Source organism: Octopus sinensis, linkage group LG27 (assembly GCF_006345805.1).
Source record: "Octopus sinensis linkage group LG27, ASM634580v1, whole genome shotgun sequence".
In the NCBI taxonomy this organism is placed as follows: domain Eukaryota; kingdom Metazoa; phylum Mollusca; class Cephalopoda; order Octopoda; family Octopodidae; genus Octopus; species Octopus sinensis.
The window spans coordinates 12,847,190-12,991,368 of NC_043023.1; the positions used below are offsets into that span (position 1 = coordinate 12,847,190).

Genomic DNA, 144,179 nt, shown 5'->3' on the forward strand with positions numbered 1-144,179 from the left:
CAATATACATATAGGCGCAGGAGTGGCTGTGTGGTAAGTAGCTTGCTTACCAACCACATGGTTCCAGGTTCAGTCCCACTGCGTGGAGCCTTGGGTAATTATCTTCTACTATTGCCTCAGGCCGACCAAAGCCTTGTGAGTGGATTTGGTAGACGGAAACTGAAAGAAGCCCGTCGTATATATGTATATATATATATATATATATATATATATATATATATATGCATGTGTTTGTCCCCCAAGTACTGCTTGACAACCGATGCTGGTGTGTTTATGTCCCCGTCACTTAGCAGTTCGGCAAAAGAGACCGATAGAATAAGTACTGGGCTTTCAAAAGAATAAGTCCCGGGGTCGAGATGCTCTATAAAAGGCGGAGCTCCAGCATGGCCACAGTCAAATGACTGAAACAAGTAAAGGAGAAAGAGAAAGAGAGAATAAGCATGCACAAAGAATTTTATTTTTACAAAATGTTTAATAACAAAACATTGAAAATGTCCAGTACACAAAAGAACAGCTGTCTGTCACAGGAAACAATAGAGAATCCTCCTCATCATCTTTGATTAACATCTGTTTTCCCTGCTAGCATGGGTTGGACGGTTGACTGGGGTCTGGGAAGCCAGGAGGCTGCACCAGGTTGCAGTCTGGTCTAGCAGTGTTTCTACAGCTGGATGCCCTTCCTAAACGCCAACCACTCTGTGAGTGTAGTGGAAGCTTTTTACATGCCACCGGCACAGGGGCCAGGAGAGGCTGGCAGCGGCCACAGTCACTCGGTGCTTTTTACGAGCCAACGGCACGGAAGCAAGGCGAGGCTGCCAATGGCCACGATCGGATGGTGCTTTTTATGTGCCACCAGCATGGGAGCCAGGGGAGACTGGCAATGGCCACGATCGGATGGTGCTTTTTACGTGCCACCAGCACTGGTATCACAGCTACAATTTCCATTGATGTTGATTGATTTCGATTTTGTTTCTGATTCTCACTTGCCTCAACAGGTCTTCACAAGTTGAGTTTTGTGTCCCAAGAAGGAAAGCTATGCATAAGTGGACTGGCTACATCCCAGGTAGAGGCCATGGGTTATAGTCTCACTTGTCCTGCCGGGTTGTAATAACTTTTATATTGATATGATTACACCTGTGTATGAATACTCAGATGTGTGCTTAAGTGGCACTTTTGAGAGAATGACTCACCACAAATATCACAATGATATGGTTTTTAACCTGTATGAATACGTTTGTGACTGATTAAATTGCTATTTTTAGGAAATGACTTACCACAGATATCACAGTGATATGGTTTTTCCGCAGTATGTATACGTCTGTGAACAGACAAACTATCACTTCTGGAGAATGATTTACCACAGATATCACAGTGATAGTGATATTCTTTTTCCCCAGTGTGTATACGTTTGTGTTTAGGTAATTCACTACTGTAAGAAAATGATTTACCACAGATATCACACTGATATGGCTTCTCACCCGTATGAATACGTTTGTGCACTTTTAAAGTAGAAGGCTGAGAAAATGATTTACCACAGATATTACAACGATATGGCTTCTCTCCTGTATGAATACGTAGGTGTCTGGTTAAATGGCTATTTTCAGAGAATGATTCACCACAGATATCGCAATGATATGGCTTCTCACCTGTATGAATACGTTTGTGCACTTTTAAAGAAGAAGGCTCAGAAAATGATTTGCCACAGATATCACACTGATATGGTTTTTCCCCAGTATGAATACGTATATGACTAGTCAAATCACTATTTCTAGTGAATGATTTACCACAGATATCACAATGATGGGGCTTTTCTCCTGTATGAGTACGTTTGTGTCTAGGTAAATCAGCACTTCGAGAAAATGATTTACCACAGATATCACACTGATATGGTTTCTCTCCTGTATGGGTAGGTTTGTGTTTAGGTAAATCAGATCTTCGAGAAAATGACTTACCACAGATATCACAATGGAATGGCTTCTCTCCTGTATGAATAAGTTTGTGATCAGTTAAATTGCTATTTTCAGAAAATGATTTACCACAGATATCACACTGATATGGTTTCTCTCCTGTATGGGTACGTTTGTGTCTAGGTATATCAGCTCTTCGAGAAAATGACTTACCACAGATATCACACTGATATGGTTTCTCTCCTGTATGAGTACGTTTGTGTTGAGTCAAGTGACTAATTTGAGAGAATGATTTACCACAGATATCACACTGATGTGGCTTTTCCCCAGTATGAATAAATTTGTGATGAGTTAAAGAGCTATTGTCAGAAAATGACTTACCACAGATATCACAGTGATATGGTTTTTCTCTTTTATCATTGATTTTTGCTTTAGTTGAATTATTCATTATGAGAGAATAATTTCGTTATACATATCACAATGATAGTATCTGTTTCATTTCTATGAATGTTTGCGTTCAAATACATCAGAGAATAATTAAATGTTATGTTACTTTCATTGGTGATCTTGCTTAATATCTAAAACAGAAGATATAAATTGGTTAATCTTTTGTAAAGTTACTCAAACTTAACCTGTAGGTTCATCATCATCTCTACATTCCAGATGGCAAAAAAAATGTTGCTCTTAACTCCATCATCCAGAAGAAATATTTCCCCATCATTCATCAAAGATTTTATTTATATAAAGAGGCTGATGTATTGATGAATGTGCCTTATGAATATATGGTCTTCCTTTAATTGATGAAAGTCAATCAAAATATCAGACACACCTCTGAATGAAGAAATTTCTTTTAAATCAACATGGTATGATATTATGAAATAGGAAAAAAATTCATTTCTATGAATATATTTGTGTTGCTATTTTCAGAGATTAATTTAATGCTATGCTTCTTTCATCTGTGATTTTGCTTAATATCTAAATCAAGAGGTGACAATTGTCTACCCCTTTGTAAAGTCATCCAAGCTTAATTAACCTGTAAAACAATCATCTCCTCTATATTCCAGACAGCAAAGACTTCAAATTGTTGCTGTTAATTCCATCGTCCAGAAGAAATATTTTGCTGTTGTTTTTCACAGATTTCCTTTATAAGATGAGTTTGATGTATTGATGAATGCTCCTTATAAATATATCATCTTCCTTTGGTTGATGGGAGCTGATAAAATATCAGAGGCACATCTGAATGAAGTAATTTCTTTCATATCAACAGGATGTTATATTCTGAAATAGGAAAAAAAAGAAGCAGTGAGATAAAGAGAATCATTAAACGACATAGTAATTCAACATTGCAAATCTTACAACATCAACACTGTCATCCATTTAATGTCTATGTTTGCAGGGGTCAGAATCCATTGAGGCATTGAAACTTTTACAACATTCTGTATAGAGATTTCTCTATTGTTCCGCCATGCGAAAAATTTTGGTGAAGGGTTAATTAAAATTTTGGCTATGGTGGATCCAATCTACTTCATGCGTGCAAGATTCACTGCAAATATATTTGTATACACACACACACACACACATATATATATATATATATACAAGTATTAAGAGAGGGACCACATGTGGTCACTCTAACGCTAGAAATAGATCCGCAAAGGGAATCCACCACTAAAGAATTGTTCTCAAGCATTAATTCAACATGCCAAGAATGTAAGGGGGCAGGACAAATGAAAAATAACGAAAAAATGGATTAACTCTATACAATTGTTTCATCGTTAATAGATTGTGTAATTTTACTTACAAATCATTTTCGAATCATCGGTAGAGTATATCAAAAACATAATTTGCTGAACCAAACGCCAAAATCCATACGAAATTGATGTTATTAATTAATATTCAATTTCTTTCACCCTTACACACACACATATATGTATATATAATAGTACATATATATGCATAAATACATACGTATACGTACATACATGTTTGTTTATATTCGCGAGTGCCCGTTCTGCGTATTTTATTTTTTAGTATAAAATAGTTAAAAAAATAGATTAATCGTTCTAATTTTCTCTGGTACTATTTAAAAAGTGTGGTCCCGGTGCGCGCTCTCGCGCAAGTCAGTCGTGATTAGTCGATCCTACAACGACTACCTAGCAAAGTAAATAAAACACAAAATAAATAATTGTTTTCACACAAAGTAAATAATTTTTTGGCGATCCATCGGTATAGGTACCGTGAGTGGCTTTGTTTACATTTCTGAAGATAACAGAAACCCTTTTCTCCCACCACTAACACAAACCTTAACCATAACCCCCCACCCCCATATATATAAAAAAAAGACACTTTCTTGAAATGTATCTGGTACTTCCGGTACCTATACCGAAGTTACGCTCATTTTTTTAAAACAGAGTAAAGAAAACAAAGTACAAAGTAAGGATCGATTAGTCACGACTAGCTACTGCGGATGCGCGCACCTGGACCTCTCTTCTTAAATAGTACCCTTGTAAGAGTTAGCACTTCCTTCTCTAAGCTTGGATTCGAAATCGAGTCCAAGAATCATCGGTCGTCAAACACCGATGCATGTATAGGCGCGAAATTAAGAATCCCTTAGTCCTGACATTGCTCAGGTCGGAGGTCAAAGGGAGATGATCAATCAGTTTTTCTCAGAACAAAGGGATTCTTAATTTCGCGCCTATACATGCATTGGTATTTGACGACCGATGATTCTTGGATTCGATTTCGAATCCAAGCTTAGAGAAGGAACTGCTAACTCTTACACCCTTGTATGTTTGTTTATATTCGCGAGTGCCCGCTCTCCGTATTTTATTTTAAAAAATAGATCAATCTTTCTAATTTTCTCCCTTATGTATTCTGGATATATTTCCCATTTCCTAACTTTTCTCACAAGTAAGCGTCATTATCTTGGAGAGGTGCGCGGTACTACTAGCGAACAGTGGTCCAGGTGCGCGCATCCGTGCTAGCTAGTCGTATGTAGTCGATCCTACGACTTTTTAACCCTAACCTTAGTTTGTTAACAAAAATAATGTATTTTCTTAGTTTTAAAGATTGTAGGATCGACTACTTACGACTAGCAAGCGCGGATACGCGAGTGCACGCACCGGGACCACTGTTCGCTAGTAGTACCTTATTATTATTGGTATTATCATCATCATTACAGCCTTAAAATAAATCGTTGTCAACTTACCGTATTCAGATACAAACAACGAGTCAACGATCGTTAATTAAGCACCTTAATTAATTAATTAAGGAAAGTTATATCCCTTTATATGGTTATAGTTCTTCAATTTTCTATGACTGGTTCGTTTCGTTCCTGTGTCTTCTTTGTCCCATTCTGTCAACGATTTTACCTTCAAGGTAATATAGAATATATACACTCACATATTCTAATCTACGACCGTTTCCAGCGCACGAACTGGACCCCGTCGCAGACACCGAAAGAAAGAAGGCATCTTTGACTTATATCTTCCTGATGTGACGTCAGGCCGTTGCACTTTCCATCCGTTTCTGACGTCATTTTCTCTCCTGTCCAATCATTGTCCTTCCTTCACACTTCTCTCTCATCTAAAGAACAATGCTTGGATACCTCTTGGGGATCTTTTCGGTTTGACCGGCAGTTTTTTAAAATAATTTCCACGTAACTAAACACTTTTAAACTTCGTATACTGGTAGAATGTGTTTATAAAACATTTTTCTCTTGGCTTTATTGAGAAGATTCTATAGTTTGTAAGATATTTGGGATCTTTTCGGTTTGAACGGCAGTTCTTAAAAAGAATGTCCCCGTGTTAGGGTCAGAAGTGGGGAGAAAAGGCTTTCTGTTATCTTCACAAATGTAAACAAAGTCACGTGTGTACTTATACATCGAAGCATCGCCTTATTATTTACTTTGTCTAAGAAAAAGAAGGATCTTTTTGGTTTGACCGGCAGTTTTTCTAGCTGCGTCATATGAAATTGTCACCCATAATTATGACCCTAGTATCGATCTATTGCATTTCAATCTGTGTTAGGGTAAGGGGTGGGGGAAGGGTATCTTTTTTTCTTCAAAAATGTAAATAAACCCAATCTGTTTCTTAAACGAGGGACATATTCATAAGGCACATAATGTTTTTTTTACCTCAATAGACGTCATTGATTGGTAGAAATTGCAGACAAAAAACAACAAATATGTTACAAACCACAGAATTTTCTCAATAAAGCCAAGGAAAAAGATGCTTCATAAATACATTCTATCTGTATACGAAGTTTAAAATTTTTTTAGTTACCTAGAAATTTAAAAACCTGCCGTTCATACCGAAAAGATCCCCATTATTCCCAGAGAACAGTTGGCGAACCAGATGGCAGCACCAGGCCCGAATCTGATCTGGTAGAGTTTCTACAGCTGGTTGGTGTTAGGAAGGGCATCCAGCTGTAGTAACTCTGCCAGATCAGATTGGAGCCTGGTGCTGCCTCCTGGTTCGCCAGTACTCAATCAAATCCTGCAACCCATGCTACAATGGAAATCGGACGTTAAACGATGATGATGATGATGATCACAGTGATCTATTTTCTCTCATGTATAATTAAGTTGCTACTTTGAGAGAACCGTCAGTGGATGGAATGTAGTGTCGTGTGTTCGATATTCGAAGGTTGATTAATTCTTCCAATGACAACGGGGAGGGAAAAGATGGCCCCGCTCCCAACATAATGCACAATTACGAAAGGAAATAGAGAAGCGCTGGGATTTTTACCTTTCCACCTACAGATTTAAAAGATAATTCTTAAATCTGCTGAAAATTAGGAAGATTCATCATCATCATCATCATCATTTAGCGTCCGTTTTCCATGCTAGCATGGGTTGGACGTTTCAACTGGGGTCTGTGAAGCTTGAAGGCTTCATCAAGCCCAGTCAGAGCTGGCAGTGTTTCTACAACTGGATGCCCTTCCTAACGCCAACCACTCCGTGAGTGTAGTGGGTGCTTCTTACGCGCCACCCGCACAGGTGCCAGACAGAGCTGGCAAACGGCCACGAACGGATGGTGCTTTTACGTGCCACCGACACGGGGGCCAGACAGAGCTGGAAAACGGCCACGAATGGATGGTGCTTTTACGTGCCACCGACACGGGGGCCAGACAGAGCTGGCAAACGGCCACGAACGGATGGTGCTTTTACGTGTCACTGGCACGGGGGCCAGGCGAGGCTGGCAACGGACACGAACGGATGGTGCTTTTACGTGCCACCGACACGGGGGCCAGGTGAGGCTGGCAACGGACACGAACGGGTGGTGCTTTTACATGCCACCGACACGGAGGCTAGACAGTGCGGTGCCGAAAACGACCACGATCGGATGGTTCGCTTAACCACAGCTGCAATTCCTACTGATGTTGATCGACCTCAATTTGGTTCTGCTTTCTGATATATGAATTGATTTGGTTTGATTTTGATTTTGACTGTTCTCACTGGTCTTGCTAAGTCTTCCATTTTTAAAAGTATTTTATACTAACAAATAAAATATGGAGAACGGGCACTCGCGAATATAAACAGATCATGTCGTGTAGCCAGCTGTAGATGTCTCCTTAGGCTGAATTACATCAACATCTCTCTATATATAAATGGCCAAATGTCTGTCTGTGTGTGCGTGTCCTTTATACAAATCCCCAATTTTTCAGTTAGAGGGTTCGCACTTTCTATGGTCATTCAAAACCGTCCAAGGGTAGTCGTGCACATCTTTACATTTCCCTAGTCACCCCGCAAAGCCATTAAAAAATCAATAGAACAAGGATCTCTGAACAAATAACAATATTTATTTTTCTGTCTGTACAAACGTTACATCTCTGGACAATCAGTAGCTAGATCGCCTTGGTGCAGAAGCAGCAGAGACAGTTTAATCACGATTGTGAAGGCATACTTCACAGATTCGCTGAAGTCATGGATCGCCTTCAGAATTCCAGCCACACGGAGCTGGTCAAGTTGCGTCCGGCTTGGTTGGAAGCAGGGGCGAAGAGGGAGAGAGGACAGCGGTCAAGCGTAGCTGATGCTGATGACTGCACATGCGCATAGGGGGCTTCCGGCAAGCTCTTACTCCTGCACATGCGTGGTGAAAATCCTAAAATGGCGTCTGGGACCAGGCGTCACTACAAGTCTCCCCCTTCAGTGCAGGGCATGAAAATAGAAAGTTTTTAGTGGCACCAGAAATAAGATGGCTACCGATTACCCAGAAGATGTGGCACAAAATATGACAACTCAAAGAAAATGTAATCACAATATACATATAGTTGCAGGAGTGGCTGTTGGGTAAGTAGCTTGCTTACCAAACACATGGTCCCAGGTTCAGTCCCACTGCATGGCACCTTGGGTAATTATCTTCTACTATAGCCTCATGCCGACCAAAGCCTTGTGAGTGGATGTGGCAGACAGAAACTGAAAGAAGCCTGTTGTATAGATGTATATATATATATATGCATGTGTGTCTGTGTTTGTCCCCCTAGCATTGCTTGACAACCGATGCTGGTGTGTCTATGTCCCCGTCACTTAGCAGTTCGGCAAAAGAGACCGATAGAATAAGTACTGGGCTTAGTAAAGAATAAGTCCCGGGGTCGAGATGCTCTATTAAAGGCGGAGCTCCAGCATGGCCGCAGTCAAACGACTGAAACAAGTAAAAGAGAAAGAGAAAGAGAGAATAAGCATGCACAAAAAATTTTATTTTTACAAAATGTTTAATAACAAAACATTGGAAATGTCCAGTACACAAAAGAACAGCTGTCTGTCACAGGAAACTGTAGAGAATCCTCCTCATCATCATTGTATAACATCTGTTTTCCCTGCTAGCATGGGTTGGACGGTTGACTGGGGTCTGGGAAGCCAGGAGGCTGCACCAGGTTGCAGTCTGATCTGGTAGTGTTTCTACAGCTGGATGCCCTTCCTAAATGCCAACCACTCTGTGAGTGCAGTGGATGCTTTTACATGCCACCGGCACATGGGCCAGGGGAGACTGGCAATGGCCACGATCGGATGGTGCGTTTTACGATCCACCAGCACTGGTATCACAGCTACAATTTCCATTGATGTTGATTGATTTCGATTTTGATTCTCACTTGCCTCAACAGGTCTTCACAGGTAGAGTTTTGTGTCCCAAGAAGGAAAGCTATGCATAAATGGACTGGCCACATCCCAGGTAGAGGCCATGGGTTATGGTCTCACTTGTCCTGCCGGGTTGTAATAAATTTTGATATTTATACGATTACACCTGTGTATGAATACTCAGATGTGTACTTAAGTGGCGTTTTTGAGAGAATGATTTACCACAGATATCACAATGATTTGGTTTCTCTCCTGTATGAGTACGTTTGTGATGAGTTAAATTGCTATTTTCTGAAAATGATTTACCAAAGATATCACACTGATGTGGCTTTTCCCCAGTATGAATAAATTTGTGATGAGTTAAAGTGCTATTTTGAGAAAATGATTTACCACAGATATCACAATGACATGGTTTCTCTCCTGTATGAGTACGTTTGTGATGAGTTAAAGTGCTATTTTCAGAAAATGATTTACCACAGATATCACACTGATATGGTTTTTCTCCAGTATGAACACGTCTGTGCCTTCTTAGATTATAACTTTGAGAGAATGACTTACCACAGATATCACAGTGATGTGACTTCTCTCTTCTATCAGAGATTTTTGCTTTAGTTGAATTATTCATTATGAGAGAATAATTTCGTTATACATATCACAATGATAGTATCTGTTTCATTTCTATGAATGTTTGTGTTCAAATGCATCAGATAATAATTAAATGTTATGTTACTTTCATTGGTGATCTTGCTTAATATCTAAAACAGAAGATATAAATTGGTTAACTCTTTCGTAAAGTTACTCAAACTTAACCTGTAGGTTCATCATCATCTCTACATTCCAGATGGCAAAAAAAATGTTGCTCTTAATTCCATCATCCAGAAGAAATATTTCCCCATCGTTCGTCGAAGATTTTATTTATATAAAGAAGCTGATCTTTTGATGAATGTGTCTTATGAATATATGGTCTTCCTTTAATTGATGAAAGTCAATAAAAATATCAGACACACATCTGAATGAAGAAATTTCTTTTAAATCAACATGGTATGATATTCTGAAATAGGAAAAAAGTTCATTTCTATGAATATATTTGTGTTGCTATTTTCAGAGAATAATTTAATGGTATGCTTCTTTCATCTGTGATTTTGCCTAATATTTAAATCAAGGGGTGACAATTGTCTACCCCTTCGTAAAGTTATCCAAGCTTAATTAACCTGTAAAACAATCATCTCCTCTATATTCCAGACAGCAAAGACTTCAAATTGTTGCTGTTAATTCCATCGTCCAGAAGAAATATTTTGCTGTTGTTTTTCACAGATTTCCTTTATAAGATGAGTTTGATGTATTGATTCTGATTCTCAATTGCCTCAACAAGTCTTCACAAGTAGAGTTTTGTGTCCCAAGAAGGAAAGATAAGGTATGCATAAGTGGACTGGCTACATCCCAGGTAGAGGCCATTGGTTATGGTCTCACTTGTCCTGCCGGGTTGTAACAAATTTTGATATTGATACGAATACACCTGTGTATGAATACTCAGATGTGTACTTAAGTGGCGTTTTTGAGAGAATGACTCACCACAGATATCACAATGATATGGTTTTTCCCCAGTATGAATACGTTTATGTTTAGGCAAGTCACTAGTGTGAGAGAATAATTTACCACAGATATCAAAATATGGTTTTTCACCTGTATGAATACATTTGTGACTGATTAAATTGCTATTATCAGAAAATGACTTACCACAGATATCACAGTGATATGGTTTTTTCCCCAGTATGTATACGTTTGTGACGAGTCAAATGACAACTACTAGAGAATGATTTACCACAGATATCACAATGATATGGTTTTTCACCTGTATGAATCCGTTTGTGTTTAGGCAGGTCACTACCGTGAGAGAATGATTTACCACAGATATCACAATGATATGGCTTCTCACCTGTATGAATACGTTTGTGCCCGTTTAAATTAGAATGCTGGGAAATGATTTACCACAGATATTACAGTGATATGGTTTTTCCCCAGTATGTATACGTTTGTGACCAGACAAATGACTACTACAAGAGAATGATTTACCACAGATATTACAATGATATGGTTTTTCACCTGTATGAATACGTTTGTGATTAGGCAGGTCACTACCCTGAGAGAATGATTTACCACAGATATCACAATGATATGGCTTCTCACCTGTATGAATACGTTTGTGCCCGTTTAAATTAGAATGCTGGGAAAATGATTTACCACAGATATTACAGTGATATGGTTTTTCCCCAGTATGTATACGTTTGTGACCAGACAAATGACTACTACAAGAGAATGATTTACCACAGATATTACAATGATATGGTTTTTCACCTGTATGAATACGTTTGTGATTAGGCAGGTCACTACCCTGAGAGAATGATTTACCACAGATATCACAATGATATGGCTTCTCACCCATATGAATACGTTTGTGCCCGTTTAAAGTAGAATGCTGGGAAAATGATTTACCACAGATATTACAATGATATGGTTTTTCACCTGTATGAATACGTTTGTGATTAGGCAGGTCACTACCGTGAGAGAATGACCTACCACAGATATCACAATGATATGGCTTCTCACCTGTATGAATACGTTTGTGCCCGTTTAAATTAGAATGCTGGGAAAATGATTTACCACAGATATTACAATGATATCGCTTCTCTCCTGTATGAATATGTTCGTGTCTGGTTAAATGGCTATTTTCAGAGAATGATTTACCACAGATATCACACTGATATGGCTTCTCGCCTGTATGAATACGTTTGTGCCCGTTTAAAGTAGAATTATGGGAAAATGATTTACCACAGATATCACATTGATATGGTTTTTCCCCAGTATGAATACGTATATGACTAGTCAAATGACTACTTGTAGTGAATGATTTACCACAGATATCACAATGGTATAGCTTCGCTCCTGTATGTGTACGTTTGTGTGTAGGTAAGTCTCCACTGGTAGAGAATGATTTACCACAGATATCACACTGATGCGGCTTTTCCCCAGTATGAATAAATTTGTGATGAGTTAAAGTGCTATTTTGAGAAAATGATTTACCACAGATATCACACTGATATGGTTTCTCTCCTGTATGAGTACGTTTGTGTTTAGGTAAATCAGCACTTCGAGAAAATGATTTACCACAGATATCACACTGATATGGTTTCTCTCCTGTATGAGTACGTTTGTGTCTAGGTAAATCAGCTCTTTGAGAAAATGATTTACCACAGATATCACACTGATATGGTTTCTCTCCTGTATGAATACGTTTATGTTTAGGCAAGTCACTACTGTGAGAGAATGATTTACCACAGATATCACAATGATATGGCTTCTCACCTGTATGAATACGTTTGTGCTCTTTTAAAGAAGAAAGGTGAGAAAATGATTTACCACAGATATCACAATGGTATGGCTTCTCTCCGGTATGTGTACGTTTGTGTTTCTTTAAGTCACCACTGGTAGAGAATGATTTACCACAGACGGAAAGAAGCCCGTCATATATATGTATATATATATATATGCACGTGTGTGTGTGTGTGTGTCTGTGTTTGTCCTCCTAGCATTGCTTGACAATCGTTGCTGGTTTGTCTATGTCCCCGTCACTTAGCAGTTCGGCAAAAGAGACCGATAGAATAAGTACTGGGCTTACAAAGAATAAGTCCCGGGTCGAGATGCTCTATAAAAGGCGGAGCTCCAGCATGGCCGCAGTCAAATGACTGAAACAAGTAAAAGAGAAAGAGAAAGAGAGAATAAGCATGCACAAAGAATTTTATTTTTACAAAATGTTTAATAACAAAACATTGAAAATGTCCAGTACACAAAAGAAGAGCTGTCTGTCACAGGAAACTGTAGAGAATCCTCCTCATCATCATTGTATAACATCTGTTTTCCCTGCTAGCATGCAGTCTGATCTGGCAGTGTTTCTACAGCTGGATGCCCTTCCTAAACGCCAACCACTCTGTGAGTGTAGTGGATGCTTTTTATGTGCCACCAGCACAGGGGCCAGGGAGGGTGGCATCGGCCACGATCGGTCGGTGCTTCTTACGTGCCACCAGCACGGAAGTCAGTTGTGCTGGAGCTGGCAACGGCCACGTTCGGATGGTGCTTTTTACATGCCACTGGCACAGGTGCCAGGGGAAGCTGGCAGCGGCCACGATCGGTTGGTACTTTTTACGTGTCACCGGCACTGGTATCACAACTACAATTTCCATTGATGTTGATTGATTTCGATTTGGATTCTGATTCTCACTTGCCTCAACAGGTATTCACAAGTAGAGTTTTGAGTCCCTAGAAGGAAAGCTATGCATAAGTGGACTGGCTACATCCCAGGTAGAGGCCATGGGTTATGGTCTCACTTGTCCTGCCGGGTTGTAATAAATTTTGATATTGATACGATTTCACCTGTGTATGAATACTCAGATGTGTGCTTAATTGGCGTTTTTGAGAGAATGACTCACCACAAATATCACAACGATATGGTTTTTCACCTGTATGAATACGTTTGTGCTCCTTTAATGTATAATGCTGGGAAAATGATTTACCACAGATATCACACTCAAATGGTTTTTCCCCAGTATGAATACGTAGGTGTCTGGTTAAAGAGCCATTTTCAGAGAATGATTCACCACAGATATCACATTGATATGGTTTTTCCCCAGTATGAATACGTCTGTGACTAGTCAAATTATTATTTCTACTGAATGATTTACCACAGATATCACAATGGTATGGCTTCTCTCCTGTATGAATAAGTTTGTGATCAGTTAAATTGTTACTTCTAGAAAATGATTCACCACAGATATCACAATGGTATGGCTTTTCCCCAGTATGAATAAATTTGTGATGAGTTAACTTGCTATTTTCAGAAAATGATTTACCACAGATATCACACTGATATGGTTTCTCTCCTGTATGAGTACGTTTGTGTCTAGGTAAAGCAGCTCTTTTAGAAAATGACTTACCACAGATATCACACTGATATGGTTTCTCTCCTGTATGAGTACGTTTGTGTTTAGGTAATTCAGCACTTCGAGAAAATGATTTACCACATATATCACACTGATATGGTTTCTCTCCTGTATGAGTACGTTTGTGTCTAGGTAAATCAGAGCTTTGAGAAAATGATTTACCACAGATATCACACTGATATGGTTTCTCTCCTGTATGAGTACGTTTGTGTTTAGGTAAGTCAGCACTTCGAGAAATTGATTTACCACAGATATCACACTGATGCGGCTTGTCCCCAGTATGAATAAATTTGTGATGAGTTAAAGAGCTTTTGTCAGAAAATGATTTACTACAGATATCACACTTATAAGGTTTGTCTCCAGTATGAACACGTATGTGCCTACTTAGATTACCACTTTTAGAGAATGAGTTACCACAGATATCACACTGATATGGCTTCTCTCTTTTATCATTGATTTTTGCTTTAGTTGAATTATTCATAATGAGAGAATAATTTCGTTATACATATCACAATGATAGTATCTGTTTCATTTCTATGAATGTTTGTGTTCAAATGCATCAGAGAATAATTAAATGTTATGTTACTTTCATTGGTGATCTTGCTTAATATCTAAAACAGAAGATATAAATTGGTTAACTCTTTTGTAAAGTTACTCAAACTTAACCTGTAGGTTCATCATCATCTCTACATTCCAGATGGCAAAAAAAATGTTGCTCTTAATTCCATCATCCAGAAGAAATATTTCCCCATTGTTCGGCGAAGATTTTATTTATATAAAGAAGCTGATGTTTTTATGAATGTGTCTTATGAATATATGGTCTTCCTGTAATTGATGAAAGTCAATAAAAATATCAGACACACATCCCGAATGAAGAAATTTCTTTTAAATCAACATGGTATGATATTCTGAAATAGGAAAAAATTCATTTCTATGAATATATTTGTGTTGCTATCTTCAGAGAATAATTTAATGGTATGCTTCTTTCATCTGTGATCTTGCTTAATATCTAAATCAAGAGGTGACAATCGTCTAACGCTTTGTAAAGTTATCCAAGCCTTATTAACCTGTAAAACAATCATCTCCTCTATATTCCAGACAGCAAAGACTTCAAATTGTTGCTGTTAATTCCATCGTCCAGAAGAAATAATTTGCTGTTGTTTTTCACAGATTTCCTTTATAAGATGAGTTTGATGTATTGATGAATGCTCCTTATAAATATATCATCTTCCTTTGGTTGATGGGAGCTGATAAAATATCAGAGGCACATCTGAATGAAGTAATTTCTTTCATATCAACAGGATGTTATATTCTGAAATAGAAAAAAAAAGAAGCAGTGAGATAAAGAGAATCATTAAACGACATAGTAATTCAACATTGCAAATCTTACAACATCAACACTGTCATCCATTTAATGTCTATGTTTGCAGGGGTCAGAATCCATTGAGGCATTGAAACTTTTACAACATTCTGTATAGAGATTTCTCTATTGTTCTGCTGTGGGAAAAATTTTGGTGAAGGGTTAAATAAAATTTTGGCTATGGTGGATCCAATCTACTTCATGCGTGCAAGATTCACTACAAATATATTTGTATACACAAACACACACACACATATATATATATATATATATTTAATCAATATAGGGTGGCAAGGAAAATTTTGTAGAATTTTATTGCCACCAGCGGCCCAGCGGGAAAAAATTAAATAGTCATAGACCATTTTTAAGTTCAACATTAACAATTAAGGAACGGCCATAATAGGCCATTCACCCACTAGAAATAACAGCCAAAGCTTCTACCGCAAATAAAGATTAATTCCGTAAACAGGAGAAAATTAAAAAAACATTTACCCTGTAATTTCTTGTACGGTATACCGTTTCATCCGCTGTTTAATGGTAAACTAACCTGATTAAATTAAATCAAGCCAATCCTCCATAAGCCCTCGGATTCTTCAGCAAGAAATAGCTCAAGTCGGGACAGATATATACACGAGGCATACCCAATCTTGCCAAGTCAATATCTGACCTAAAATTTTCAAATCGTCGCACTCGCGCCAAATTTATCGGCAGCAAATAGATATCAGCCGTCGATTCCATTACGGAATTAACCAAAAAATTCATAATTAATCAATATAGGGTGGCAAGGAAAATTTTGTAGAATTTTATTGCCACCAGCGGCCCAGCGGGAAAAAATTAAATAGTCATAGACCATTTTTAAGTTCAACATTAACAATTAAGGAACGGCCATAATAGGCCATTCACCCACTAGAAATAACAGCCAAAGCTTCTACCGCAAATAAAGATTAATTCCGTAAATAGGAGAAAATTAAAAAAACATTTACCCTGTAATTTCTTGTACGGTATACCGTTTCATCCGCTGTTTAATGGTAAACTAACCTGATTAAATTAAATCAAGCCAATCCTCCATAAGCCCTCGGATTCTTCAGCAAGAAATAGCTCAAGTCGGGACAGATATATACACGAGGCATACCCAATCTTGCCAAGTCAATATCTGACCTAAAATTTTCAAATCGTCGCACTCGCGCCAAATTTATCGGCAGCAAATAGATATCAGCCGTCGATTCCATTACGGAATTAACCAAAAAATTCATAATTAATCAATATAGGGTGGCAAGGAAAATTTTGTAGAATTTTATTGCCACCAGCGGCCCAGCGGGAAAAAATTAAATAGTCATAGACCATTTTTAAGTTCAACATTAACAATTAAGGAACGGCCATAATAGGCCATTCACCCACTAGAAATAACAGCCAAAGCTTCTACCGCAAATAAAGATTAATTCCGTAAACAGGAGAAAATTAAAAAAACATTTACCCTGTAATTTCTTGTACGGTATACCGTTTCATCCGCTGTTTAATGGTAAACTAACCTGATTAAATTAAATCAAGCCAATCCTCCATAAGCCCTCGGATTCTTCAGCAAGAAATAGCTCAAGTCGGGACAGATATATACACGAGGCATACCCAATCTTGCCAAGTCAATATCTGACCTAAAATTTTCAAATCGTCGCACTCGCGCCAAATTTATCGGCAGCAAATAGATATCAGCCGTCGATTCCATTACGGAATTAACCAAAAAATTCATAATTAATCAATATAGGGTGGCAAGGAAAATTTTGTAGAATTTTATTGCCACCAGCGGCCCAGCGGGAAAAAATTAAATAGTCATAGACCATTTTTAAGTTCAACATTAACAATTAAGGAACGGCCATAATAGGCCATTCACCCACTAGAAATAACAGCCAAAGCTTCTACCGCAAATAAAGATTAATTCCGTAAACAGGAGAAAATTAAAAAAAAAAACATTTACCCTGTAATTTCTTGTACGGTATACCGTTTCATCCGCTGTTTAATGGTAAACTAACCTGATTAAATTAAATCAAGCCAATCCTCCATAAGCCCTCGCGAGTGCGACGATTTGAAAATTTTAGGTCAGATATTGACTTGGCAAGATTGGGTATGCCTCGTGTATATATCTGTCCCGACTTGAGCTATTTCTTGCTGAAGAATCCGAGGGCTTATGGAGGATTGGCTTGATTTAATTTAATCAGGTTAGTTTACCATTAAACAGCGGATGAAACGGTATACCGTACAAGAAATTACAGGGTAAATGTTTTTTTTAATTTTCTCCTGTTTACGGAATTAATCTTTATTTGCGGTAGAAGCTTTGGCTGTTATTTCTAGTGGGTGAATGGCCTATTATGGCCGTTCCTTAATTGTTAATATATATATATATATATATATATATATATATATATATACATACAAGTATTAAGAGAGGGACCACATGTGGTCACTCTAACGCTAGAAATAGATCCGCAAAGGGAATCCACCACTAAAGAATTGTTCTCAAGCATTAATTCAACACGCCAAGAATGTAAGCGGGCAGGACAAATGAAAAATAACGAAAAAATGGATTAACTCTATACAATTGTTTCATCGTTAATAGATTGTGTAATTTTACTTACAAATCATTTTCGAATCATCGGTAGAGTATATCAAAAACATAATTTGCTGAACCAAAGGGAGATTTCTCTATTGTTCTGCTGTGGGAAAAATTTTGGTGAAGGGTTAATTAAAATCTTGGCAAGGATGGATCCAATCTAATAAGATTCACTACAATATATTTGTATACACACACACACACATATATATATATATATATATATATATATATATACAAGTATTAAGAGAGGGACCACATGTGGTCACTCTAACGTTAGAAATAGATCCACAAAGGGAATCCACCACTAAAGAATTGTTCTCAAGCATTAATTCAACACGCCAAGAATGTAAGAGGGCAGGACAAATGAAAAATAATTTTTTGGCGATCCTTCGGTATAGGTACCGTGAGTGGCTTTGTTTACATTTCTGAAGATAACAGAAACCCTTTTCTCCCACCACTAACACAAACCTTAACCATAACCCCCCCATATATAAGAAAAAAAGACACTTTCTTGAAATGTATCTGGTACTTCCGGTACCTATACCGAAGTTACGCTCATTTTTTCAAACAAAGAATATAATTTTTTTAAAACAAAGTAAATAAAACAAAAATATAAAGTAAGGATCGACTAGTCACGACTAGCTACTGCGGATGCGCGCACCTGGACCTCTCTTCTTAAATAGTACCCTTGTAAGAGTTACCACGTCCTTCTCTAAGCTTGGATTCGAAATCGAGTCCAAGAATCATCGGTCGTCAAATACCAATGCATGTATAGGCGCGAAATTAAGAATCCCTTTGTCCTGACATTGCTCAGGTCGGAGGTCAAAGGGAGATGATCAATCAGTTTTTGTCAGCACAAAGGGAAAGAGATTTCTCTATTGTTCTGCTGTGGGAAAAATTTTGGTGAAGGGTTAATTAAAATCTTGGCAAGGATGGATCCAATCTACTTTACGATTCACTACAAATATATTTGTATACACACACACACATATATATATATATACAAGTATTAAGCGAGGGACCACATGTGGTCACTCTAACGCTAGAAATAGATCCACAAAGGGAATCCACCACTAAAGAATTGTTCTCAAGCATTAATTCAACACGCCAAGAATGTAAGCGGGCAGGACAAATGAAAAATAACGAAAAAATGGATTAACTCTATACAATTGTTTCATCATTAATAGATTGTGTAATTTTACTTACAAATCATTTTCGAATCATCGGTAGAGTATATCAAAAACATAATTTGCTGAACCAAACGCCAAAATCCATACGAAATTGATGTTATTAATTAATATTCAATTTCTTTCACCCTTACACACACACATATATGTATACATAATTATACATATATATGCATAAATACATACGTATACGTACATACATGTTTGTTTATATTCGCGAGTGCCCGTTCTGCGTATTTTATTTTTTAGTATAAAATAGTTAAAAAAATAGATTAATCGTTCTAATTTTCTCCGGTACTATTTAAAAAGTGTGGTCCCGGTGCGCGCACTCGCGCTAGTTAGTCGTGATTAGTCGATCCTACAACGACTACCTACCAAAGTAATTAAAACACAAAATAAATAATTTTTTTACACAAAGTAAATAATTTTTTGGTGATCCTTCGGTATAAGTACCGTGAGTGGCTTTGTTTACATTTCTGAAGATAACAGAAACCCTTTTCTCCCACCCCTAACAGAAACCTTAACCATAACCCCCCATATATATATATATATAAAAAAGACACTTTCTTGAAATGTATCTGGTACTTCCGGTACCTATACCGAAGTTACGCTCATTTTTTCAAAGAAAATAATTTTTTTAAAACAAAGTAAATTAAACAAAAATACAAAGTAAGAATCGACTAGTCACGACTAGCTAGCGCGCCCACCGGGACCTCTCTTCTTAAATAGTACCCTTATATGTTTGTTTATATTCGCGAGTGCCCGTTCTCCGTATTTTATTTTTTAGTATAAAATATTTAAAAAATAGATTAATCTTTCTAATTTCCTCCATACTTTATGTATTCTGGATATATTTCCCATTTCCTAACTTTTTCTCACAAGTAAGCGTCATTATCTTGGAGAGGTGCGCGGTACTACTAGCGAAGAGTGGTCCGGTGCGCGCACTCACGCATCCGTGCTAGCTAGTCGTATGTAGTCGATACTACGACTTTTAAACCCTAACCTTAGTTTGTTTACAAAAATAATGTATTTACTTAGTTTAAAAAATTGTAGGATCGACTACTTACGACTAGCAAGCTCGGATACCCGAGTGCGCGCACCGGGACCACTGTTCGCTAGTACTACCTTATCATTATTGGTATCATCATCATCATTACAGCCTTAAAATAAATCTTTATCAACTTACCGTATTCAGATACAAACAACGAGTCAGCGATCGTTAATTAAGCACCTTAATTAATTAATTAAGGAAATTTATATCCCTTTGTATGGTTATAGTTCTTCAATTTTCTATGACTGGTTCGTTTCGTTCCGGTGTCTTCTTTGTCCCATTCTGTCAACGATTTTACCTTCAAGATAATATAGAATATATACACTCACATATTCTAATCTACGACCGTTTCCAGCGCACGAACTGGACCCCGTCGCAGACACCGAAAGAAAGAAGGCATCTTTGACTTATATCTTCCTGATGTGACGTCAGGCCGTTGCACTTCCGATCCGTTTCTGACGTCATTTTCTCTCCTGTCCAATCATTGTCCTTCCTTCACACTTCTCTCTCAACTAAAGAACAATGCTTGGATACCTTTTGGGGATCTTTTCGGTTTGACCGGCAGTTTTTAAAAATAATTTCCACGTAACTAAACACTTTTAAACTTCGTATACTGGTAGAATGTGTTTATAAAACATCTTTTTCTCCTGGCTTTATTGAGAAAATTCTATCGTTTGTAAGATATTTGGGATCTTTTCGGTTTGACCGGCAGTTTTTAAAAATAATTTCCACGTAACTAAACACTTTTAAACTTCGTATACTGGTAGAATGTGTTTATAAAACATCTTTTTCTCCTGGCTTTATTGAGAAAATTCTATCGTTTGTAAGATATTTCGGATCTTTTCGGTTTGACCGGCAGTTTTTAAAAATAATTTCCACGTAACTAAACACTTTTAAACTTCGTATACTGGTAGAATGTGTCTATTAAACGTTTTTCTCTTGGCTTTATTGAGAAAATTCTATTGTTTGTAAGATATTTCGGATCTTGTATTGGTTTGAACGGCAGTTTTTTTTAATAATTTCCACGTGTTAGGGTTAGAAGTGGGGAGAAATGGCTTTCTGTTACCTACAAAGTCACGTGTGTACTTATATATCGAAGCATCGCCTTATTATTTACTTTGTGTAAAAAGAAAAGGATCTTTTCGGTTTGACCGGCAGTTTTTTGTAGCGGTGTCATATGTAATTGTCACCCATAATTATGACCCTAGTATCGATCTATTGCATTTCAATTTGTGTTAGGATTAGGGGTGGGGGAAGGGTATCTTTTTTTCTTCAAAAATGTAAATAAACCCAATCCGTTTCTTAAACGAGGGGCGTATTCATAAGGCACATAATGCTTTTTTTACCTCAATAGACGTCATTGATTGGTTGAAAGATGCTTTATAAATACATTCTATCTGTATACGAAGTTAAAATTTTTTAGCTACCAAGAAATTTAAAAACCTGCCGTTCAAACCGAAAAGATCCCCATTATTTCCAGAGAAAAGTTGTCGAACCAGATGGCTGCACCAAGCTCCAATCTGATCTGGTAGAGTTTCTACAGCTGGTTGGTGTTAGGAAGGGCATCCAGCTGTAGAAACTCGGCCAGATCAGATTGGAGCCTGGTGCTGCCTCCTGGTTCGCCAGTCCTCAATCAAATCGTGCAACCCATGCTACAATGGAAATCGGACGTTAAACGATGATGATGATGATGATCACAGTGATCTATTTTCTCTCATGTATAATTAAGTTGCTACTTTGAGAGAACCGTCAGTGGATGGAATGTAGTGTCTTGTGTTCGATATTCGAAGGTTGATTAATTCTTCCAATGACAACGGGGAGGGAAAAGATGGCACCGCTCCCAACATAATGCACATTACGAAAGGAAATAGAGAAGCGCTGGGATTTTTACCTTTTGACCTACAGATTTAAAAGATAATTCTTAAATCTGCACAAAATTAGGAAGATTGATCCATTTTTTAAAAGTATTTTATACTAACAAATAAAATATGGAGAACGGGCACTCGTGAATATAAACAGATCATGTCGTGTAGCCAGCTGTAGATGTCTCCTTAGGCTGAATTACATCAACATCTCTCTATATATAAATGGCCAAATGTCTGTCTGTGTGTGCGTGTCCTTTATAAAATCCACAATTTTTCAGTTAGAGGGCTCGCACTTTCTATGGTCATTCAAAACCGTCCAAGGGTGGTCGTGCACATCTATACATTTCCCTAGTCACCCCGCAACGCCATTAAATATATATATAAATGGCAAAATGTCTCTGTGTGTGTCTTTTATACAAATCCACAATTTTTCAGTTAGAGGGCTCGCACTTTCTATGGTCATTTAAAACCGTCCAAGGGTCGTCGTGCACATCTTCACATTTCCCCAGTCACCCCACAAAGCCATTAAAAAATCAAGAGAACAAGGATCTCTGAACAAATAACAATATTTATTTTTCTGTCTGTACAAGCGTTACATCTCTGGACAATCAGTAGCTAGGTCGCCTTGGTGCGGAAGCAGCAGAGACAGTTTAATCACGATTGTGAAGGCATACTTCATAGATTCACTGAAGTCATGGATCGCCTTCAGAATTCCAGCCACACGGAGCTGGTCAAGTTGCGTCCGGCTTGGTTGGAAGCAGGGGCGAAGAGGGCGAGAGGACAGCGGTCAAGCCTAGCTGATGCTGATGACTGCACATGTGCATAAGGGGCTTCCGGCAGGCTCTTACCCCTGTGCATGCGTGGATGAAAATCCTAAAATGGTGTCTGGGACCAGGCGTCACTACAAGGCTCCCACTTGAGTGCGGAGCATGAAAATAGAAAGATTATAGTGACACCAGAAATAAGATGGCTACCGATTACCCAGAAGATGTGGCACAAAATATGACAATTCAAAAGAAAATGTAATCACAGTATACATATAGGCGCAGGAGTGGCTGTGTGGTAAGTAGCTTGCTTACCAACCACATGGTTCCAGGTTCAGTCCCACTGCATAGCACCTTGGGTCAGTATCTTCTACTATAGCCTCAGGCCAACCAAAGCCTTGTGAGTGGATTTGGTAGACGGAAACTGAAAGAAGCCTGTCGTATATTTGTATCTCTTATTATAAAAGGCAGATTTTATCTGCCTCCCAAACCGTTTGTTCATTATACAAATCTACAATATTGAATTTCTCCAATTAGAATTTACCTATCATTTTTACGAGTAGAATCCATCGGGTCGTGGCAGGTACAGTTTTTCGAATTTCACCCCCAATTAAGCAAAAATTCGAGAAAACTCAATATTTTTAGAATTTCCTCTTTCATTTCAAGTGCTTCACTCCTCCCATTACCACCAAACTTTCTGCTACTTTCTCTTTGCAAGTGTACACACACATAGACACGCAAACATATACATATTTCAATGCTTTCCTCCGTTTTTTTCGGGAAGTTCTTTTGAAGTTGGTGTGCATCGGAAGCATTGATGTACATGTGTGCGTGCGTGAGTGTGTGTGTGTTTGATAGGGTGTGCGACACAGAACGTGTGGTGTGTAAATGAAGTGCTTTTGTTAGTGTGTGTAAAGAGACAGAGAGAGTAATGTGCTGTGTGTGTATGTGTGAAAGACAGAGATGACTGAACTTATTTTATTCACTTTTTGTAGTGAGTGACTGAGAGAGAAAAGAAGAGAGAGAGGTTATGTATGTATATATGTATGTATGGCTTCAGTGACACACACACAAAAACACATACCTACGTACACCTAAAGCACGCACACACACACAATCGGAGCACGAACTTCAAAAGAACTTCACGCGCTATCTATCTGGTTTGCCATTCCTCACACACACGCAAACGTATGACAGTGACAAACATAAACGTTTCAAACAACTACATGCAAACACACACGTGTGTGTTTGTTATTGTGTGTGTGTTTGTTATTAGTAAAAAAGGCGCCAAACACAACTCACTTCTCATTCGAACACATTTGCAAAAACAAACCGACGGTCGAATTGCCATAACAATACAGAAAAGGTAAATTGGTGTTTAATTTACTTTCTGTCGTTAAATTTTGGTAGTATTAATTGGCGAGCATACTTCTGTTGTCAATTGTTGACAGAAAGAAATTGTAAGCTAAGAAGGTGTGTGTGTGTGTGTCTGTAGGAAGTGAAGGATAAAAATATTGCAAGAAGTGGACAGATGTACATATATACATCCATACATACATGTGTGTGTGTGTCTATGTATGTGTGTTATCTCTATATAAAGCTGAAGTTGTCTGTGTGCGCCAGGTTTGGTAACCTTCAACTAACACTATCTGCTCCAAGAACCTGCGGCGCAAGTTGACCAAAATTGAGAATATGATAAAAGAAGGCTTGCTCTTCCTTCCGTAGAACATAAAATTCAAATCGGACCATGTTAACATCAAAAATTATTTACATCAAAAAGCTGCTTTTTTCTATGAAAATCCTTATTTTTTACCATTTTTACACTGCTGTGTCGCCACTTTTCGGTGTATTTCAACCAGAAAAATGTTCACAAAATTTTTACTTTTCAAAATTACTATTCCAGCGGGTCCAAATAAACCCAAGCAAAGCCGGGCGATACTGCTAGTCTATGCATATATATGCATGTGTGTCTGTGTTTGTCCCCCTAGCATTGCTTGACAACCGATGCTGGTGTGTCTATGTCCCCGTCACTTAGCAGTTCGGCAAAAGAGACCGATAGAATAAGTACTGGGTTAACAAAAGAATAAGTCCCGGGGTCAGATGCTCTATTAAAGGCGGTGCTCCAGCATGGCCGCAGTCAAATGACTGAAACAAGTAAAAGAGTAAGAGAAAGAGAGAACAAGCATGCACAAAAAATTTTATTTTTACAAAATGTTTAATAACAAAACATTGAAAATGTCCAGTACACAAAAGAAGAGCTGTCTGTCACAGGAAACAATAGAGAATCCTCCTCATCATCATTGTATAACATCTGTTTTCCCTGCTAGCATGGGTTGGACGGTTTACTGGGGTCTGGGAAGCAGGAGGCTGCACCAGGTTGCAGTCTGATCTGGCAGTGTTTCTACAGCTGGATGCCCTTCCTAAACGCCAGCCACTCTGTGAGTGTAGCTGCTGCTTTTTACATGCCACCAGCACAGGGGCCAGGAGTGGCTGGCAGTGGCCACGATCGGTCAGTGCATCTTACGTGCCACCGGCCCGGAAGCCAGTGCTGGCAACGGCCACGATCGGATGGCGCTTTTTACGTGCCACTGGCACAGGTGCCAGGGGAAGCTGGCAGCGGCCACGATCAGTTGGTGCTTTTTACGTGCCACCAGCACTGGTATCAGAGCTACAATTTCCATTGATGTTGATTGATTTCGATTTTGATTCTGATTCTCACTTGCCTCAACAGGTCTTCACAAGTAGAGTTTTGCGTCCCTAGAAGGAAAGCTATGCATAAGTGGACTGGCTACATCCCAGGTAGAGGCCATGGGTTATGTTCTCACTTGTCCTGCCGGGTTGTAATAAATTTTCATATTGATACGATTACGCCTGTGGATGAATACTCAGATGTGAACTTAAGTGGCGTTTTTGAGAGAATGACTCACCACAGATATCACAATGTATGAATACGTTTATGTTTAGGCAGGGTACTACTGTGAGAGAATGATTTACCACAGATATCACACTGATATGGTTTCTCTCCTGTATGAGTACGTAGGTGTCCAGTTAAAGTGCCAATTTCAGAGAATGACTCACCACAGATATCACAGTGATATGGTTTTTTCCCAGTATGAATACGTTTACGTTTAGGCAAGTCACTACTGTGAGAGAATGATTTACCACAGATATCGCAATGGTATGGCTTCTCTCCTGTATGAGTACGTTTGTGTCTAGGTAAGTCAGCACTTCGAGAAAATGATTTACCACAGATATCACACTGATATGGTTTTTCTCCAGTATGAACACGTCTGTGCCTTCTTAGATCACAACTTTGAGAGAATGAATTACCACAGATATCACAGTGATATGGTTTTTCCCCAGTATGAATACGTTTATGTTTAATTAAGTCACTGCTGTAAGAGAATGATTTACCACAGATATTACAATGGTATGGCTTCTCTCCTGTATGAATATGTTTGTGACTGATTAAATTGCTATTACGAGAGAATGATTCACCACAGATATCACATTGATATGGTTTTTCCCCAGTATGAATACGTATATGACTAGTCAAATGACTATTTGCAGTGAATGATTTACCACAGATGTCACAATGGTATGGCTTCTCTCCTGTATGAATACGTTTGTGATCAGTTAAACTGTTACTTATAGAAAATGATTTACCACAGATATCACAATGATGGGGCTTTTCTCCTGTATGTGTACGTTTGTGTTTATTTAAGTCACTACTGGTAGAGAATGATTTACCACAGATATCACACTGATATGGTTTCTCTCCTGTATGGGTACGTTTGTGTTTAGGCAAGTCACTACTGTGAGAAAATGATTTACCACAGATATCACACTGATATGGTTTCTCTCCTGTATGAGTACGTTTGTGATGAGTTAAAGTGCTATTTTGAGAAAATGATTTACCACAGATATCACACTGATGCGGCCTTTCCCCATTATGAATAAATTTGTGATGAGTTAAATTGCTATTTTCAAAAAATGATTTACCACAGATATCACACTGATGTGGCTTTTCCCCAGTATGAATAAATTTGTGATGAGTTAAAGTGCTATTTTGAGAAAATGATTTACCACAGATATCACACTGATGCGGCTTTTCCCCAGTATGAATAAATTTGTGATGAGTTAAATTGCTATTGTCAGAAAATGATTTACCACAGATATCACACTGATATGGTTTTTCTCCAGTATGAACACGTCTGTGCCTTCTTAGATTATAACTTTGAGAGAATGACTTACCACAGATATCACAGTGATGTGGCTTCTCTCTTTTATCATTGATTTTTGCTTTAGTTGAATCATTCATTATGAGAGAATAATTTCGTTATACATATCACAATGATAATATTTTGCTGTTGTTTTCACAGATTTCCTTTATAAGATGAGTTTGATGTATTGATGAATGCTCCTTATAAATATATCATCTTCCTTTGGTTGATGGGAGCTGATAAAATATGAGAGGCACATCTGAATGAAGTAATTTCTTTTATATCAACAGGATGTTATATTCTGAAATAGAAAAAAAAAGAAGCAGTGAGATAAAGAGAATCATTAAACAACATAGTAATTCAACATTGCAAATCTTACAACATCAACACTGTCATCCATTTAATGTCTATGTTTGCAGGGGTCAGAATCCATTGAGGCATTGAAACTTTTACAACATTCTCTATATTGTTCTGCTGTAGGAAAAATTTTGGTGAAGGGTTAATTAAAATCTTGGCAAGGATGGATCCAATCTACTTCAAGATTCACTACAAATATATTTGTATACACACACACACACATATATATATATATATATATATATATACAAGTATTAAGAGAGGGACCACATGTGGTCACTCTAACGCTAGAAATAGATCCGCAAAGGGAATCCACCACTAAAGAATTGTTCTGAAGCGTTAATTCAACACGCCAAGAATGTAAGCGGGCAGGACAAATGAAAAATAACGAAAAAATGGATTAACTCTATACAATTGTTTCATCGTTAATAGATTGTGTAATTTTACTTACAAATCATTTTCGAATCATCGGTAGAGTATATCAAAAACATAATTTGCTGAACCAAACGCCAAAATCCATACGAATTTGATGTTATTAATTAATATTCAATTTCTTTCGCCCTTACACACACACACATATATGTATACATAATAATACATATATATGCATAAATACATACGTATACGTACATACATGTTTGTTTATTTTCGCGAGTGCCCGTACTGCGTATTTTATTTTTTAGTATAAAATAGTTTAAAAAATAGATTGATCGTTCTAATTTTCTCTGGTAGTATTTAAAAAGAGTGGTCCCGGTGAGCGCACTCGCGCTAGTTAGTCGTGACTAGTCGATCCTACAACGACTACCTAGCAAAGTAAATAAAACACAAAATCGGAAAATAAAGATCGACTAGTCCCGACTAGCTAGCGCGCCCACCGGGACCTCTCTTCTTAAATAGTACCCTTATAAGTTTGCTTATATTCGCGAGTGCCCGTTCTACGTATTTTATTTTTTAGTATAAAATATTTAAAAAATAGATTAATCTTTCTAATTTTCTCCATACTTTATGTATTCTGGATATATTTCCCATTTCCTAACTTTTCTCACAAGTAAGCGTCATTATCTTGGAGAGGTGCGCGGTACTACTAGCGAACACTGGTCTCGGTGCGCGCACTCGCACATCCGTGATAGCTAGTCGTATGTTGTCGATCCTACTTTTTAACCCTAACCTTAGTTTGTTTACAAAAATAATGTATTTACTTAGTTTTAAAAGTTGTAGGATCGACTACTTACGACTAGCAAGCGCGGATACGCGAGTGCGCGCACCGGGACCACTATTCGCTAGTAGTACCTTATCATTAATGGTATTATCATCATCATTACAGCCTTAAAATAAATCTTTGTCAACTTACCGTATTCAGATACAAACAACGAGTCAGTGATCGTTAATTAAGCACCTTAATTAATTAATTAAGGAAAGTTATATCCCTTTATATGGTTATAGTTCTTCAATTTTCTATGACTGGTTCGTTTCGTTCCGGTGTCTTCTTTGTCCCATTCTGTCAACGATTTTACCTTCGAGGTAATATAGAATATATACACTCACATATTCTAATCTACGACCGTTTCCAGCGCACGAACTGGACCCCGTCGCAGACACCGAAAGAAAGAAGGCATCTTTGACTTATATCTTCCTGATGTGACGTCAGGCCGTTGCACTTCCGATCCGTTTCTGACGTCATTTTCTCTCCTGTCCAATCATTGTCCTTCCTTCACACTTCTCTCTCATCTAAAGAACAATGCTTGGATACCTTTTGGGGATCTTTTCGGTTTGACCGGCAGTTTTTTAAAATAATTTCCACGTAACTAAACACTTTTAAACTTCGTATACAGGTAGAATGTGTTTATAAGACATTTTTCTCTTGGTTTTATTGAGAAGATTCTATAGTTTGTAAGATATTTGGGTTTTTTTCGGTTTGAACGAGAGTTTTTAAAAATAATTTCCACGTAACTAACACTTTAAACTTCGTATACTGGTAGAATGTGTTTATAAAACATCTTTTTCTCTTGGCTGTATTGAGAAAATTCAACGGTTTTTAAGATATTTGTTGTTTTTTTTCTTCAATTTCTGCAATTTCAACCAATCACTGACGTTTATTGAGGTAAAAAAAAACATTCTGTGCCGTATGAATATGTCCCTCGTTTAAGAAACAGATTGGGTTTATTTATATTTGTGAAAAAAAATATATACCCTTCCCCTAAAACAGATTGAAATGCAATAGATCGATACCAGGGTCGTAATTATGGGTGACAATTTCATATGGCACTACTAGAAAAAACTGCCGTTCAAACCGAAAAGATCCGTTTTCACTTCTATATGATTACTTTAACATTGAAGGGTTCACATAATCCCATTATTTACTGGCAGGGTCACTAGCACGCCAGACAAAATGCTTCACAATATTTCTTTCGTCAATAGCTTTGTTGAGGGATCGTTTCCTTTTGAACGGCAGTTTTCAACACAATTTCTAGTTAACTAAACACTTTAAAATTTCGTTTACTGGGAGAATGTGTCAACAGAAAACATTTTTTTCTCTTTTCTTGAGAAAATTGTAATTTGTAAGTTGTCTCTGTTTGATCTGGCAGTGTTTCTACAGCTGGATGCCCTTCCTAACGCCAACCACTCCAGAAGTGTAGTGGGTGCTTTTTATGTGCCACCTGCACAGGTGCCAGGGGAGTCCGGCATCGGCTATGATCAGTTGGTGCTTTTAACGAGCTACCGACACATTTTCTTAATTGTTGTCAGTTTCCCGCTTCGAAAAATAATTACTGTAACATCGAGAGGTTCACAGAATTCTATTATTTACCTTATTATTATTATTAGTAGTAGTAGTAGTATTATCACCATTACAGCCTTAAAGTAAATCTTTATTAACTTACCGTATTCACAAATAAGCAACGAGTCAGTGAATCAGTAATTAAGCACCTTAATTAATAATTTAATTGTTGAACCGGGGTTGAAATGTAGCAGAAGTTATTTTCCTTTACATGATTGTCTTCCTTCAGTTCTCCAATAGGTGGCTCTACTGACTGGTGGGATTCGTTGTAGTTTCCTCTTTGTCCCTTTCTGTCAAGAACTTCACTTTCAAGGGTTTTCAAATTTTTACAAGATTCTTTCAATAAAGTGTACTCACACATTCGGATCTTTTCGGTTTGAACGGCAGTTTTTTCTTGCAGTGTCATATGAAATTGTCACCCATAATTATGACCCTAGTATCGATCTATTGCATTTCAATCTGTTTTAGGGTTAGGGGTGGGGAGGAGGGTATTTTTTTTCTTCACAAATGTAAATAAACCCAATATGTTTCTTAAACGAGGGACATATTCATACGGCACAGAATGTTTTCACCTCAATAGACGTCATTGATTTGTTGAAATTTTCACCCATAATTATGACCCTAGTATCGATCTATTGCATTTCAATCTGTTTTAGGTTTAAGGGTGGGGGGAAGGCTATCTTTTTTTCTTCACAAATGTAAATAAACCCAATCTGTTTCTTAAACGAGGGACATATTCATAAGGCACAGAATGTTTTTCACCGCAATGGACGTCTTAAGGTGATACAGCCAAAGAAAGCAAGCAAAATCTGAGTGGAACTTGGAGCAGCACTCTGGCTTGCCAACTCAGGTCACAATTTCCCACCCAGGCATGCAAAGGAAATGAACACTGAAGAAGAAGAAGAAGAAGAAGGAGTAGGAGAAGAAGAAGAAGAAGGAGGTGGAGGAGAAGAATGAGAAGACGGAGAAGAAGAAGAAGAAAAAGAAAAAAGAAGGAGGATGAGGAGAAGAAGAAGAAGAAGGATGATGATGATGAAAACACAACAAAGACAAAATCAATGTCACTTAAAACTTTTATTCCTTATTCCCATTCCTTTATTCTCTCATAACAAATTCCTCAAAAATCCAGCACAATCCTCTTCAGAAACCAAAGTCATCTCTGTGTTGATATATTTAGATATATAAATGATATTGAAGTTGTGATTCAGGAATTTCATGTTGACATCCAAGAACCTGAAGTTGATAATGTCAAGCTTGAAGAGGAATAAACCCTATCTTTTAGCAGACAAAATATTCATAATTCTTGTCATCATCATTTAGTGTCCGCTTTCCATGCTAGCATGGGTTGGACGGTTCAACTGGGGTCTGGGAAGCCAGAAGGCTGCACCTGGCCCAGTCTGATCTGGCAATGTTTCTACGGCTGGATGCCCTTCCTAATGCCAACCACTCCGTGAGTGTAGTGGGTGCTTTTTACGTGCCACCATTACAGGCGCCTGATGGGGCTGGCAACGGCCACGATCGGATGGTGCGTTTCACGTGCCAGCCGCATGGGGGCCAGGCGAGTCTGGCAACGGCCATGATCGGATGGTGCTTTTTACATGCCACCAGCACTGGTATCACAGCTGCAATTTCCATTGATGTTGGTTGATTTTGATTTTGATTCTGATTCTCACTTGCCTCAAAAGGTCTTCACAAGTAGAGTTTTGTGTCACAAGAAGATAAGGTATGCATAAGTGGACTGGCTACATCCCAGGTAGAGGCCATGGGTTGTGGTCTCACTTGTCCTGCCGGGTTGTAATAAATTTTGATATTGATACGATTACACCTGTGTATGAATACTCAGATGTGTACTTAATTGGCGTTTTTGAGAGAATGACTCACCACAAATATCACAATGTTATGGTTTTTCACCTGTATGAATACGTTTGTGACTGATTAAATTGCTATTATCAGAAAATGACTTACCAGAGATATCACAGTGATATGGTTTTTTCCCGAGTATGTATAAGTTTGTGAACAGACAAATGATTACTTCTGGAGAATGATTTACCACAGATATCACAATGATATGGTTTTTCCCCAGTATGAATATGTCTGTGACCAGACAAATGATTACTTCTGGAGAATGATTTACCACAGATATCACATATTCTAATCTACGACCGTTTCCAGCGCACGAACTGGACCCCGTCGCAGACACCGAAAGAAAGAAGGCATCTTTGACTTATATCTTCCTGATGTGACGTCAGGCCGTTGCACTTCCGATCCGTCTCTGACGTCATTTTCTCTCCTGTCCAATCATTGTCCTTCCTTCACACTTCTCTCTCAACTAAAGAACAATGCTTGGATACCTTTTGGGGATCTTTTCGGTTTGACCGGCAGTTTTTTTAAATAATTTCCACGTAACTAAACACTTTTAAACTTCGAATACTGGTAGAATGTGTTTATAAAACATCTTTTTCTATTGGCTTTATTGAGAAAATTCTATAGTTTGTAAGATATTTGGGATTTTTTCGGTTTGAACGGCAGTTTTTTAAAATAATTTCCACGTGTTAGGGTTAGGAGTGGGGAGAAAAGGCTCTCTGTTATCTTCCCAAATGTAAACAAATTCACGTGTGTACATATATATCGAAGCATCGCCTTATTATTCGCTTTGTGTAAAAAGAAAAGGATCTTTTCGGTTTGACTGGCAGTTTTTTGTAGCGGTGTCATATGAAATTGTCACCCATAATTTTGACCCTTGTATCGATCTATTGTATTTCAATCTGTGTTAGGGTTAGGGGTGGGGAAAGGGTATCTTTTTTTCTTCAAAAATGTAAATAATCCCAATCTGTTTCTTAAACGAGGGACATAGTCATAAGGCACATGGTTTTTTTTACCTCAATAGACGTCATTGATTGGTTGAAATTGCAGAAAAAAAACAACAAATATGTTACAAACTACGGAATTTTCTCAATAAAGCCAAGGAAAAGGATGCTTTATAAATACATTCTATCTATATACGAAGTTTAAAATTTTTTTAGTTACCTAGAAATTTAAAAACCTGCCGTTCAAACCGAAAAGATCCCCATTATTCCCAGAGAACAGTTGGCGAACCAGATGGCAGCACCAGGCTCCAATCTGATCTGGTAGAGTTTCTACAGCTGGTTGGTGTTAGGAAGGGCATCCAGCTGTTGAAACTCTGCCAGATCAGATTGGAGCCTGGTGCTGCCTCCTGGTTCGCCAGTCGTCAATCAGATCGTGCAACCCATGCTAGAACGGAAATCGGACGTTAAACGATGATGATGATGATGATCACAGTGATCTATTTTCTCTCATGTATAATTAAGTTGCTACTTTGAGAGAACCTTCAGTGGATGGAATGTAGTGTCGTGTGTTCGATATTCGAAGGTTGATTAATTCTTCCAATGACAACGGGGAGGGAAAAGATGGCGCCGCTCCTAACATAATGCACAATTACGAAAGGAAATAGAGAAGCCCTGGGATTTTTACCTTTTGACCTACAGATTTGAAAGATAATTCTTAAATCTGCAGAAAATTAGGAAGATTCATCATCATCATCATCATTTAGCGTCCGTTTTCCATGCTTGCTTGGGTTGGACGGTTCAACTGGGGTCTGTGAAGCTTGAAGGCTTCATCAAGCCCAGTCAGAGCTGGCAGTGTTTCTACGGCTGGATGCCCTTCCTAACGCCAACAACTCCGTGAGTGTAGTGGGTGCTTTTTACGTGCCACCCGCACAGGTGCCAGACAGAGCTGGCAAACGGCCACGAACGGATGGTGCTTTTACGTGTCACCGGCACGGGGGCCAGGCGAGGCTGGCAACGGACACAAACGGGTGGTGCTTTTACGTGCCACCGACACGGGGGCCAGACAGAGCTGGCAAACGGCCACGAACGGACGGTGCTTTTACGTGTCACCGGCACGGGTCCAGACGAGGCTGGCAACGGACATGAACGGGTGGTACATTTACGTGCCACCGACACGGGGACTAGGCAGAGCTGGCTCACGGCTACGAACGGATGGTGCTTTTTCGTGTCACCGGCACGGGGGCCAGGCGAGGCTGGCAACGGACACGAACGGGTGGTGCTTTTACGTGCCACCGACACGGGGGCCAGGTGAGGCTGGCAACGGACACGAACGGGTGGTGCTTTTACGTGCCACCGACACGGGGGCCAGACAGAGCAGGCAAACGGCCACGAACGGATGGTTCGCGTAACCACAGCTGCAATTCCCACTGATGTTGATCGACCTCAATTTGGTTCTGCTTTCTGATATATGAATTGATTTGCTTTGATTTTGATTTTGACTGTTCTCACTGGTCTTGCTAAGTCTTCCATTTCTAAAAGTATTTTATACTAACAAATAAAATATGGAGAACGGGCACTCGCGAATATAAACAGATCATGTCGTGTAGCCAGCTGTAGATGTCTCCTCAGGCTGAATTACATCAACATCTCTTATTATAAAAGGCAGATTTTATCTGCCTCCCTTTGTATCTTATAGAAATCTACAATATAGGATTTCTTCAATTACAATTTACCTTGCCTTTTTTAGAGTAGAATGCATCGGGTCGTGCCAGGTCCAGTTTTCAAATTTCAACCCCAATTAAGCAAAATTTAGAGAAAACTCACATTGTGATGTCTAAGTCAAATGCTTTTCTTAGTGTGGCCTACACCACACGCACACACACAGTGTGCAACGAATAAAGTGAAAGTAATTCACTTTTTGTACTGAGTGACTCTTTCACTCTGCCACTTCCTCTTTACACACATAGACACGCAAATATATAAATAAAATTGTAAGCTAACGTGTGTGTGTGTGTGTGTGTGTGAGGGTGCGTGTGTGTGTGTGCGTGTGCGTCAGTGTGTGACAGGAAAGTTTTTTAGGACGAATATAAGACCTATATCCAAGTAGCAGAAAGATCGCCCAAAAGTGTATATAGATATTTAAATGTGTTTATATATTTATCTATACACAGATGTATGTATAATGTGTGTGTATATATTTCCATGGAGGTAACCTTTCACTCCATACAAAGTTTTTTAGGACGAATATAAGATCTAAAGTATATACAAGTAGCAGAAAGATCGCCCAAAAGTGTATATAGATATTTAAATGTATTTATATATTCATCTATGCACAGATGTATGTATAATGTGTGTGTATATATTTCCATACACGTAACCATTCACTCTGCACAAAGTTTTTTAGGACGAAAATAAGATCTAAAGTTATCTCTAAGTAGCACAAAGATCGCCCAAAAGTGTATATAGATATATAAATGTATTTATATATTCATCTATGCACACATGTATGTATAACCTGTGTGTATATATTTCCATAGAGGTAACCATTCACTCCATACAAAGTTTTTTAGGACGAAAATAAGATCTAAAGTTATCTCTAAGAAACAGAAAGATCGCCCAAAAGTGTATATAGATATTTAAATGTATTTATATATTCATCTATACACACATGTATGTATAATGTGCGTGTATATATTTCCATAGAGGTAACCATTCAATCCATACAAAGTTTTTTAGGATGAAAATATTTATATATAAAAGAAAGGTTGTGTGTCTGTCTACTCCGATTTAGATTCCTAACTACTCCCACATTTTGCGATGCAGTTTAACCAAAACCGGGTATCTTATAGTCGTGATTCATATCGAGCCCTTCTGGGTATTAGCGCGTGTCTACGATGAGTCTATGATTTTACAAATAATTTACCGTCATTTTTTTCCATTTTAATGCATATTTTTTTAAATAAACGGAAGTAACTCTCAAACTTCACACCAATATGCGTGCTCATATGTGACGTAATATCACATCAGCAGCATTTCCTCACACCCTCCTTGCACTTGGCGAAGGCAAAATACCAGGGGATGAAAATGGTAATATTGCCATCGATTCCATTTGTACCATTGTTAAGACGCCTTCTGATCTCAGAGATGCAGTGTTCCCAGATCTACAAGCTAATTATCAGAATATGGATTGGATTGGCAAAAAGGCTATACTGGCCCCGAGGAATAAAACTGTTCACCATATTAATGATGAAATGCTAAAACTCATTCCTGGGGAAGTCTATGTATATCAGTCTATCGATACAACTCCTGACCCAGAGGACGTCATCAACTATCCAATAGAGGTACTCAATTCCTTTGAGCACCCCGGACTACCACCACACTTTCTCAAACTTAAAGTTGGTGCCCCTATAATGCTCATCAGAAATTTGGTTCCCCCAAAACAATGCAATGGCACACGTTTGATTGTTAAGTCCTTATCTCCCGACGTAAGCATATATCAATATTTGCCTGAATAATCATCATAATTCAGTGCAATCATTAAAAGTACTTTCAAGCAGTTCAGCGCCGAGCAATTCTGCTAGTCTCTATATATATAAATGGCCAAACGTTTGTCTGTGTGTGCGTGTCCTTTATACAAATCCACAATTTTTCAGTTAGAGGGCTCGCACTTTCTATGGTCATTCAAAACCTTCCTAAGGTGGTCGTGCACATCTTTACATTTCCCCAGTCACCCCACAAAGCCATTAAAAAAATCAATAGAACAAGGATCTCTGAACAAATAACAATATTTATTTTTCTGTCTGTACAAGCATTACATCTCTGGACAATCAGTAGCTAGGTCGCCTTGGTGCGGAAGCAGCAGAGACAGTTTAATCACGATTGTGAAGGCATACTTCACAGATTCGCTGAAGTTATGGATCGCCTTCAGAATTCCAGCCACACGGAGCTGGTGAAGTTGCGGCCGGCTTGGTTGGAAGCAGGGGCGAAGAGAGAGAGAGGACAGCGGTCAAGCCTAGCTGATGCTGATGACTGCACATGCGCATAAGGGGCTTCCGGCAGGCTCTTACCCCTGCGCATGCGTGGATGAAAATCCTAAAATGGCCTCTGGGACCAGGCGTCACTACAAGGTTCCCCCTTGAGTGCGGGGCATGAAAATAGAAAGATTGTAGTGGCACCAGAAGTAAGATGGCTACCGATTACCCAGAAGATGTGGCACAAAATATGACAACTCAAAAGAAAATGTAATCACAATATACATATAGGCGCAGGAGTGGCTGTGTGGTAAGTAGCTTGCTTACCAACCACATGGTTCCAGGTTCAGTCCCACTGCGTGGAGCCTTGGGTAATTATCTTCTACTATTGCCTCAGGCCGACCAAAGCCTTGTGAGTGGATTTGGTAGACGGAAACTGAAAGAAGCCCGTCGTATATATGTATATATATATGTATATATATATATATATATATATATATATGCATGTGTTTGTCCCCCAAGTACTGCTTGACAACCGATGCTGGTGTGTTTATGTCCCCGTCACTTAGCAGTTCGGCAAAAGAGACCGATAGAATAAGTACTGGGCTTTCAAAAGAATAAGTCCCGGGGTCGAGATGCTCTATAAAAGGCGGAGCTCCAGCATGGCCACAGTCAAATGACTGAAACAAGTAAAGGAGAAAGAGAAAGAGAGAATAAGCATGCACAAAGAATTTTATTTTTACAAAATGTTTAATAACAAAACATTGAAAATGTCCAGTACACAAAAGAACAGCTGTCTGTCACAGGAAACAATAGAGAATCCTCCTCATCATCATTGTATAACATCTGTTTTCCCTGCTAGCATGGGTTGGACGGTTGACTGGGGTCTGGGAAGCCAGGAGGCTGCACCAGGTTGCAGTCTGGTCTAGCAGTGTTTCTACAGCTGGATGCCCTTCCTAAACGCCAACCACTCTGTGAGTGTAGTGGAAGCTTTTTACATGCCACCGGCACAGGGGCCAGGAGAGGCTGGCAGCGGCCACAGTCACTCGGTGCTTTTTACGAGCCAACGGCACGGAAGCAAGGCGAGGCTGCCAATGGCCACGATCGGATGGTGCTTTTTATGTGCCACCAGCATGGGAGCCAGGCGAGGCTGGCAATGACCACGATCGGATGGTGCTTTTTATGTGCCACCAGCACAGGGGCCAGGGGAGACTGGCAATGGCCACGATCGGATGGTGCTTTTTACGTGCCACCAGCACTGGTATCACAGCTACAATTTCCATTGATGTTGATTGATTTCGATTTTGTTTCTGATTCTCACTTGCCTCAACAGGTCTTCACAAGTTGAGTTTTGTGTCCCAAGAAGGAAAGCTATGCATAAGTGGACTGGCTACATCCCAGGTAGAGGCCATGGGTTATAGTCTCACTTGTCCTGCCGGGTTGTAATAACTTTTTATATTGATATGATTACACCTGTGTATGAATACTCAGATGTGTGCTTAAGTGGCACTTTTGAGAGAATGACTCACCACAAATATCACAATGATATGGTTTTTAACCTGTATGAATACGTTTGTGACTGATTAAATTGCTATTTTTAGGAAATGACTTACCACAGATATCACAGTGATATGGTTTTTCCGCAGTATGTATACGTCTGTGAACAGACAAACTATCACTTCTGGAGAATGATTTACCACAGATATCACAGTGATAGTGATATTCTTTTTCCCCAGTGTGTATACGTTTGTGTTTAGGTAATTCACTACTGTAAGAAAATGATTTACCACAGATATCACACTGATATGGCTTCTCACCCGTATGAATACGTTTGTGCACTTTTAAAGTAGAAGGCTGAGAAAATGATTTACCACAGATATTACAACGATATGGCTTCTCTCCTGTATGAATACGTAGGTGTCTGGTTAAATGGCTATTTTCAGAGAATGATTCACCACAGATATCGCAATGATATGGCTTCTCACCTGTATGAATACGTTTGTGCACTTTTAAAGAAGAAGGCTCAGAAAAGGATTTGCCACAGATATCACACTGATATGGTTTTTCCCCAGTATGAATACGTATATGACTAGTCAAATCACTATTTCTAGTGAATGATTTACCACAGATATCACAATGATGGGGCTTTTCTCCTGTATGAGTACGTTTGTGTCTAGGTAAATCAGCACTTCGAGAAAATGATTTACCACAGATATCACACTGATATGGTTTCTCTCCTGTATGGGTAGGTTTGTGTTTAGGTAAATCAGATCTTCGAGAAAATGACTTACCACAGATATCACAATGGAATGGCTTCTCTCCTGTATGAATAAGTTTGTGATCAGTTAAATTGCTATTTTCAGAAAATGATTTACCACAGATATCACACTGATATGGTTTCTCTCCTGTATGGGTACGTTTGTGTCTAGGTATATCAGCTCTTCGAGAAAATGACTTACCACAGATATCACACTGATATGGTTTCTCTCCTGTATGAGTACGTTTGTGTTGAGTCAAGTGACTAATTTGAGAGAATGATTTACCACAGATATCACACTGATGTGGCTTTTCCCCAGTATGAATAAATTTGTGATGAGTTAAAGAGCTATTGTCAGAAAATGACTTACCACAGATATCACAGTGATATGGTTTTTCTCTTTTATCATTGATTTTTGCTTTAGTTGAATTATTCATTATGAGAGAATAATTTCGTTATACATATCACAATGATAGTATCTGTTTCATTTCTATGAATGTTTGCGTTCAAATACATCAGAGAATAATTAAATGTTATGTTACTTTCATTGGTGATCTTGCTTAATATCTAAAACAGAAGATATAAATTGGTTAACTCTTTTGTAAAGTTACTCAAACTTAACCTGTAGGTTCATCATCATCTCTACATTCCAGATGGCAAAAAAAATGTTGCTCTTAACTCCATCATCCAGAAGAAATATTTCCCCATCATTCATCAAAGATTTTATTTATATAAAGAGGCTGATGTATTGATGAATGTGCCTTATGAATATATGGTCTTCCTTTAATTGATGAAAGTCAATCAAAATATCAGACACACCTCTGAATGAAGAAATTTCTTTTAAATCAACATGGTATGATATTATGAAATAGGAAAAAAATTCATTTCTATGAATATATTTGTGTTGCTATTTTCAGAGATTAATTTAATGCTATGCTTCTTTCATCTGTGATTTTGCTTAATATCTAAATCAAGAGGTGACAATTGTCTACCCCTTTGTAAAGTCATCCAAGCTTAATTAACCTGTAAAACAATCATCTCCTCTATATTCCAGACAGCAAAGACTTCAAATTGTTGCTGTTAATTCCATCGTCCAGAAGAAATATTTTGCTGTTGTTTTTCACAGATTTCCTTTATAAGATGAGTTTGATGTATTGATGAATGCTCCTTATAAATATATCATCTTCCTTTGGTTGATGGGAGCTGATAAAATATCAGAGGCACATCTGAATGAAGTAATTTCTTTCATATCAACAGGATGTTATATTCTGAAATAGGAAAAAAAAGAAGCAGTGAGATAAAGAGAATCATTAAACGACATAGTAATTCAACATTGCAAATCTTACAACATCAACACTGTCATCCATTTAATGTCTATGTTTGCAGGGGTCAGAATCCATTGAGGCATTGAAACTTTTACAACATTCTGTATAGAGATTTCTCTATTGTTCCGCCATGCGAAAAATTTTGGTGAAGGGTTAATTAAAATTTTGGCTATGGTGGATCCAATCTACTTCATGCGTGCAAGATTCACTGCAAATATATTTGTATACACACACACACACACACATATATATATATATATATACAAGTATTAAGAGAGGGACCACATGTGGTCACTCTAACGCTAGAAATAGATCCGCAAAGGGAATCCACCACTAAAGAATTGTTCTCAAGCATTAATTCAACATGCCAAGAATGTAAGGGGGCAGGACAAATGAAAAATAACGAAAAAATGGATTAACTCTATACAATTGTTTCATCGTTAATAGATTGTGTAATTTTACTTACAAATCATTTTCGAATCATCGGTAGAGTATATCAAAAACATAATTTGCTGAACCAAACGCCAAAATCCATACGAAATTGATGTTATTAATTAATATTCAATTTCTTTCACCCTTACACACACACATATATGTATATATAATAGTACATATATATGCATAAATACATACGTATACGTACATACATGTTTGTTTATATTCGCGAGTGCCCGTTCTGCGTATTTTATTTTTTAGTATAAAATAGTTTAAAAAATAGATTAATCGTTCTAATTTTCTCTGGTACTATTTAAAAAGTGTGGTCCCGGTGCGCGCTCTCGCGCAAGTTAGTCGTGATTAGTCGATCCTACAACGACTACCTAGCAAAGTAAATAAAACACAAAATAAATAATTGTTTTCACACAAAGTAAATAATTTTTTGGCGATCCATCGGTATAGGTACCGTGAGTGGCTTTGTTTACATTTCTGAAGATAACAGAAACCCTTTTCTCCCACCACTAACACAAACCTTAACCATAACCCCCCACCCCCATATATATAAAAAAAAGACACTTTCTTGAAATGTATCTGGTACTTCCGGTACCTATACCGAAGTTACGCTCATTTTTTTAAAACAGAGTAAAGAAAACAAAAGTACAAAGTAAGGATCGATTAGTCACGACTAGCTACTGCGGATGCGCGCACCTGGACCTCTCTTCTTAAATAGTACCCTTGTAAGAGTTAGCACTTCCTTCTCTAAGCTTGGATTCGAAATCGAGTCCAAGAATCATCGGTCGTCAAACACCGATGCATGTATAGGCGCGAAATTAAGAATCCCTTTGTCCTGACATTGCTCAGGTCGGAGGTCAAAGGGAGATGATCAATCAGTTTTTCTCAGAACAAAGGGATTCTTAATTTCGCGCCTATACATGCATTGGTATTTGACGACCGATGATTCTTGGATTCGATTTCGAATCCAAGCTTAGAGAAGGAACTGCTAACTCTTACACCCTTGTATGTTTGTTTATATTCGCGAGTGCCCGCTCTCCGTATTTTATTTTAAAAAATCGATCAATCTTTCTAATTTTCTCCCTTATGTATTCTGGATATATTTCCCATTTCCTAACTTTTTCTCACAAGTAAGCGTCATTATCTTGGAGAGGTGCGCGGTACTACTAGCGAACAGTGGTCCAGGTGCGCGCATCCGTGCTAGCTAGTCGTATGTAGTCGATCCTACGACTTTTTAACCCTAACCTTAGTTTGTTAACAAAAATAATGTATTTTCTTAGTTTTAAAGATTGTAGGATCGACTACTTACGACTAGCAAGCGCGGATACGCGAGTGCACGCACCGGGACCACTGTTCGCTAGTAGTACCTTATTATTATTGGTATTATCATCATCATTACAGCCTTAAAATAAATCGTTGTCAACTTACCGTATTCAGATACAAACAACGAGTCAACGATCGTTAATTAAGCACCTTAATTAATTAATTAAGGAAAGTTATATCCCTTTATATGGTTATAGTTCTTCAATTTTCTATGACTGGTTCGTTTCGTTCCTGTGTCTTCTTTGTCCCATTCTGTCAACGATTTTACCTTCAAGGTAATATAGAATATATACACTCACATATTCTAATCTACGACCGTTTCCAGCGCACGAACTGGACCCCGTCGCAGACACCGAAAGAAAGAAGGCATCTTTGACTTATATCTTCCTGATGTGACGTCAGGCCGTTGCACTTTCCATCCGTTTCTGACGTCATTTTCTCTCCTGTCCAATCATTGTCCTTCCTTCACACTTCTCTCTCATCTAAAGAACAATGCTTGGATACCTCTTGGGGATCTTTTCGGTTTGACCGGCAGTTTTTTAAAATAATTTCCACGTAACTAAACACTTTTAAACTTCGTATACTGGTAGAATGTGTTTATAAAACATTTTTCTCTTGGCTTTATTGAGAAGATTCTATAGTTTGTAAGATATTTGGGATCTTTTCGGTTTGAACGGCAGTTCTTAAAAAGAATGTCCCCATGTTAGGGTTAGAAGTGGGGAGAAAAGGCTTTCTGTTATCTTCACAAATGTAAACAAAGTCACGTGTGTACTTATACATCGAAGCATCGCCTTATTATTTACTTTGTCTAAAAAAAAGAAGGATCTTTTTGGTTTGACCGGCAGTTTTTCTAGCTTCGTCATATGAAATTGTCACCCATAATTATGACCCTAGTATCGATCTATTGCATTTCAATCTGTGTTAGGGTAAGGGGTGGGGGAAGGGTATCTTTTTTTCTTCAAAAATGTAAATAAACCCAATCTGTTTCTTAAACGAGGGACATATTCATAAGGCACATAATGTTTTTTTACCTCAATAGACGTCATTGATTGGTAGAAATTGCAGACAAAAAACAACAAATATGTTACAAACCACAGAATTTTCTCAATAAAGCCAAGGAAAAAGATGCTTCATAAATACATTCTATCTGTATACGAAGTTTAAAATTTTTTTAGTTACCTAGAAATTTAAAAACCTGCCGTTCATACCGAAAAGATCCCCATTATTCCCAGAGAACAGTTGGCGAACCAGATGGCAGCACCAGGCCCGAATCTGATCTGGTAGAGTTTCTACAGCTGGTTGGTGTTAGGAAGGGCATCCAGCTGTAGTAACTCTGCCAGATCAGATTGGAGCCTGGTGCTGCCTCCTGGTTCGCCAGTACTCAATCAAATCCTGCAACCCATGCTACAATGGAAATCGGACGTTAAACGATGATGATGATGATGATCACAGTGATCTATTTTCTCTCATGTATAATTAAGTTGCTACTTTGAGAGAACCGTCAGTGGATGGAATGTAGTGTCTTGTGTTCGATATTCGAAGGTTGATTAATTCTTCCAATGACAACGGGGAGGGAAAAGATGGCCCCGCTCCCAACATAATGCACAATTACGAAAGGAAATAGAGAAGCGCTGGGATTTTTACCTTTCCACCTACAGATTTAAAAGATAATTCTTAAATCTGCTGAAAATTAGGAAGATTCATCATCATCATCATCATCATTTAGCGTCCGTTTTCCATGCTAGCATGGGTTGGACGTTTCAACTGGGGTCTGTGAAGCTTGAAGGCTTCATCAAGCCCAGTCAGAGCTGGCAGTGTTTCTACAACTGGATGCCCTTCCTAACGCCAACCACTCCGTGAGTGTAGTGGGTGCTTCTTACGCGCCACCCGCACAGGTGCCAGACAGAGCTGGCAAACGGCCACGAACGGATGGTGCTTTTACGTGCCACCGACACGGGGGCCAGACAGAGCTGGAAAACGGCCACGAATGGATGGTGCTTTTACGTGCCACCGACACGGGGGCCAGACAGAGCTGGCAAACGGCCACGAACGGATGGTGCTTTTACGTGTCACTGGCACGGGGGCCAGGCGAGGCTGGCAACGGACACGAACGGATGGTGCTTTTACGTGCCACCGACACGGGGGCCAGGTGAGGCTGGCAACGGACACGAACGGGTGGTGCTTTTACATGCCACCGACACGGAGGCTAGACAGTGCGGTGCCGAAAACGACCACGATCGGATGGTTCGCTTAACCACAGCTGCAATTCCTACTGATGTTGATCGACCTCAATTTGGTTCTGCTTTCTGATATATGAATTGATTTGGTTTGATTTTGATTTTGACTGTTCTCACTGGTCTTGCTAAGTCTTCCATTTTTAAAAGTATTTTATACTAACAAATAAAATATGGAGAACGGGCACTCGCGAATATAAACAGATCATGTCGTGTAGCCAGCTGTAGATGTCTCCTTAGGCTGAATTACATCAACATCTCTCTATATATAAATGGCCAAATGTCTGTCTGTGTGTGCGTGTCCTTTATACAAATCCCCAATTTTTCAGTTAGAGGGTTCGCACTTTCTATGGTCATTCAAAACCGTCCAAGGGTAGTCGTGCACATCTTTACATTTCCCTAGTCACCCCGCAAAGCCATTAAAAAATCAATAGAACAAGGATCTCTGAACAAATAACAATATTTATTTTTCTGTCTGTACAAACGTTACATCTCTGGACAATCAGTAGCTAGATCGCCTTGGTGCAGAAGCAGCAGAGACAGTTTAATCACGATTGTGAAGGCATACTTCACAGATTCGCTGAAGTCATGGATCGCCTTCAGAATTCCAGCCACACGGAGCTGGTCAAGTTGCGTCCGGCTTGGTTGGAAGCAGGGGCGAAGAGGGAGAGAGGACAGCGGTCAAGCGTAGCTGATGCTGATGACTGCACATGCGCATAGGGGGCTTCCGGCAAGCTCTTACTCCTGCACATGCGTGGTGAAAATCCTAAAATGGCGTCTGGGACCAGGCGTCACTACAAGTCTCCCCCTTCAGTGCAGGGCATGAAAATAGAAAGTTTGTAGTGGCACCAGAAATAAGATGGCTACCGATTACTCAGAAGAGTTGGCACAAAATATGACAACTCAAAGAAAATGTAATCACAATATACATATAGGTGCAGGAGTGGCTGTTGGGTAAGTAGCTTGCTTACCAAACACATGGTTCCAGGTTCAGTCCCACTGCATGGCACCTTGGGTAATTATCTTCTACTATAGCCTCATGCCGACCAAAGCCTTGTGAGTGGATGTGGCAGACAGAAACTGAAAGAAGCCTGTTGTATAGATGTATATATATATATATGCATGTGTGTCTGTGTTTGTCCCCCTAGCATTGCTTGACAACCGATGCTGGTGTGTCTATGTCCCCGTCACTTAGCAGTTCGGCAAAAGAGACCGATAGAATAAGTACTGGGCTTAGTAAAGAATAAGTCCCGGGGTCGAGATGCTCTATTAAAGGCGGAGCTCCAGCATGGCCGCAGTCAAACGACTGAAACAAGTAAAAGAGAAAGAGAAAGAGAGAATAAGCATGCACAAAAAATTTTATTTTTACAAAATGTTTAATAACAAAACATTGGAAATGTCCAGTACACAAAAGAACAGCTGTCTGTCACAGGAAACAATAGAGAATCCTCCTCATCATCATTGTATAACATCTGTTTTCCCTGCTAGCATGGGTTGGACGGTTGACTGGGGTCTGGGAAGCCAGGAGGCTGCACCAGGTTGCAGTCTGATCTGGTAGTGTTTCTACAGCTGGATGCCCTTCCTAAACGCCAACCACTCTGTGAATGTAGTGGATGCTTTTTACGTGCCACCGGCACATGGGCCAGGGGAGACTGGCAACGGCCATGATCGGATGGTGCGTTTTACGATCCACCAGCACTGGTATCACAGCTACAATTTCCATTGATGTTGATTGATTTCGATTTGGATTCTGATTCTCACTTGCCTCAACAGGTCTTCACAAGTAGAGTTTTGTGTCCCAAGAAGGAAAGCTATGCATAAGTGGACTGGCTACATCCCAGGTAGAGGCCATGGGTTATGGTCTCACTTGTCCTGCCGGGTTGTAATAAATTTTGATATTTATACGATTACACCTGTGTATGAATACTCAGATGTGTACTTAAGTGGCGTTTTTGAGAGAATGATTTACTACAGATATCACAATGATTTGGTTTCTCTCCTGTATGAGTACGTTTGTGATGAGTTAAAGTGCTATTTTGAGAAAATGATTTACCACAGATATCACTGATGGCCCTTCCCCATTATGATACGTTTGTGATGAGTTAAAGTGCTATTTTCTGAAAATGATTTACCACAGATATCACACTGATGTGGCTTTTCCCCAGTATGAATAAATTTGTGATGAGTTAAATTGCTATTTTTAAATGATTTACCACAGATATCACTGATTTTGAGAAAATGATTTACCACAGATATCACAATGACATGGTTTCTCTCCTGTATGAGTACGTTTGTGATGAGTTAAAGTGCTATTTTGAGAAAATGATTTACCACAGATATCACACTGATGCGGCCCTTCCCCATTATGAATAAATTTGTGATGAGTTAAATTGCTATTTTCTGAAAATGATTTACCACAGATATCACACTGATGTGGCTTTTCCCCAGTATGAATAAATTTGTGATGAGTTAAATTGCTATTTTCAGAAAATGATTTACCACAGATATCACACTGATATGGTTTTTCTCCAGTATGAACACGTCTGTGCCTTCTTAGATTATAACTTTGAGAGAATGACTTACCACAGATATCACAGTGATGTGACTTCTCTCTTCTATCAGAGATTTTTGCTTTAGTTGAATTATTCATTATGAGAGAATAATTTCGTTATACATATCACAATGATAGTATCTGTTTCATTTCTATGAATGTTTGTGTTCAAATGCATCAGATAATAATTAAATGTTATGTTACTTTCATTGGTGATCTTGCTTAATATCTAAAACAGAAGATATAAATTGGTTAACTCTTTCGTAAAGTTACTCAAACTTAACCTGTAGGTTCATCATCATCTCTACATTCCAGATGGCAAAAAAAATGTTGCTCTTAATTCCATCATCCAGAAGAAATATTTCCCCATCGTTCGTCGAAGATTTTATTTATATAAAGAAGCTGATCTTTTGATGAATGTGTCTTATGAATATATGGTCTTCCTTTAATTGATGAAAGTCAATAAAAATATCAGACACACATCTGAATGAAGAAATTTCTTTTAAATCAACATGGTATGATATTCTGAAATAGGAAAAAAGTTCATTTCTATGAATATATTTGTGTTGCTATTTTCAGAGAATAATTTAATGGTATGCTTCTTTCATCTGTGATTTTGCCTAATATTTAAATCAAGGGGTGACAATTGTCTACCCCTTCGTAAAGTTATCCAAGCTTAATTAACCTGTAAAACAATCATCTCCTCTATATTCCAGACAGCAAAGACTTCAAATTGTTGCTGTTAATTCCATCGTCCAGAAGAAATATTTTGCTGTTGTTTTTCACAGATTTCCTTTATAAGATGAGTTTGATGTATTGATAAATGCTCCTTATAAATATATCATCTTCCTTTGGTTGATGGGAGCTGATAAAATATCAGAGGCACATCTGAATGAAGTAATTTCTTTCATATCAACAGGATGTTATATTCTGAAATAGGAAAAAAAAGAAGCAGTGAGATAAAGAGAATCATTAAACGACATAGTAATTCAACATTGCAAATCTTACAACATCAACACTGTCATCCATTTAATGTCTATGTTTGCAGGGGTCAGAATCCATTGAGGCATTGAAACGTTTACAACATTCTGTATTGAGATTTCTCTATTGTTCTGCCTTGCCAAATATTTTGGTGAAGGGTTAAAGAAAATTTTGACAAGGATGGATCCAATCTACTTCATGCGTGCAAGATTCACTGCAAATATATTTGTATACACACACACATATATATATAAGTATTAATAGAGGGACCAAATGTGGTCACTCTAACGCTAGAAATAGATCGGCAAAGGGAATCCACCACTAAAGAATTGTTCTCAAGCATTAATTCAACACGCCAAGAATGTAAGCGGGCAGGACAAATGAAAAATAACGAAAAAATGGATTAACTCTATACAATTGTTTCATCGTTAATAGATTGTGTAATTTTACTTACAAATCATTTTAGAATCATCGGTAGAGTATATCAAAAACATAATTTGCTGAACCAAACGCCAAACTCCATACGAAATTGATGTTATTAATTAATATTCAATTTCTTTCACCCTTACACACACACATATATGTATACATAATAATACATATATATGCATAAATACATACGTATACGTACATACATGTTTGTTTATATTCGCGAGTGCCCGTTCTGCGTATTTTATTTTTTAGTATAAAATAGTTAAAAAAATAGATTAATAGTTCTAATTTTCTCTGGTACTATTTAATAAGAGTCGTCCCGGTGAGCGCACTCGAGCTAGTTAGTCGTGACTAGTCGATCCTACAACGACTACCTTGCAAAGTAATTAAAACGCAAAATAAATAATTTTTTGGTGATCCTTCGGTATAGGTACCGTGAGTGGCTTTGTTTACATTTCTGAAGATAACAGAAACCCTTTTCTCCCACCACTAACACAAACCTTAACCATAACCCTCCATATATATAAAAAAAAAGACACTTTCTTGAAATGTATCCGGTACCTATACCGAAGTTACGCTCATTTTTTCAAACAAAGAAAATAATTAAAAAAAAAAGTAAATAAAACAAAAATACAAAGTAAGAATCGACTAGTCACGACTAGCTAGCGCGCCCACCGGGACCTCTCTTCTTAAATAGTACCCTTATATGTTTGTTTATATTCGCGAGTGCCCGTTCTCCGTATTTTATTTTTTAGTATAAAATATTTAAAAAATAGATCAATCTTTCTAATTTTCTCCATACTTTATGTATTCTGGATATATTTCCCATTTCCTAACTTTTTCTCACAAGTAAGCGTCATTATCTTGGAGAGGTGCGCGGTACTACTAGCGAAATTCAACGGTTTGTAAGATATTTGTTGTTGTTTTTTCTTCAATTTCTGCAATTTCAACCAATCACTGACGTGTATTGAGGTAAAAAACATTGTCTCGTATGAATATGTCTCTCGTTTAAGAAACAGATTGTGTTTATTTACATTTCCGAAGAAAAAAAGTATCTTTTCGGTGTGAATTTTAAAATAATTCCGACGTAACTAAACACTTTTAAACTTCGTATACTGGTGAAAGTGTTTATAAAACATCTTTTTCTCTTGGCTTTATTGAGAAACTTCTATGGTTTGTAAGATATTTGTTGTTTTTTTTCTGCAATTTCAACCATTCACTGACGTCTAATGAGGTAAAAAAAACATTCTGTGCGTTTAAGAAATAGATTGGGTTTAATTATATTCGTGAAGAAAAAAAATATACCCTTCCCCCCAACCCTAACCCTAACCCTAAAACAGATTGAAATGCAATAGATTGATACCAGGGTCGTAATTATGGGTGACAATTTCATATGGCACCACTAGAAAAAACTGCCGTTCAAACCGAAAAGATCCGTTTTCACTTCTATATGATTACTTTAACATTGAAGGGTTCACATAATCCCATTATTTACTGGCAGGGTCACTAGCACGCCAGACAAAATGCTTCACAATATTTCGTTCGTCAATAGCTTTGTTGAGGGATCTTTTCCTTTTCAACGGCAGTTTTCAACACAATTTCTAGTTAACTAAACACTTTTAAACTTCGTATAACTGGTAGAATGTGTCAATTTAATTTTTCGAATTTTAACCAATCCTATGCCCTCTTTTTAGCTGAAGTCATTTGCCGCGTCTAAAACTGAGTCAACATCCTGTCACTAACCTTAACCCTAACCCTCACCCTAAATTTTAGCCTTTCGGTTTTTTTTTCTTAATTGTTAAGTTAATTTAAGGATAACAATTATAAAAAAAAAACGAAAGGCTAAAACGAAAGCAATGGAAAATAATTTAAACAATTAACAAAAAAATAATTCTATAGGATGTTGTCTCAGTTTTAGACGCAGCAAATGATTTTAGCTAGATAGAGGTGATTCATTGGTTAAAATTCGAAAAATTAACCTACGTTAAACTTACAAATTACAAATTTCTCAAGAAAGCCAAGAGAAGAAAATGTTTTATTTTGACACATTCTACCAGTATACGAAATTTAAAACTGCTTAGTTAACTAGAAATTGTGTTGAAATCTGGCCATCAAAAGGAAAAGATCCTTGTTGAGCTATACATTAAAATAATCAGGAACAAGAGCGTGTCGGTGTATTGCTTATTTTGCTACACAGTGTGAGGGTGGCTACCATCGACCATTTAATTCTCTAAGACACCTCTCTCGATTAAACAGACGTTCCATTTTTGCGGACGAACCACAGTGAAAATCCCTGTCTACTTTGCTCTCGAAGCAGGAATTCCATGGAGGTCGACTTTGCCTTTAATCCATTCAGCGTTGACGGATTAAGTACCAGTAATCCACTGTCCGCTCCCCACAAGAATTCGGCCCTTCTGCCTAGTGTAGAAAACATTTTATTATTATTATTATCGTTATTCATCGACACCGAAACGAATGAACGTCGAAGCCGTCCATGGCAGAAACTCCTGACTTCAAATACGGCCGAGGTCGACTTTGTCTTTCAACCCTTTCAGGAAATACTGGGTTCTATGTATTCAACTTTCCGCTCACATGACAAAAATTGCTGGCCTTAGCCAAAATTTGAAACCATCATCATCGTTACTATTATTAATATAACCTTAAAGTAAGTCATTATCAACTCACCAATTAATTAGTGCCTCTTAAGCAACAGGGCAACGTTAATTAATGTGGTATTCTTCAATCGGTTTCCCCTCATTTTACTAATTAATTATGCTACATTACACCCACTTTAGATGTCAATTTACCTTATATCACATGGAACAGTCAATCATAGGTTTTCATAAACAACAGATCAACATTTCAGTTTGGAAGTTATTAATTAAGACGAGCAAATTATATTTTCTTAATTGTTGTCAGGTTCCCGCTTCGAAAAATAATTACTGTGACATCCAGAGGTTCACAGAATTCTATTATTTACATTATTATTAGTAGTTGTAGTATTATCACCTTTACAGCCTTAAAGTAAATCTTTATCAACTTACCGTATTCACAAATAAGCAACGAGTCAGTGAATCAGTAATTAAGCACCTTAATTAAGAATTTAATTGTTGAACCGGGGTTGAAGTGTTGCAGAAGTTATTTCCCTTTATATGAGTGTCTTCCTTCTGGTGGGATTCGTTGTAGTTTCCTCTTTGTCCCTTTCTGTCAAGAACTTCAGTTTCAAGGGTTTTCAAACTTTTACAAGATTCTTTTAATAAAGTGTACTCACACATTCGGATCTTTTCGGTTTGAACGGCAGTTTCTTCTTGCAGTCTCATATGAAATTGTCACCCATAATTATGACCCTAGTATCGATCTATTGCATTTCAATCTGTGTTAGGGTTAGGGGTGTGGGGAAGGGTATCTTTTTCTCTCCACAAATGTAAATAAACCCAATCTGTTTCTTAAACGAGGGACATATTCATTATGCACAGAATGTTTTTCACCTCAATGGACGTCTTAAGGGGATACAGCCTAAGAAAGCAAGCAAAATCTGAGTGGAACCTGGAGCAGCACTCTGGCTTGACAGCTCAGACTTTCCCACCCAAACCTGCAAAGAAAATGGACACTGAAGAAGAAGAAGAAGAAGAAGAAGGAAGATGATGATGATGATGAAAACACAACAAAGAGAAAATCAATGTCACTTAAAACTTTTATTCCTTATTCCCATTTCTTTATTCTCTCAAAACAAATTCCTCAAAAATCCAGCACAATCCTCTTCAGAAACCAAAGTTATCTCTGTGTTGATATATTTAGATATATAAATGATATTGAAGTTGTGATTCATGAATTTCATGTTGACATCCAAGAACCTGAAGTTGATAATGTCAAGCTTGAAGAGGAATAAACCCTGTCTTTTAGCGGACAAAATATTCATAATTCTTGTCATCATCATCATTTAGCGTCCGCTTTCCATGCCAGCATGGGTTGGACAGTTCAACTGGGGTCTGGGAAGCCAGAAGGCTGCACCTAGCCCAGTCTGATCTAGCAATTTTTCTACGGCTGGATGCCCTTCCTAACGCCAACCACTCCGTGAGTGTAGTGAGTGCTTTTTACGTGCCACCATTACAGGTGCCAGGCGAGACTGGCAAGGGCTACGATCGGATGGTGCTTTTTACATGCCACCAGCACTGGTATCACAGCTGCAATTTCCATTGATGTTGGTTGATTTCGATTTTGATTCTGATTCTCAATTGCCTCAACAAGTCTTCACAAGTAGAGTTTTGTGTCCCAAGAAGGAAAGGTATGCATAAGTGGACTGGCTACATCCCAGGTAGAGGCCATTGGTTATGGTCTCACTTGTCCTGCCGGGTTGTAACAAATTTTGATATTGATACGAATACACCTGTGTATGAATACTCAGATGTGTACTTAAGTGGCGTTTTTGAGAGAATGACTCACCACAGATATCACAATGATATGGTTTTTCCCCAGTATGAATACGTTTATGTTTAGGCAAGTCACTAGTGTGAGAGAATAATTTACCACAGATATCAAAATATGGTTTTTCACCTGTATGAATACGTTTGTGACTGATTAAATTGCTATTATCAGAAAATGACTTACCACAGATATCACAGTGATATGGTTTTTTCCCCAGTATGTATACGTTTGTGACGAGTCAAATGACAACTACTAGAGAATGATTTACCACAGATATCACAATGATATGGTTTTTCACCTGTATGAATCCGTTTGTGTTTAGGCAGGTCACTACCGTGAGAGAATGATTTACCACAGATATCACAATGATATGGCTTCTCACCTGTATGAATACGTTTGTGCCCGTTTAAATTAGAATGCTGGGAAAATGATTTACCACAGATATTACAGTGATATGGTTTTTCCCCAGTATGTATACGTTTGTGACCAGACAAATGACTACTACAAGAGAATGATTTACCACAGATATTACAATGATATGGTTTTTCACCTGTATGAATACGTTTGTGATTAGGCAGGTCACTACCCTGAGAGAATGATTTACCACAGATATCACAATGATATGGCTTCTCACCCATATGAATACGTTTGTGCCCGTTTAAAGTAGAATGCTGGGAAAATGATTTACCACAGATATTACAATGATATGGTTTTTCACCTGTATGAATACGTTTGTGATTAGGCAGGTCACTACCGTGAGAGAATGACCTACCACAGATATCACAATGATATGGCTTCTCACCTGTATGAATACGTTTGTGCCCGTTTAAATTAGAATGCTGGGAAAATGATTTACCACAGATATTACAATGATATCGCTTCTCTCCTGTATGAATATGTTCGTGTCTGGTTAAATGGCTATTTTCAGAGAATGATTTACCACAGATATCACACTGATATGGCTTCTCGCCTGTATGAATACGTTTGTGCCCGTTTAAAGTAGAATTATGGGAAAATGATTTACCACAGATATCACATTGATATGGTTTTTCCCCAGTATGAATACGTATATGACTAGTCAAATGACTACTTGTAGTGAATGATTTACCACAGATATCACAATGGTATAGCTTCGCTCCTGTATGTGTACGTTTGTGTGTAGGTAAGTCTCCACTGGTAGAGAATGATTTACCACAGATATCACACTGATGCGGCTTTTCCCCAGTATGAATAAATTTGTGATGAGTTAAAGTGCTATTTTGAGAAAATGATTTACCACAGATATCACACTGATATGGTTTCTCTCCTGTATGAGTACGTTTGTGTTTAGGTAAATCAGCACTTCGAGAAAATGATTTACCACAGATATCACACTGATATGGTTTCTCTCCTGTATGAGTACGTTTGTGTTTAGGTAAATCAGCACTTCGAGAAAATGATTTACCACAGATATCACACTGATATGGTTTCTCTCCTGTATGAGTACGTTTGTGTCTAGGTAAATCAGCTCTTTGAGAAAATGATTTACCACAGATATCACACTGATATGGTTTCTCTCCTGTATGAATACGTTTATGTTTAGGCAAGTCACTACTGTGAGAGAATGATTTACCACAGATATCACAATGATATGGCTTCTCACCTGTATGAATACGTTTGTGCTCTTTTAAAGAAGAAAGGTGAGAAAATGATTTACCACAGATATCACAATGGTATGGCTTCTCTCCGGTATGTGTACGTTTGTGTTTTTTTAAGTCACCACTGGTAGAGAATGATTTACCACAGACGGAAAGAAGCCCGTCATATATATGTATATATATATATATGCACGTGTGTGTGTGTGTGTGTGTGTGTCTGTGTTTGTCCTCCTAGCATTGCTTGACAATCGTTGCTGGTTTGTCTATGTCCCCGTCACTTAGCAGTTCGGCAAAAGAGACCGATAGAATAAGTACTGGGCTTACAAAGAATAAGTCCCGGGTCGAGATGCTCTATAAAAGGCGGAGCTCCAGCATGGCCGCAGTCAAATGACTGAAACAAGTAAAAGAGAAAGAGAAAGAGAGAATAAGCATGCACAAAGAATTTTATTTTTACAAAATGTTTAATAACAAAACATTGAAAATGTCCAGTACACAAAAGAAGAGCTGTCTGTCACAGGAAACAATAGAGAATCCTCCTCATCATCATTGTATAACATCTGTTTTCCCTGCTAGCATGCAGTCTGATCTGGCAGTGTTTCTACAGCTGGATGCCCTTCCTAAACGCCAACCACTCTGTGAGTGTAGTGGATGCTTTTTATGTGCCACCAGCACAGGGGCCAGGGGAGGGTGGCATCGGCCACGATCGGTCGGTGCTTCTTACGTGCCACCAGCACGGAAGTCAGTTGTGCTGGAGCTGGCAACGGCCACGTTCGGATGGTGCTTTTTACATGCCACTGGCACAGGTGCCAGGGGAAGCTGGCAGCGGCCACGATTGGTTGGTACTTTTTACGTGTCACCGGCACTGGTATCACAACTACAATTTCCATTGATGTTGATTGATTTCGATTTGGATTCTGATTCTCACTTGCCTCAACAGGTATTCACAAGTAGAGTTTTGAGTCCCTAGAAGGAAAGCTATGCATAAGTGGACTGGCTACATCCCAGGTAGAGGCCATGGGTTATGGTCTCACTTGTCCTGCCGGGTTGTAATAAATTTTGATATTGATACGATTTCACCTGTGTATGAATACTCAGATGTGTGCTTAATTGGCCTTTTTGAGAGAATGACTCACCACAAATATCACAACGATATGGTTTTTCACCTGTATGAATACGTTTGTGCTCCTTTAATGTATAATGCTGGGAAAATGATTTACCACAGATATCACACTCAAATGGTTTTTCCCCAGTATGAATACGTAGGTGTCTGGTTAAAGAGCCATTTTCAGAGAATGATTCACCACAGATATCACATTGATATGGTTTTTCCCCAGTATGAATACGTCTGTGACTAGTCAAATTATTATTTCTACTGAATGATTTACCACAGATATCACAATGGTATGGCTTCTCTCCTGTATGAATAAGTTTGTGATCAGTTAAATTGTTACTTCTAGAAAATGATTCACCACAGATATCACAATGGTATGGCTTTTCCCCAGTATGAATAAATTTGTGATGAGTTAACTTGCTATTTTCAGAAAATGATTTACCACAGATATCACACTGATATGGTTTCTCTCCTGTATGAGTACGTTTGTGTCTAGGTAAAGCAGCTCTTTTAGAAAATGACTTACCACAGATATCACACTGATATGGTTTCTCTCCTGTATGAGTACGTTTGTGTTTAGGTAATTCAGCACTTCGAGAAAATGATTTACCACATATATCACACTGATATGGTTTCTCTCCTGTATGAGTACGTTTGTGTCTAGGTAAATCAGAGCTTTGAGAAAATGATTTACCACAGATATCACACTGATATGGTTTCTCTCCTGTATGAGTACGTTTGTGTTTAGGTAAGTCAGCACTTCGAGAAATTGATTTACCACAGATATCACACTGATGCGGCTTGTCCCCAGTATGAATAAATTTGTGATGAGTTAAAGAGCTTTTGTCAGAAAATGATTTACTACAGATATCACACTTATAAGGTTTGTCTCCAGTATGAACACGTATGTGCCTACTTAGATTACCACTTTTAGAGAATGAGTTACCACAGATATCACACTGATATGGCTTCTCTCTTTTATCATTGATTTTTGCTTTAGTTGAATTATTCATTATGAGAGAATAATTTCGTTATACATATCACAATGATAGTATCTGTTTCATTTCTATGAATGTTTGTGTTCAAATGCATCAGAGAATAATTAAATGTTATGTTACTTTCATTGGTGATCTTGCTTAATATCTAAAACAGAAGATATAAATTGGTTAACTCTTTTGTAAAGTTACTCAAACTTAACCTGTAGGTTCATCATCATCTCTACATTCCAGATGGCAAAAAAAATGTTGCTCTTAATTCCATCATCCAGAAGAAATATTTCCCCATTGTTCGGCGAAGATTTTATTTATATAAAGAAGCTGATGTTTTTATGAATGTGTCTTATGAATATATGGTCTTCCTGTAATTGATGAAAGTCAATAAAAATATCAGACACACATCCCGAATGAAGAAATTTCTTTTAAATCAACATGGTATGATATTCTGAAATAGGAAAAAAATTCATTTCTATGAATATATTTGTGTTGCTATCTTCAGAGAATAATTTAATGCTATGCTTCTTTCATCTGTGATCTTGCTTAATATCTAAATCAAGAGGTGACAATCGTCTAACGCTTTGTAAAGTTATCCAAGCCTTATTAACCTGTAAAACAATCATCTCCTCTATATTCCAGACAGCAAAGACTTCAAATTGTTGCTGTTAATTCCATCGTCCAGAAGAAATAATTTGCTGTTGTTTTTCACAGATTTCCTTTATAAGATGAGTTTGATGTATTGATGAATGCTCCTTATAAATATATCATCTTCCTTTGGTTGATGGGAGCTGATAAAATATCAGAGGCACATCTGAATGAAGTAATTTCTTTCATATCAACAGGATGTTATATTCTGAAATAGAAAAAAAAAGAAGCAGTGAGATAAAGAGAATCATTAAACGACATAGTAATTCAACATTGCAAATCTTACAACATCAACACTGTCATCCATTTAATGTCTATGTTTGCAGGGGTCAGAATCCATTGAGGCATTGAAACTTTTACAACATTCTGTATAGAGATTTCTCTATTGTTCTGCTGTGGGAAAAATTTTGGTGAAGGGTTAAATAAAATTTTGGCTATGGTGGATCCAATCTACTTCATGCGTGCAAGATTCACTACAAATATATTTGTATACACAAACACACACACACATATATATATATATATATATATTTAATCAATATAGGGTGGCAAGGAAAATTTTGTAGAATTTTATTGCCACCAGCGGCCCAGCGGGAAAAAATTAAATAGTCATAGACCATTTTTAAGTTCAACATTAACAATTAAGGAACGGCCATAATAGGCCATTCACCCACTAGAAATAACAGCCAAAGCTTCTACCGCAAATAAAGATTAATTCCGTAAACAGGAGAAAATTAAAAAAACATTTACCCTGTAATTTCTTGTACGGTATACCGTTTCATCCGCTGTTTAATGGTAAACTAACCTGATTAAATTAAATCAAGCCAATCCTCCATAAGCCCTCGGATTCTTCAGCAAGAAATAGCTCAAGTCGGGACAGATATATACACGAGGCATACCCAATCTTGCCAAGTCAATATCTGACCTAAAATTTTCAAATCGTCGCACTCGCGCCAAATTTATCGGCAGCAAATAGATATCAGCCGTCGATTCCATTACGGAATTAACCAAAAAATTCATAATTAATCAATATAGGGTGGCAAGGAAAATTTTGTAGAATTTTATTGCCACCAGCGGCCCAGCGGGAAAAAATTAAATAGTCATAGACCATTTTTAAGTTCAACATTAACAATTAAGGAACGGCCATAATAGGCCATTCACCCACTAGAAATAACAGCCAAAGCTTCTACCGCAAATAAAGATTAATTCCGTAAACAGGAGAAAATTAAAAAAACATTTACCCTGTAATTTCTTGTACGGTATACCGTTTCATCCGCTGTTTAATGGTAAACTAACCTGATTAAATTAAATCAAGCCAATCCTCCATAAGCCCTCGGATTCTTCAGCAAGAAATAGCTCAAGTCGGGACAGATATATACACGAGGCATACCCAATCTTGCCAAGTCAATATCTGACCTAAAATTTTCAAATCGTCGCACTCGCGCCAAATTTATCGGCAGCAAATAGATATCAGCCGTCGATTCCATTACGGAATTAACCAAAAAATTCATAATTAATCAATATAGGGTGGCAAGGAAAATTTTGTAGAATTTTATTGCCACCAGCGGCCCAGCGGGAAAAAATTAAATAGTCATAGACCATTTTTAAGTTCAACATTAACAATTAAGGAACGGCCATAATAGGCCATTCACCCACTAGAAATAACAGCCAAAGCTTCTACCGCAAATAAAGATTAATTCCGTAAACAGGAGAAAATTAAAAAAAAAAACATTTACCCTGTAATTTCTTGTACGGTATACCGTTTCATCCGCTGTTTAATGGTAAACTAACCTGATTAAATTAAATCAAGCCAATCCTCCATAAGCCCTCGCGAGTGCAACGATTTGAAAATTTTAGGTCAGATATTGACTTGGCAAGATTGGGTATGCCTCGTGTATATATCTGTCCCGACTTGAGCTATTTCTTGCTGAAGAATCCGAGGGCTTATGGAGGATTGGCTTGATTTAATTTAATCAGGTTAGTTTACCATTAAACAGCGGATGAAACGGTATACCGTACAAGAAATTACAGGGTAAATGTTTTTTTTAATTTTCTCCTGTTTACGGAATTAATCTTTATTTGCGGTAGAAGCTTTGGCTGTTATTTCTAGTGGGTGAATGGCCTATTATGGCCGTTCCTTAATTGTTAATATATATATATATATATATATATATATATATATACATATTAAGAGAGGGACCACATGTGGTCACTCTAACGCTAGAAATAGATCCGCAAAGGGAATCCACCACTAAAGAATTGTTCTCAAGCATTAATTCAACACGCCAAGAATGTAAGCGGGCAGGACAAATGAAAAATAACGAAAAAATGGATTAACTCTATACAATTGTTTCATCGTTAATAGATTGTGTAATTTTACTTACAAATCATTTTCGAATCATCGGTAGAGTATATCAAAAACATAATTTGCTGAACCAAAGGGAGATTTCTCTATTGTTCTGCTGTGGGAAAAATTTTGGTGAAGGGTTAATTAAAATCTTGGCAAGGATGGATCCAATCTAATAAGATTCACTACAAATATATTTGTATACACACACACACACATATATATATATATATATATATATATATATATATATATACAAGTATTAAGAGAGGGACCACATGTGGTCACTCTAACGTTAGAAATAGATCCACAAAGGGAATCCACCACTAAAGAATTGTTCTCAAGCATTAATTCAACACGCCAAGAATGTAAGAGGGCAGGACAAATGAAAAATAATTTTTTGGCGATCCTTCGGTATAGGTACCGTGAGTGGCTTTGTTTACATTTCTGAAGATAACAGAAACCCTTTTCTCCCACCACTAACACAAACCTTAACCATAACCCCCCCATATATAAGAAAAAAAGACACTTTCTTGAAATGTATCTGGTACTTCCGGTACCTATACCGAAGTTACGCTCATTTTTTCAAACAAAGAATATAATTTTTTTAAAACAAAGTAAATAAAACAAAAATATAAAGTAAGGATCGACTAGTCACGACTAGCTACTGCGGATGCGCGCATTTGGACCTCTCTTCTTAAATAGTACCCTTGTAAGAGTTACCACGTCCTTCTCTAAGCTTGGATTCGAAATCGAGTCCAAGAATCATCGGTCGACAAATACCAATGCATGTATAGGCGCGAAATTAAGAATCCCTTTGTCCTGACATTGCTCAGGTCGGAGGTCAAAGGGAGATGATCAATCAGTTTTTGTCAGCACAAAGGGAAAGAGATTTCTCTATTGTTCTGCTGTGGGAAAAATTTTGGTGAAGGGTTAATTAAAATCTTGGCAAGGATGGATCCAATCTACTTTACGATTCACTACAAATATATTTGTATACACACACACACATATATATATATATACAAGTATTAAGAGAGGGACCACATGTGGTCACTCTAACGCTAGAAATAGATCCACAAAGGGAATCCACCACTAAAGAATTGTTCTCAAGCATTAATTCAACACGCCAAGAATGTAAGCGGGCAGGACAAATGAAAAATAACGAAAAAATGGATTAACTCTATACAATTGTTTCATCATTAATAGATTGTGTAATTTTACTTACAAATCATTTTCGAATCATCGGTAGAGTATATCAAAAACATAATTTGCTGAACCAAACGCCAAAATCCATACGAAATTGATGTTATTAATTAATATTCAATTTCTTTCACCCTTACACACACACATATATGTATACATAATTATACATATATATGCATAAATACATACGTATACGTACATACATGTTTGTTTATATTCGCGAGTGCCCGTTCTGCGTATTTTATTTTTTAGTATAAAATAGTTAAAAAAATAGATTAATCGTTCTAATTTTCTCCGGTACTATTTAAAAAGTGTGGTCCCGGTGCGCGCACTCGCGCTAGTTAGTCGTGATTAGTCGATCCTACAACGACTACCTACCAAAGTAATTAAAACACAAAATAAATAATTTTTTTACACAAAGTAAATAATTTTTTGGTGATCCTTCGGTATAAGTACCGTGAGTGGCTTTGTTTACATTTCTGAAGATAACAGAAACCCTTTTCTCCCACCCCTAACAGAAACCTTAACCATAACCCCCCATATATATATATATAAAAAAGACACTTTCTTGAAATGTATCTGGTACTTCCGGTACCTATACCGAAGTTACGCTCATTTTTTCAAAGAAAATAATTTTTTTAAAACAAAGTAAATAAAACAAACATACAAAGTAAGGCTCGACTAGTCACGACTAGCTAGCGCGCCCACCGGGACCTCTCTTCTTAAATAGTACCCTTATATGTTTGTTTATATTCGCGAGTGCCCGTTCTCCGTATTTTATTTTTTAGTATAAAATATTTAAAAAATAGATTAATCTTTCTAATTTCCTCCATACTTTATGTATTCTGGATATATTTCCCATTTCCTAACTTTTTCTCACAAGTAAGCGTCATTATCTTGGAGAGGTGCGCGGTACTACTAGCGAAGAGTGGTCCCGGTGCGCGCACTCACGCATCCGTGCTAGCTAGTCGTATGTAGTCGATACTACGACTTTTAAACCCTAACCTTAGTTTGTTTACAAAAATAATGTATTTACTTAGTTTAAAAAATTGTAGGATCGACTACTTACGACTAGCAAGCTCGGATACCCGAGTGCGCGCACCGGGACCACTGTTCGCTAGTACTACCTTATCATTATTGGTATCATCATCATCATTACAGCCTTAAAATAAATCTTTGTCAACTTACCGTATTCAGATACAAACAACGAGTCAGTGATCGTTAATTAAGCACCTTAATTAATTAATTAAGGAAAGTTATATCCCTTCATATGGTTATAGTTCTTCAATTTTCTATGACTGGTTCGTTTCGTTCCGGTGTCTTCTTTGTCCCATTCTGTCAACGATTTTACCTTCGAGGTAATATAGAATATATACACTCACATATTCTAATCTACGACCGTTTCCAGCGCACGAACTGGACCCCGTCGCAGACACCGAAAGAAAGAAGGCATCTTTGACTTATATCTTCCTGATGTGACGTCAGGCCGTTGCACTTCCGATCCGTTTCTGACGTCATTTTCTCTCCTGTCCAATCATTGTCCTTCCTTCACACTTCTCTCTCATCTAAAGAACAATGCTTGGATACCTTTTGGGGATCTTTTCGGTTTGACCGGCAGTTTTTGAAAATAATTTCCACGTAACTAAGCACTTTTAAACTTCGTATACTGGTAGAATGTGTTTATAAAACATCTGTTTCTCTTGGCTTTATTGAGAAAATTCTATAGTTTGTAAGATATTTGGGATCTTTTCGGTTTGACCGGCAGTTTTTAAAAATAATTTCCACGTAACTAAACACTTTTAAACTTCGTATACTGGTAGAATGTGTTTATAAAACATCTGTTTCTCTTGGCTTTATTGAGAAAATTCTATAGTTTGTAAGATATTTGGGATCTTTTCGGTTTGACCGGCAGTTTTTAAAAATAATTTCCACGTAACTAAACACTTTTAAACTTCGTATACTGGTAGAATGTGTTTATAAAACATCTGTTTCTCTTGGCTTTATTGAGAAAATTCTATAGTTTGTAAGATATTTGGGATCTTTTCGGTTTGACCGGCAGTTTTTAAAAATAATTTCCACGTAACTAAACACTTTTAAACTTCGTATACTGGTAGAATGTGTCTATTAAACGTTTTTCTCTTGGCTTTATTGAGAAAATTCTATTGTTTGTAAGATATTTCGGATCTTGTATTGGTTTGAACGGCAGTTTTTTTAAATAATTTCCACGTGTTAGGGTTAGAAGTGGGGAGAAATGGCTTTCTGTTACCTTCAAGAAATGTAAACAAAGTCACGTGTGTACTTATATATCGAAGCATCGCCTTATTATTTACTTTGTGTAAAAAGAAAAGGATCTTTTCGGTTTGACCGGCAGTTTTTTGTAGCGGTGTCATATGTAATTGTCACCCATAATTATGACCCTAGTATCGATCTATTGCATTTCAATTTGTGTTAGGATTAGGGGTGGGGGAAGGGTATCTTTTTTTCTTCAAAAATGTAAATAAACCCAATCCGTTTCTTAAACGAGGGGCGTATTCATAAGGCACATAATGCTTTTTTTACCTCAATAGACGTCATTGATTGGTTGAAAGATGCTTTATAAATACATTCTATCTGTATACGAAGTTTAAAATTTTTTAGCTACCAAGAAATTTAAAAACCTGCCGTTCAAACCGAAAAGATCCCCATTATTTCCAGAGAAAAGTTGTCGAACCAGATGGCTGCACCAAGCTCCAATCTGATCTGGTAGAGTTTCTACAGCTGGTTGGTGTTAGGAAGGGCATCCAGCTGTAGAAACTCGGCCAGATCAGATTGGAGCCTGGTGCTGCCTCCTGGTTCGCCAGTCCTCAATCAAATCGTGCAACCCATGCTACAATGGAAATCGGACGTTAAACGATGATGATGATGATGATCACAGTGATCTATTTTCTCTCATGTATAATTAAGTTGCTACTTTGAGAGAACCGTCAGTGGATGGAATGTAGTGTCTTGTGTTCGATATTCGAAGGTTGATTAATTCTTCCAATGACAACGGGGAGGGAAAAGATGGCACCGCTCCCAACATAATGCACATTACGAAAGGAAATAGAGAAGCGCTGGGATTTTTACCTTTTGACCTACAGATTTAAAAGATAATTCTTAAATCTGCACAAAATTAGGAAGATTGATCCATTTTTTAAAAGTATTTTATACTAACAAATAAAATATGGAGAACGGGCACTCGTGAATATAAACAGATCATGTCGTGTAGCCAGCTGTAGATGTCTCCTTAGGCTGAATTACATCAACATCTCTCTATATATAAATGGCCAAATGTCTGTCTGTGTGTGCGTGTCCTTTATAAAATCCACAATTTTTCAGTTAGAGGGCTCGCACTTTCTATGGTCATTCAAAACCGTCCAAGGGTGGTCGTGCACATCTATACATTTCCCTAGTCACCCCGCAACGCCATTAAATATATATATAAATGGCAAAATGTCTCTGTGTGTGTCTTTTATACAAATCCACAATTTTTCAGTTAGAGGGCTCGCACTTTCTATGGTCATTTAAAACCGTCCAAGGGTCGTCGTGCACATCTTCACATTTCCCCAGTCACCCCACAAAGCCATTAAAAAATCAAGAGAACAAGGATCTCTGAACAAATAACAATATTTATTTTTCTGTCTGTACAAGCGTTACATCTCTGGACAATCAGTAGCTAGGTCGCCTTGGTGCGGAAGCAGCAGAGACAGTTTAATCACGATTGTGAAGGCATACTTCATAGATTCACTGAAGTCATGGATCGCCTTCAGAATTCCAGCCACACGGAGCTGGTCAAGTTGCGTCCGGCTTGGTTGGAAGCAGGGGCGAAGAGGGCGAGAGGACAGCGGTCAAGCCTAGCTGATGCTGATGACTGCACATGTGCATAAGGGGCTTCCGGCAGGCTCTTACCCCTGTGCATGCGTGGATGAAAATCCTAAAATGGTGTCTGGGACCAGGCGTCACTACAAGGCTCCCACTTGAGTGCGGAGCATGAAAATAGAAAGATTATAGTGACACCAGAAATAAGATGGCTACCGATTACCCAGAAGATGTGGCACAAAATATGACAATTCAAAAGAAAATGTAATCACAGTATACATATAGGCGCAGGAGTGGCTGTGTGGTAAGTAGCTTGCTTACCAACCACATGGTTCCAGGTTCAGTCCCACTGCATAGCACTTGGGTCAGTATCTTCTACTATAGCCTCAGGCCAACCAAAGCCTTGTGAGTGGATTTGGTAGACGGAAACTGAAAGAAGCCTGTCGTATATTTGTATCTCTTATTATAAAAGGCAGATTTTATCTGCCTCCCAAACCGTTTGTTCATTATACAAATCTACAATATTGAATTTCTCCAATTAGAATTTACCTATCATTTTTACGAGTAGAATCCATCGGGTCGTGGCAGGTACAGTTTTTCGAATTTCACCCCCAATTAAGCAAAAATTCGAGAAAACTCAATATTTTTAGAATTTCCTCTTTCATTTCAAGTGCTTCACTCCTCCCATTACCACCAAACTTTCTGCTACTTTCTCTTTGCAAGTGTACACACACATAGACACGCAAACATATACATATTTCAATGCTTTCCTCCGTTTTTTTCGGGAAGTTCTTTTGAAGTTGGTGTGCATCGGAAGCATTGATGTACATGTGTGCGTGCGTGAGTGTGTGTGTGTTTGATAAGGTGTGCGACACAGAACGTGTGGTGTGTAAATGAAGTGCTTTTGTTAGTGTGTGTAAAGAGACAGAGAGAGTAATGTTGTGCTGTGTGTGTATGTGTGAAAGACAGAGATGACTGAACTTTTTTTATTCACTTTTTGTAGTGAGTGACTGAGAGAGAAAAGAAGAGAGAGAGGTTATGTATGTATATATGTATGTATGGCTTCAGTGACACACACACAAAAACACATACCTACGTACACCTAAAGCACGCACACACACACAATCGGAGCACGAACTTCAAAAGAACTTCACGCGCTATCTATCTGGTTTGCCATTCCTCACACACACGCAAACGTATGACAGTGACAAACATAAACGTTTCAAACAACTACATGCAAACACACACGTGTGTGTTTGTTATTGTGTGTGTGTTTGTTATTAGTAAAAAAGGCGCCAAACACAACTCACTTCTCATTCGAACACATTTGCAAAAACAAACCGACGGTCGAATTGCCATAACAATACAGAAAAGGTAAATTGGTGTTTAATTTACTTTCTGTCGTTAAATTTTGGTAGTATTAATTGGCGAGCATACTTCTGTTGTCAATTGTTGACAGAAAGAAATTGTAAGCTAAGAAGGTGTGTGTGTGTGTGTCTGTAGGAAGTGAAGGATAAAAATATTGCAAGAAGTGGACAGATGTACATATATACATCCATACATACATGTGTGTGTGTGTCTATGTATGTGTGTTATCTCTATATAAAGCTGAAGTTGTCTGTGTGCGCCAGGTTTGGTAACCTTCAACTAACACTATCTGCTCCAAGAACCTGCGGCGCAAGTTGACCAAAATTGAGAATATGATAAAAGAAGGCTTGCTCTTCCTTCCGTAGAACATAAAATTCAAATCGGACCATGTTAACATCAAAAATTATTTACATCAAAAAGCTGCTTTTTTCTATGAAAATCCTTATTTTTTACCATTTTTACACTGCTGTGTTGCCACTTTTCGGTGTATTTCAACCAGAAAAATGTTCACAAAATTTTTACTTTTCAAAATTACTATTCCAGCGGGTCCAAACAAACCCAAGCAAAGCCGGGCGATACTGCTAGTCTATGCATATATATGCATGTGTGTCTGTGTTTGTCCCCCTAGCATTGCTTGACAACCGATGCTGGTGTGTCTATGTCCCCGTCACTTAGCAGTTCGGCAAAAGAGACCGATAGAATAAGTACTGGGTTAACAAAAGAATAAGTCCCGGGGTCAGATGCTCTATTAAAGGCGGTGCTCCAGCATGGCCGCAGTCAAATGACTGAAACAAGTAAAAGAGTAAGAGAAAGAGAGAACAAGCATGCACAAAAAATTTTATTTTTACAAAATGTTTAATAACAAAACATTGAAAATGTCCAGTACACAAAAGAAGAGCTGTCTGTCACAGGAAACAATAGAGAATCCTCCTCATCATCATTGTATAACATCTGTTTTCCTGCTAGCATGGGTTGGACGGTTTACTGGGGTCTGGGAAGCAGGAGGCTGCACCAGGTTGCAGTCTGATCTGGCAGTGTTTCTACAGCTGGATGCCCTTCCTAAACGCCAGCCACTCTGTGAGTGTAGCTGCTGCTTTTTACATGCCACCAGCACAGGGGCCAGGAGTGGCTGGCAGTGGCCACGATCGGTCAGTGCATCTTACGTGCCACCGGCCCGGAAGCCAGTGCTGGCAACGGCCACGATCGGATGGCGCTTTTTACGTGCCACTGGCACAGGTGCCAGGGGAAGCTGGCAGCGGCCACGATCAGTTGGTGCTTTTTACGTGCCACCAGCACTGGTATCAGAGCTACAATTTCCATTGATGTTGATTGATTTCGATTTTGATTCTGATTCTCACTTGCCTCAACAGGTCTTCACAAGTAGAGTTTTGCGTCCCTAGAAGGAAAGCTATGCATAAGTGGACTGGCTACATCCCAGGTAGAGGCCATGGGTTATGTTCTCACTTGTCCTGCCGGGTTGTAATAAATTTTCATATTGATACGATTACGCCTGTGGATGAATACTTAGATGTGAACTTAAGTGGCGTTTTTGAGAGAATGACTCACCACAGATATCACAATGTATGAATACGTTTATGTTTAGGCAGGGTACTACTGTGAGAGAATGATTTACCACAGATATCACACTGATATGGTTTCTCTCCTGTATGAGTACGTAGGTGTCCAGTTAAAGTGCCAATTTCAGAGAATGACTCACCACAGATATCACAGTGATATGGTTTTTTCCCAGTATGAATACGTTTACGTTTAGGCAAGTCACTACTGTGAGAGAATGATTTACCACAGATATCGCAATGGTATGGCTTCTCTCCTGTATGAGTACGTTTGTGTCTAGGTAAGTCAGCACTTCGAGAAAATGATTTACCACAGATATCACACTGATATGGTTTTTCTCCAGTATGAACACGTCTGTGCCTTCTTAGATCACAACTTTGAGAGAATGAATTACCACAGATATCACAGTGATATGGTTTTTCCCCAGTATGAATACGTTTATGTTTAATTAAGTCACTGCTGTAAGAGAATGATTTACCACAGATATTACAATGGTATGGCTTCTCTCCTGTATGAATATGTTTGTGACTGATTAAATTGCTATTACGAGAGAATGATTCACCACAGATATCACATTGATATGGTTTTTCCCCAGTATGAATACGTATATGACTAGTCAAATGACTATTTGCAGTGAATGATTTACCACAGATGTCACAATGGTATGGCTTCTCTCCTGTATGAATACGTTTGTGATCAGTTAAACTGTTACTTATAGAAAATGATTTACCACAGATATCACAATGATGGGGCTTTTCTCCTGTATGTGTACGTTTGTGTTTATTTAAGTCACTACTGGTAGAGAATGATTTACCACAGATATCACACTGATATGGTTTCTCTCCTGTATGGGTACGTTTGTGTTTAGGCAAGTCACTACTGTGAGAAAATGATTTACCACAGATATCACACTGATATGGTTTCTCTCCTGTATGAGTACGTTTGTGATGAGTTAAAGTGCTATTTTGAGAAAATGATTTACCACAGATATCACACTGATGCGGCCTTTCCCCATTATGAATAAATTTGTGATGAGTTAAATTGCTATTTTCAAAAAATGATTTACCACAGATATCACACTGATGTGGCTTTTCCCCAGTATGAATAAATTTGTGATGAGTTAAAGTGCTATTTTGAGAAAATGATTTACCACAGATATCACACTGATGCGGCTTTTCCCCAGTATGAATAAATTTGTGATGAGTTAAATTGCTATTGTCAGAAAATGATTTACCACAGATATCACACTGATATGGTTTTTCTCCAGTATGAACACGTCTGTGCCTTCTTAGATTATAACTTTGAGAGAATGACTTACCACAGATATCACAGTGATGTGGCTTCTCTCTTTTATCATTGATTTTTGCTTTAGTTGAATCATTCATTATGAGAGAATAATTTCGTTATACATATCACAATGATAATATTTTGCTGTTGTTTTCACAGATTTCCTTTATAAGATGAGTTTGATGTATTGATGAATGCTCCTTATAAATATATCATCTTCCTTTGGTTGATGGGAGCTGATAAAATATCAGAGGCACATCTGAATGAAGTAATTTCTTTTATATCAACAGGATGTTATATTCTGAAATAGAAAAAAAAAGAAGCAGTGAGATAAAGAGAATCATTAAACAACATAGTAATTCAACATTGCAACTCTTACAACATCAACACTGTCATCCATTTAATGTCTATGTTTGCAGGGGTCAGAATCCATTGAGGCATTGAAACTTTTACAACATTCTCTATATTGTTCTGCTGTAGGAAAAATTTTGGTGAAGGGTTAATTAAAATCTTGGCAAGGATGGATCCAATCTACTTCAAGATTCACTACAAATATATTTGTATACACACACACACACATATATATATATATATATATATATATACAAGTATTAAGAGAGGGACCACATGTGGTCACTCTAACGCTAGAAATAGATCCGCAAAGGGAATCCACCACTAAAGAATTGTTCTGAAGCGTTAATTCAACACGCCAAGAATGTAAGCGGGCAGGACAAATGAAAAATAACGAAAAAATGGATTAACTCTATACAATTGTTTCATCGTTAATAGATTGTGTAATTTTACTTACAAATCATTTTCGAATCATCGGTAGAGTATATCAAAAACATAATTTGCTGAACCAAACGCCAAAATCCATACGAATTTGATGTTATTAATTAATATTCAATTTCTTTCGCCCTTACACACACACACATATATGTATACATAATAATACATATATATGCATAAATACATACGTATACGTACATACATGTTTGTTTATTTTCGCGAGTGCCCGTACTGCGTATTTTATTTTTTAGTATAAAATAGTTTAAAAAATAGATTGATCGTTCTAATTTTCTCTGGTAGTATTTAAAAAGAGTGGTCCCGGTGAGCGCACTCGCGCTAGTTAGTCGTGACTAGTCGATCCTACAACGACTACCTAGCAAAGTAAATAAAACACAAAATCGCAAAATAAAGATCGACTAGTCCCGACTAGCTAGCGCGCCCACCGGGACCTCTCTTCTTAAATAGTACCCTTATAAGTTTGCTTATATTCGCGAGTGCCCGTTCTACGTATTTTATTTTTTAGTATAAAATATTTAAAAAATAGATTAATCTTTCTAATTTTCTCCATACTTTATGTATTCTGGATATATTTCCCATTTCCTAACTTTTTCTCACAAGTAAGCGTCATTATCTTGGAGAGGTGCGCGGTACTACTAGCGAACACTGGTCTCGGTGCGCGCACTCGCACATCCGTGATAGCTAGTCGTATGTTGTCGATCCTACTTTTTAACCCTAACCTTAGTTTGTTTACAAAAATAATGTATTTACTTAGTTTTAAAAGTTGTAGGATCGACTACTTACGACTAGCAAGCGCGGATACGCGAGTGCGCGCACCGGGACCACTATTCGCTAGTAGTACCTTATCATTAATGGTATTATCATCATCATTACAGCCTTAAAATAAATCTTTGTCAACTTACCGTATTCAGATACAAACAACGAGTCAGTGATCGTTAATTAAGCACCTTAATTAATTAATTAAGGAAAGTTATATCCCTTTATATGGTTATAGTTCTTCAATTTTCTATGACTGGTTCGTTTCGTTCCGGTGTCTTCTTTGTCCCATTCTGTCAACGATTTTACCTTCGAGGTAATATAGAATATATACACTCACATATTCTAATCTACGACCGTTTCCAGCGCACGAACTGGACCCCGTCGCAGACACCGAAAGAAAGAAGGCATCTTTGACTTATATCTTCCTGATGTGACGTCAGGCCGTTGCACTTCCGATCCGTTTCTGACGTCATTTTCTCTCCTGTCCAATCATTGTCCTTCCTTCACACTTCTCTCTCATCTAAAGAACAATGCTTGGATACCTTTTGGGGATCTTTTCGGTTTGACCGGCAGTTTTTAAAAATAATTTCCACGTAACTAAACACTTTTAAACTTCGTATACAGGTAGAATGTGTTTATAAGACATTTTTCTCTTGGTTTTATTGAGAAGATTCTATAGTTTGTAAGATATTTGGGTTTTTTTCGGTTTGAACGAGAGTTTTTTAAAATAATTTCCACGTAACTAACACTTTAAACTTCGTATACTGGTAGAATGTGTTTATAAAACATTTTTTTCTCTTGGCTTTATTGAGAAAATTCAACGGTTTTTAAGATATTTGTTGTTTTTTTTCTTCAATTTCTGCAATTTCAACCAATCACTGACGTTTATTGAGGTAAAAAAAAACATTCTGTGCCGTATGAATATGTCCCTCGTTTAAGAAACAGATTGGGTTTATTTATATTTGTGAAAAAAAATATATACCCTTCCCCTAAAACAGATTGAAATGCAATAGATCGATACCAGGGTCGTAATTATGGGTGACAATTTCATATGGCACTACTAGAAAAAACTGCCGTTCAAACCGAAAAGATCCGTTTTCACTTCTATATGATTACTTTAACATTGAAGGGTTCACATAATCCCATTATTTACTGGCAGGGTCACTAGCACGCCAGACAAAATGCTTCACAATATTTCTTTCGTCAATAGCTTTGTTGAGGGATCGTTTCCTTTTGAACGGCAGTTTTCAACACAATTTCTAGTTAACTAAACACTTTAAAATTTCGTTTACTGGGAGAATGTGTCAACAGAAAACATTTTTTTCTCTTTTCTTGAGAAAATTGTAATTTGTAAGTTGTCTCTGTTTGATCTGGCAGTGTTTCTACAGCTGGATGCCCTTCCTAACGCCAACCACTCCAGAAGTGTAGTGGGTGCTTTTTATGTGCCACCTGCACAGGTGCCAGGGGAGTCCGGCATCGGCTATGATCAGTTGGTGCTTTTAACGAGCTACCGACACATTTTCTTAATTGTTGTCAGTTTCCCGCTTCGAAAAATAATTACTGTAACATCGAGAGGTTCACAGAATTCTATTATTTACCTTATTATTATTATTATTAGTAGTAGTAGTATTATCACCATTACAGCCTTAAAGTAAATCTTTATTAACTTACCGTATTCACAAATAAGCAACGAGTCAGTGAATCAGTAATTAAGCACCTTAATTAATAATTTAATTGTTGAACCGGGGTTGAAATGTAGCAGAAGTTATTTTCCTTTACATGATTGTCTTCCTTCAGTTCTCCAATAGGTGGCTCTACTGACTGGTGGGATTCGTTGTAGTTTCCTCTTTGTCCCTTTCTGTCAAGAACTTCACTTTCAAGGGTTTTCAAATTTTTACAAGATTCTTTCAATAAAGTGTACTCACACATTCGGATCTTTTCGGTTTGAACGGCAGTTTTTTCTTGCAGTGTCATATGAAATTGTCACCCATAATTATGACCCTAGTATCGATCTATTGCATTTCAATCTGTTTTAGGGTTAGGGGTGGGGGGAGGGTATTTTTTTTCTTCACAAATGTAAATAAACCCAATATGTTTCTTAAACGAGGGACATATTCATACGGCACAGAATGTTTTCACCTCAATAGACGTCATTGATTTGTTGAAATTTTCACCCATAATTATGACCCTAGTATCGATCTATTGCATTTCAATCTGTTTTAGGTTTAAGGGTGGGGGGAAGGCTATCTTTTTTTCTTCACAAATGTAAATAAACCCAATCTGTTTCTTAAACGAGGGACATATTCATAAGGCACAGAATGTTTTTCACCGCAATGGACGTCTTAAGGTGATACAGCCAAAGAAAGCAAGCAAAATCTGAGTGGAACTTGGAGCAGCACTCTGGCTTGCCAGCTCAGGTCACAATTTCACACCCAGGCATGCAAAGGAAATGAACACTGAAGAAGAAGAAGAAGAAGAAGGAGTAGGAGAAGAAGAAGAAGAAGGAGGTGGAGGAGAAGAATGAGAAGACGGAGAAGAAGAAGAAGAAAAAGAAAAAAGAAGGAGGATGAGGAGAAGAAGAAGAAGAAGGATGATGATGATGAAAACACAACAAAGACAAAATCAATGTCACTTAAAACTTTTATTCCTTATTCCCATTCCTTTATTCTCTCATAACAAATTCCTCAAAAATCCAGCACAATCCTCTTCAGAAACCAAAGTCATCTCTGTGTTGATATATTTAGATATATAAATGATATTGAAGTTGTGATTCAGGAATTTCATGTTGACATCCAAGAACCTGAAGTTGATAATGTCAAGCTTGAAGAGGAATAAACCCTATCTTTTAGCAGACAAAATATTCATAATTCTTGTCATCATCATTTAGTGTCCGCTTTCCATGCTAGCATGGGTTGGACGGTTCAACTGGGGTCTGGGAAGCCAGAAGGCTGCACCTGGCCCAGTCTGATCTGGCAATGTTTCTACGGCTGGATGCCCTTCCTAATGCCAACCACTCCGTGAGTGTAGTGGGTGCTTTTTACGTGCCACCATTACAGGCGCCTGATGGGGCTGGCAACGGCCACGATCGGATGGTGCGTTTCACGTGCCAGCCGCATGGGGGCCAGGCGAGTCTGGCAACGGCCATGATCGGATGGTGCTTTTTACATGCCACCAGCACTGGTATCACAGCTGCAATTTCCATTGATGTTGGTTGATTTTGATTTTGATTCTGATTCTCACTTGCCTCAAAAGGTCTTCACAAGTAGAGTTTTGTGTCACAAGAAGATAAGGTATGCATAAGTGGACTGGCTACATCCCAGGTAGAGGCCATGGGTTGTGGTCTCACTTGTCCTGCCGGGTTGTAATAAATTTTGATATTGATACGATTACACCTGTGTATGAATACTCAGATGTGTACTTAATTGGCGTTTTTGAGAGAATGACTCACCACAAATATCACAATGTTATGGTTTTTCACCTGTATGAATACGTTTGTGACTGATTAAATTGCTATTATCAGAAAATGACTTACCAGAGATATCACAGTGATATGGTTTTTTCCCGAGTATGTATAAGTTTGTGAACAGACAAATGATTACTTCTGGAGAATGATTTACCACAGATATCACAATGATATGGTTTTTCCCCAGTATGAATATGTCTGTGACCAGACAAATGATTACTTCTGGAGAATGATTTACCACAGATATCACATATTCTAATCTACGACCGTTTCCAGCGCACGAACTGGACCCCGTCGCAGACACCGAAAGAAAGAAGGCATCTTTGACTTATATCTTCCTGATGTGACGTCAGGCCGTTGCACTTCCGATCCGTCTCTGACGTCATTTTCTCTCCTGTCCAATCATTGTCCTTCCTTCACACTTCTCTCTCAACTAAAGAACAATGCTTGGATACCTTTTGGGGATCTTTTCGGTTTGACTGGCAGTTTTTTTAAATAATTTCCACGTAACTAAACACTTTTAAACTTCGAATACTGGTAGAATGTGTTTATAAAACATCTTTTTCTATTGGCTTTATTGAGAAAATTCTATAGTTTGTAAGATATTTGGGATTTTTTCGGTTTGAACGGCAGTTTTTTAAAATAATTTCCACGTGTTAGGGTTAGGAGTGGGGAGAAAAGGCTCTCTGTTATCTTCCCAAATGTAAACAAAGTCACGTGTGTACATATATATCGAAGCATCGCCTTATTATTCGCTTTGTGTAAAAAGAAAAGGATCTTTTCGGTTTGACTGGCAGTTTTTTGTAGCGGTGTCATATGAAATTGTCACCCATAATTTTGACCCTTGTATCGATCTATTGTATTTCAATCTGTGTTAGGGTTAGGGGTGGGGAAAGGGTATCTTTTTTTCTTCAAAAATGTAAATAATCCCAATCTGTTTCTTAAACGAGGGACATAGTCATAAGGCACATGGTTTTTTTTACCTCAATAGACGTCATTGATTGGTTGAAATTGCAGAAAAAAAACAACAAATATGTTACAAACTACGGAATTTTCTCAATAAAGCCAAGGAAAAGGATGCTTTATAAATACATTCTATCTATATACGAAGTTTAAAATTTTTTAGTTACCTAGAAATTTAAAAACCTGCCGTTCAAACCGAAAAGATCCCCATTATTCCCAGAGAACAGTTGGCGAACCAGATGGCAGCACCAGGCTCCAATCTGATCTGGTAGAGTTTCTACAGCTGGTTGGTGTTAGGAAGGGCATCCAGCTGTTGAAACTCTGCCAGATCAGATTGGAGCCTGGTGCTGCCTCCTGGTTCGCCAGTCGTCAATCAGATCGTGCAACCCATGCTAGAACGGAAATCGGACGTTAAACGATGATGATGATGATGATCACAGTGATCTATTTTCTCTCATGTATAATTAAGTTGCTACTTTGAGAGAACCTTCAGTGGATGGAATGTAGTGTCGTGTGTTCGATATTCGAAGGTTGATTAATTCTTCCAATGACAACGGGGAGGGAAAAGATGGCGCCGCTCCTAACATAATGCACAATTACGAAAGGAAATAGAGAAGCGCTGGGATTTTTACCTTTTGACCTACAGATTTGAAAGATAATTCTTAAATCTGCAGAAAATTAGGAAGATTCATCATCATCATCATCATTTAGCGTCCGTTTTCCATGCTTGCTTGGGTTGGACGGTTCAACTGGGGTCTGTGAAGCTTGAAGGCTTCATCAAGCCCAGTCAGAGCTGGCAGTGTTTCTACGGCTGGATGCCCTTCCTAACGCCAACAACTCCGTGAGTGTAGTGGGTGCTTTTTACGCGCCACCCGCACAGGTGCCAGACAGAGCTGGCAAACGGCCATTAACGGATGGTGCTTTTACGTGCCACCGACACAGGGGCCAGACAGAGCTGGCAAACGGCCACAAACGGATGGTGCTTTTACATGTCACCGGCAGGGGGTCCAGGCGAGGCTGGCAACGGACACGAACGGGTGGTGCTTTTACGTGCCACCGACACGGGGGCCACACAGAGCTGGCAAATGGCCACGAACGGATGGTGCTTTTACGTGTCACCGGCACGGGGCCAGACGAAGCTGGCAACGGACACGAACGGGTGGTGCTTTTACGTGCCACCGACACGGGGGCCACACAGAGCTGGCAAACGGCCACGAATGGATGGTGCTTTTACGTGTCACCGGCACGGGGGCTAGGTGAGGCTGGCAATGGACACGAACGGGTGGTGCTTTTATGTGCCACCGACATAGGGGCCAGACAGAGCTGGCAACGGACAAGAACAGGTGGTGCTTTTACATGCCACCGACACGGGGGCTAGACGGTGCGGTGCCGGAAACGACCACGATCGGATGGTTCGCTTAACCACAGCTGCAATTCCCACTGATGTTGATCGACCTCAATTTGGTTCTGCTTTCTGATATATGAATTGATTTGGTTTGATTTTGATTTTGACTATTCTCACTGGTCTTGCTAAGTCTTCCATTTTTAAAAGTATTTTATACTAACAAAGAAAATATGAAGAACGGGCACTCGCGAATATAAACAGATCATGTCGTGTAGCCAGCTGTAGAAGTCTCCTTAGGCTGAATTACATCAACATCTCTCTATATATAAACGGCCAAATGTCTGTCTGTGTGTGCGTGTCCTTTATACAAATCCACAATTTTTCAGTTAGAGGGCTCGCACTTTCTATGGTCATTCAAAACCGTCCAAGGGTGGTCGTGCACATCTATACATTTCCCCAGTCACCCCGCAAAGCCATTAAAAAATCAAGAGAACAAGGATCTCTGAACAAATAACAATATTTATTTTTCTGTCTGTACAAGCATTACATCTCTGGACAATCAGTAGCTAGGTCGCCTTGGTGCGGAAGCAGCAGAGATAGTTTAATCACGATTGTGAAGGCATACTTCTCAGATTCGCTGAAGTCATGGATTGCCTTCAGAATTCCAGCCACACAGAGCTGGTGAAGTTACGTCCGGCTTGGTTGGAAGCAGGGGCGAAGAGAGAGAGAGGACAGCGGTCAAGCCTATCTGATGCTGATGACTGCACATGTCCATAAGGGACTTCCGGCAGGCTCTTACCGCTGCACATGCGTGGATGAAAATCCTAAAATGGCGTCTGGGAACAGGCGACACTACAAGGCTCCCTCTTGAGTGCAGGGCATGAAAATAGAAAGATTGTAGTGGCACCAGAAGTAAGATGGCTACCGATTACCCAGAAGATGTGGCACAAAATATGACAACTCAAAAGAAAATGTAATCACAATATACATATAGGCGCAGGAGTGGCTGTGTGGTAAGTAGCTTGCTTACCAACCACATGGTTCCAGGTTCAGTCCCACTGTGTGGCACCTTGGGTCAGTATCTTCTACTATAGCCTCAGGCCGACCAAAGCCTTGTGAGTGGATTTGGTAGATGGAAACTGAAGGAAGCCTGTCGTATATATGTATATATGCATGTGTGTGTGTGTGTTTGTGTGTCTGTGTTTGTCCCCCTATCATTGCTTGACAACCGATGTTGGTGTGTTTATGTCCCCGTCACCTAGCAGTTCGGCAAAAGAGACTGATAGAATAAGTACTGGGCTTAGTAAAGAATAAGTCCCGGGGTCGAGATGCTCTATTAAAGGCGGTGCTCCAGCATGGCCACAGTCAAATGACTGAAACAAGTAAAAGAGAAAGAGAAAGAGAGAATAAGCATGCACAAAAAATTTTATTTTTACAAAATGTTTAATAACAAAACATTGGAAATGTCCAGTACACAAAAGAACAGCTGTCTGTCACAGGAAACTGTAGAGAATCCTCCTCATCATCATTGTATAACATCTGTTTTCCCTGCTAGCATGGGTTGGACGGTTGAATGGGGTCTGGGAAGCCAAGAGGCTGCACCAGGTTGCAGTCTGATCTGGAAGTGTTTCTACAGCTGGATGCCCTTCCTAAACGCCAACCACTCTGTGAGTGCAGTGGATGCCTTTTACATGCCACCGGCACAGGGGCTAGTGGTGACTGGCATCGGCCACAATCGGATGGTGCTTTTTACGTGCCACCAGCACTGGTATCTCAGCTACAATTTCCATTGATGTTGATTGATTTCGATTTTGATCCTGATTCTCCCTTGCCTCAACAGGTATTCACAAGTACAGTTTTGTTACTCAAGAAGTAAAGGTATGCATAAGTGGACTGGCTACATATCAAGTAGAGACCATGGGATATCGTCTCACTTGGACTGCCGGGTTGTAATATATTTTGATATTTATACGATTACACCTGTGTATGAATACTCAGATGTGTACTTAAGTGGCGTTTTTGAGAGAATGACTCACCACAAATATCACAATGATATGGTTTTTCCCCAGTATGAATACGTTTATGTCTGTGCAAATGACCACTGTAAGAGAATGATTTACCACAGATATAACAATGATATGGCTTCTCTCCTGTATGAATACTTTTGTGATCAGTTAGAATGTTACTTCTAGAAAATGATTTACCACAGATATTACAATGATGGGGCTTTTCTCCTGTATGTGTACGTTTGTGTTTATTTAAGTCACCACTGGTAGAGAATGATTTACCACAGATATCACACTGATATGGTTTCTCTCCTGTATGAATACGTCTGTGACTGATTAAATTGCTATTACCAGAAAATGACTTACCACAGATATCACAGTGATATGGTTTTTCATGTGTATGAATCCGTTTGTGACTGATTAAATTGCTATTACGAGAAAATGATTTACCACAGATATCACACTGATATGGCTTCTCTCCTGTATGAATATGTTTGTGCTTGCTTAAAGTAGAAGGATGGGAAAATGATTTACCACAGATATCACAATGGTATGGCTTCTCTCCTGTATGAATACGTTTGTGATCTGTTAAAAAGTTACTTCTAGAAAATGATTTACCACAGATATTACAATGATGGGGCTTTTCTCCTGTATGTGTACGTTTGTGTTTCTTTAAGACACCACTGGTAGAGAATGATTTACCACAGATATCACACTGATATGGTTTCTCTCCTGTATGAATACGTCTGTGAATTATTAAAATGCTATTACCAGAAAATGACTTACCACAGATATCACAGTGATATGGTTTTTCATCTGTATGAATACGTTTGTGACTGATTAAATTGCTATTATAAGAAAATGAATTACCACAGATATCACAGTGATATGGTTTTTTCCCAGTGTGTATACGTTTGTGTTTAGGTACGTCACTACTGCAAGAGAATGATTTACCACAGATATTACAATGATATGGCTTCTCTCCTGTATGAATACGTAGGTGTCTAGTTAAAGTGCTATTTTCAGAGAATGATTGACCACAGATATCGCAATGATATGGCTTCTCACCTGTATGGATACGTTTGTGCTTGTTTAAAGTAGAATTATGGGAAAATGATTTACCACAGATATCACAATGGTATGGCTTCTCTCCTGTATGAATACGTCTGTGATCAGTTAAACTGTCACTTCTAGAAAATGATTTACCACAGATATTACAATGATGGGGCTTTTCTCCTGTATGTGTACGTTTGTGTTTATTTAAGACACCACTGGTAGAGAATGATTTACCACAGATATCACACTGATATGGTTTCTCTCCTGTATGAATACGTCTGTGACTGATTAAATTGCTATTACCAGAAAATGACTTACCACAGATATCACACTGATATGGATTCTCTCCTGTATGACCACGTTTGTGGTTAGGTAAGGCAGCACTTCCAGAAAATGATTTACCACAGATATCACACTGATGCGGCTTTTCCCTAGTATGAATAAATTTGTGATGTGTTAAATTGCTATTTTGAGAAAATGATTTACTACAGATATCACACTGATATGGTTTTTCTCCAGTATGAACACGTCTGTGCCTACTTAGATTACCACTTTTAGAGAATGACTTACCACAGATATCACACTGATATGGCTTCTCTCTTTTATCAGAGATCTTTGCTTTAGTTGAATTATTCATTATGAGAGAATAATTTCGTTATACATATCACAATGATAGTATCTGTTTCATTTCTATGAATGTTTGTGTTCAAATGCATCAGAGAATAATTAAATGTTATGTTACTTTCATTGGTGATCTTGCTTAATATCTAAAACAGAAGATATAAATTGGTTAACTCTTTCGTAAAGTTACTCAAACTTAACCTGTAGGTTCATCATCATCTCTACATTCCAGATGGCAAAAAAAAATGTTGCTCTTAATTCCATCATCCAGAAGAAATATTTCCCCATCGTTCGTGGAAGATTTTATTTATATAAAGAGGCTGATGTATTGATGAATGTGCCTTATGAATATATGGTCTTCCTTTAATTGATGAAAGTCAATAAAAACATCAGACACACATCTGAATGAAGAAATTTCTTTTAAATCAACATGGTATGATATTCTGAAATAGGAAAAAAATTCATTTCTATGAATATATTTGTGTTGCTATCTTCAGAGAATAATTTAATGCTATGCTTCTTTCATCTGTGATTTTGCTTAATATCTAAATGAAGAGGTGACAATTGTCTACCCCTTTGAAAAGTCATCAAAGCTTAATTAACCTGTAAAAGAATCATCTCCTCTATATTCCAGACAGCAAAGACTTCATATTGTTGCTGTTAATTCCATCGTCCAGAAGAAATATTTTGCTGTTGTTTTTCACAGATTTCCTTTATAAGATGAGTTTGATGTATTGATGAATGCTCCTTATAAATATATCATCTTCCTTTGGTTGATGGGAGCTGATAAAATATCAGAGGCACATCTGAATGAAGTAATTTCTTTCATATCAACAGGATGTTATATTCTGAAATAGAAAAAAAAAGAAGCAGTGAGATAAGGAGAATCATTAAACGACATAGTAATTCAACATTGCAAATCTTACAACATCAACACTGTCATCCATTTAATGTCTATGTTTGCAGGGGTCAGAATCCATTGAGGCATTGAAACTTTTACAACATTCTGTATAGAGATTTCTCTATTGTTCTGCAGTGGGAAAAATTTTGGTGAAGGGTTAATTAAAATCTTGGCAAGGATGGATCCAATCTACTTTACGATTCACTACAAATATATTTGTATACACACACACACACACATATATATATATATATATATATATATATACAAGTATTAAGAGAGGGACCACATGTGGTCACTCTAACGCTAGAAATAGATCCGCAAAGGGAATCCACCACTAAAGAATTGTTGTTCTCAAGCGTTAATTCAACACGCCAAGAATGTAAGCGGGCAGGACAAATGAAAAATAACGAAAAAATGGATTAACTCTATACAATTGTTTCATCGTTAATAGATTGTGTAATTTTACTTACAAATCATTTTCGAATCATCGGTAGAGTATATCAAAAACATAATTTGCTGAACCAAACGCCAAAATCCATACGAAATTGATGTTATTAATTAATATTCAATTTCTTTCACCCTTACACACACACATATATGTATATATAATAATACATATATATGCGTAAATACATACGTATACGTACATACATGTTTGTTTATATTCGCGAGTGCCCGTTCTGCGTATTTTATTTTTTAGTATAAAATAGTTAAAAAAATAGATTAATCGTTCAAATTTTCTCCGGTACTATTTAAGAAGAGTGGTCCCGGTGAGCGCACTCGCGCTAGTTAGTCGTGACTAGTCGATCCTACAACGACTACCTAGCAAAGTAAATAAAACACAAAATAAATAATTTTTTTACACAAAGTAAATAATTTTTTGGCGATCCTTCGGTATAGGTACCGTGAGTGGCTTTGTTTACATTTCTGAAGACAACAGAAACCCTTTTCTCCCACCCCTAACACAAACCTTAACCATAACCCCCGATATATATATAAAAAAAAGACACTTTCTTGAAATGTATCTGGTACTTCCGGTACCTATACCGAAGTTACGCTCATTTTTTTAAAACAAAGTAAATAAAACAAAAATACAAAGTAAGGATCGACTAGTCACGACTAGCTAGCGCGCCCACCGGGACCTCTCTTCTTAAATAGTACCCTTATATGTTTGTTTATATTCGCGAGTGCCCGTTCTCCGTATTTTATTTTTTAGTATAAAATACTTAAAAAATAGATCAATCTTTCTAATTTTCTCCATACTTTATATATTCTGGATATATTTCCCATTTCCTAACTTTTTCTCACAAGTAAGTGTCATTATCTTGGAGAGGTGCGCGGTACTACTAGCGAACAGTGGTCCAGGTGCGCGCACTCACGCATCCGTGCTAGCTATTCTTATGTAGTCGATCCTACGACTTTTTAACCCTAACCTTAGTTTGTTTACAAAAGTAACGTATTTACTTAGTTTTAGAAATTTTAGGATCGACTACTTACGACTAGCAAGCGCGGATACGCGAGTGCGCGCACCGGGACCACTATTCGCTAGTCGTACCTTATCGTTATTGCTATTATCATCATCATTACAGCCTTAAAATAAATCTTTGTCAACTTACCGTATTCAGAAAGAAACCACGAGGCAGCAATCGTTAATTAAGCACCTTAATTAATTAATTAAGGAAAGTTATATCCCTTTATATGGTTATAGTTCTTCAATTTTCTGTGACTGGTTCGTTTCGTTCCGTTGTCTTCTTTGTCCCATTCTGTCAACGATTTTACCTTGAAGGTAATATAGAATATATACACTCACATATTCTAATCTACGACCGTTTCCAGCGCACGAACTGGACCCCGTCGCAGACACCGAAAGAAAGAAGGCATCTTTGACTTATATCTTCCTGATGTGACGTCAGGCCGTTGCACTTCCGATCCGTTTCTGACGTCATTTTCTCTCCTGTCCAATCATTGTCCTTCCTTCACACTTCTCTCTCATCTAAAGAACAATGCTTGTATACCTTTTGGGGATCTTTTCGGTTTGACCGGCAGTTTTTTAAAATAATTTCCACGTAACTAAACACTTTTAAACTTCGTATACTGGTAGAATGTGTTTATAAAACATCTTTTTCTCTTGGCTTTATTGAGAAAATTCTACTGTTTGTAAGATATTTGTTGTTTTTTTTCTTCAATTTCTGCAATTGGAACCAATCACTGACGTTTATTGAGGTAAAAAAAAACATTCTGTGCCGTATGAATATGTCCCTCGTTTAAGAAACAGATTTGGTTTATTTATATTTGTGAAAAAAAAAATATACCCTTCCCCTAAAACAGATTGAAATGCAATAGATTGATACCAGGGTCGTAATTATTGGTGACAATTTCATATGGCACCACTAGAAAAAACTGCCGTTCAAACCGAAAAGATCCGTTTTCACTTCTATATGATTACTTTAACATTGAAGGGTTCACATAATCCTATTATTTACTGGCAGGGTCACTAGCACGCCAGACAAAATGCTTCACAATATTTCGTTCGTCAATAGCTCTGTTGAGGATCTCTTCCTTTTCAACGGCAGTTTTCAACACAATTTCTAGTTAACTAAACACTTTAAAATTGGGAGAATGTGTCAACAGAAAACATTTTTTCTCTTGGCTTTCTTGAGAAAATTGTAATTTGTCTCTGTCTGATCTGGCAGTGTTTCTACAGCTGGATGCCCTTCCTAACGCCAACCACTCCAGAAGTGTATTGGGTGCTTTTTATGTTCCACCTGCACAGGTGCCAGGGGAGTCCGGCATCGGCCACGATCAGTTGGTGCTTTTAACGTGCTACCAGCACATTTTCTTAATCGCTGTCACGTTCCCGCTTCGAAAAATAATTACTGTAACATAAAGAGGTTCACAGAATTCTATTATTCACATTATTATTATTATTAGTAGTAGTAGTAGTATCACCTTTACAGCCTTAAAGTTAATCTTTATCAACTTACCGTATTCACAAATAAGCAACGAGTCAGTGAATCAGTAATTAAGCACCTTAATTAAGAATTTAATTGTTGAACTGGGGTTGAAGTGTTGCAGAGTTATTTCCCTTTACATGATTGTCTTCTTTCAGTTCTCCTATAGGTGGCTCTACTGACTGGTGGGATTCTTTGCAGTTTCCTCTTTGTCCCTTTCTGTCAGGAACTTCAGTTTCAAGGGTTTTCAAATTTTTACAAGATTCTTTCAATAAAGTGTACTCACACATTCGGATCTTTTCGGTTTGAACGGCAGTTTTTTCTTGCAGTGTCATATGAAATTGTCACCCATAATTATGACCCTAGTATCGATCTATTGCATTTCAACTGTTTTAGGGTTGGGGTGGGGGAGGAGGGTATCTTTTTCCTTCACAAATGTAAATAAACCCAATATGTTTCTTAAACGAGGGACATATTCATTATGCACAGAATGTTTTCACCTCAATAGACGTCATTGATTTGTTGAAATTTTCACCCATAATTATGACCCTAGTATCGATCTATTACATTTCAATCTGTTTTAGGTTTAAGGGTGGGGGGGAAGGCTATCTTTTTTTCTTCACAAATGTAAATAAACCCAATCTGTTTCTTAAACGAGGGACATATTCATATGGCACAGAATGTTATTTTACCTCAATGGACGTCTTAAGGGGATACAGCCTAAGAAAGCAAGCAAAATCTGAGTGGAACCTGGAGCAGCACTCTGGCTTGCCAGCTCAGGTCACAATTTCCCACCCAAACCTGCAAAGAAAATGGACACTGAAGAAGAAGAAGAAGAAGAAGGAGGAGGAGAAGAAGGAGGAGGAGAAGAAGGAGGAGGAGAAGAAGAAGAAAAAGAAAAAGAAGGAGAAGAAGAAGAAGAAAAAGAAAAAGGAGGATGAGGAGGAGAAGAAGAAGAAGAAGGATGATGATGATGATGATGAAAACACAACAAAGACAAAATCAATGTCACTTAAAACTTTTATTCCTTATTCCCATTCCTTTATTCTCTCATAACAAATTCCTCAAAAATCCAGCACAATCATCTTCAGAAACCAAAGTCATCTCTGTGTTGATATATTTAGATATATAAATGATATTGAAGTTGTGATTCATGAATTTCATGTTGACATCCAAGAAACTGAAGTTGATAATGTCAAGCTTGAAGAGGAATAAACCTTGTCTTTTAGCAGACAAAATATTCATAATTCTTGTCATCATCATCATTTAGCGTCCGCTTTCCATGCTAGCATGGGTTGGATGGTTCGACCGGGGTCTGGGAAGCCACAAGGCTGCACCTGGCCCAGTCTGATCTGGCAATGTTTCTACGGCTGGATGCCCTTCCTAATGCCAACCACTCCGTGAGTGTAGTGGGTGCTTTTTACGTGCCACCGGACACAGGTGCCAGACGGGGCTGGCAAACAGCTACGGTCGGATGGTGCTTTTTACGTGTCACTGGCACGGGGGCCAGACGGGACTGGCAACATCCACGATCGGATGGTGCATTTTACATGCCACCAGCACTGGTATCACAGCTGCAATTTCCATTGATGTTGTTGATTTCGATTTTGATTCTCACTTGCCTCAAAAGGTCTTCACAAGTAGAGTTTTGTGTCACAAGAAGATAAGGTATGCATAAGTGGACTGGCTACATCCCAGGTAGAGGCCATGGGTTGTGGTCTCACTTGTCCTGCCGGGTTGTAATAAATTTTGATATTGATACGATTACACCTGTGTATGAATACTCAGATGTGTACTTAATTGGCGTATTTGAGAGAATGACTCACCACAAATATCACAACGTTATGGTTTTTCACCTGTATGAATACGTTTGTGACTGATTAAATTGCTATTATCAGAAAATGACTTACCAGAGATATCACAGTGATATGGTTTTTTCCCGAGTATGTATACGTTTGTGAACAGACAAATGATTACTTCTGGAGAATGATTTACCACAGATATCACAATGATATGGTTTTTCCCCAGTATGAATACGTCTGTGACCAGACAAATGATTACTTCTGGAGAATGATTTACCACAGATATCACAATGATATGGTTTTTCACCTGTATGAATACGTTTGTGTCTAGGTAAATCAGCTCTTCGAGGAAATGATTTACCACATATATCACACTGATATGGTTTCTCTCCTGTATGAGTACGTTTGTGTTCAGTTAAATCAGCACTTCGAGAAAATGATTTACCACATATATCACACTGATATGGTTTCTCTCCTGTATGTGTACGTTTGTGTTCAGTTAAATCAGCACTTCGAGAAAATGATTTACCACAGATATCACACTGATGCGGCTTTTCCCCAGTATGAATAAATTTGTGAAGAGTTAAAGAGCTTTTGTCAGAAAATGATTTACCACAGATATCACACTGATATGGTTTCTCTCCCGTATGAGTACGTTTGTGTTTATTTAAGTTACTACTGGTAGAGAATGATTTACCACAGATATCACACTGATATGGTTTCTCTCCTGTATGAGTACGTTTGTGTTCAGTTAAATGAGCTCTTCGAGAAAATGATTTACCACAGATATCACACTGATATGGTTTCTCTCCTGTATGACCACGTTTGTGTTGAGTCAAGTGACTAATTTGAGAGAATGATTTACCACAGATATCACAATGGAATGGCTTCTCTCCTGTATGACCACATTTGTGTTGAGTCAAGTGACTAATTTGAGAGAATGATTTACCACAGATATCACACTGATGCGGCTTTTTCCCAGTATGAATAATTTTGTGATGTGTCAAAGTGCTATTGTCAGAAAATGATTTACCACAGATATCACACTGATATGGTTTCTCTCCTGTATGAACACGTCTGTGCCTTAGATTACAACTTTGAGAGAATGACTTACCACAGATATCACATTGATATGGTTTCTCTCCTGTATGAGTACGTTTGTGTTTAGGTAAGTCAGCACTTCGAGAAATTGATTTACCACAGATGTCACACTGATGCGGCTTTTCCCCAGTATGAATAAATTTGTGATAAGTTAAAGAGCTTTTGTTAGAAAATGATTTACTACAGATACCACACTGATATGGTTTCTCTCCTGTATGAGTACGTTTGTGTTCAGTTAAATAAGCTCTTTGAGAGAATGATTTACCACAGATATCACACTGATATGGTTTCTCTCCTGTATGAGTACGTTTGTGTTCAGTTAAATAAGCTCTTCGAGAGAATGATTTACCACAGATATCACACTGATATGGTTTCTCTCCTGTATGACCACGTTTGTGTTGAGTCAAGTGACTAATTTGAGAGAATGATTTACCACAGATATCACACTTATAAGGTTTGTCTCCAGTATGAACACGTATGTGCCTACTTAGATTACCACTTTTAGAGAATGAGTTACCACAGGTATCACACTGATACGGCTTCTCTCTTTTATCAGAGATTTTTGCTTTAGTTGAATTATTCATTATGAGAGAATAATTTCGTTATACATATCACAATGCTAGTATCTGTTTCATTTCTATGAATGTTTGTGTTCAAATGCATCAGAGAATGATTAAATGTTATGTTACTTTCATTGGTGATCTTGCTTAATATCTAAAACAGAAGATATAAGTTGGTTAACTCTTTTGTAAAGTTACTCAAACTTAACCTGTAGGGTCATCATCATCTCTACATTCCAGATGGCAAAAAAAATGTTGCTCTTAATTCCATCATCCAGAAGAAATATTTCCCCATCGTTCGGCGAAGATTTTATTTATATAAAGAAGCTGATCTTTTGATGAATGTGCCTTATGAATATATGGTCTTCCTTTAATTGATGAAAGTCAATCAAAACATCAGACACACATGTTAATGAAGAAATTTCTTTTAAATCAACATGGTATGATATTATGAAACAGGAAAAAAATTCATTTCTATGAATATATTTGTGTTGCTATTTTCAGAGAATAATTTAATGCTATGCTTCTTTCATCTGAGATTTTGCTTAATATCTAAATCAAGAGGTGACAATTGTCAACCCCTTTGTAATGTTATCCAAGCTTAATTAACCTGTAAATCAATCATCTCCTCTATATTCCAGACAGCAAAGACTTCAAATTGTTGCTGTTAATTCCATCGTCCAGAAGAAATATTTTGCTGTTGTTTTTCACAGATTTCCTTTATAAGATGAGTTTGATGTATTGATGAATGCTCCTTATAAATATATCATCTTCCTTTGGTTGATGGGAGCTGATAAAATATCAGAGGCACATCTGAATGAAGTAATTTCTTTCATATCAACAGGATGTTATATTCTGAAATAGGAAAAAAAAGAAGCAGTGAGATAAAGAGAATCATTAAACGACATAGTAATTCAACATTGCAAATCTTACAACATCAACACTGTCATCCATTTAATGTCTATGTTTGCAGGGGTCAGAATCCATTGAGGCATTGAAACTTTTACAACATTCTGTATAGAGATTTCTCTATTGCTCTGCCATTGCAAAAATTTTGGTGAAGGGTTAATTAAAATTTTGGCAAGGATGGATCCAATCTACTTCATGCGTGCAAGATTCACTACAAATATATTTGTATACACACACACACACACACACACATATATATATATATATATATATATATATATATATATATATATATATATATATATATATACATACAAGTATTAAGAGAGGGACCACATATGGTCACTCTAACGCTAGAAATAGATCGGCAAAGGGAATCCACCACTAAAGAATTGTTCTCAAGCATTAATTCAACACGCCAAGAATGTAAGCGGGCAGGACAAATGAAAAATAACGAAAAAATGGATTAACTCTATACAATTGTTTCATCGTTAATAGATTGTGTAATTTTACTTACAAATCATTTTCGAATCATCGGTAGAGTATATCAAAAACATAATTTGCTGAACCAAACGCCAAAATCCATACGAAATTGATGTTATTAATTAATATTCAATTTCTTTCACCCTACACACACACATATATGTATACATAATAATACATATATATGCATAAATACATACGTATACGTACATACATGTTTGTTTATATTCGCGAGTGCCCGTTCTGCGTATTTTATTTTTTAGTATAAATTAGTTAAAAAATAGATTAATCGTTCTAATTTTCTCTGGTACTATTTAAAAAGAGACGTCCCGGTGAGCGCACTTGCGCTAGTTAGTCGTGACTAGTCGATCCTACAACGACTACCTAGCAAAGTAAATAAAACACAAAATAAATAATTGTTTTCACACAAAGTAAATAATTTTTTGGCGATCCTTCGGTATAGGTACCGTGAGTGGCTTTGTTTACATTTCTGAAGATAACAGAAACCCTTTTCTCCCACCACTAACACAAACCTTAACCATAACCCCCCATATATATATAAAAAAAAGGCACTTTCTTGAAATGTATCTGGTACTTCCGGTACCTATACCGAAATGACGCTCATTTTTTCAAACAAAGAAAATAATTTTTCTAAAACAAAGTAAATAAAACAAAAATACAAAGTAAGGATCGACTAGTCACGACTAGCTACTGCAGATGCACGCACTGGGACCTCTCTTCTTAAATAGTACCCTTGTAAGAGTTAGCACTTCCCTCTCTAAGCTTGGATTCGAAATCGAATCCAAGAATCATCGGTCGTCAAATACCAATGCATGTATAGGCGCGAAATTAAGAATCCCTTTGTCCTGACATTGGTCAGGTCGGAGGTCAAAGGGAGATGATCAATCAGTTTTTGTCAGAACAAAGGGATTCTTAATTTCGTGCCTATACATGCATTGGTATTTGACGACCGATGATTCTTGGATTCGATTTCGAATCGAAGCTTAGAGAAGGAACTGCTAACTCTTACACCCTTGTATGTTTGTTTATATTCGCGAGTGCCCGTTCTCCGTATTTTATTTTTTAGTATAAAATATTTAAAAAATAGATCAATCTTTCTAATTTTCTCCATACTTTATGTATTCTGGATATATTTCCCATTTCCTAACTTTTTCTCACAAGTAAGCGTCATTATCTTGGAGAGGTGTGCGGTACTACTAGCGAACAGTGGTCCCGGTGCGCGCACTCGCGCAAGCTAGTCGTATGTAGTCGATCCTACAACGACTCTTTAACTCTAACCTTAGTTTGTTTACAAAAATAATGTATTTACTTAGTTTTAAAAATTGTAGGATCGACTACTTACGACTAGCAAGCGCGGATACGCGAGTGCTCGCACCGGGATCACTGTTCGCTAGTAGTACCTTATCATTATTGGTATTATCATCATCATTACAGCCTTAAAATAAATTTTTGTCCACTTACCGTATTCAGATACAAACAACGAGTCAGTGATCGTTAATTAAACACCTTAATTAATTAATTAAGGAAAGTTATATCCCTTTATATGGTTATAGTTCTTCAATTTTCTGTGACTGGTTCGTTTCGTTCCGTTGTCTTCTTTGTCCCATTCTGTCAACGATTTTACCTTGAAGGTAATATAGAATATATACACTCACATATTCTAATCTACGACCGTTTCCAGCGCACGAACTGGACCCCGTCGCAGACACCGAAAGAAAGAAGGCATCTTTGACTTATATCTTCCTGATGTGACGTCAGGCCGTTGCACTTCCGATCCGTTTCTGACGTCATTTTCTCTCCTGTCCAATCATTGTCCTTCCTTCACACTTCTCTCTCATCTAAAGAACAATGCTTGGATACCTTTTGGGGATCTTTTCGGTTTGACCGGCAGTTTTTTAAAATAATTTCCACGTAACTAAACACTTTTAAACTTCGTATACTGGTAGAATGTGTTTATAAAACATCTTTTTCTCTTGGCTTTATTGAGAAAATTCAACGGTTTGTAAGATATTTGTTGTTTTTTTTCTTCAATTTCTGCAATTTCAACCAATCACTGACGTTTATTGAGGTAAAAAAAACATTCTGTGCCGTATGAATATGTCCCTCGTTTAAGAAACAGATTTTGTTTATTTATATTTGTGAAAAAAAATATATACCCTTCCCCTAAAACAGATTGAAATGCAATAGATTGATACCAGGGTCGTAATTATGGGTGACAATTTCATATGGCACCACTAGAAAAAACTGTCGTTCAAACCGAAAAGATCCGTTTTCACTTCTATATGATTACTTTAACATTGAAGGGTTCACATAATCCCATTATTTACTGGCAGGGTCACTAGCACGCCAGACAAAATGCTTCACAATATTTCGTTCGTCAATAGCTTTGTTGAGGGATCTTTTCCTTTTCAACGGCAGTTTTCAACACAATTTCTAGTTAACTAAACACTTTAAAATTTCGTTTACTGGGAGAATGTGTCAAAATAAAACATTTTTTTCTCTTGGCTTTCTTGAGAAAATTGTAATTTGTAAGTTGTCTCTGTTTGATCTGGCAGTGTTTCTACAGATGCCCTTCCTAACGCCAACCACTCCAGAAGTGTAGTGGGTGCATTTTATGTTCCACCTGCACAGGTGCCAGGGGAGTCCGGCATCGGCCACGATCAGTTGGTGCTTTTAACGTGCTACCAGCACATTTTCTTAATCGTTGTCAGGTTCCAGCTTCGAAAAATAATTACTGTAACATAAAGAGGTTCACAGAATTCTATTATTCACATTATTATTATTATTAGTAGTAGTAGTAGTATTATCACTATTACAGCCTTAAAGTAAATCTTTATCAAAATACCGTATTCACAAATAAGCAACGAGTCAGTGAATCAGTAATTAAGCACCTTAATTAAGAATTTAATTGTTGAACCGGGGTTGAAATGTAGCAGAAGTTATTTCCCTTTACATGGTTGTCTTCTTTCAGTTCTCCTATAGGTGGCTCTACTGACTGGTGGGATTCGTTGTAGTTTCCTCTTTGTCCCTTTCTGTCAAGAACTTCACTTTCAAGGGTTTTCAAATTTTTACAAGATTCTTTCAATAAAGTGTACTCACACATTCGGATCTTTTCGGTTTGAACGGCAGTTTTTTCTAGCGGTGTCATATGAAATTGTCACCCATAATTATGACCCTAGTATCGATCTATTGCATTTCAATCTGTTTTAGGGTTAGGGGTGGGGAGGAGGGTATCTTTTTCCTTCACAAATGTAAATAAACCCAATCTGTTTCTTAAACGAGGGACATATTCATAAGGCACAGAATGTTTTTCACCGCAATGGACGTCCTAAGGACATACAGCCAAAGAAAGCAAGCAAAATATGAGTGGAACCTGGAGCAGCACTCTGGCTTGCCAGCTCAGGTCACAATTTCCCACCCAGGCATGCAAAGGAAATGGACACTGAAGAAGAAGAAAAAGAAGAAGGAGAAGATGGAGGAGGAGAAGAAGAAGAAGAAGAAGAAGAAGAAGAAGAAGAAGAAGAAGAAGAAGAAGAAGAAGAAGAAGAAGGAGGAGGAGAAGAAGGAGGAGGAGGAGAAGAAGAAGAATAAAAACAAAAAGAAGGAGAAGAAGAAGAAGAAAAAGAAAAAGAAGGAGGATTAGGAGGAGAAGAAGAAGAAGAAGGATGAGGATGATGATGATGAAAACATAACAAAGACAAAATCAATGTCACTTAAAACTTTTATTCCTTATTCCCATTCCTTTATTCTCTCATAACAAATTCCTCAAAAATCCAGCACAATCCTCTTCAGAAACCAAAGTCATCTCTGTGTTGATATATTTAGATATATAAATGATATTGAAGTTGTGATTCATGAATTTCATGTTGACATCCAAGAACCTGAAGTTGATAATGTCAAGCTTGAAGAGGAATAAACCCTGTCTTTTAGCAGACAAAATATTCATAATTCTTGTCATCATCATCATTTAGCGTCCGCTTTCCATGCTAGCATGGGTTGGACGGTTCAACTGGGGTCTGGGAAGCCAGAAGGCTGCACCTGGCCCAGTCTGATCTGGCAATGTTTCTACGGCTGGATGCCCTTCCTAATGCCAACCACTCCGTGAGTGTAGTGGGTGCTTTTTACGTGCCACCATTACAGGCGCCTGATGGGGCTGGCAACGGCCACGATCGGATGGTGCGTTTCACGTGCCAGCCGCATGGGGGCCAGGCGAGTCTGGCAACGGCCATGATCGGATGGTGCTTTTTACATGCCACCAGCACTGGTATCACAGCTGCAATTTCCATTGATGTTGGTTGATTTTGATTTTGATTCTGATTCTCACTTGCCTCAAAAGGTCTTCACAAGAAGATAAGGTATGCATAAGTGGACTGGCTACATCCCAGGTAGAGGCCATGGGTTGTGGTCTCACTTGTCCTGCCGGGTTGTAACAAATTTTGATATTGATACGATTACACCTGTGTATGAATACTTAGATGTGTACTTAAGTGACATTTTTGAGAGAATGACTCACCACAAATATCACAATGATATGGTTTTTCCCCAGTATGAATACGTTTGTGACTGATTAAATTGCTATTATCAGAAAATGACTTACCAGACAAATGACCAGACAAATGACTACTACAAGAGAATGATTTACCACAGATATCACAATGATATGGTTTTTCCCCAGTATGAATACGATTGTGATTAGGCAGGTCACTACCGTGAGAGATGATTTACCACAGATATCACAATGATATGGCTTCTCACCTGTATGAATATGTTCGTGCCCGTTTAAAGTAGAATGCTGGGAAAATGATTTACCACAGATATCACACTGATATGGTTTTTCCCCAGTATGAATACGTATATGAGTAGTCAAATTACTATTTCTAGTGAATGATTTACCACAGATATCACAATGGTTTGGCTTCTCTCCTGTATGAATAAGTTTGTGTTTATTTAATTCACCACTGGTAGAGTATGATTTACCACAGATATCACACTGATATGGTTTCTCTCCTGTATGAGTACGTTTGTGTTTAGGTAAGTCAGCACTTTGAGGAAATGATTTACCACAGATATCACACTGATGTGGCTTTTCCCCAGTATGAATAAATTTGTGATGAGTTAAATTGCTATTTTGAGGAAATGATTTACCACAGATATCACACTGATGCGGCTTTTCCCCAGTATGAATAAATTTGTGATGAGTTAAAGTGCTATTTTCAGAAAATGATTTACCACAGATATCACACTGATATGGTTTCTCTCCTGTATGAGTACGTTTGTGTTTAGGTAAGTCAGGACTTCGAGAAAATGATTTACCACAGATATCACACTGATATGGTTTTTCCCCAGTATGAACACGTCTCTGCCTTCTTAGATTACCACTTTGAAAGAATGACTTACCACAGATGCAAAGAGAGAGGTTTGGAGATGCCACTATGAAAGGTTGCTGAATAAAGAAAATGAATGGGATAAAGAGAGTCTGCCGAATGTTGACCCAACAGAGGGACCAGCTATCCGAGTTGATAGTTCCGTGGTAGCTAAGGAAATTAGAAGCATGAAGACAGGGAAAGCCCCAGGCCGATCAGGAATTACTGCAGAGATGCTCAAAATATCTGGCAGTGTCGGCTATAACCTAGTCACCCGTATAGTTAACCAGGTGATACACGAAGGAGTCATACCCAATGACTGGTGTAGCAGCGTACTAGTCAACTGCTACAAAGGTAAAGGTGATGCCCTAGATACAAATAATTACAGAGGTATCAAGCTGTTGGATCAGGTAATGAAGGTTACGGAGAGGGTCATAGCCCAACTGATTAGAGAGAGAGTTAGTTTAGATGAGATGCAGTTTGGGTTTGTGCCAGGGAAAAGCACCACTGATGCTATATTCCTGGTAAGGCAGCTGCAGGAGAAATACCTAGCCAAAGATAAGCCCCTGTACCTGGCTTTCGTTGACATGGAGAAAGCCTTTGATAGGGTCCCCCGATCCCTCATCTGGTGGTCAATGAGGAAACTAGGGATAGATGAATGGCTGGTGAGGGCTGTGCAAGCCATGTACAGAGATGCCGTAAGCAAGGTTATGGTTGGCAACATGTACACAGAAGATTTCAAAGTAGAGGTTGGGGTCCACCAGGGTTCAGTACTCAGCCCCCTCCTATTTATCATAGTCCTCCAGGCAATAACAGAGGAATTCAAGACAGGTTGCCCCTGGAAGCTCCTCTATGCTGACGACCTCGCTCTAATTGTGAGTCACTATCAGAACTGGAGGAGAAGTTCCAGGTGTGGAAGGAGGGTTTAGAATCGAGGGGCCTTAGAGTCAACCTAGCTAAAACCAAAGTACTAATAAGTAGAAAGATAGGCAATCCACAAATGTCCTCAGGAAGATGGCCCTGCTCGATCTGTAGAAAAGGTGTAGGTAGAAACTCTATAAGATGTACCCAGTGTAAGCTATGGACACATAAGAGGTGCAGCAATGTCAAAGGTAGGCTAACTGGGAAGATAGTTTTTATATGTGGCAGATGCTCGGGAGCATTAACCTCCGAAAATCTGCAGAAAACAACTTCCGTCACTTTCCAGGGGGAAAAACTAGAAGTAGTTGATAGCTTCCGTTATCTAGGTGACCAAGTCAGTAGTGGGGGTGGGTGCGCTGAGAGTGTAACTGCTAGAATAAGAATAGCCTGGGCAAAGTTTAGGGAGCTCTTACCTCTGCTGGTGACTAAAGGCCTCTCGCTCAGAGTAAAGGGCAGACTGTATGATGCATGTGTTCGAACTGCCATGCTACATGGCAGTGAAACATGGGCCGTGACTGCTGAGGACATGCGTAAGCTCATGAGGAATGAAGCCAGTATGCTCCGATGGATGTGTAATGTCAGTGTACTTATTCGACAGAGCGTTAGTTCCCTGAGAGAAATGTTGTACCTAAGAAGCATCAGTTGTTGCGTGCAAGAGAGAAGATTGCGCTGGTATGGTCATGTGGCAAGAATGGATGAAGATAGGTGTGTGAGAAAGTGCCAATCCCTAGCAGTTGAGGGAACCCGTGGAAGAGGTAGACCCAGGAAAACCTGGGACGAGGTGGTGAAGCACGACCTTCGAACGTTAGGTCTCACCATGGAAATGACTAGAGACCGAGACCTATGGAAGTATGCTGTGCGTGAGAAGACCCGGCAAGACTAGTGAAGCCATAACCCGTGGCCCCTACCTGGGACGTAGTCAGTCCACCTGTGCATACCTTCCTGCTTGTGACACTTGTGAAGACCTGTTGAGGCAAATCAAATCAAAGTCAAATCGAATCAAGTCAAACCAAATCAAAATAGATGAACATCAATGGAATTTGTATCCTTGTGGTACCAGTGCCGGTGGCACATAAGGAAACCATCCGAAAGGGACCGTAGCCGGTAACGCATCGACTGGCCTCCGTGCCTTGGGTACGTAACAAACACCATCCGATCGTAGCCGTTCGCCAGCCCGTCTGGCACCTATGTCGGTGGCACATAAGAAAAACACCGAAAACACAATATCCGAGCGTGGCCGTCTGCCAGCCTCGTCTGGCACCTGTGTCGGTGGCACATAAAAAACACCATCCGAGCGTGGCCGTCTGCCAGCCTCGTCTGGCACCTGTGTCGGAGGCACATAAAAAACACCATCCGAGCGTGGCCGTCTGCCAGCCTCGTCTGGCACCTGTGTCGGTGGCACATAAAATCACCCGCTACACTCTCGGAGTGGTTGGCGTTAGGAAGGGCATCAAGCTGTAGAAACAGTGCCAGATCTGACTGGCCTGGTGTAGCCTTCGGGCTTGCCAGACCCCAGTAGAACCGTCCAACCCATGCTAGCATGGAAAGCGGACGTTAAACGATGATGATGATGATGATGATCACAGTGATATGGCTTCTCTCTTTTATCATTGATTTTTGCTTTAGTTGAATTATTCATTATGAGAGAATAATTTCGTTATACATATCACAATGATAGTATCTGTTTCATTACTATGAATGTTTGTGTTCAAATGCATCAGAGAATAATTAAATGTTATGTTACTTTCATTGGTGATCTTGCTTAATATCTAAAACAGAAGATATAAATTGGTTAACTCTTTTGTAAAGTTACTCAAACTTAACCTGTAGGTTCATCATCATCTCTACATTCCAGATGGCAAAAAAAATGTTGCTCTTAATTCCATCATCCAGAAGAAATATTTCCCCATCGTTCGTCGAAGATTTTATTTATATAAAGAGGCTGATGTATTGATGAATGTGCCTTATGAATATATGGTCTTCCTTTAATTGATGAAAGTCAATCAAAATATCAGACACACCTCTGAATGAAGAAATTTCTTTTAAATCAACATGGTATGTCATTCTGAAATAGGAAAAAAATTCATTTCTATGAATATATTTGTGTTGCTATTTTCAGAGATTAATTTAATGCTATGCTTCTTTCATCTGAGATTTTGCTCAATATGTAAATCAAGAGGTGACAATTGTCTAACCCTTTGTAAAGTTATCCAAGCTTAATTAACCTGTAAATCAATCATCTCCTCTATATTCCAGACAGCAAAGACTTCAAATTGTTGCTGTTAATTCCATCGTCCAGAAGAAATATTTTGCTGTTGTTTTTCACAGATTTCCTTTATAAGATAAGTTTGATGTATTGATGAATCATCATCATCATCATCATCATCATTTAGTGTCCGTTTTCCATGCTAGCATGGGTTGGACGGTTTAACTGGGGTCTGTGAAGCCGGAAGGCTTTATCAGGCCCAGTCAGATTTGGCAGTGTTTCTACGGCTGGATGCCCTTCCTAACGCCAACCACTCCGTGAGTGTAGTGGGTGCATTTTACGTGCGACCTGCACAGGTGCCAGACAGAGCTGGCAAACAGCCACGAACGGATGGTGTTTTTATGTGCCACCGGCACAGGGGCCAGTTGAGGTTGGCAACGGACAAGAAGGGATGGTGCTTTTACGTGCTACCGGCACGGGGACCAGGCGAGGCTGCCAACGGACACGAGCAGATGGTGCTTTTACATGCCAAAGGCACGGGGCCAGGCGACGCTGGCAACGGACAAACGATCGGATGGTTTGCTTAACCACAGCTGCAATTTCCACTGATGTTGATTTGGTTTGATTTTGACTGTTCTGAGGGGTCTTGCCGGGTCTTCTCACGCACAGCATACTTCCATAGGTCTCGGTCTCTAGTCATTTCCTTGGTGAGACCTAAAGTTCAAAGGTTGTGCTTCACCACCTCGTCCCAGGTTTTCCTGGGTCTACCTCTTCCACAGGTTCCCTCAACTCCTATATATATATATATATGTATGTATATATGAATGGATGCATGAATATATATACATACATATAAATATACATCTCCAAGGGATCTGGGTTCAAGTCCCATGGCTGGTTGTTGACAAAGTTTTAAATGGTGGTGCCCCAGCATGGCCACAGCTCATCAGCTGAAATCAGATGAAATGAAATGAAATATATATATATATATATATGCGTGTGTATGTGTGAGTGCAGATATATATATATATACAAATATATATATAAATATACACACACACACACATATCTATATATACACACACACATATATACATATATATACACACACGCACATATATATATATACATATATATACACACATACATATATATATATGTAGAAAATTTTAGATTAAAAAAAAAACACTGCCTATCTTAATTTTGAAAAATAAATTTTTAAAAAACCCGCATTATTTATGGAATGACACAGAATACGTTTCTATCCTTCATTCACCGATTTACGTGACCGTCCGACTGCTTGTCGGTCTGACTCTCTCCATCTCCGTCTCTCAACCCCTGTACCATTTCGCAGGCATAACGATTGGTGTCAAGGGAGAATACTCACAAATATATGGTACTAGAGTTTGCTCCCTTGAACAATGTTGCGAAACCGCTTCAGTTCTATATTCTCTCTTCAACGTCTTAAGGGAGACTACTCTTAAATATATGTGGTTTATATATATATATAAGAGTTCTCTCCCTTGAGACTATTTACCTACAAAATAGATTTTATCGTCCGAAGTTTGCTAGTTTCGATTCTTGAACGACCGCCATGCTGGAGCACCACATCAGCGTGTTTACTCATACTCATCGACGGCTGGGCTTATCTCTCTTCAGACTGCTACTCATTCCTTCCTTCTCCTTTTGTCGAATTGCTAAGTTACGATGACGTAAACAGCCGAAACCGAAAATGAAGCGTTGACTTGGGACAAACACAAGTCACAGATATGGAAATATGTGTGTGTGCGTGTTTGTCTGTGTGTGTGCATGTGTGTTTGCGCACGTAAGTGTGTGTGTGTGTGTCTGTGATATATATACACATGTATATATATACACCTTTTACACATTTTTTACCATTTTTGCCACCCGGGCGCCAATCTAGTACGGTTGATCGTGTGAATTTTCCAAGCCTCCTCCCCACCCCCTCCTTTGTCAGCGAGCTTTTTTTTTTCGTCATATTCCTTCAATATACGATGCCTTACACCTGTTACACATATTTTTTTCCATTTTTGCCACCTGGGCGCGGATCTATAAATTAACCAAAATAATTTATTTACTTAGTTTAATAAAAAAAAATTGTAGGATCGACTACTTACGACTAGCTTGCGCGAGTGCGCCCACATTGAAAATGTCCAGTACACAAAAGAACAGCTGTCTGTCACAGGAAACAATAGAGAATCCTCATCATCATCATTGATTAACTCTCTGTTTTCCCTGCTAGCATGGGTTGGACGGTTGACTGGGGTCTGGGAAGCAGGAGGCTGCACCAGGTTGCAGTCTGATCTGGCAGTGTTTCTACAGCTGGATGCCCTTCCTGAACGCCAACCACTCTGTGAGTGTAGTGGATGCTTTTTACGTGCCACCGGTACAGGGGCCAGGGGAGGCTGGCTTCGGCCACGATCGGTCGTTGCTTTTTATGTACCACCGGCACAGAGGCCAGGCGAGGCTGGCAATGGCCACGATCGGATGGTGCTTTTTACGTGCAACCAGTACTGGTATCACAGCTACAATTTCCATTGATGTTGATTGATTTCGATTTTGATTCTCACTTGCATAAACAGGTCTTCAGTAGTAGAGTTTTCTGTCCCAAGAAGAAAAGGTATGCATAAGTGGACTGGCTACATCCCAGGTAGAGACCATGGGTTATGTTCTCACTTGTCCTGCCGGGTTGTAACAAATTTTGATATTGATACGATTACACCTGTGGATGAATACTCATATGTGAACTTCAGTGGCGTTTTTGAGAGAATGACTCACCACAGATATCACAATGATATGGTTTTTCCCCAGTATGAATACGTTTATGTTTAGGCATGTCACTACTGTGAGAGAATGATTTACCACAGATATCACAATGATATGGCTTCTCTCCTGTATGAATACATCTGTGACTGATTAAATTGCTATTACCAGAAAATGACTTACCACAGATATCACAATGATATGGTTTTTAAGCTGTATGAATACGTTTGTGACTGATTAAATTGCTATTACCAGAAAATGACTTACCACAGATATCGCAATGATAAGGCTTCTCACCTGTATGGATATGTTTGTGATGAGTTAAAGTGTTACTTCTAGAAAATGATTTACCACAGATATTACAATGATGGGGCTTTTCTCCTGTATGTGTACGTTTGTGTTTATTTAAGTCACCACTGGTAGAGAATGATTTACCACAGATATCACACTGATATGTCTTCTCTCCTGTATGAATAAGTTTGTGATCAGTTAAATTGTTACTTCTAGAAAATGATTCACCACAGATATCACAATGGTATGGCTTTTCCCCAGAATGAATAAATTTGTGACGAGTTAAATTGCTATTTTCAGAAAATGATTTACCACAGATATCACACTAATATGGTTTGTCTCCTGTATGAGTACGTTTGTGTCTAGGTAAATCAGCTCTTCGAGAAAATGATTTACCACAGATATCACACTGATATGGTTTCTCTCCTGTATGAGTACGTTTGTGTTTAGGTAATTCAGCACTTACAGAAAACGATTTACCACAGATATCACACTGATATGGTTTTTCTCCTGTATGAGTACGTTTGTGTTTATTTAAGTCACTACTGGTAGAGAATGATTTACCACAGATATCACACTGATATGGTTTCTCTCCTGTATGAGTACGTAGGTGTCCGGTTAAAGTGCCAATTTCAGAGAATGACTCACCACAGATATCACAATGATATGGTTTTTCCCCAGTATGAATACGTTTATGTTTAGGCAAGTGACTACTGTGAGAGAATGATTTACCACAGATATCGCAATGATATGGCTTCTCTCCTGTATGAATACGTTTTGGTGAAGGGTTAAATAAAATTTTAGCTATGGTGGATCCAATCTACTTCAAGATTCACTACAAATATATTTGTATACACACACACATATATATGTATATATAATAATACATATATATGCATAAATACATACGTATACGTACATACATGTTTGTTTATATTCGCGAGTGCCCGTTCTGCGTATTTTATTTTTTAGTATAAAATAGTTAAAAAAATAGATTAATCGTTCTAATTTTCTCCGGTACTATTTAAGAAGAGTGGTCCCAGTGAGCGCACTCGCGCTAGTTAGTCGTGACTAGTCGATCCTACAACGACTACCTAGCAAAGTAAATAAAACACAAAATAAATAATTTTTTTACACAAAGTAAATAATTTTTTGGCGATCCTTCGGTATAAGTACCGTGAGTGGCTTTGTTTATATTTCTGAAGATAACAGACACTTTCTTGAAATGCATCTGGTACTTCCGGTACCTATACCGAAGTTACGTTCATTTTTTTAAAACAAAGTAAATAAAACAAAAATACAAGTAAGGATCGACTAGTCACGACTAGCTAGCGCGCCCACCGGGACCTCTCTTCTTAAATAGTACCCTTATATGTTTGTTTATATTCGCGAGTGCCCGTTCTCCGTATTTTATTTTTTAGTATAAAATATTTAAAAAATAGATTAATCTTTCTAATTTTCTCCATACTTTATGTATTCTGGATATATTTCCCATTTCCTAACTTTTTCTCACAAGTAAGCGTCATTATCTTGGAGAGGTGCGCGGTACTACTAGCGAACAGCGGTCCAGGTGCGCGCACTCGCGCATTCGTGCAAGCTAGTCGTATGTAGTCGATCCTACGACTTTTTAACCCTAACCTTAGTTTGTTTACAAAAATAATGTACTTACGACTAGCTAACGCGAGTGCTCGCACCGGGACCACTGTTCGCTAGTAGTACCTTATCATTATTGGTATTATCATCATCATTACAGCCTTAAAATAAATCTTTGTCAACTTACCGTATTCAGATACAAACAACGAGTCAGTGATCGTTAATTAAGCACCTTAATTAATTAATTAAGGAAAGTTATATCCCTTTATATGGTTATAGTTCTTCAATTTTCTGACTGGTTCGTTTCGTTCCGGTGTCCCATTCTGTCAACGATTTTACCTTCAAGGTATTATAGAATATATACACTCAAATATTCTAATCTACGACCGTTTCCAGCGCACGAACTGGACCCCGTCGCAGACACCGAAAGAAAGAAGGCATCTTTGACTTATATCTTCCTGATGTGACGTCAGGCCGTTGCACTTCCGATCCGTTTCTGACGTTATTTTCTCTCCTGTCCAATCATTGTCCTTCCTTCACACTTCTCTCTCATCTAAAGAACAATGCTTGGATACCTTTTGGGGATCTTTTAACGCGCCACCCGCACAAGGGCCAGACAGAAGTGGCAAACGGTCACGAACGGTTGGTGCTTTTACGTGTCATTGGCACAGGGGCCAGGCGAGGCTGGCAACGGACACAAACGGGTGGTGCTTTTACATGCCACCGACACGGGCGCCAGACAGAGCTGGCAAACGGCCACGAACGGATGGTGCTTTTACGTGTCACCGGCACATGGCCATCGAGGCTGGCAACGGACACGAATGGGTGGTGCATTTACGTTCCACCGAAACGGGGACCAGGCAGAGCTGGCACACGGCCAAGAACGGATGGTGCTTTTACGTGTCACTGGCACAGGGGCCAGGTGAGGCTGGCAACGGACACGAATGGGTGGTGCTTTTACGTGTCACCGACACGGAGGCTAGACGGTGCGGCGCCGGAAACGACCACGATCGGATGGTTCGCTTAACCACAGCTGCAATTCCCACTAATGTTGATCGACCTCAATTTGGTTCTGCTTTCTGATATATGAATTGATTTGGTTTGATTTTGATTTTGACTGTTCTCACTGGTCTTGCTAAGTCTTCCATTTTTAAAAGTATTTTATACTAACAAATAAAATATGGAGAACGGGCACTCGCGAATATAAACAGATCATGTCGTGTAGCCAGCTGTAGATGTCTCCTTAGGTTGAATTACATCAACATCTCTATATATATTGTTACTGAATCACCCGTCGCCGCTCGCCCGAACGGGCAGGTTTGCCACGGAACCCAGAGAGAGGAGAGATAGAACAACAACATCAACTGTAGCAGCAGCAGAGAGACACAGAGGCAACCGAGAGAGACACAAAACTGCAAGGCAACAACTGGCTTACATTTAACAACTAGTTTATGACAATTAATTGTTACAACATCAAAGCATTTAAAGGAAACAACAAATCAATACAGGTATACAACAGATCAAAGCATTTAAACATGCAAGAAACAATATAACAGTCCGGTAACGACACAACAAGTCATATACAGTTCGAAGGACATTATACAATGTTCAAATCACAACACTGTACAAAATGTCTTTACACAATTCACATTGTTCATTTCACTGTCTCAGTTCTTTTCACTGTTCAATACACCAATTCTTTTTTTTCCTTCTACAGTCTCTTTACATCGTAGCACGTATCAATACAATTAAATACCTTAATTCCTGATTAGAATAGACAGTGTCCCATATTGTAGTTTCTCTCTCTCTGTCGCCTATTCCTCTGTATATATCCCTTTTTGCGCTGCTAGATCCAACCTGCCAAGCTCTCGCATCCCAACCGCTTGCTCTGACTTCCAAAATCCGACTGTGCAAAAACCTCACTTGCTCTGTCCTTGCCACTACCATAGCTCTGCTATACTCTCTGCCTGTCTTCCTCTGCCCCTCATCCTCTCTCACTGCTAATATCCTCTCTATCTGCTCTCAGCCCTAACTGCCTATCTCTATCCTCAATCTGTCTCTTAGCCTTATACTCTCTCTATCTGCTCTCAGCCCTTACTCTATCTTTCTCACTACTTTCCTCTTCCTCGGCCCTCACATCTCTCTGACCCCAAATCGACCGCACAAGGCCAAAAGGTCCCTCCAAAAAGCCATTACTCTTCCAGTAAACAAAGGGCTGTTGCTTTTCTTCAAGACGTGCCGGCGCCACTCCCAAAAAGTGGGTCAAGAAATACTGCACTAGCCAAACCATAACAATATAAATGGCTAAATGTCTGTCTGTGTGTGCCTGTCCTTTATACAAATCCACAATTTTCAGTTAGAGGGCTTGCACTTTCTATGGTCATTCAAAACCGTCCAAGAGTGGTCGTGCACATCTTTACATTTCCCCAGTCACCCCGCAAAGCCATTAAATATATATATAAACGGCAAAATGTCTGTGTGTGTGTCTTTTTTACAAATCCACAATTTTTCAGTTAGAGGGCTCGCACTTTCTATGGTCATTCAAAACCTTCCAAGGGTGGTCGTGCACATCTTTACATTTCCCCAGTCACCCCGCAAAGCCATTAAAAAATCAATAGAACAAGGATCTCTGAACAAATAACAATATCTATCTTTCTGTCTGTACAAGCGTTACATCTCTGGACAATCAGCAGCTAGGTCGCCTTGGTGCAGAAGCAGCAGAGACAGTTTAATCACGATTGTGAAGGCATACTTCACAGATTCGCTGAAGTCATGGATCACCTTCAGAATTCCAGCCACACGGAGCTGGTCAAGTTGCGTCCGGCTTGGTTGGAAGCAGGGGCGAAGAGAGAGAGAGGACGGTGGTCAAGCCTATCTGATGCTGATGATGACTGCACATACACATAAGGGGCTTCCGGCAGGCTCTTACCCCTGCGTGGATGAAAATCCTAAAGTGGTGTCCGGGACAAGGCGTCACTACAGGGCTCCCCCTTGAGTGCAGGGCATGAAAATAGAAAGATTGTAGTGGCACCAGAAATAAGATGGCTACCGATTATCCAGAAACCATGGCACAAAATATGACAACTCAAAAGAAAATGTAATCACAATATACATATAGGCGCAGGAGTGGCTGTGTGGTAAGTAGCTTGCTTACCAACCACATGGTTCCGGATTCAGTCCCATTGCGTGTCACCTTGGGTAAGTATCTTCTACTATTGCCTCAGGCCGACCAATGCCTTGTGAGTGGATTTGGTAGACGGAAACTGAAAGAAGCCCGTCGTATATATGTATATATATATATATGAATGTGTGTGTGTGTTTGTGTGTCTGTGTATTTCCCCCTAGCATTGCTTGACCACCGATGCTGGTGTGTCTATGTCCCCGTCACTTAGCAGTTCGGCAAAAGAGACCGATAGAATAAGTACTGGGCTTACAAAAGAATAAATCCCGGGGTCGAGATGCTCTATTAAAGGCGGCGCTCCAGCATGGCCACAGTCAAATGACTGAAACAAGTATAAGAGAAAGAGAAAGAGAGAATAAGCATGCACAAAAAATTTTATTTTTACAAAATGTTTAATAACAAAACATTGGAAATGTCCAGTACACAAAAGAACAGCTGTCTGTCACAGGAAACAATGGAGAATCCTCCTCATCATCATTGTATAACATCTGTTTTCCCTGCTAGCATGGGTTGGACGGTTGACTGGGGTCTGGGAAGCCAGGAGGCTGCACCAGGTTGCAGTCTGATCTGGAAGTGTTTCTACAGATGGATGCCCTTCCTAAACGCCAACCACTCTGTGAGTGCAGTGGATGCTTTCTACGTGCCACCGGTACAGGGGCCAGGGGAGGCTGGCATCGGCCACGATCGCTCGGTGCTTCTTACGTGCCACCGGCACGGAAGCCAGTTGAGGCGGTAATGGCAACGGCCACGTTCGGATGGTGCTTTTTACGTGCCACCGGCACGGGGTCAAGCTAGACTGGCAATGGCCACGATCGGATAGTGCGTTTTACGATCCACCAGCACTGTTATCACAGGTACAATTTCCACTGATGTTGATTGATTTCGATTTTGATTCTGATTCTCACTTGCCTCAACAGGTCTTCAGAAGTAGAGTTTTGTGTCCCAGGAAGGTAAGGTATGCAAAAGTGGACTGGCTACATCCCAGGTAGAGGCCATGGGTTGTGGTCTCACTTGTCCTGCCGGGTTGTAATATATTTTGATACTGATACTGTTAGACTTGTGTATGAATATTCATATGTGTACTTAAGTGGCCTTTTTGAGAGAATGACTCACCACAAATATCACAATGATATGGTTTTTCCCCAGTATGAATACGTTTATGTTTAGGCAAGTCACTACTGTGAGAGAATGATTTACCACAGATATCACAATGATATGGTTTTTAAGCTGTATGAATACGTTTGTGACTGATTAAATTGCTTTTACCAGAAAATGATTTACCACAGATATCACACTGATATGGCTTCTCTCCTGTATGAATGCGTAGGTGTCTAGCTAAAGTGCTATTTTCAGAGAATGATTCACCACAGATATCGCAATGATATGGCTTCTCACCTATATGGATACGTTTGTGCTTGTTTAAATTAGAATTATAGGAAAATGATTTACCACATATATCACAATGGTATGGCTTCTCACCTGTATGAATACGTTTATGTTTAGGCAAGTCACTACTGTGAGAGAATGATTTACCACATATATCACAATGGTATGGCTTCTCACCTGTATGAGTACGTTTATGTTTAGGCAAGTAACTACTGTGAGAGAATGATTTACCACAGATATCACAATGATATGGCTTCTCTCCTGTATGAATACGTCTGTGACTGATTAAATTGCTATTACAAGAAAATGACTTACCACAGATATCACATTGATATGGTTTTTCCCCAGTATGAATACGTTTATGTTTAGGCAAGTCACTACTTCCAGAGAATGATTTACCACAGATATCACAACGATATGGCTTCTCTCCTGTATGAATACGTAGGTGTCTGGTTAAAGGGCCATTTTGAGAAAATGATTTACTACAGATATCACACTGATATGGTTTTTCTCCTGTATGAACACGTCTGTGCCTTCTTAGATTACCAATTTTAGAGAATGACTTACCACAGATATCACAGTGATATGGCTTCTCTCTTTTATCAGAGATTTTTGCTTTAGTTGAATTATTCATTATAAGAGAATAATTTCGTTATACATACCACAATGATAGTATCTGTTTCATTTCTATGAATGTTTGTGTTCAAATGCATCAGAGAATAATTAAATGTTATGTTACTTTCATTGGTGATCTTGCTTAATATCTAAAACAGAAGATATAAATTGGTTAACTCTTTTGTAAAGTTACTCAAACTTAACCTGTAGGTTCATCATCATCTCTACATTCCAGATGGCAAATAACATGTTGCTCTTAATTCCATCATCCAGAAGAAATATTTCCCCATCGTTCGTTGAAGAATTTATTTATATAAAGAAGCTGATCTTTTGATGAATGTGTCTTATGAATATATGGTCTTCCTTTAATTGATGAAAGTCAATAAAAATATCAGACACACATCTGAATGAAGAAATTTCTTTTAAATCAACATGGTATGATATTCTGAAATAGGAAAAAAATTCATTTCTATGAATATATTTGTGTTGCTATTTTCAGAGAATAATATAATGCTATGCTTCTTTCATCTGTGATTTTGCTTCATATCTAAATCAAGAGGTGACAATTGTCTACACCTTTGTAAAGTTATCCAAGCTTAATAAACCTGTAAAACAATCATCTCCTCTATATTCCAGACAGCAAAGACTTCAAATTGTTGCTGTTAATTCCATCGTCCAGAAGAAATATTTTGCTGTTGTTTTTCACAGATTTCCTTTATAAGATGAGTTTGATGTATTGATGAATGCTCCTTATAAATATATCATCTTCCTTTGGTTGATGGGAGCTGATAAAATATCAGAGGCACATCTGAATGAAGTAATTTCTTTCATATCAACAGGATGTTATATTCTGAAATAGAAAAAAAAAGAAGCAGTGAGATAAAGAGAATCATTAAACGACATAGTAATTCAACATTGCAAATCTTACAACATCAACACTGTCATCCATTTAATGTCTATGTTTGCAGGGGTCAGAATCCATTGAGGCATTGAAACTTTTACAACATTCTGTATAGAGATTTCTCTATTGTTCTGCCATGGGAAAAATTTTGGTGATGGGTTAATTAAAATTTTGGCAAGGATGCATCCAATCTACTTCAAGATTCACTACAAATATATTTGTATACACACACACACACATATATATATATATATATATATATATACAAGTATTAAGAGAGGTACCACATGTGGTCACTCTAACGTTAGAAATAGATCCGCAAAGGGAATCCACCACTAAAGAATTGTTCTCAAGCATTAATTCAACACGCCAAGAATGTAAGCGGGCAGGACAAATGAAAAATAACGAAAAAATGGATTAACTCTATACAATTGTTTCATCGTTAATAGATTGTGTAATTTTACTTACAAATCATTTTCGAATCATCGGTAGAGTATATCAAAAACATAATTTGCTGAACCAAACGCCAAAATCCATACGAAATTGATGTTATTTATTAATATTCAATTTCTTTCACCCTTACACACACACATATATGTATACATAATAATACATATATATGCATAAATACATACGTATACGTACATACGTTTGTTTATATTCGCGAGTGCCCGTTCTGCGTATTTTATTTTTTAGTATAAAATAGTTAAAAAAATAGATTAATCTTTCTAATTTTCTCCATACTTTATGTATTCTGGATATATTTCCCATTTCCTAACTTTTTCTCACAAGTAAGCGTCATTATCTTGGAGAGGTGCGCGGTACTACTAGCGAACAGTGGTCCCGGTGCGCGCACTCACGCATCCGTGCTAGCTAGTCGTAAGTAGTCGATCCTACGACTTTTTAACCCTAACCTTAGTTTGTTTACAAAAATAACGTATTTACTTAGTTTCAAAAATTGTAGGATCGACTACTTACGACTAGCAAGCGCGGATACGCGAGTGCTCACACCGGGACCACTGTTCGCTAGTAGTACCTTATCATTATTGGTATTATCATCATCATTACAGCCTTAAAATAAATCTTTGTCAACTTACCGTATTCAAATACAAACAACGAGTCAGTGATCGTTAATTAAGCACCTTAATTAATTAATTAAGGAAAGTTATATCCCTTTATATGGTTATAGTTCTTCAATTTTCTATGACTGGTTCGTTTCGTTCCGGTGTCTTCTTTGTCCCATTCCGTCAACGATTTTACCTTCAAAGTAATATAGAATATATACACTCACATATTCTAATCTACGACCGTTTCCAGCGCACGAACTGGACCCCGTCGCAGACACCGAAAGAAAGAAGGCATCTTTGACTTATATCTTCCTGATGTGACGTCAGGCCGTTGCACTTCCGATCCGTTTCTGACGTCATTTTCTCTCCTGTCCAATCATTGTCCTTCCTTCACACTTCTCTCTCAACTAAAGAACAATGCTTGGATACCTTTTGGGGATCTTTTCGGTTTGACCGGCAGTTTTTTAAAATAATTTCCACGTAACTAAACACTTTTAAACTTCGTATACTAGTAGAATGTGTTTATAAAACATCTTTTTCTCTTGGCTTTATTGAGAAAATTCTACTGTTTGTAAGATATTTGTTGTTTTTTTTCTTCAATTTCTGCAATTTGAACCAATCACTGACGTTTATTGAGGTAAAAAAACATTCTGTGCCGTATGAATATGTCCCTCGTTTAAGAAACAGATTTGGTTTATTTATATTTGTGAAAAAAAAATATACCCTTCCCCTAAAACAGATTGAAATGCAATAGATCGATACTAGGGTCGTAATTATGGGTGACAATTTCATATGGCACCACTAGAAAAAACTGCCGTTCAAACCGAAAAGATCCGTTTTCACTTCTATATGATTACTTTAACATCGAAGGGTTCACATAATCCCATTATTTACTGGCAGGGTCACTAGCACGCCAGACAAAATGCTTCACAATATTTCATTCGTCAATAGCTTTGTTGAGGGATCTTTTCCTTTTGAACGGCAGTTTTCAACACAATTTCTAGTTAACTAAACACTTTAAAACTTCGTATACTGGTAGAATGTGTGAAAATAAAACATTTTTTTTGTCTTGGCTTTCTTGAGAAAATTGTAATTTGAAAGTTTAACGTAGTTTAATTTTTCGAATTTTAACCAATCCTATGCCCTCTATTTAGCTGAAGTCATTTGCTGCGTCTAAAACTGAGACAACATCCTGTCACTAACCTTAACCCTAACCCTCACCCTCACCCAAAATTTTAGCCTTTCATTTTTTTTTTTTTAATTGTTAAATTAATTTAAGGATAACAATTATAAAAAAAAAAATGAAAGGCTAAAATAAAAGCAATGGAAAATAATTTAAACAATTAACAAACAAAATAATTCTATAGGATGTTGTCTTAGTTTTAAATGCAGCAAATGATTTTAGCTCAATAGAGGAGATTCATTGGTTAAAATTCGAAAAATTAACCTACGTTAAACTTACAAATTACAAATTTCTCAAGAAAGCCAAGAGAAGAAAATGTTTTATTTTGACACATTCTACCAGTATATTAAGTTTAAAAGTGTGTAGTTAACTAGAAATTGTATTGAAAACTGGCCATCAAAAGGAAAAGATCCTTGTTGAGCTATACATTAAAATAATCAGGAACAAGGGCATGTCGGTCTATAGCTTCTTTTGCTACACAGTGTGAGGGTGGCTACCATCGACCATTTAATTCTCCAAAACACCTCTCTCGACTAAACAGACATTCCATTTTTACGGACGAACCACAAGGAAAATCCCTGTCTACTTTGCTCTCGAAGCAGGAATTCCATGGAGGTCGACTTTGCCTTTAATCCCTTCAGCGTTGACGGATTAAATACCAGTAATCCACTATCCGCTCCCCACAAGAATTCGGCCCTTCTGCCTAGTGTAGAAAACATTTTATTTTTATCATTATTCATCGACACCGAAACGAATGAACGTCGAAGCCGTCCATGGCAGAAACTCCTGACTTCAAATACGGCCAAGGTCGACTTTGTCTTTCAACCCTTTCAGGAAATACTGGGTTCTATGTATTCAACTTCCGGCTCACATGACAAAAATTACTGGCCTTAGCCAAAATTTGAAACCATCATCATCGTTACTATTATTAATATAACCTTAAAGTAAGTCATTATCAACTCACCAATTAATTAGTGCCTCTTAAGCAACAGGGCAACGTTAATTAATGTGATATTCTTCAATCGGTTTCCCCTCATTTTACTAATTAATTATGCTACATTACACCCACTTTAGATGTCAATTTACCTTATATCACATGGAACAGTCAATCATAGGTTTTCATAAACAACGGATCAACATTTCAGTTTGGAAGTTATTAATTAAGGCGAGCAAATTATATTTTCTTAATTGTTGTCAGGTTCCCGCCTCGAAAAATAATTACTGTAACATCGAGAGGTTCACAGAATTCTATTATTTACATTATTATTATTATTATTAGTAGCAGTAGTAGTATTATCACCTTTACAGCCTTAAAGTAAATCTTTATCAACTTACCGTATTCACAAATAAGCAACGAGTCAGTGAATCAGTAATTAAGCACCTTAATTAAGAATTTAATTGTTGAACCGGGGTTGAAATGTAGCAGAAGTTATTTCCCTTTACATGGTTGTCTTCTTTCAGTTCTCCAATAGGTGGCTCTACTGACTTGTGGGATTCGTTGTAGTTTCCTCTTTGTCCCTTTCTGTCAAGAACTTCACTTTCAAGGGTTTTCAAATTTTTACAAGATTCTTTCAATAAAGTGTACTCACACATTCGGATCTTTTCGGTTTGAACGGCAGTTTTTTCTTGCAGTGTCATATGAAATTGTCACCCATAATTATGACCCTAGTATCGATCTGTTGCATTTAAATCTGTTTTAGGTTTAGGGATGGGGGGGGGGGAAAGCTATCTTTTTTTCTCCACAAATGTAAATAAACCCAATCTGTTTCTTAAACGAGGGACATATTCATACGGCACAGAATGTTTTTTACCTCAATGGACGTCTTAAGGGGATACAGCCTAAGAAAGCAAGCAAAATCTGAGTGGAACCTGGAGCAGCACTCTGGCTTGCCAGCTCAGACTTTCCCACCCAAACCTGCAAAGAAAATGGACACTGAAGAAGAAGAAGAAGGAAGATGATGATGATGATGATGATGAAAACACAACAAAGACAAAATCAATGTCACTCAAAACTTTTATTCCTTAATCCCATTCCTTTATTCTCTCATAACAAATTCCTCAAAAATCCAGGACAATCATCTTCAGAAACCAAAGTCATCTCTGTGTTGATGTATTTAGATATGTAAATGATATTGAAGTTGAGATTCATGAATTTCATGTTGACATCCAGGAAACTGAAGTTGATAATGTCAAGCTTGAAGAGGAATAAACCCTGTTTTTAGCAGACAAAATATTCATAATTCTTCTCATCATCATCATTTAGCGTCCGCTTTCCATGCTAGCATGGGTTGGACGGTTCAACTGGGGTCTGGGAAGCCAGAAGGCTGCACCTGGCCCAGTCTGATCTGGCAATGTTTCTACGGCTGGATGCCCTTCCTAACGCCAACCACTCCATGAGTGTAGGGGGTGCTTTTTACGTGCCACCATTACAGGTGCCAGGCGAGACTGGCAAGGGCTACGATCGGATGGTGCTTTTTACATGCCACCAGCACTGGTATCACAGCTGCAATTTCCATTGATGTTGGTTTATTTTGATTTTGATTCTGATTCTCACTTGCCTCAACAAGTCTTCACAAGTAGAGTTTTGTGTCCCAAGAAGGAAAGGTATGCATAAGTGGACTGGCTACATCCCAGGTAGAGGCCATTGGTTATGGTCTCACTTGTCCTGCCGGGTTGTAACAAATTTTGATATTGATACGATTACACCTGTGTATGAATACTCAGATGTGTACTTAAGTGGCGTTTTTGAGAGAATGACTCACCACAGATATCACAATGATATGGTTTTCCCCCAGTATGAATACGTTTATGTTTAGGCAAGTCACTAGTGTGAGAGAATAATTTACCACAGATATCAAAATATGGTTTTTCACCTGTATGAATACGTTTGTGACTGATTAAATTGCTATTATCAGAAAATGACTTACCACAGATATCACAGTGATATGGTTTTTTCCCCAGTATGTATACGTTTGTGTCCAGTCAAATGAGAACTACTAGAGAATGATTTACCACAGATATCACAATGATATGGTTTTTCACCTGTATGAATCCGTTTGTGTTTAGGCAGGTCACTACCGTGAGAGAATGATTTACCACAGATATCACAATGATATGGCTTCTCACCTGTATGAATACGTTTGTGCCTGTTTAAATTAGAATGCTGGGAAAATGATTTACCACAGATATTACAGTGATATGGTTTTTCCCCAGTATGTATACGTTTGTGACCAGACAAATGACTACTACAAGAGAATGATTTACCACAGATATTACAATGATATGGTTTTTCACCTGTATGAATACGTTTGTGATTAGGCAGGTCACTACCCTGAGAGAATGATTTACCACAGATATCACAATGATATGGCTTCTCACCCGTATGAATACGTTTGTGCCCGTTTAAATTAGAATGCTGGGAAAATGATTTACCACAGATATTACAATGATATGGTTTTTCACCTGTATGAATACGTTTGTGATTAGGCAGGTCACTACCGTGAGAGAATGACCTACCACAGATATCACAATGATATGGCTTCTCACCCGTATGAATACGTTTGTGCCCGTTTAAATTAGAATGCTGCGAAAATGATTTACCACAGATATTACAATATGGTTTTTCACCTGTATGAATACGTTTGTGATTAGGCAGGTCACTACCGTGAGAGGATGACCTACCACAGATATCACAATGATATGGCTTCTCACCTGTATGAATACGTTTGTGCCCATTTAAATTAGAATGCTGGGAAAATGATTTACCACAGATATTACAATGATATCGCTTCTCTCCTGTATGAATATGTTCGTGTCTGGTTAAATGGCTATTTTCAGAGAATGATTTACCACAGATATCACACTGATATGGCTTCTCGCCTGTATGAATACGTTTGTGCCCGTTCAAAGTAGAATTATGGGAAAATGATTTACCACAGATATCACATTGATATGGTTTTTCCCCAGTATGAATACGTATATGACTAGTCAAATGACTACTTGTAGTGAATGATTTACCACAGATATCACAATGGTATAGCTTCGCTCCTGTATGTGTACGTTTGTGTGTAGGTAAGTCTCCACTGGTAGAGAATGATTTACCACAGATATCACACTGATGCGGCTTTTCCCCAGTATGAATAAATTTGTGATGAATTAAAGTGCTATTTTGAGAAAATGATTTACCACAGATATCACACTGATATGGTTTCTCTCCTGTATGAGTACGTTTGTGTTTACTTAAGTCAGCACTTCGAGAAAATGATTTACCACAGATATCACACAGATGCGGCTTTTCCCCAGTATGAATAAATTTGTGATGAGTTAAAGAGCTATTGTCAGAAAATGATTTACTACAGATATCACACTGATATCGTTTTTCTCCAGTATGAACACGTCTGTGCCTTCTTAGATTACCACTTTGAGAGAATAACTTACCACAGATATCACAGTGATATGGTTTGTCTCTTTTATCAGAGATTTTTGCGTTAGTTGAATTATTCATTATGAGAGAATAATTCCGTTATACATATCACAATGATAGTATCTGTTTCATTTCTATGAATGTTTGCGTTCAAATGCATCAGAGAATAATTAAATGTTATGTTACTTTCATTGGTGATCTTGCTTAATATCTAAAACAGAAGATATAGATTGGTTAACTCTTTTGTAAAGTTACTCAAACTTAACCTGTAGGTTCATCATCATCTCTACATTCCAGATGGCAAAAAAAATGTTGCTCTTAATTCCATCGTCCAGAAGAAATATTTCCCCATCGTTCGTTGAAGAATTTATTTATATAAAGAAGCTGATGTATTGATGAATGTGCCTTATGAATATATGATCTTCCTTTAATTGATGAAAGTCAATAAAAACATCAGACACACATCTGAATGAAGAAATTTCTTTTAAATCAACATGGTATGATATTCTGAAATAGGAAAAAAATTCATTTCTATGAATATATTTGTGTTGCTATTTGCAGAGATTAATTTAATGCTATGCTTCTTTCATCTGTGATTTTGCTTAATATCTAAATCAAGAGGTGACAATTGTCTACCCCTTTGTAAAGTCATCCAAGCTTAATTAACCTGTAAAACAATCATCTCCTCTATATTCCAGACAGCAAAGACTTCAAATTGTTGCTGTTAATTCCATCGTCCAGAAGAAATATTTTGCTGTTGTTTTTCACAGATTTCCTTTATAAGATGAGTTTGATGTATTGATGAATGCTCCGTATAAATATATCATCTTCCTTTGGTTGATGGGAGCTGATAAAATATCAGAGGCACATCTGAATGAAGCAATTTCTTTCATATCAACAGGATGTTATATTCTGAAATAGAAAAAAACAGAAGCAGTGAGATAAAGAGAATCATTAAACGACATAGTAATTCAACATTGCAAATCTTACAACATCAACACTGTCATCCATTTAATGTCTATGTTTGCAGGGGTCAGAATCCATTGAGGCATTGAAACTTTTACAACATTCTGTATAGAGATTTCTCTATTGTTCTGCCGTGGGAAAAATTTTGGTGAAGGGTTAATTAAAATTTTGGCTATGGTGGATCCAATCTACTTCATGCGTGCAAGATTCACTACAAATATATTTGTATACACACACACACACACATATATATATATATACATACAAGTAATAAGAGAGGGACCACATGTGGTCACTCTAACGCTAGAAATAGACCCGCAAAGGGAATCCACCACTAAAGAATTGTTCTCAAGCATTAATTCAACACGCCAAGAATGTAAGCGGGCAGGACAAATGAAAAATAACGAAAAAATGGATTAACTCTATACAATTGTTTCATCGTTAATAGATTGTGTAATTTTACTTACAAATCATTTTCGAATCATCGGTAGAGTATATCAAAAACATAATTTGCTGAACCAAACGCCAAACTCCATACGAAATTGATGTTATTAATTAATATTCAATTTCTTTCACCCTTACACACACACATATATGTATACATAATAATACATATATATGCATAAATACATACGTATACGTACATACATGTTTGTTTATATTCGCGAGTGCCCGTTCTGCATATTTTATTTTTTAGTATAAAATAACTAAAAAAAATAGATTAATCGTTCTAATTTTCTCTGGTACTATTTAAAAAGAGTGGTCCCGGTGAGCGCACTCGCGCTAGTTAGTCGTGACTAGTCGATCCTACAACGACTACCTAGCAAAGTAAATAAAACACAAAATAAATAATTTTTTGGCGATCCTTCGATATAAGTACCGTGAGTGGCTTTGTTTACATTTTGAAGATAACAGAAACCCTTTTCTCCCACCCCTAACACAAACATTAACCGAAACCCATATATAAGAAAGAAAGACACTTTCTTGAAATGTATCTGGTACCTCCGGTACCTATACCGAAGTTACGCTAATTTTTTTAAACAAAGAAAATAATTTTTTAAAACAAAGTAAATAAAACAAAAGTACAAAGTAAGGATCGATTAGTCACGACTAGCTACTGCAGAATTGCGCACCGGGACCTCTCTTCTTAAATAGTACCGTTGTAAGAGTTAGCACTTCCTTCCCTAAGCTTGGATTCGAAATCGAGTCCAAGAATCATCGGTCATCAAACACCGATGCATGTATAGGCGCGAAATTAAGAATCCCTTTGTCCTGACATTGCTCAGGTCGGAGGTCAAAGGGAGATGATCAATCAGTTTTTGTCAGAACAAAGGGATTCTTAATTTCGCGACTATACATGCATTGGTATTTGACGACCGATGATTCTTGGATTCGATTTCGAATCCAAGCTTAGAGAAGGAACTGCTAAATCCTACACCCTTGTATGTTTGTCTATATTTGCGAGTGCCCGTTCTCCGTATTTTATTTTTTAGTATAAAATATTTAAAAAATAGATTAATCTTTCTAATTTCCTCCATACTTTATGTATTCTGGATATATTTCCCATTTCCTAACTTTTTCTCACAAGTAAGCGTCATTATCTTGGAGAGGTGCGCGGTACTACTAGCGAACAGTGGTCCCGGTGCGCGCACTCACGCATCCGTGCTAGCTAGTCGTAAGTAGTCGATCCTACGACTTTTTAACCCTAACCTTAGTTTGTTTACAAAAATAATGTATTTACTTAGTTTAAAAAATTGTAGGATCGACTATTTACGACTAGCTAACGCGAGTGCTCGCACCGGGACCACTGTTCGCTAGTACTACCTTATCATTATTGGTATTATCATCATCATTACAGCCTTAAAATAAATGTTTGTCAACTTACCGTATTCAGATACAAACAACGAGTCAGCGATCGTTAATTAAGCACCTTAATTAATTAATTTAGGAAAGTTATATCCCTTTATATGGTTATAGTTCTTCAATTTTCTATGACTGGTTCGTTTCGTTCCGGTGCCTTCTTTGTCCCATTCTGTCAACGATTGGGTTGTGGTCTCACTTGTCCTGCCGGGTTGTAATAAATTTTGATATTGATACGATTACACCTGTGTATGAATACTCAGATGTGTACTTAATTGGCGTTTTTGAGAGAATGACTCACCACAGATATCACAATGATATGGTCTGTCACCTGTATGAATACGTTTGTGATTAGGCAGGTCACTACCGTGAGAGAATGATTTACCACAGATATCACAATGATATGGTTTTTCAGCTGTATGAATACGTCTGTGAACAGACAAATGATTACTTCTGGAGAATGATTTACCACAGATATCACAACGATATGGTTTTTCACCTGTATGAATACGTTTGTGCTCCTTTAATGTATAATGCTGGGAAAATGATTTACCACAGATATCACACTCATATGGTTTTTCCCCAGTATGAATACGTAGGTGTCTGGTTAAAGGGCTATTTTCAGAGAATGATTCACCACAGATATCACATTGATATGGTTTTTCCCCAGTATGAATACGTATATGACTAGTCAAATTATTATTTCTACTGAATGATTTACCACAGATATCACAATGGATATATTTCTGGATATACAGGCTTCTCTCCTGTATGAATAAGTTTGTGATCAGTTAAATTGTTACTTCTAGAAAACGATTCACCACAGATATCACAATGGTATGGCTTTTCCTCAGTATGAATAAATTTGTGACGAGTTAAATTGCTATTTTCAGAAAATGATTTACCACAGATATCACACTGATATGGTTTCTCTCCTGTATGAGTACGTTTGTGTTTAGGTAAATCAGCACTTCGAGAAAATGACTTACCACAGATATCACACTGATATGGTTTCTCTCCTGTATGAGTACGTTTGTGTCTAGGTAAATCAGCTCTTTGAGAAAATGATTTACCACAGATATCACACTGATATGGTTTCTCTCCTGTATGAGTACGTTTGTGTTTAGGTAATTCAGCACTTCGAGAAAATGATTTACCACAGATATCACACTGATATGGCTTTTCTCCTGTATGAATACGTTTGTGCTCTTTTAAAGAAGAAGGCTGAGAAAATGATTTACCACATATATCACAATGATATGGCTTTTCTCCTGTATGTGTACGTTTGTGTTTATTTAAGTCACCACTGGTAGAGAATGATTTACCACAGATATCACACTGATATGGCTTCTCTCCTGTATGAATACGTAGGTGTCCGGTTAAAGTGCCAATTTCAGAGAATGACTCACCACAAATATCACAATGATATGGTTTTTCCCCAGTATGAATACGTTTATGTTTAGGCAAGTCACTACTGTGAGAGAATGATTTACCACAGATATCACAATGAAATGGCTTCTCACCTGTATGAATACGTTTGTGCTCTTTTAAAGAAGAAAGGTGAGAAAATGATTTACCACAGATATCACAATGGTATGGCTTCTCTCCGGTATGTGTACGTTTGTGTTTATTTAAGTCACCGCTGGTAGAGAATGATTTACCACAGATATCACACTGATATGGTTTCTCTCCTGTATGAGTACGTTTGTGTTTAGGTAAGTAAGCACTTTGAGAAAATGATTTACCACAGATATCACACTGATGCGGCTTTTCCCCAGTATGAATAAATTTGTGACGAGTTAAAGTGCTGTTTTCAGAAAATGATTTACCACAGATATCACACTGATATGGTTTTTCTCCAGTATGAACACGTCTGTGCCTTCTTAGATTACAACTTTGAGAGAATGACTTACCACAGATATCACAGTGATATGGCATTTCTCTTTTATCAGAGATTTTTGAAAATAATTTCCACGTAACTAAGCACTTTTAAACTTCGTATACTGGTAGATTGTGTTTATAAAACATCTGTTTCTCTTGGCTTTATTGAGAAAATTCTATAGTTTGTAAGATATTTGGGATCTTTTCGGTTTGAACGGCAGTTTTTGAAAAGAATGTCCACGTGTTAGGGTTAGGAGTGGGGAGAAAAGGCTTTCTGTTATCTTCACAAATGTAAACAAAGTCACGTGTGTACTTATATATCGAAGCATCGCCTTATTATTTACTTTGTGTAAAAAAAAAGGATCTTTTCGGTTTGACCGGCAGTTTTTTGTAGCGGTGTCATATGAAATTGTCACCCATAAATATGACCCTTGTATCGATCAATTGCATTTCAATCTGTGTTAGGGTTAGGGGTGGGGAAAGGGTATCTTTTTTTCTTCCTAAATGTAAATAATCCCAATCTGTTTCTTAAACGAGGCACATAATGTTTTTTTTTACCTCAATAGAGTCATTGATTGGTTGAAATTGTAGAAAAAAAACAACAAATATGTTACAAAGTACAGAATTTTCTCAATAAAGCCAAGGAAAAAGATGCTTTATAAATACATTCTATCTGTATACGAAGTTTAAAATTTTTTTAGTTACCTAGAAATTTGAAAACCTGCCGTTCAAACCGAAAAGATCCCCATTATTCCCAGAGAACAGTTGGCGAACCAGGCGGCTGCACCAGGCTCCAATCTGATATGATGGAGTTTCTACAGCTGGTTGGTGTTAGGAAGGGCATCCAGCTGTAGAAACTCTGCCAGATCAGATTGGAGCCTGGTACTGCCTCCTGGTTCGCCAGTCCTCAATCAGATCGTGCAACCCATGCTAGAATGGAAATCGGACGCTAAACGATGATGATGATGATCACAGTGATCTATTTTCTCTCATGCATAATTAAGTTGCTACTTTGAGAGAACCGTCAGTGGATGGAATGTAGTGTTGTGTGTTCGATATTCGAAGGTTGATTAATTCTTCCAATGACAACGGGGAGGGAAAGATGGCCCCGCTCCCAACATAATGCACAATTACGAAAGGAAATAGAGAAGCGCTGGGATTTTTACCTTTTGACCTACAGATTTAAAAGATAATTCTTAAATCTGCAGAAAATTAGGAAGATTCATCATCATCATCATTTAGCGTCCGCTTTCCATGCTAGCATGGGTTGGACGGTTCAACTGGGGTCTGTGAAGCTAGAAGGCTTCATCAAGCCCAGTCAGATCTGGCAGTGTTTCTACGGCTGGATGCCCTTCCTAATGCCAACCACTCCGTGAGTGTAGTGGGTGCTTTTTACGCGCCACCCGCACAGGTGCCAGACATTGCTGGCAAACGGTCACAAACGGATGGTGCTTTTACGTGCCACCGATACGGGGGCCAGACAGAGCTGGCAAACGGCCACGAACGGATGGTGCTTTTACGTGTCAGCGGCATGGTGTCCAGGCGAGGCTGCTAACGGACACGAACGGGTGGTGCATTTACGTGCCACCGACACGGGAACCAGGCAGAGCTGGCACACGGCCACGAACAGATGGATCTTTTACCTGTCACCGGCACGAGGGCCAGGTGAGGCTGGCAACGGACACAAGCGGGTGGTGCTTTTACGTGTCACCGGCACGGGGCCAGACGAGGCTGGTAACGGACGCGAACGGGTGGTGCATTTACCTCCCACCGACACGGGGACCATGCAGAGCTGGCACACGGGGGCCAGGTGAGGCTGGCAACGGACACGAACGGGTGGTGGTTTTACGTGCCACCGACACGGAGGCTTGACGGTGCGGCGCCGGAAACGACCACGATCGGATGGTTCGCTTAACCACAGCTGCAATTCCCACTGATGTTGATCGACCTCAATTTGGTTCTGCTTTCTGATATATGAATTGATTTGCTTTGATTTTGATTTTGACTGTTCTCACTGGTGTTGCTAAGTCTTCCATTTTTAAAAGTATTTTATACTAACAAATAAAATATGGAGAACGGGCACTCGTGAATATAAACAGATCATGTCGTGTAGCCAGCTGTAGATGTCTCCTTAGGCTGAATTACATCAGAGGGCTCGCACTTTCTATATCATTCAAAACTGTCCAAGGGCGGTCGTGCACATCTTTACATTTCCCCAGTCACCCCGCAAAGCCATTAAAAAATCAAGAGAACAAGGATCTCTGAACAAATAACAATATTTATTTTTCTGTCTGTACAAGTGTTACATCTCTGGACAATCAGCAGCTAGGTCGCCTTGGTGCGGAAGCAGCAGAGACAGTTTCATCACGATTGTGAAGGCATACTTCTCAGATTCGCTGATGTCATGGATCGCCTTCAGAATTCCAGCCACACGGAGCTGGTCAAGTTGCGCCCGGCTTGGTTGGAAGCAGGGGCGAAGAGAGAGAGCGAGGACAGCGGTCAAGCCTAGCTGATGCTGTTGACTGCACATGCGCATAAGGGGCTTCCCTGCACATGCGTGGATGAAAATCCTAAAATGGCATCTGGGACAAGGCATCACTACAAGGCTTCCACTTCAGTGCAGGGCATGAAAATAGAAAGATTGTAGTGGCACCAGAAATAAGATAGCTACCGATTACCCAGAAACTGTGGGACAAAATATGACAACTCAAAAGAAAATGTAATCACAATATACATATAGGCGCAGGAGTGGCTGTGTGGTAAGTAGCTTGCTTACCAACCACATGGTTCTAGGTTCAGTCCCACTGCGTGTCACATTTGGTAAGTATTTTCTACTATAGCCTCATGCCGACCAAAGCCTTGTGAGTGGATTTGGTAGACGGAAATTGAAAGAAGCCTGTCGTATATATGTATATATATATGCATGTGTGTAATTTCTTTCGCCCTTACACACACACACATATATGTATACATAATAATACATATATATGCATAAATACATACGTACATACATGTTTGTTTATATTCGCGAGTGCCCGTTCTGCGTATTTTATTTTTTAGTATAAAATAGTTTAAAAAATAGATTAATCGTTCTAATTTTCTCTGGTAGTATTTAAAAAGAGTGGTCCCGGTGAGCGCACTCGCGCTAGTTAGTCGTGACTAGTCGATCCTACAACGACTACCTAGCAAAGTAAATAAAACACAAAATAAAGATCGACTAGTCCCGACTAGCTAGCGCGCCCACCGGGACCTCTCTTCTTAAATAGTACCCTTATAAGTTTGTTTATATTCGCGAGTGCCCGTTCTACGTATTTTATTTTTTAGTATAAAATATTTAAAAAATAGATTAATCTTTCTAATTTTCTCCATACTTTATGTATTCTGGATATATTTCCCATTTCCTAACTTTTTCTCACAAGTAAGCGTCATTATCTTGGAGAGGTGCGCAGTACTACTAGCGAACACTGGTCTCGGTGCGCGCACTCGCACATCCGTGCTAGCTAGTCGTATGTTGTCGATCCTACTACTTTTTAACCCTAACCTTAGTTTGTTTACAAAAATAATGTATTTACTTAGTTTTAAAAGTTGTAGGATCGACTACTTACGACTAGCAAGCTCGGATACACGAGTGCTCGCACCGGGATCACTGTACGCTAGTAGTACCTTATCATTATTGGTATTATCATCATCATTACAGCCTTAAAATAAATCTTTATCAACTTACCGTATTCAGATACAAACAACGAGTCAGTGATCGTTAATTAAGCACCTTAATTAATTAATTAAGGAAAGTTATATCCCTTCATATGGTTATAGTTCTTCAATTTTCTATGACTGGTTCGTTTCGTTCCGGTGTCTTCTTTGTCCCATTCTGTCAACGATTTTACCTTCGAGGTAATATAGAATATATACACTCACATATTCTAATCTACGACCGTTTCCAGCGCACGAACTGGACCCCGTCGCAGACACCGAAAGAAAGAAGGCATCTTTGACTTATATCTTCCTGACGTGACGTCAGGCCGTTGCACTTCCGATCCGTTTCTGACGTCATTTTCTCTCCTGTCCAATCATTGTCCTTCCTTCACACTTCTCTCTCATCTAAAGAACAATGCTTGGATACCTTTTGGGGATCTTTTCGGTTTGACCGGCAGTTTTTTTAAATAATTTCTCCGTAACTAAACACTTTTAAACTTCGTATACTGGTAGATTGTGTTTATAAAACATCTTTTTCTCTTGGCTTTATTGAGAAAATTCAACAGTTTGTAAGATATTTGTTGTTTTTTTTCTTCAATTTCTGCAGTTTCAACCAATCACTGACGTTTATTGAGGTAAAAAAAACATTCTGTGCCGTATGAATATGTCCCTCGTTTAAGAAACAGATTTGGTTTATTTATATTTGTGAAAAAAAAAAATATACCCTTCCCCTAAAACAGATTGAAATGCAATAGATCGATACCAGGGTCGTCATTATGGGTGACAATTTCATATGGCACCACTAGAAAAAACTGCCGTTCAAACCGAAAAGATCCGTTTTCACTTCTATATGATTACTTTAACATTGAAGGGTTCACATAATCCCATTATTTACTGGCAGGTTCACTAGCACGCCAGACAAAATGCTTCACAATATTTCTTTCGTCAATAGCTTTGTTGAGGGATCTTTTCCTTTTCAACGGCAGTTTTCAACACAATTTCTAGTTAACTAAACACTTTAAAATTTCGTTTACTGGGAGAATGTGTCAACATAAAACATTTTTTTCTCTTGGCTTTCTTGAGAAAATTGTAATTTGTAAGTTGTCTCTGTTTGATCTGGCAGTGTTTCTACAGCTGGATGCCCTTCCTAACGCCAACCACTCGTGAAGTGTAGTGGGTGCTTTTTATGTGCCACCTGCACAGGTGCCAGGGGAGTCCGGCATCGGCTATGATCAGTTGGTGCTTTTAACGAGCTACCGACACATTTTCTTAATTGTTGTCAGTTTCCCGCTTCGAAAAATAATTACTGTAACATCGAGAGGTTCACAGAATTCTATTATTTACCTTATTATTATTATTATTAGTAGTAGCAGTATTATCACCTTTACAGCCTTAAAGTAAATCTTTATCAAAATACCGTATTCACAAATAAGCAACGAGTCAGTGAATCAGTAATTAAGCACCTTAATTAATAATTTAATTGTTGAACCGGGGTTGAAATGTAGCAGAAGTTATTTTCCTTTACATGATTGTCTTCCTTCAGTTCTCCAATAGGTGGCTCTACTGACTGGTGGGATTCGTTGTAGTTTCCTCTTTGTCCCTTTCTGTCAAGAACTTCACTTTCAAGGGTTTTCAAATTTTTACAAGATTCTTTCAATAAAGTGTACTCACACATTCGGATCTTTTCGGTTTGAACGGCAGTTTTTTCTTGCGGTGTCATATGAAATTGTCACCCATAATTATGACCCTAGTATCGATCTATTGCATTTCAATCTGTTTTAGGGTTAGCGGTGGGGGGAAGGCTATCTTTTTTCTTCACAAATGTAAATAAACCCAATATGTTTCTTAAACGAGGGACATATTCATACGGCACAGAATGTTTTCACCTCAATAGACGTCATTGATTTGTTGAAATTTTCACCCATAATTATGACCCTAGTATCAATCTATTGCATTTCAATCTGTTTTAGGGTTAGGGGTGGGGGGAGGGTATTTTTTTTTCTTCACAAATGTAAATAAACCCAATATGTTTCTTAAACGAGGGACATATTCATACGGCACAGAATGTTTTCACCTCAATAGACGTCATTGATTTGTTGAAATTTTCACCCATAATTATGACCCTAGTATCGATCTATTGCATTTCAATCTGTTTTAGGTTTAAGGGTGGGGGGAAGGCTATATTTTTTTTCTTCACAAATGTAAATAAACCCTATCTGTTTCTTAAACGAGGGACATATTCATAAGGCACAGAATGTTTTTCACCGCAATGGACGTCTTAAGGGGATACAGCCAAAGAAAGCAAGCAAAATCTGAGTGGAACTTGGAGCAGCACTCTGGCTTGCCAGCTCAGGTCACAATTTCACACCCAGGCATGCAAAGGAAATGAACACTGAAGAAGAAGAAGAAGAAGGAGTAGGAGAAGAAGAAGGAGGTGGAGGAGAAGAAAAAGAAGGAGGAGAAGAAGGAGAAGGAGAAGACGGAGAAGAAGAAGAAAAAAAAGAAAAAGAAGGAGGATGAGGAGAAGAAGAAGAAGAAGGATGATGATGATGAAAACACAACAAAGACAAAATCAATGTCAGTCAAAACTTTTATTCCTTATTCCCATTCCTTTATTCTCTCATAACAAATTCCTCAACAATCCAGCACAATCCTCTTCAGAAACCAAAGTCATCTCTGTGTTGATATATTTAGATATAGAAATGATATTGAAGTTGTGATTCATGAATTTCATCTTGACATCCAAGAAACTGAAGTTGATAATGTCAAGCTTGAAGAGGAATGAACCCTGTCTTTTAGCAGACAAAATATTCATAATTCTTGTCATCATCATCATTTAGCGTCCGCTTTCCATGCTAGCATGGGTTGGACAGTCCAACTGGAGTCTGGGAAGCCAGAAGGCTGCACCTGGCCCAGTCTGATCTAGCAATGTTTCTACGGCTGGATGCCCTTCCTAATGCCAACCACTCCGTGAGTGTAGTGGGTGCTTTTTACGTGCCACCGGACACAGGTGCCAGACGGGGCTGGCAAACAGCTACGGTCGGACAGTGCTTTTTACGTTCCACCGGCACGGGGGCCAGGCGGGACTGGCAACGGCCACGATCGGATGGTGCATTTTACATGCCACCATCACTGGTATCACAGCTGCAATTTCCATTGATGTTGGTTGATTTTGATTTTGATTCTGATTCTCACTTGCCTCAAAAGGTCTTCACAAGTAGAGTTTTGTGTCACAAGAAGATAAGGTATGCATAAGTGGACTGGCTACATCCCAGGTAGAGGCCATGGGTTGTGGTCTCACTTGTCCTGCCGGGTTGTAATAAATTTTGATATTGATACGATTACACCTGTGTATGAATACTCAGATGTGTACTTAATTGGCGTATTTGAGAGAATGACTCACCACAAATATCACAACGTTATGGTTTTTCACCTGTATGAATACGTTTGTGACTGATTAAATTGCTATTATCAGAAAATGACTTACCAGAGATATCACAGTGATATGGTTTTTTCCCCGAGTATGTATACGTTTGTGAACAGACAAATGATTACTTCTGGAGAATGATTTACCACAGATATCACAATGATATGGTTTTTCCCCAGTATGAATATGTCTGTGACCAGACAAATGATTACTTCTGGAGAATGATTTACCACAGATATCACAATGATATGGTTTTTCACCTGTATGAACACGTTTGTGTCTAGGTAAATCAGCTCTTTGAGGAAATGATTTACCACATATATCACACTGATATGGTTTCTCTCCTGTATGAGTACGTTTGTGTTCAGTTAAATCAGCACTTCGAGAAAATGATTTACCACATATATCACACTGATATGGTTTCTCTCCTGTATGAGTACGTTTGTGTTCAGTTAAATCAGCACTTCGAGAAAATGATTTACCACAGATATCACACTGATACGGTTTCTCTCCTGTATGACCACGTTTGTGTTGAGTCAAGTGACTAATTTGACAGAATGATTTACCACAGATATCACACTGATGCGGCTTTTCCCCAGTATGAATAAATTAGTGATGAGTTAAAGAGCTTTTCTCAGAAAATGATTTACCACAGATATCACACTTATAAGGTTTCTCTCCTGTATGAGTACGTTTGTGTTTATTTAAGTTACTACTGGTAGAGAATGATTTACCACAGATATCACACTGATATGGTTTCTCTCCTGTATGAGTACGTTTGTGTTCAGTTAAATCAGCTCTTCGAGAAAATGATTTACCACAGATATCACACTGATATGGTTTCTCTTCTGTATGACCACGTTTGTGTTGAGTCAAGCGACTAATTTGAGAGAATGATTTACCACAGATATCACAATGGTATGGCTTCTCTCCTGTATGACCACATTTGTGTTGAGTCAAGTGACTAATTTGAGAGAATGATTTAACACAGATATCACACTGATGCGGCTTTTCCCCAGTATGAATAAATTTGTGATGTGTCAAAGTGCTATTGTCAGAAAATGATTTACCACAGATATCACACTGATATGGTTTCTCTCCTGTATGAACACGTCTGTGCCTTCTTAGATTAAAACTTTGAGAGAATGACTTACCACAGATATCACATTGATATGGTTTCTCTCCTGTATGAGTACGTTTGTGTTTAGGTAAGTCAGCACTTCGAGAAATTGATTTACCACAGATGTCACACTGATGCGGCTTTTCCCCAGTATGAATAAATTTGTGATGAGTTAAAGAGCTTTTGTAAGAAAATGATTTACTACAGATATCACACTGATATGGTTTCTCTCCCGTATGAACACGTCTGTGTTGAGTCAAGGAACTAATTTGAGAGAATGATTTACCACAGATATCACACTGATATGGTTTCTCTCCTGTATGAGTACGTTTGTGTTGAGTTAAATCAGCTCTTCGAGAAAATGATTTACCACAGATATCACACTGATATGGTTTCTTTCCTGTATGACCACGTTTGTGTTGAGTCAAGTGACTAATTTGAGAGAATGATTTACCACAGATATCACACTTATAAGGTTTGTCTCCAGTATGAACACGTATGTGCCTACTTAGATTACCACTTTTAGAGAATGAGTTACCACAGATATCACACTGATATGGCTTCTCTCTTTTATCAGAGACTTTTGCTTTAGTTGAATTATTCATTATGAGAGAATAATTTCGTTATACATATCACAATGCTAGTATCTGTTTCATTTCTATGAATGTTTGTGTTCAAATGCATCAGAGAATGATTAAATGTTATGCTACTTTCATTGGTGATCTTGCTTAATATCTAAAACAGAAGATATAAGTTGGTTAACTCTTTTGTAAAGTTACTCAAACTTAACCTGTAGGGTCATCATCATCTCTACATTCCAGATGGCAAAAAAAATGTTGCTCTTAATTCCATCATCCAGAAGAAATATTTCCCCATCGTTCGGCGAAGATTTTATTTATATAAAGAAGCTGATCTTTTGATGAATGTGCCTTATGAATATATGGTCTTCCTTTAATTGATGAAAGTCAATCAAAACATCGGACACACATCTTAATGAAGAAATTTCTTTTAAATCAACATGGTATGATATTCTGAAATAGGAAAAAAATTCATTTCTATGAATATATTTGTGTTGCTATTTGCAGAGAATAATTTAATGCTATGCTTCTTTCATCTGAGACTTTGCTTAATATCTAAATCAAGAGGTGACAATTGTCTAACCCTTTGTAAAGTTATCCAAGCTTAATTAACCTGTAAAACAATCATCTCCTCTATATTCCAGACAGCAAAGACTTCAAATTGTTGCTGTTAATTCCATCGTCCAGAAGAAATATTTTGCTGTTGTTTTTCACAGATTTCCTTTATAAGATGAGTTTGATGTATTGATGAATGCTCCTTATAAATATATCATCTTCCTTTGGTTGATGGGAGCTGATAAAATATCAGAGGCACATCTGAATGAAGCAATTTCTTTCATATCAACAGGATGTTATATTCTGAAATAGAAAAAAAAAGAAGCAGTGAGATAAAGAGAATCATTAAAGGACATAGTAATTCAACATTGCAAATCTTACAACATCAACACTGTCATCCATTTAATGTCTATGTTTGCAGGGGTTAGAATCCATTGAGGCATTGAAACTTTTACAACATTCTGTATAGAGATTTCTCTATTGTTCTGCCGTGGGGAAAATTTTGGTGAAGGGTTAATTAAAATTTTGGCAAGGATGGATCCAATCTACTTCATGCGTGCAAGATTCACTGCAAATATATTTGTATACACACACACACACACACACATATATATATATATATATATATATATATATATATATACATATATATATACATACGAGTATTAAGAGAGGGGCCACATATGGTCACTCTAACGCTAGAAATAGATCGGCAAAGGGAATCCACCACTAAAGAATTGTTCTCAAGCATTAATTCAACACGCCAAGAATGTAAGCGGGCTGGACAAATGAAAAATAACGAAAAAATGGATTAACTCTATACAATTGTTTCATCGTTAATAGATTGTGTAATTTTACTTACAAATCATTTTCGAATCATCGGTAGAGTATATCAAAAACATAATTTGCTGAACCAAACGCCAAAATCCATACGAAATTGATGTTATTAATTAATATTCAATTTCTTTCACCCTTACACACACACATATATGTATACATAATAATACATATATATGCATAAATACATACGTATACGTACATACATGTTTGTTTATATTCGCGAGTGCCCGTTCTGCGTATTTTATTTTTTAGTATAAAATAGTTTAAAAAATAGATTAATCGTTCTAATTTTCTCTGGTAGTATTTAAAAAGAGTGGTCCCGGTGAGCGCACTCGCGCTAGTTAGTCGTGACTAGTCGATCCTACAACGACTACCTAGCAAAGTAAATAAAACACAAAAACGCAAAATAAAGATCGACTAGTCACGACTAGCTAGCGCGCCCACCGGGACCTCTCTTCTTAAATAGTACCCTTATAAATTTGTTTATATTCGCGAGTGCCCGTTCTCCGTATTTTATTTTTTAGTATAAAATATTTAAAAAATAGATTAATCTTTCTAATTTCCTCCATACTTTATGTATTCTGGATATATTTCCCATTTCCTAACTTTTTCTCACAAGTAAGCGTCATTATCTTAGAGAGGTGCGCGCATCCGTGCTAGCTAGTCGTAAGTAGTCGATCCAACGACTTTCTAACTCTAACCTTAGTTTGTTTACAAAAATAACGTATTTACTTAGTTTTAAAAATTGTAGGATCGACTACTTACAACTAGCAGGCGCGGATACGCGAGTGCGCGCACCGGGACCACTGTTCGCTAGTAGTACCTTATCATTATTGGTATTATTATCATCATTACAGCCTTAAAATAAATCTTTATCAACTTACCGTATTCAGATACAAACAACGAGTCAGCGATCGTTAATTAAGCACCTTAATTAATTAATTAAGGAAAGTTATATCCCTTCATATGGTTATAGTTCTTCAATTTTCTATGACTGGTTCGTTTCGTTCCGGTGTCTTCTTTGTCCCATTCTGTCAACGATTTTACCTTCAAGGTAATATAGAATATATACACTCACATATTCTAATCTACGACCGTTTCCAGCGCACGAACTGGACCCCGTCGCAGACACCGAAAGAAAGAAGGCATCTTTGACTTATATCTTCCTGATGTGACGTCAGGCCGTTGCACTTCCCATCCGTTTCTGACGTCATTTTCTCTCCTGTCCAATCATTGTCCTTCCTTCACACTTCTCTCTCATCTAAAGAACAATGCTTGGATACCTTTTGGGGATCTTTTCGGTTTGACCGGCAGTTTTTAAAAATAATTTCCACGTAACTAAACACTTTTAAACTTCGTATACTGGTAGAATGTGTTTATAAAACATCTTTTTCTCTTGGCTTTATTGAGAAAATTCTATAGTTTGTAAGATATTTGGGATCTTTTCGGTTTGAACGGCAGCTTTTTCAAATAATTTCCACGTGTTAGGGTTAGAAGTGGGGAGAAAAGGCTTTCTGTTATCTTCACAAATGTAAACAAAGTCACGTGTGTACTTATATATGGAAGCATCGCCTTATTATTTACTTTGTGTAAAAAGAAAAGGATCTTTTCGGTTTGACCGGCAGTTTTTTTCTAGCGGTGTCATATGAAATTGTCACCCATAATTATGACCCTAGTATCGATCTATTGCATTTCAATCTGTGTTAGGGTTAGGGGTGGGGGAAGTGTATCTATTTTTTCTTCACAAATGTAAATAAACCCAATCTGTTTCTTAAACGAGGGACATATTCATAAGGCACATAATGTTTTTTTTACCTCAACAGACGTCATTGATTGGTTGAAATTGCAGAAAAAACAACAACAAATATGTTACAAACTACAGAATTTTCTCAATAGAGCCAAGGAATAAGATGCTTTATAAATACATTCTATCTGTATACGAAGTTTAAAATTTTTTTAGTTACCTAGAAATTTAAAAACCTGCCGTTCAAACCGAAAAGATCCCCATTATTCCCAGAGAACAGTTGTCGAACCAGATGGCTGCACCAGGCTCCAATCTGATCTGGTAGAGTTTCTACAGCTTGTTGGTGTTAGGAAGGGCATCCAGCTGTAGAAACTCTGCCAGATCAGATTGGAGCCTGGTGCTGCCTCTGGTTCGCCAGTCCTCAATCAAATCGTGCAACCCATGCTGAATGGAAATCGGATGTTAAACGATTATGATGATGATGATGATCACAGTGATCTATTTTCTCTCATGTATAATTAAGTTGCTACTTTGAGAGAACCGTCAGTGGATGGAATGTAGTGTAGTGTGTTCGATATTCGACGGTTGATTAATTCTTCCAATGACAACGGGGAGGGAAAAGATGGCGCCGCTCCCAACATAATGCACAATTACGAAAGGAAATAGAGAAGCGCTGGGATTTTTACCTTTTGACCTACAGATTTAAAAGATAATTCATAAATCGGCAGAAAATTAGGAAGATTCATCCATTTTTTAAAAGTATTTTATACTAACAAATAAAATATGGAGAACGGGCACTCGCGAATATAAACAGATCATGTCGTGTAGCCAGCTGTAGGTGTCTCCTTAGGCTGAATTACATCAACATCTCTATATATATTGTTACGGAATCACCCGTCGCCGCTCGCCCGAACGGGCAGGTTCGCCACGGAACCCAGAGAGAGGAGAGATAGAACAACAACAACAACCGCAGCAGCAGCACAGAGAGACACAGAGGCAACCGAGAGAGACACAAAACTGCAAGGCAACAACTGGCTTACATTTAACAACTAGTTTATGACAATCAATTGTTACAACATCAAAGCATTTAAAGGAAACAAAAAATCAGTACAGGTATACAACAGATCAAAGTATTTAAACATGCAAGAAACAATATAACAGTCCGGTATCGACACAACAAGTCATATACAGTTCGAAGGACATTATACAATGTTCAAATCACAACACTGTACAAAATGTCTTTGCACAATTCACATTGTTCATTTCACTGTTCAATACACCAATTCTTTTTTTTCCTTCTACAGTCTCTTTACATCGTAGCACGTATCAATACAATTAAATACCTTAATTCCTGATTAGAATAGCCAGTGTCCCATATTGTAGTTTCTCTCTCTCTGTCGCCTATTCCTCTGTATATATATCCCTTTTTGCGCTGCTAGCTCCAACCTGCCAAGCTCTCGCATCCCAACCGCTTGCTCTGACTTCCAAAATCCGACTGTGCAAAAACCTCACTTGCTCTGTCCTTGCCACTACCCTAATCTCTCTCTCCCCTAGCGCTGCTATACTCTCTGCCCCTCATCCTCTCTCACTGCTAATATCCTCTCTATCTGCTCTCAGCCCTAACTGCCTATCTCTATCCTCAATCTGTCTCTTAGCCTTATACTCTCTCTATCTGCTCTCAGCCCTTACTCTATATTTCTCACTACTTTCCTCTTCCTCGGCCCTCACATCTCTCTGACCCCCAATCGACCGCACAAGGCCAAAAGGTCCCTCCAAAAAAGCCATTACTCTTCCAGTAAACAAAGAGCTGTTGCTTTTCTTCCAGACGTGCCGGCGCCACTCCCAAAATGTGGGTCAAGAAATACTGCACTAGCCAAACCATAACAATATAAATGGCCAAATGTCTGTCTGTGTGTGCCTGTCCTTTATACAAATCCACAATTTCTCAGTTAGAGGGCTCGCACTTTCTATGGTCATTCAAAACCTTCCAAGAGTGGTCGTGCACATCTTTACATTTCCCCAGTCACCCCGAAAAGCCATTAAAAAATCAATAGAACAAGGATCTGTCAACAAATAACAATATTTATTTTTCTGTCTGTACAAGCGTTACATCTCTGGACAATCAGCAGCTAGGTCGCCTTGGTGCAGAAGCAGCAGAGACAGTTTCATCACGATTGTGAAGGCATACTTCACAGATTCGCTGAAGTCATGGATCGCCTTCAGAATTCCAGCCACACGGAGCTGGTCAAGTGACGTCCGGCTTGGTTGGAAGCAGGGGCGAAGAGAGAGAGAGAGGACGGCGGTCAAGCCTATCTGATGCTGATGATGACTGCACATGCACATAATGTGCTTCCAGCAGGCTCTTACCCCTGCGCATGCGTGCATGAAAATCCTAAAGTGGTGTCCGGGACAAGGCGTCACTACAAGGCTCCCCCTTGAGTGCGGGGCATGAAAATAGAAAGATTGTAGTGGCACCAGAAATAAGATGGCTACCGATTACCCAGAAGATGTGGCACAAAATATGACAACTCAAAAGAAAATGTAATCACAATATACATATAGGCGCAGGAGTGGCTGTGTGGTAAGTAGCTTGCTTACCAACCACATGGTTCCAGGTTCAGTCCCACTGCGTGTCACCTTGGGTAACTATCTTCTACTATTGCCTGAGGCCGACCAAAGCCTTGTGAGTGGATTTGGTAGACGGAAACTGAAAGAAGCCCGTCGTATATATGTATATATATATATGAATGTGTGTGTGTGTTTGTGTGTCTGTGTATTTCCCCCTAGCATTGCTTGACCACCGATGTTGGTGTGTTTATGTCCCCGTCACTTAGCAGTTCGGCAAAAGAGACCGATAGAATAAGTACTGGGCTTACAAAAGAATAAGTCCCGGGGTTGAGATGCTCTATTAAAGGCGGAGCTCCAGCATGGCCACAGTTAAACGACTGAAACAAGTAAAAGAGAAAGAGAAAGAGAGAATAAGCATGCACAAAAAATTTTATTTTTACAAAATGTTTAATAACAAAACATTGGAAATGTCCAGTACACAAAAGAACAGCTGTCTGTCACAGGAAACAATAGAGAATCCTCCTCATCATCATTGTATAACATCTGTTTTCCCTGCTAGCATGGGTTGGACGGTTGACTGGGGTCTGGGATACCAGGAGGCTGAACCAGGTTGCAGTCTGATCTGGAAGTGTTTCTACAGCTGGATGCCCTTCCTAAATGCCAACCACTCTGTGAGTGTAGTGGATGCTTTTACGTGCCACCGGCACAGGGTCCTACAGAGTCTGGCAGTGGCCACGGTCAGTTGGTGCTTATTACAAGCCACCGGCATGGAAGCCAGTTGAAGCGGTGCTGGCAACGGCCACGTTCGGATGGTGCTTTTTACATGCCACTGGCACAGGTGCCAGGGGAGACTGGCAGCGGCCACAATCGGTAGGTGCTTCTTACGTGCCACCAGCACTGGTATCACAGCTACAATTTCCATTGATGTTGATAGATTTCGATTTTGATCCTGATTCTCACTTGCCTTAACAAGGTCTTCACAAGTAGAGTTTTGTGTCCCAAGAAGGAAAGGAATGCATAAGTGGACTGGCTACATTCCAGGTAGAGGCCATGGGTTATAGACTCACCTTTCCTGCCGGGTTGTAACAAATTTTGATATTGATACGATTACACCTGTGTATGAATACTCAGATGTGAACTTAAGTGGCATTTTTGAGAGAATGACTCACCACAGATATCACAGTGATATGGTTTTTCCCCAGTATGAATACGTTTATGTTTAGGTAAGTCACTACTGTGAGAGAATGATTTACCACAGATATCACAATGATATGGCTTCTCTCCTGTATGAATACATCTGTGACTGATTAAATTGCTATTACCAGAAAATGACTTACCACAGATATCACAATGATATGGTTTTTAACCTGTATGAATACGTTTGTGACTGATTAAATTGCTATTACAAGAAAATGATTTACCACAGATATTAAATTGATGGGGCTTTTCTCCTGTATGTGTACGTTTGTGTCTATTTAAGTCACTACTGGTAGAGAATGATTTACCACAGATATCACACTGATATGGTTTCTCTCCTGTATGAGTACGTTTGTGTTTAGGTAATTCAGCACTTCGAGAAAATGATTTACCACAGATATCACACTGATGCGGCTTTTCCCTAGTATGAATAAATTTGTGATGAATTAAATTGCTATTTTCAGAAAATGACTTTCCACAGATATCACAGTGATATGGTTTTTCCCCAGTATGTATACGTCTGTGACCAGACAAATTATTACTTCTGGAGAATGATTTACCACAGATAATACAATGATATGGTTTTTCACCTGTATGAATACGTTTATGTATAGGTAACTCACTACTGTGAGAGAATGACTTACCACAGATATCACAATGATATGGCTTCTCTCCTGTATGAATACGTTTGTGACTGATTAAATTGCTATTACAAGAAAACGAATTACCACAGATATCACAGTGATATGGTTTTTCACCTGTATGAATACGTTTGTGACTGATTAAATTGCTATTACGAGAAAATGATTTACCACAGATATTACAATGATGGGGCTTTTCTCCTGTATGTGTACGTTTGTGTCTATTTAAGTCACTACTGGTAGAGAATGATTTACCACAGATATCACACTGATATGGTTTCTCTCCTGTATGAGTACGTTTGTGTTTAGGTAAGTCAGCACTTCGAGAAAATGATTTACCACAGATATCACACTGATGCGGCTTTTCCCCAGTATGAATAAATTTGTGATGAATTAAATTGCTATTTTCAGAAAATGACTTACCACAGATATCACAGTGATATGGTTTTTCTCCAGTATGAACACGTCTGTGCCTTCTTAGATTACCACTTTTAGAGAATGACTTACCACAGATATCACACTGATATGGCTTCTCTCTTTTATCATTGATTTTTGCTTTAGTTGAATCATTCATTATGAGAGTATAATTTCGTTATACATATCACAATGATAGTATCTGTTTCATTTCTATGAATGTTTGCGTTCAAATGCATCAGAGAATAATTCAATGTTATGTTACTTTCATTGGTGATCTTGCTTAATATCTAAAACAGAAGATATAAATTGGTTAACTCTTTTGTAAAGTTACTCAAACTTAACCTGTAGGTTCATCATCATCTCTACATTCCAGATGGCAAAAAAAATGTTGCTCTTAATTCCATCATGCAGAAGAAATATTTCCCCATTGTTCGTGGAAGAATTTATTTATATAAAGAGGCTGATGTATTGATGAATGTGCCTTATGAATATATGGTCTTCCTTTAATTGATGAAAGTCAATACAAATATCAGACACACATCTGAATGAAGAAATTTCTTTTAAATCAACATGGTATGATATTCTGAAATAGGAAAAAAATTCATTTCTATGAATATATTTGTGTTGCTATTTTCAGAGAATAATTTAATGCTATGCTTCTTTCATCTGAGATTTTGCTTAATATCTAATTCAAGAGGTGACAATTGTCTACCCCTTTGTAAAGTTATCCAAGCTTAATTAACCTGTAAAACAATCATCTCCTCTATATTCCAGACATCAAAGACTTCAAATTGTTGCTGTTAATTCCATCGTACAGAAGAAATATTTTGCTGTTGTTTTTCACAGATTTCCTTTATAAGATGACTTTGATGTATTGATGAAGGCTCCTTATAAATATATCATCTTCCTTTGGTTGATGGGAGCTGATAAAATATCCGAGGCACATCTGAATGAAGTAATTTCTTTCATATCAACAGGATGTTATATTCTGAAATAGGAAAATAAAGAAGCAGTGAGATAAAGAGAATCATTAAACGACATAGTAATTCAACATTGCAAATCTTACAACATCAACACTGTCATCCATTTAATGTCTATGTTTGCAGGGGTCAGAATCCATTGAGGCATTGAAACTTTTACAACATTCTCTATAGAGATTTCTCTATTGTTCTGCCGTGGGAAAAATTTTGGTGAAGGGTTCATTAAAATTTTGGCTATGGTGGATCCAATCTACTTCATGCGTGCAAGATTCACTACAAATATATTTGTATACACACACACACATATACATATACAAGTATTAAGAGAGGGACCACATGTGGTCACTCTAACGCTAGAAATAGATCGGCAAAGGGAATTCACCACTAAAGAATTGTTCTCAAGCATTAATTCAACACACCAAGAATGTAAGCGGGCAGGACAAATGAAAAATAACGAAAAAATGGATTAACTCTATACAATTGTTTCATCGTTAATAGATTGTGTAATTTTACTTACAAATCATTTTCGAATCATCGGTAGAGTATATCAAAAACATAATTTGCTGAACCAAACGCCAAAATCCATACGAAATTGATGTTATTAATTAATATTCAATTTCTTTCGCCCTTACACACACACACATATATGTATACATAATAATACATATATATGCATAAATACATACGTATACGTACATACATGTTTGTTTATATTCGCGAGTGCCCGTTCTGCGTATTTTATTTTTTAGTATAAAATAGTTTAAAAAATAGATTAATCGTTCTAATTTTCTCTGGTAGTATTTAAAAAGAGTGGTCCCGGTGAGCGCACTCGCGCTAGTTAGTCGTGACTAGTCGATCCTACATCGACTACCTAGCAAAGTAAATAAAACACAAAAACGCAAAATAAAGATCGACTAGTCCCGACTAGCTAGCGCGCCCACCGGGACCTCTCTTCTTAAATAGTACCCTTATAAGTTTGTTTATATTCGCGAGAGCCCGTTCTACGTATTTTATTTTTTAGTATAAAATATTTAAAAAATAGATTAATCTTTCTAATTTTCTCCATACTTTATGTATTCTGGATATATTTCCCATTTCCTAACTTTTTCTCACAAGTAAGCGTCATTATCTTGGAGAGGTGCGCGGTACTACTAGCGAACAGTGGTCTCGGTGCGCGCACTCGCACATCCGTGCTAGCTAGTCGTATATTGTCGATCCTACGACTTTTTAACCCTAACCTTAGTTTGTTTACAAAAATAATGTATTTACTTAGTTTTAAAAGTTGTAGGATCGACTACTTACGACTAGCAAGCTCGGATACCCGAGTGCGCGCACCGGGACCACTGTTCGCTAGTAGTACCTTATCATTATTGGTATTATCATCATCATTACAGCCTTAAAATAAATCTTTGTCAACTTACCGTATTCAGATACAAACAAAGAGTCAGCGATCGTTAATTAAGCACCTTAATTAATTAATTAAGGAAAGTTATATCCCTTTATATGATTATAGTTCTTCAATTTTCTATGACTGGTTCGTTTCGTTCCGGTGTCTTCTTTGTCCCATTCTGTCAACGATTTTACCTTCAAGGTAATATAGAATATATACACTCACATATTCTAATCTACGACCGTTTCCAGCGCACGAAGTGGACCCCGTCGCAGACACCGAAAGAAAGAAGGCATCTTTGAATTATATCTTCCTGATGTGACGTCAGGCCGTTGCACTTCCCATCCGTTTCTGACGTCATTTTCTCTCCTGTCCAATCATTGTCCTTCCTTCACACTTCTCTCTCATCTAAAGAACAATGCTTGGATACCTTTTGGGGATCTTTTCCGTTTGACCGGCAGTTTTTGAAAATAATTTCCACGTAACTAAACACTTTTAAACTTCGTATACTGGTAGAATGTGTTTATTAAACGTTTTTCTCTTGGCTTTATTAAGAAAATTCTATAGTTTGTAAGATATTTCGGATCTTCTATTGGTTTGAACGGCAGTTTTTTAAAATAATTTCCACGTGTTAGGGTTAGAAGTGGGGAGAAAAGGCTTTCTGTTATCTTCACAAATGTAAACAAAGTCACGTGTGTACTTATATATCGAAGCATCGCCTTATTATTTACTTTGTGTAAAAAGAAAAGGATCTTTTCGGTTTGACCGGCAGTTTTTTGTAGCGGTGTCATATGCAATTGTCACCCATAATTATGACCCTAGTATCGATCTATTGCATTTCAATTTGTGTTAGGGTTAGGGGTGGGGGAAGGGTATCTTTTTTTCTTCAAAAATGTAAATAAACCCAATCCGTTTCTTAAACGAGGGACTTATTCATAAGGCACATAATGCTTTTTTTACCTCAATAGACGTCATTGATTGGTTGAAAGATGCTTTATAAATACATTCTATCTGTATACGAAGTTTAAAATTTTTTAGCTACCAAGAAATTTAAAAACCTGCCGTTCAAACCGAAAAGATCCCCATTATTTTCAAAGAAAAGTTGTCGAACCAGATGGCTGCACCAGGCTCCAATCTGATCTGGTAGAGTTTCTACAGCTGGTTGGTGTTAGGAAGGGCATCCAGCTGTAGAAACTCGGCCAGATCAGATTGGAGCCTGGTGCTGCCTCCTGGTTCGCCAGTCCTCAATCAAATCGTGCAACCCATGCTACAATGGAAATCGGATGTTAAACGATGATGATGATGATGATCACAGTGATCTATTTTCTCTCATGTATAATTAAGTTGCTACTTTGAGAGAACCGTCAGTGGATGCAATGTAGTGTCGTGTGTTCGATATTCCAAGGTTGATTAATTCTTCCAATGACAACGGGGAGGGAAAAGATGGCACCGCTCCCAACATAATGCACAATTACGAAAGGAAATAGAGAAGCGCTGGGATTTTTACCTTTTGACCTACAGATTTAAAAGATAATTCTTAAATCTGCTGAAAATTAGGAAGATTCTTCCATTCTTTAAAAGTATTTTATACTAACAAATAAAATATGGAGAACGGGCACTCGCGAATATAAACAGATCATGTCGTGTAGCCAGCTGTAGATGTCTCCTTAGGCTGAATTACATCAACATCTCTCTATATATAAATGGCCAAATGTCTGTCTGTGTGTGCGTGTCCTTTATAAAATCCACAATTTTTCAGTTAGAGGGCTCGCACTTTCTATGGTCATTCAAAACCGTCCAAGGGTGGTCGTACACATCTTTACATTACCCCAGTCACCCCGCAAAGCCATTAAAAAAATCAAGAGAACAAGGATCTCTGAACAAATAACAATATTTATTCTTCTGTCTGTACAAGCGTTACATCTCTGGACAATCAGTAGCTAGGTCGCCTTGGTGCAGAAGCAGCAGAGACAGTTTCATCACGATTGTGAAGGCATACTTCACAGATTCGCTGTAGTCATGGATCGCCTTCAGAATTCCAGCCACACGGAGCTGGTGAAGTTGCGTCCGGCTTGGTTGGAAGCAGGGGCGAAGAGAGAGAGAGGACAGCGGTCAAGCCTAGCTGATGCTGATGACTGCACATGCGCATAAGGGGCTTCCGGCAGGCTCTTACCCCTGCGCATGCGTGGATGAAAATCCTAAAATGGCGTCTGGGACCAGGTGTCACTACAAGGCTCCCCCTCGAGTGCAGGGCATGAAAATAGAAAGGTTGTAGTGGCACCAGAAATAAGATGGCTACCGATTACCCAGAAGATGTGGCACAAAATATGACAACTCAAAAGAAAATGTAATCACAATATACATATAGGCGCAGGAGTGGCTGTGTGGTAAGTAGCTTGCTTACCAACCACATGGTTCCAGGTTCAGTCCCACTGCATAGCACCTTGGGTCAGTATCTTCTACTATAGCCGCAGGCCAACCAAAGCCTTGTGAGTGGATTTGGTAGACGGAAACTGAAAGAAGCCTGTCGTATATTTGTATCTCTTATTATAAAAGGCACATTTTATCTGCCTCCCAAACCGTTTGTTCATTATACAAATCTACAATATCGAATTTCTCCAATTAGAATTTACCTATCATTTTTACGAGTAGAATCCATCGGGTCGTGGCAGGTACAGTTTTTCGAATTTCACCCCCAATTAAGCAAAAATTCGAGAAAACTCAATATTTTTAGAATTTCCTCTTTCATTTCAAGTGCTTCACTCCTCCCATTACCACCAAACTTTCTGCTACTTTCTCTTTGCAAGTGTACACACACATAGACACGCAAACATATACATATTTCAATGCTTTCCTCCGTTTTTTTTCGGGAAGTTCTTTTGAAGTTGGTGTCCATCGGAAGCATTGATGTACATGTGTGCGTGCGTGAGTGTGTGTGTGTTTGATAGGGTGTGCGACACAGAACGTGTGGTGTGTAAGTGAAGTGTTTTTGTTAGTGTGTGTAAAGAGACAGAGAGAGTAATGTTGTGCTGTGTGTGTATGTGTGAAAGACAGAGATGACTGAACTTATTTTATTCACTTTTTGTAGTGAGTGACTGAGAGAGAAAAGAAGAGAGAGAGGTTATGTATGTATATATGTATGTATGGCTTCAGTGACACACACACAAAAACACATACCTACGTACACCTAAAGCACGCACACACACACAAGCGGAGCACGAACTTCAAAAGAACTTCACGCGCTATCTATCTGGTTTGCCATTCCTCACACACACGCAAACATATGACAGTGACAAACACAAACGTTTCAAACAACTACATGCAAACACACACGTGTGTGTTTGTTATTAGTAAAAAAGGCGCCAAACACAACTCACTTCTCATTCGAACACATTTGCAAAAACAAACCGACGGTCGAATTGCCATAACAATACAGAAAAGGTAAATTGGTGTTTAATTTACTTTCTGTCGTTAAATTTTGGTAGTATTAATTGGCGAGCATACTTCTGTTGTCAATTGTTGACAGAAAGAAATTGTAAGCTAATAAGGTGTGTGTGTGTGTCTGTAGGAAGTGAAGGATAAAAATATTGCAAGAAGTGGACAGATGTACATATATACATCCATACATACATGTGTGTGTGTGTCTATGTATGTGTGTTATCTCTATATAAAGCTGAAGTTGTCTGTGTGCGCCAGGTTTGGTAACCTTCAACTAACACTATCTCAACCAAGAACCTGCGGCGCAAGTTGACCAAAATTGAGAGTATGATAAAAGAAGGGTTGCTCTTCCTTCCGTAGAACATAAAATTCAAATCGGACCATGTTAACATCAAAAATTATTTACATCAAAAAGCTGCTTTTTTCTATGAAAATCCCTATTTTTTACCATTTTTTCACTGCTGTGTCGCCACTTTTCGGTGTATTTCAACCAGAAAAATGTTCACAAAATTTTGATTCTGATTCTCACTTGCCTCAACAGGTCTTCACAAGTAGAGTTTTGCGTCCCAAGAAGGAAAGCTATGCATAAGTGGACTGGCTACATCCCAGGTAGAGGCCATGGGTTATGTTCTCACTTGTCCTGCCGGGTTGTAATAAATTTTCATATTGATACGATTACGCCTGTGGATGAATACTCAGATGTGAACTTAAGTGGCGTTTTTGAGAGAATGACTCACCACAGATATCACAATGTTATTGTTTTTCACCTGTATGAATACGTTTATGTTTAGGCAGGGTACTACTGTGAGAGAATGATTTACCACAGATATCACACTGATATGGTTTCTCTCCTGTATGAGTACGTAGGTGTCCAGTTAAAGTGCCAATTTCAGAGAATGACTCACCACAGATATCACAGTGATATGGTTTTTTCCCAGTATGAATACATTTACGTTTAGGCAAGTCACTACTGTGAGAGAATGATTTACCACAGATATCGCAATGGTATGGCTTCTCTCCTGTATGAGTACGTTTGTGTCTAGGTAAGTCAGCACTTCGAGAAAATGATTTACCACAGATATCACACTGATATGGTTTTTCTCCAGTATGAACACGTCTGTGCCTTCTTAGATCACAACTTTGAGAGAATGAATTACCACAGATATCACAGTGATATGGTTTTTCCCCAGTATGAATACGTTTATGTTTAATTAAGTCACTGCTGTAAGAGAATGATTTACCACAGATATTACAATGGTATGGCTTCTCTCCTGTATGAATATGTTTGTGACTGATTAAATTGCTATTACGAGAGAATGATTCACCACAGATATCACATTGATATGGTTTTTCCCCAGTATGAATACGTATATGACTAGTCAAATGACTATTTGCAGTGAATGATTTACCACAGATGTCACAATGGTATGGCTTCTCTCCTGTATGAATACGTTTGTGATCAGTTAAACTGTTACTTATAGAAAATGATTTACCACAGATATCACAATGATGGGGCTTTTCTCTTGTATGTGTACGTTTGTGTTTATTTAAGTCACTACTGGTAGAGAATGATTTACCACAGATATCACACTGATATGGTTTCTCTCCTGTATGGGTACGTTTGTGTTTAGGCAAGTCACTACTGTGAGAAAATGATTTACCACAGATATCACACTGATATGGTTTCTCTCCTGTATGAGTACGTTTGTGATGAGTTAAAGTGCTATTTTGAGAAAATGATTTACCACAGATATCACACTGATGCGGCCTTTCCCCATTATGAATAAATTTGTGATGAGTTAAATTGCTATATTCAGAAAATGATTTACCACAGATATCACACTGATGTGGCTTTTCCCCAGTATGAATAAATTTGTGATGAGTTAAAGTGCTATTTTGAGAAAATGATTTACCACAGATATCACACTGATGCGGCTTTTCCCCAGTATGAATAAATTTGTGATGAGTTAAATTGCTATTGTCAGAAAATGATTTACCACAGATATCACACTGACATGGTTTTTCTCCAGTATGAACACGTCTGTGCCTTCTTAGATTATAACTTTGAGAGAATGACTTACCACAGATATCACAGTGATGTGACTTCTCTTTTTTATCAGAGATTTTTGCTTTAGTTGAATTATTCATTATGAGAGAATAATTTCGTTATACATATCATAATGATAGTATCTGTTTCATTTCTATGAATGTTTGTGTTCAAATGCATCAGAGAATAATTAAATGTTATGTTACTTTCATTGGTGATCTTGCTTAATATCTAAAACAGAAGATAT

The 144,179-nt window shown here is 38.2% G+C and overlaps 3 protein-coding genes, 1 long non-coding RNA gene and 2 pseudogenes across 4 annotated transcripts; 1 reads left to right on the forward strand and 5 right to left on the reverse strand.

Annotated features, from left to right (window-relative positions):
- Nucleotides 1-1,171: 1,171 nt before the first annotated feature.
- LOC115225438 (zinc finger protein 239-like) lies at nucleotides 1,172-9,622 on the reverse strand. The gene is made up of 3 exons (XM_036514271.1): nucleotides 9,579-9,622; nucleotides 2,197-2,323; nucleotides 1,172-1,944 (listed from the first exon to the last, which is right to left on the reverse strand). The coding sequence occupies exons 1-3, from the start codon at nucleotides 9,605-9,607 to the stop codon at nucleotides 1,213-1,215; spliced, it is 888 nt and encodes a 295-aa protein (XP_036370164.1). The 5' UTR covers nucleotides 9,608-9,622; the 3' UTR covers nucleotides 1,172-1,212.
- Nucleotides 9,623-10,396: 774 nt separating this feature from the next.
- LOC118768187 lies at nucleotides 10,397-79,166 on the reverse strand (annotated as a pseudogene).
- A 12-nt stretch (nucleotides 79,167-79,178) lies between these two features.
- Nucleotides 79,179-107,032, reverse strand: LOC115225185 (zinc finger protein 679-like; the record flags this gene model as incomplete). Its single annotated transcript, XM_036513889.1, has 3 exons — nucleotides 106,966-107,032; nucleotides 100,846-101,042; nucleotides 79,179-79,430 (listed from the first exon to the last, which is right to left on the reverse strand). Coding segments are annotated over exons 1-3 (516 nt in total), but the record flags the coding sequence as incomplete, so codon positions are not given.
- LOC118768212 (zinc finger protein 436-like) lies at nucleotides 85,432-96,775 on the reverse strand. Its single transcript, XM_036514314.1, has 3 exons — nucleotides 96,542-96,775; nucleotides 86,465-86,725; nucleotides 85,432-85,876 (listed from the first exon to the last, which is right to left on the reverse strand). The coding sequence occupies exons 1-3, from the start codon at nucleotides 96,594-96,596 to the stop codon at nucleotides 85,716-85,718; spliced, it is 477 nt and encodes a 158-aa protein (XP_036370207.1). The 5' UTR covers nucleotides 96,597-96,775; the 3' UTR covers nucleotides 85,432-85,715.
- A 9,391-nt stretch (nucleotides 107,033-116,423) lies between the features above and the next one.
- Nucleotides 116,424-122,864, forward strand: LOC118768245. Its single transcript, XR_005004074.1, has 3 exons — nucleotides 116,424-116,434; nucleotides 120,556-120,560; nucleotides 122,744-122,864. It is a non-coding gene; the product is annotated as an uncharacterized LOC118768245 (long non-coding RNA).
- The window catches only part of LOC115225186, a 195,309-nt pseudogene continuing 169,207 nt past the window's right edge, over nucleotides 118,078-144,179 (reverse strand).

Bases quoted from the DNA above. Each gene is read 5' to 3' on its own strand.
- LOC115225438 (XM_036514271.1), bottom strand. From the start codon at position 9,607: ATGAATAATTCAACTAAAGCAAAAATCTC. The intron at 2,324-9,578 runs TGATAGAAGAGA...AGCAAAAATCAA, and splicing joins TCAACTAAAGCAAAAATCTC to TGATAAAAGAGAAAAACCAT. The intron at 1,945-2,196 runs TCATTCTCTCAA...ATCTGTGGTAAG, and splicing joins AGTGTGATATCTGTGGTAAA to TCATTTTCTCGAAGATCTGA.
- LOC118768212 (XM_036514314.1), bottom strand. From the start codon at position 96,596: ATGAATAATTCAACTAAAGCAAAAATCAATGATAAAAGAGAGAAGCCA. The intron at 86,726-96,541 runs GTGATCATCATC...AACCATATCAAT, and splicing joins AAGAGAGAAGCCATATCACT to GTGATATCTGTGGTAAGTCA. The intron at 85,877-86,464 runs GTAAATCATTCT...GTGATATCTGTG, and splicing joins ATTCCATTGTGATATCTGTG to GTAAATCATTCTCCAGAAGT.